Source organism: Artemia sp. Qi Xiang Cuo, chromosome 20 (assembly GCF_049724085.1).
Source record: "Artemia sp. Qi Xiang Cuo chromosome 20, ASM4972408v1, whole genome shotgun sequence".
Taxonomy (NCBI): Eukaryota; Metazoa; Arthropoda; class Branchiopoda; order Anostraca; family Artemiidae; genus Artemia; species Artemia sp. Qi Xiang Cuo.
The window spans coordinates 43,956,056-44,100,234 of NC_142813.1; the positions used below are offsets into that span (position 1 = coordinate 43,956,056).

A 144,179-nucleotide genomic window follows, 5' to 3' on the forward strand; every position below is an offset into this window, starting at 1 on the left:
CGTCATTAGATAACTTTTCTAAAATAGCAACTTCCAGTATATTATGTGGGTTTTCTTGACCTTCTTCTTTTTCCAATAGGCGATTTGTAAGTACTTGCTCCAATTCTTCTATTGTGAACGCTTGTATATTTTTATACAAATAATTGTTGTCTTTCAACCAAAGAAGGGCACTGTGTATCTTCCTCAAATCAGTCAGAGTAAACCATACGTTTCTTTTGAAGGTTGGTTGACCGTTGACAATAATCACAAAGCTATGTATGTTTAGTAGCTTTTCTGGACGTATTTCTGCATTTGCTTGAACATGTACTGGCAAATAAACTAAGAAAATAATATTATCTTAGATTTTGCTTTATAAATATCTGATGAGTCCACAAAAACTAACACGAGACGAATTTATTTTAAAAATCTGGTTTTCCATTTCAGTCTTATAAGTTTGGGTCAGACCTAGACATTAAACAACTTTTTCTTTATTTCTTTTCTCTTTAAATGTATTTGAATGGGGCGTCATCAAGGCAAAAGTCATTATAAAGTGGCGTCATTATAAACAGTTTTTCCATTATTTCTTTTCTCTTTAAATGCATTTGAATGTGGCGTCATTAATGGATTTTTTTTTTCAAAATTAAGCCTCTAATGTAAAGTCAGCCGAATAGTCCGCGTTCTGCCCAAGTCCCACCAAAATATTCTCACGCGCCACCGGTAGGGCCTTCGCCCAACGCTAAGAATCATGGGTATAAATAGTAGAAAAAAAAAAAAAATCATATCTCGTATAAATCATGGTTTGAGGCATTTACGTATTAATTGTTTGCTCTAAAAATCGCTTTGTTTGGAGTGAACGAAAACAACTACGAATAACAGAGAATGAATTACATAAAACGTCTAAGATAGTGGAAAATAAATTAATAATATTATTATTCTGACTTGAATTTCTAATTAAGTCAGACATTCTGAAATCGTTATTAACGGTGAAAAGAACTGTTAAGAAGTTTTCTGACCGTGTGTTTAAAAAATTATTCTATATAAATAAAAAAAAAATATCATCTTAGATTTTACTTTAAAGAAATTTATGTTCAGTCCACAAAAACTAACAAGAGACGATGGCCCGGAAAATTCCACCCTGGGAAATCATCCCCACATTTAAAATTGAGCAGCCATATGGAAACGCATACAAATAAAAAGAACTAAGAAAATTATATAATAGTGCAGCAGCAGCTAATATCGAGGAGGGGTGGTGGGTAATATGGTAGGTGAGGAGAGGGGTGCTATATGCCTTAAAAAAGTACACAATGCCGAAATTATGTAAATCTCCACGAGATTTAAAATTATGTAAAATTAACTATCTTACAAACATAAAGATAACCGGTGCAAACATAAATAAATGAATAAATCTTATATAGCTTCAATATTTTTTTATTATTAGCCTCCCAGAGCTGTTTTACATGCAAGGGTTAAAAATACCATTTTGTTAAAAATAGTTAAAAGGTTAGGTAACAAAACTTTGGCGTAGACACAACCCCCAAGGTCCCAGGGGTAGGAAGGAATTCTCATATAAACTTCTGAGAGGGCTCATTTGATTGGAAATTGGAAGTTCTAGTCCAGCTACTAAGAGTCAAAAGTGATCGAAGGGCAAATAAACCCCCCCCCCCCACGCCCTTTTCCCCACCCCTTCCTTTGAACTAATTCTGTTTATACCTAAAGGCCCAATGAGAGTTATAATGTTTTGTTATAAACACACACCTATTAGGCATCTGCTCTCCTCCCTAACAAGGAAAGAAACAGAGAGTGTAAGGCAGTGAAGGATCCAGGGGAGGGGCCAGGGGGGCGCCCCCTAACGTAGTCTAAAGTAATGCAATTTACTTAACTAACGCAAGATTGCCTTAATTAAACTTGCTCCTAACACAAGTTTATCGGATCAAGTTTCAAGTTTAGTAGATGTTTTAAATGGAATTCTTGGAAAAATCTTTGGGCCATAGGCTTGATTTTACTCCAAAATTGTTCTATGCAGCTAAATAATAGCAATATGGTATGCTGTATGCTTTAAAGTACTAAGATGTCATCTTACTATAGAAACAAATTCCATTATTGAAAAGTCTGCTGTCCGTTTGATAGTGTTACTGACTGTAGGCTATGTACATAGACATTGAGAAAAAAACTGATGATTACCAAAAAAATTCATTTACAAACAAAAGCATGTCTAAACTGTATATACTGCTCTATTAGAACTACAACTTAATTGAGTTTACATACGATTATCTATCATTAACAAATTTTGGCTTGAAATTTATAAATTTATTTAAAAATTTTGCTTGTAATACATCTAATTTGTAGATTTTTGAATGAAATTCTTTGAAAAATCTTTGGGCCATCGGCTTGATTTTAGTCCAAAATTGTTATATGCAATTAAATAATAACAACATATCTCTTGGTGAGTGTGCGTAGCTGGGGTAATGTCAGGTGACTTGGTGTTGTGGTAAGTTGTTAGTAGTAGTAATAGTCAGGGTTGTATACATCGGAGGAATTAAAAGGTTTAAATTCCCCCAATCGAAATGTTTGTCAGACTCGTAAAAACGTAATAAAAATGCATAAAAATACACTTCTGACATTTTTTTTTAATTTTCCATTCTACCTCTCCCCCGTAACAAAAAAATTACCCCCCTCCACTGAACCAATATCCTTGACACGGCACTAGTAGTAGTAACACTTTCAATTTCTAATTAAGACCGGGCATTTTTTTTTATTATTAAGCCTAGTTACCCACTTTACACTATGAATTAAGACCTGTTATTAGATTTATTCTTTTTACGTGTTCTGACTGGAATGCCCAACATGTGCATCCGGATTTTACGTTTATACTATTCGACCGAAAAATAAAAAATGAAAAAATACTGAAAATGATTAAAAAAAAGAATACGATGATGTTGAAAAAAAATAAATTTTATGTTTTTGTTGCAAACTTTACATCCAGAATTATTTAATGCAGATGTAGATTCGATCTTTACAGCCCCTCCCCTCCCTTCTTTTTAATTAAAGCTGTATATGCCTGAATATCAATGAGAGTTAGAATGTTTTGGTATTAACAAACACCTAGTAGGCATCTGCCCTCCTCCCTAACAAAAGAATAAAAAAAACAAAAAAAAATCATGTATAGCCTATACCGCGTGTCTTAACCTTCCTTGATTTCGCAGAGTTCACATATAAGTAAAACCAATAAATCGGATCCAAACTGGATGTAAGATAAGATTTTGTCACTGAAACGCATTGAAACGTATTTTAAACGAAATTCTTGAATAAATACCAAAAATCACTGTATTATTTTTACATTCAAATCGTAGTCAAATACGCCGTAAATTAGTCCAAAGAAATCAATAAGAATCAAAAATAAGAATTTAAGAAAATGAAGGGAAAATAGTGAAAATTTTTAGTTTATTTAGCAGTAATAAAGGCCATTAAACTCCCCCTTCCCCAGAAATTTCCCCCAACCGTCGGAAAATTTCCCCAGGAAAATCGCCCATGGTAAAATCGTCCAATTTTCCTTTCATAAAAACAGCCTAGACCAGAAATACTCACAAAAACCAAGATGTATTAAATAGCAACCCCCCGCCCCTTCCTGTGTACTAATTATGTTTATCCATGTAGACCCCGGGAGATGTCTAACGTTTTGGTATTAACACACACCAATTAGGCATCTGCTCTCCTCCATAACAAGGAAAGAAACAGAGAGTGTAAGGCAGTGGCGGATCCAGGGGAGAGGAGAGGGGGCGCCCCCTCCCAACCGTAGTCTAAAGTAATGTAATTTACCTATTTAATACAAGAGTGCGTTAATTAAACTTGCTCCTAACGCAAGTTTAATGGATCAACCTATTTTGCCCCCCCCCCTAAGAAAATCCTGGATCCGCCCCTGGTGTAAGGGCACTATAACTTTTAATTTGTAATTCAATGAACCCCGTTCCAAAGTTTATGCGACCACCTCTTCCACATAAAGTGCCCCTGGAAAAATAAATAAGTATTAATTCATTGAACCCTTATGGCTCTTTACTTAGGTAACGGCTCTTAGGTAACTTATGGCTCTTTACTACAGCATTGCCTCTGACAGTAGTATCGTAGTAATTAGTCCGAAGCTAGATGGTATAAAGCGACCAATCCCTCTATATAATGGACCTATAAAGTGACCAAGCATATTATATTTGGAACTAGGGACGAGATTGTGTAATGCAACCTGACGGGTTTCTGAGCCAACACCTTGCAGTGCCAAAACTTTTGATCGTCACATTACGTATTCAAAAGTATTCAAATACTGGTTTCAGTCATAGGGTAAGAAAATCATGTTTTTCATATAAATAATGTTTTTTACTAAAGATACATCCAAGCCGCGCATGTTTCCGACTCAAAAATTGTCAAACACTAATAACCTCTAGACTGAATGTACCTTGGATCTTGTCTAGAATTGACTGGCGTATTGCGTTAAATCCTTTACCAAAAAAAATAACTCTATTTGCGAAAAAGTGTGTAGCATTTGTGAATTGGACTGTATGAACGATCTTAATTGTTGATTGAATAATAGGGGTGTGAATGATCCTAATTAGTGATCAGACCGTATGAAGGTGGTAAAAAAGGGTTAAACTGATTAGCACTTAAGGTAAACCCGAAAGGGTGTTAACTCATAGCTTATTTATTTTAAATTTGGAATAGAATCAATCTATGGGAATGGATAACGATGATAAAATGGCCCTGTGAGTTGACTTAGATTTACTTCACCGATCTGTTCTGTATAATACACAAGCACCGTTTGAACAGTCTTGTCATTATAAAATATGGTCTAACGTTATAGTATCCTAAAAAGTTGATACTAATAGAGATGTAGATGTCAAGAAAAGAATTTTAATAATGAAATTCAGAACAACCCTTAGAAATCTATGCAAATCAAGGAGTCAGGTGTATATGAGTATGAACCGTCAAGAATCATAAGCACCAATGACCCTAACCACCAGGGACCTCAACCTCCAAAGTTCTTTTATCCCCAACCTCCAAAGGACCCCTTCCCTAAACTTTTTGGCCCCTCTCCCACCCATTTTTTTAATTTTTTATTTTTTGAAGTTTTTTTTTAACTTTTTTTTATTTTTGTAACGACATATTTTTTAAACTTTTTTTTTACATCTCATATAATGACATGAAACATAATTAAAACATTAAAAAATTACATTTAATATTTTCAAAATTCAAAATAAGAATAATATATAAATGTTATTCGTGACTTTTACTATTAGAAAAATATGATTTGTAGTAGCACTTTTTTTTATTGGAATAAAGTTTTTTTTGGGACTTCGAAATTATTCAAATTTTTTTTTAAGTATCTTAAAATGACATGAAATATGCTTATGGCTCTAACAATTGTACTCTATGTTGCTCAGAGACAGGATGCGCCTTTCCCACTGGACTCTATGGACGGTTATCGACACTACCTAGTTTATTGCATGTATTAAATCAGTATTTTTTACACATTGGAACGATAAACACATAACTAATATCTCTAAAAAAGTGAAGATGAAGCATTTTAGGAAAGTGTGTTCACATGATAGTGTTATTGTAGCACTGAGTGCTGACAAGGAGAAATATTTAAACTGTGAAATAAGTAAAAGTGGTGACACTATCGGAAACGTATGCGTGCATTATCATGACAGTGAGGAATTAAATTTCTTTGGAGTATCATAAAATTCAACTCTTATGATGGTGGATATGCGAGATTGAGATCTCCGGAGATGATTGCACTCAAAGAGAATGCCAACATAAAAATAATAGTTGATGAAGAGGGGCATCTTCTTGCTAGTGCTTGTGGTAGCATGTTACCCAGTGTTAAACCATATCGTCAGTTTTCGGGTATTAGCATTCAAATGAAAGCAAAGATGAAAAGAAAGGCCTACTCTTCTACTAATATCATAAATAATATCTTGTCTACGTGTCGAAACTGCTACCTGTGCAAAAATAATGTTGTAATAGACAGTGAAATTGCCCAAAAAATAAAAAGGGCATTGATAGAAAATACCAATAAAGAATATAAAGATGAATTGATGGAAAAAAAAGTACCAGAAAATGTTACTACCATTGATCAAACAGTCTATGAACCAAATAATACAAAAGACAAAACACATATTGAACCTGTCGCTGACACACCAGTAAAAGATGTGTATGACTCAAAATGGAATAATGATTATTCTACTGATTATGAGCTAAGAGAAGACAATAGCTACAATATCAAGAGAGAACATGGTGAACCATTTTATGGAGCAGATTCAAAATGTCCAAAGTTAATCATTGATATTAATAATGTATCATAATATATTTTTGTATTAATATTCTACATGATATTATTTCATTAAAAATATATTATGCATTACATTGTTATGTGTTCATTATTTTTAGAGTATGCTGGCATATCAAACGTTTAGAATGTCTATTAAAACATCGAAGATGTAAGAAAAGGAATTTGCATACATCTATTATCAGACACAGGAGATAACATTGACAAAATCTAAGTATCAGAGTAAATAATTTTTTTTCTATCAACATCATTGTCTGATATGCTTGGTAAAATTGAGAAAATCTAAGTATCAGAGTGAATAATTTCTTTTATCAATGTCTTTTGACAGATACGTTTGATAACACTGACATAATTTAAGTAACAAATTGAACAAATTCCTTATTAACATTCTTCATCGATATTATTTGTTAGATACGTTAGATAACATTGACAAAATCTATGTATTAGAATGAATAAATTCTTTATCATCATCCGTTGTTGGATATGTCATTATGAACAAATTGTAAGTAAGTAAGTAACAAACTCTTTCTTGAATTCACCTCTTGGATACACAATACAGAAATTTCTGTCAAGAAATTATGAAAAAATTGTAATTTCCAGGCTTTATTTGCATGCAATAGATAGCGAGAGTTCTATGACTCCTCCCCACAATGAATTCTACGGGTTTTATGACCCCTCCCCACAATCAATTCAGATGGTTTTTAGGACTCATCCCCCTAGCCATAACTCCATTAAACCTTGAGCAATGGTATAAAAGTTTGATGAAGTACATCTCTACTTAAATACTGAATTAATAGCTTCCAAGATGATAGGACTGTATGATAAAGAATTTATCGGTTTAAAAAAATCATCAAGTGGTGTTATATTTGAATTTGCATTTTTATTATTGTCTATGGAACGCGAAGAAATTGACTGTTATCATTGGATAGTGAACTATAATATAATTGAGTATGATAAAAGCTTGTGGAGTACTACATTACATCATATAAACAGACTGGGATTCTATAATAGAGTGATTACACCACTTAATAAAAGCGGTCACGAACTGAGAAATGTTCAGGAGGAAGTCAGTGAAATTTGCAGCTTTTAAGGGGTTAAAGCACTCTCCAAAAAGGGTAATGTACCTACAGATGAAGTTTTAATTCAAAAGTGTGACCCTAGAATTCCACTTTTCAATCTAGAAAAATTTAAGAGTCCTAAATTTGAAGGGGATTATCACCGTCCTGAAGACGAGGTTAGGTTCTTTGCGCAGTGGATACCTAAGTACAGACCTGATCGCCATAAGTGCAAAAAACACGGTAAAAACTATTCTATATCATGGCATCATCGTTTCCGAATGTGCAACAGTGAACTTTAAGTACTATTTTCTATGTAAATATGTGTGTTTTTTTCAAAAAATCTTTTAATATTTTTAGGCAATAAATATCTTTAAGCTTAACCCGTCTTTATTCTTTAGGATAGTTCTATTCATTCATTGAATTATGAAGAAATTGTAAGTAAGTAAGAAACAATCTCTTGGCACGGGGAGAAGCAAACATCCGCCCAGACACATAAGCGAAGAGAGTGAGAGAGTCAAAAACACATAAATATATAGATTCTGAAATACATACCGACAAAGACAGGCACTGGGAAAAGCAAACATCCTCCAAGACACATTGGCGAAGAGAGTGGGAGAGATAAAAACAAATACAAATATATAAATTTAGACATACAAACCAACAATGAAAGGTATTGAGATAGGGAAACACCCGCCCAGACACATAAGCAGAGGAAGTGAGAGAGACAAAAACACATATAAATATATGGATTCTGACATAGAAACCGAAAAAGACAGGCACTGGGAGAAGCAAACATCCGCCAAAAACACATAGACAAAGAGAGTGGGAGAGATATGTGTGTTTTTTTCAAAAAATCTTTTAATATGTTTAGGCAATAAATATCTTTAAGCTTAACCCGTCTTTATTCTTTAGGATAGTTCTATTCATTCATTGAATTATGAAGAAATTGTAAGTAAGTAAGAAACAATCTCTTGGCACTGGGAAAAGCAAACATCAGCCCAGACACATAAGCAAAGTGAGTGAGAGAGTCAAAAACACATAAAAATATAGATTCAGACATACATACCGACAGAGACACGCACTGGGAGAAGCAAGCATCCTCCCAGACACATAGACGAATAGAGTGGGAGAGATAACAACATATATAAGTATATTAATTGATACATATAATACAACGGTGACAGACTTTGAGATAGACAAACACCAACACTGACACATAAACAGAGGAAGGGAGAAAGACAAAAAAGAGAGTGAGAGAGACAAAAACGCATACAAATACATAAATTCAGACATAAAAACCGACAATGACAGGCACTGAGACAAGAAAACACCTGCCGAGAGACACATGCAAAGAGAGGGAGAGAGAACAAAAAACACATATATATGGATTCTGACATACAAACCAAAAATGACAGGCATTGAGATAGGCAAACACCCACCCAGACACATAAGCAGAGGAAGTGAGAGAGACAAAAACACATATATATGGATTCTGACATACAAAGCAACAATGACAGGCATTGAGATAGGCAAACATCTGCCCAGACACACAAGCAAAGAGAGTGAGAGAGTCAACAACACATAAATATATAGATTCTGACATAGAAACCGAAAAAGACAGGCACTGGGAGAAGCAAACATCCGCCAAAGACACATAGACAAAGAGAGTGGGAGAGATAACAACACATGCAAATATATAGATTTAGACATACAAACCAACAATGACAGGCATTGAGATAGGCAAACACCCACCCAGACACATAAGCAGAGGAAGTGAGAGAGAAAAAAAGAGAGTGAGAGAGACAAAAACGCATACAAATACATAAATTCAGACATACAAACCGACAATGACAGGCACTGAGACAAGAAAACACCTGCCGAGAGACACATGCAAAGAGAGGGAGAGAGACAAACAACACATACCAATACTTAGATTCAGACTACAACCCGACAATGATAGGCATTGGGACTATCAAACACCCACCCAGACACATAGGTAAAGAGATTTATGTAAGTAAATAAGTAACAATCTCACATACCAATACTTAGATTCGGACTAAAACCCGACAATGACTGGCATTGGGACTAGCAAACACCCACCCAGACAATTAGGTACAGAGATGTAAGTAAGCAACTGATTAACAACCTCTTGGCACTCGGAGAAGCAAACATCCGCCATGACACATAAGCAAACAGAGTGAGAGAGTCAAAAACACATAAATACGTAGATTCTGATATACAAACTGACAAAGATAGGCACTGGGAGAAGCAAACATCCGCTCAGACACATTGGCAAAGAGAGTGGGAGGGATAAAAACACATGCAAATATATAGATTCAGACATAAAAACCAACAATGACAGGCATTGAGATAGGCAAACACCCGCCCAGACACATAAGCAAAGAGAGTGAGAGAGACAAAAACACATAAATATATAGATTTTGACATACAAACAGACAAAGACAGGCACTGGGAGAAGCAAACATCCACCCAGACACATAGCCAAAGAAGTGGGAGAGATAAAACACAAGCAAATATATAGATTCAGACACACAAAACAACAATGACAGGCATTGAGATAGGCAAACACCCGCCCAGACACATAAGCAGAGGAAGTGAGGGAGACAAAAACATATATAAATATATGGATTCTGACATACAAACCAGCAATGACAGGCATTGAGATAGGCAAACACCCGCCTAGGCACATAAGCAGAGGAAGTGAGAGAGACAAAAACACATGCAAATATATTGATTCAGACATACAAAACAACAATGACAAGCATTGAGATAGGCAAGCACCCGCTCAGACACATAAGCAGAGGACGTGAGAGAGACAAAAAAGAGAGCGAGAGAGACAAAAATGTATACGAATACATAGATTCAGAAAAACAAACCAACAAGGACAGGCACTGAGACAAGAAAAAACCTGCCGAGAGACACCTGCAAAGAGATGGAGAGAGACAAACAACAACTACCAATACTTAGATTCAGACTACAACCCGACAATGATAGGCATTGGGACTAGCAAACACCCGCCCAGACACATAGGTAAAGAGATGTATGTAAGTAAGTAAGTAACAATCTCACATACCAATACTTAGATTCGGACTACAACCCGACAATGACAGGCATTGGGACTAGCAAACACCCACCCAGACAAATAGGTACAGAGATGTTAGTAAGTAAGTAAGTAACAATCTCTTGGCACTGGGAGAAGCAAACATCCGCCCAGACACATAAGCAAAGAGAGTGAGAGAGTAAAAAACACATTAATATATAGATTCTGACAAACAGACTGACAAAGACAGGTACTGGGAGAAGCAAACATCCGCTCAGACACATAGGCAAAGAGAGTTGGAGAGATAAAAACACGTGCAAATATATATAGACTCAGACATACAAACCAACAATGAGAGGTGCTGAGATAGGCAAACACCCGCCCAGACACATAAGCAAAGAGAGTGAGAGAGTGAAAAACACATAAATATATAGATTCTGACATACAAACTGACAGAGACAGGCATTGGGAGAAGGAAACATCCGCCCAGACACATAGCCAAAGAAAATGGGAGAGATAAAAACACATGCAAATATATAGATTCAGACATACAAAAAGCAATGATAGGCAAACACCCGCCCAGACACATAAGCAGAGGAAGTGAGGGAGACAAAAACACATATAAATATATGGATTCTGACATAGAAACCAACAATGACAGGCATTGAGATAGGCAAACACCCGCCAAGGCACATAAGCAGATTAAGTGAGAGAGACAAAAACACATATAAATAAACGGATTCTGACATACAAACCGACAATGACCGGCACTAAGATAAGCAAACACCCGCCAAGACACATAGGCCCAGAGAGTGAGAGACACAAAAACACATGCACATATATAGATTCAGACATACAAACCAACAATGACAGGCATTGAGATAGGCAAACACCCGCCCAGACACATAAGCAAAGAGAGTGAGAGAGTCAAAAACACATAAATATATAGATTCTGACATACAAACCGACAAAGACAGGCACTGGGAGAAGCAAACTTCCGCCACGACACAGAGGCAAAGAGAGTTGGAGAGATAAACACACATGCAAATATATTGATTCAGACAAACAAACCAACAATGACAGGCATTGAGATAGGCAAACACCAACCCGGACACATAAGCAGAGGGAGTGAGAGAGACAATAAAGAGAGTGAGAGAGACAAAAACGCATAAAAATATATAGATTCAGACATACAAACCGACAATGACAGGCACTTTGACAAGAAAACACCTGCCCAGAGACACATGCAATGAGAGGGAGAGAGAAAAAACACATACCAATACTTAGATTCAGACTACAAAACGACAATGACCGGCACTGGTACTAGCAAACACCCACCCAGACACATAAGTAAAGAGAGTGAAAGACACAAAAACAGATACAAATATATAGATTCAGACATACAAACCGACAAAGAAAGGCACTGGGGCAAAAAAAACAAATGCCCAGAGACACATGCAAAGAGAGGGAGAGAGAAATAAAAACCACATACAACTGCTCTCCTCCCTAACAAGGAGAGAAACTGAGAGTGTAAGGCAGTGGCGGATCTAGGGGAGGGGCGAGGCCCTCCTAACGTAGTCTAAAGTAATGTAATTTACTTAATTAACACAAGATTGCGTTAATTAAACTTGCTATTTTTTCAATCCATTCATTGTTGTCAATCGCTGTCCATAAGTTTTGCAAGCTGTCTATTGTTCATATATAAGGTTTTTATCAAAGAGGTAATCGTATAGACTTTGAAAAAAGCCTCATTCGATTTCAACTGAAAGATCTAGATCCGTTTTTTAAAGTCAAGAATTATCGGACAGTAAGCAACCATAAAAACTTGAAACTTTTTTGCAATCAAAAACGAACAAAAGTTAATTTAAAGAACTTTCCGAAAAATAAGTTTTTCAAAGAAAATTAAAGGCCATTTTAAACTTAAGCTCAGGAGATACCTGTTAAAACTCAAACTCAAAACGACCAGAAATTACTATTAAAGAATAAATAAAACCCAAACCGAACAGAAATTAAATAAACAATCGTAGCAAAAACATACAACAATTAATAATATAAATGAATAAATGGATCTTAAAGCAGGTAATGCTTAGATTGAATATGAAAATCAAGCTTAAAACGAAAAAAATAGTTTGCTATTAAAGTATAAATGAAACTTAAAACGAACAGAAATTAAATAAACAATCAATGCGAACAAACATACAATATATATTAATGTAAATGAATAAATACACTTAAAACAAGTGAAACTTAAATTGAATATGCAAATAAAGTTTGAATCGAATAAAAATAACTATAAACAAGAGTTTGGGTATTGCCTCACTGCAGAAGCCTAAAACCTACTGCGTCATTGGCGCTTTACTGAAAACGACTTATATTACAAATGTTTTCTTTTGTACTTAATATTGAAGATAAATATTAAGATTACAGTAAAATTTCGAACTGATGAGCTTTCAGCAATTAATATCATTATGAATAAGACATTCAGTTTAATTTATTAGTTCTTTCCAAGATTGGTCAAGACAACTATAGTTTCACTACAAACAAAATTTGGATACGGCCCCCTTCTTTAACTGCAAAAACCTAAAGCCTTCTACGTCATTGGTGCTTCACTGAAAACGAATTACTCGTATATTACAAATTTATTCTTTTCCAGTTCTTACAGCATTGAAAAAGAAAATAAAAATTTACAATGAAAAAAGAAATCTTAAACTGATGGATCTTTCAAAAATTAATATCATTATATATCTAATATTGGATTTGATTTTGTTTATACTTTCCAAGACTGTTCAAGACTCATATAGTTTTTAGTAAGGCGCCAATGATGCAGTAGGTTTTAGGCTTTTGCAGTGAGGCAATACCCAAAATTTTCATTCAGAAATCATCATAGGTAAAAGTTTCCCATACCAGGAATTGAACTCAGGCCAGCTAGGTGAGAACCGGCTATCCTAACCGCTGGACCATATAGAATATATTAAATATCTGATTAATGAAGTTTATGCGAAAGATTTATATTAAAAGACGATCATTAGAAGAACAAACCATTGCATATATTGGACTGAGTTAGCTGCCTGATTCTTTGAGGTTCGTTTCTCACTATTCCAAAGAAGAAAAAGCCGGAGGCTTTTTCCTGTTTGTAATCAAGGCTTGTATAATCGTTCGTAGTGTCTATGATGCAGGCAAAATTATACAAGAAACATATGATTGACAAGAAAAACCACTTGATTGACGTCATATTTATGTGATTATTTCAAGAGAATAACTTTCATCATTTCCACCCCCCGCCCTCCCCACCAGGAGTAAATGTATCGTTTTCCTATCTATGACGCAAGCCATATTACAAAAAGAACATAGCTAAGATAATTTCGGAGACCACACTGCCTTTCCATGACGATAAATAAAAGTTCAAATAGGGATAAAATCCTTTTAATAGACAGTGATGTAATAGAAATTCACAAAAATACCAGATATTTCGGTCACATATACAGTGACCGTCATCAGTAGTAAAACGGATTTCGGTCACTGTATATGTGACCGAAATATCTGGTATTTTTGTGAATTTCTATTACATCACTGTCTATTAAAAGGATTTTATCCCTATTTGAACTTTTATTTATTGAACATAGCTAAGTATAAAATACCAAGTGTAAACGGTCTATTTAAAATAGACGTTTTGAGTAGTGTCATAATGCCTAGAGGACAATTTAACAACCTGGATAATCAGATAAAAAAGATCAATCCAAGCGACCAAGGTAAAAAGTATTGGAAATATGTCTAAAGATAAACGAAAATGAAGAACAGATACATACACATTCAGAATACTTGCATCAATAACAAATAGAATGAATCAAAAACAAAAGTGAAAAACAAAGAAGCATCCAGTTCGAAGATAAGGGGCAGCAAAAATTAAAACCAGGCGAAAATAAAAGTGGGAAAAAAGAAATATGCAGCTATAAGACATGCGACAATGTGGATAGAACGAGTTGAATAAAAATTGAACAACAAAGAAATATGCTGTTAAAAGATATGTCCCAGCGAGAACAAAGAAATATCCGGTTAGAAGATAAGCGGCAGTGAAAATTACAAGCAGTAGCGAGAAAGTGAGTCAAACAGTTCGTGGTAATGAACTTTAAGTAAGGAGCGACCTGGCTCAATAGTAACCGAAACTATAAAAAACGGAATTTTGATACCAAAAGATACATAACAAAAATTAGATTAAATATATAAGGCTCATCAAGTTTAGCCTTACCCATCAAAAGTTACATGCCTGAGCAAATTTGCCATATTTTCGAAAAAAAGGGAGAAACACCCCCTAAAAGTCATAGAACCTTGATGGAAATCCCAACATCAGATTCAGCGTATCAGGGAAACATTCTGTGGAGGTTTCAAGCTTCTATCTGCAAAAATGTGGAATTTTGCATTTTTTGCCAGAAGAAAGATCACGGATGCGTGTTTATTTGTTGTTTTTGTTGTTTGTTTCTTTTTCCCCAGGGGTGATTGTATCGACTCAGTGGTCCTAGAATATCGTGAGAGGACTCATTCGAACGAAAATTAAAAGTTCTATAATAAAAAGCATGTGACTTACTAATATTAAATAAAAAAACTAGTTTTTCTTAACTGAAAGTAAGGAGCAACATTAAAACTTAAAACGAACTGAAATTATTCCGTATATGAAAGGGGCTGTCCCCTCCTTAACGCCTTGCTCTTTTCGCTAAAATTTTTTATTGTTTTAAAAATAGAGTTGTGAAAAAGAAACTAACTTTGGCGTAAAGAGCAGGGCGTTGAGTAGGGGACAGCCTCTTTCATATACGGAATAATTTTTGTTCGTTTTAAGTCTTAATGTTGCTCCTTACTTTCAGTTAAAAAAATTGTTTTTTTATTTAATTTTTGAATGTTTTTGAATTAATGCAGGTTTTGCTATTGACTCACCGTACATGAATAATTAAAACAAAATTTGCATACTAATTTTACTACATAAGTTGGGCACAAAACCCCTATGCCTTCCCAAGGCCAGAACAAAATTTGCACTTTACTGAAAAAAATATAAATGTTTTTATTTTTAAAACTTTAATAAATCAAATAATTTTAACATTTTGATTACTAAATATCAGTATATGTATATTAAACTGACAATGCACATTCATTTGTATTTTTTCAGTAAAGTACAAATTTTGTTCTGGCCTTGGGAAGGCAAAGGGGTTTGGCGCCCAACTTATGTTAATTTCTGCTAGTTTTGAGTTTGACTCGGTTATTCATTGTAATTTCTGTTCGTTTTGGGTGTCATTACTTATCGATGCTGATTTGTGGTAGTTTCGAGCTTGGTAGATTATTTGATTTTCTTTTTGCTCATTTTTTGTTTAATGGAGTTCTTTACTTTTCTTTGAAAAACTTATGTTGTGGAAAAAGTTTTTTTTAATTAATTTCTGTTCGTTTTATATTGAGATAGTCTTTTTAGGGAAAAAGAAAATAACATTTTAATTCTTTTCTTTTTTTAAGACTTTGTAGTTTGGCCTGCTATTTGTATGCTGGACAAAAATTTTCAGCAATTTTTAACAACATACACCCTTTTAAAAATCTGGACACAAATAGTACTGTATAGTTATAGTACAAATAGTACTGTATATACACAAATATTACAAATAGTTATCAATTCGCATTTGACCCGTGAACATCTATTGATATTTAAGCCGGATTAAATTTGGAATAAATTACAGTGGATTGCAGTGACCGTCAGTTTCGAAATAAGTGAAACAATAAATTGATATTTACGGACTATTGTACCATTTGGATATATTTACTCACTCATATAAGTTAAATCATTATTTTACTATCTTTTTAATTTGGTTTGCGATTCGGTTTATAATTTAGTTTTGCAAATAAGCGAGCAGAAGAGGGGAGTTTCTTGTCGCAAGGGTCGTAGTACCTGCCGGGAGTGTTACTCCCTTAAACTACGGGGATCTGGTAGCAGGAAACTACGCTTCCTTCGCTTATTGGTATCTGGTTCTTATTATATGCATAGTGAAAAATGACTAATGGACTTGTTTTTTCGCCAGTTTTAAATTTTTTGTAGTTTAACCGTGATAATAGAGTGAATGAAAACGAAACACTGAAATTTGGAAAGGAGTTTTTTCTGGACTTGCCGATTGTAATCGAGGCTAAAAAAAACTCCTCTACGATGCGGCTGTACCTGGGACTGAGCTTCCGAGAAGACAGGGGCCGAAGGCTTTGGAAAGCCATCTGAAGGATATGTTAAGTATATACGAGAAATGTGACGATGAAGACATAGACCTACCGATGTTTGTAATTCGTTCTCCAAATGATGTACCTGTCATCCCTGCTTCGGTTTATTCGAGTTTGAACGTAAAATTGAATAGAATGGAACGCTTCCTAAAGACTGTTTCAAGTAAGTTCGATTTGTATGATAATCCCTTTCCACCACTGCCTGCCCGTGCGACTCCGTCAACTGACTCTCACACCACTGTTGTTGTCTCTTATGTGCCGCAAACAGTGAATGACCCGATAAAACGCAAAGAAGTGCTTGATAAAGTGAGCTGTCATGATGCAGTTACCAAGCTGAGTTTGCGAGGTGACAAATGGCTGATCAATGTTAAAAAATCTGCTGCTAAAAAATTCAAAGACTCTATTTCAGTGATTTTAGCAGAATCTCCATCCAAGGTGATTACTAAGCGGCTTTTCGGGATAGTCAGAGGAATATCGAAAAACTTAGACATCTCATTCTCTCAAGCATATAAAAGTCTGGTGAAAGTTATGTAGCTCGGTGACACAGGCACGGTTAAACTTGAGTTTTGTGACTCCATGTCAAAACCCAAGTCTATGCAAAATGGTGTCAAACTTGAATATGAATATTTATCTGTGAAAAAATATCTGTCAGCACCTCGGTGCTGTCTAGAATGCCGTTCGCCAGACCATAGAGTAGCTGATTGTGCAAGTTTGGTTGCGAAGTGTGCACGCTGTGCGGGCCCTCATATTTCCACCAAGGATTCTCCCTGCCATCTTGATGCAAGATGTGCTAATTATGGTGAAAATCATACTTCTTGTAATTTTGGGTGCAAATGGCAGCGAGACACTGTTGCCAAGAACAAATGATTGTGTCCTTTTTAATTGTTCTGTTTAACATTAAGGATATTTATTTAAAAAACTCTATCACTGATGAACTGCATTGCCAGCTTGATATAGTATGCCTTAGAGAACACCTCCTAACTTCTGCTAGGATTAACGTGTTAAAAAGAAGTCGTAATCATTCTGTTTTTACGACTAATGCTGAGATTATTTTTGAGACCTTCTGGAGGCCTCGCGTGTATTGCTTAGAATAGCCTGAGTTTGCTCTGTCCGGTGTTTTTTACAGTGATAAATTCGTCCTTGCGGTTTAGTTTGGTAATACTCTGCTGATAAATATGTTTCTCCCATGTAACAAAAAAAAAACTATTTCCGCTTTAAACGCGTATATGAAAGCCTCGGCAAATCTTAAGGCTATTCTTGCGTCTGTTGTATCAACTGGTTGTGATTTCATAGTGGTTGGTGACTTCAACACAGATATTACAAGTCAGTCAGTTCGATCCGATATAGTCCTTGATGCTTTTTCTGCTTATAAAATAGTCGAGAAAAGTGTTGATTATTCACATATTCACCAATCTGGAAGTTTGTCTAATATCGACCCTGCAATTTCCTCGCCAAATATTATTTCATCAACTTTTCTTGTTCATGACGACTATCGTGATATTGACCACCTCCCGATTTCGTTCTCAGCTTCAGTAGTTGCTTCCCATTCTACTAGACCATTTACACAAAGTTCTAAGTGGTATTACAGGAATAACTGGAGTAGAGCCAATTTTGCACTTTATATTACTACATTGTCCGCATTATTGGGTTCTATAAAAGTTCCTTACCATTTGCTTCAAGTTACTGACTGTTTCTCAAATGATAAGCAGTCTCTAAATGAATATTATGATAAAATAATTTGGTGCTTAAAACAAGCAGAGGCGACTGCTGTTCCTCTAGATAAGATTAAAGTTAAAACTAGAAAACCAGAATGGGTTATATATATATATATATATATATATATATATATATATATATATATATATATATATATATATATATATATATATATATATATATTATATATTAAGATGACAATGCACATTCGTTTTGGGTTTCATTCATTTATCGTTGCTGATTTGTGGTATATTCACAATTGGTAGATTAATTGATTTTATTTTTGCTCATTTTTGGTTTAATGGAGTTCTTTACTTTTCTTTGAAAAACTTATTTTGTGGAAAAAGTTTTTTTATTTAATTTCTGTTCGTTTTACATTGACAAAGTCTTTTCAGGAAAAAAGAAAATAATACTTTAAATCTTTTAGTTTTTTTAAAGACTTTATGGTTTGGCTTGCTATTTGTATGCTGGAGAGAAATTTTCAGCAATTTTTAACAACATACACTCTTTTAAAAATCTTGATAAAAATATTAGTTTTTAATTTAGTTTCATACCTCCTCTAGTTGACCTGAAATAGAAAACTTGATACCATTCGCAAAAAAATCTGTTTACTTTCTTTGATAGATTGGATACACTCACGCTATTTTGATTTGGTTAAATTATAAGAGCAGAAGCAGCCCCGAAAGTTTGAACATAATACCTCCAGTCGTTCTTGGGATAGGCCTACTGCTGAGATGCCTTATTGGGAATTAGCATTAACACTGTGCATTTAGATTTAATCTTAAGGCAACATTTATTTTTTAAATATAATGGGCAAATAAAGGGATTGGCGTGGGAGGGGGACTAGTTGCTCTCCAATCACTTTTGACTATTAAAAAGGGCATTAGCCCTTTCTATTTTCAATCGAATGAGTCCTTTTCGAAGTATTTACGACAACTCCTTCGATACGAACAGCCCATGTCTAAAAAAATAAAATAATAATAATATATTGTACCCACATTAATCTTTACTATAAAAATGACAAGCCTTCCAATTACTTTCGACTATTAAAAAGGGCACAAACCCTTTCAATTTCCAATTGAATGATTCCTTTTTGAAGTTTCTACGACGACGCTTTCTATAAAAAAAAAACTTATAACTTACAACCCTTGCCCCGAGGGCTGTGGGGGGAATTTTATCCTCAGAAACATAATTTCCAGGCTTTTTAACTACGTCGAACAAAAAAGCTATCTCAAAATTTGGATTAGATGTGTTTGGGGAAATGGAGGGTGTGAGAGGGGTGTTAGTTATCCTACAATAACTTTTAACTATTAAAAAGGGCACAAGCCCTTCTATTTTCCAATCAAATGAGCACTTTTTGAAGTTTCTACAACATCACAATCTATAAAAACCTTCGAAGCACCCAGGGCATAACTTACAACCCTTGCCCTGGGGGCTCTGAGGGGGCTATCATCCTCAAAGACCTAGTTTCTGAAACTTTTAACTACGTTGAACAAAATGGCTATCTAAAAATTTGATTGGATGTGTTTGGGGAAAAAGTGGGTGTGAGGGCACTAGTACTTTGAATTTTCAATCGAATGAGCCCTTTTTCAATTTTTTTTATGACAAAGTTTTCATTTAAAACCTTTTGTGTCCCCAGGGCATAAATTACAACCCTTACCCTGAGGGCTGTGGGGGGAGTGTCAGCCTCAAAGTTATAATTTCCGGACCTTTCAACTACTTTGAACAAAATTGCTATCTCAAAGTTTTGATTAGATGTGTTTGGATGAATGGTGGGTGGGGAAGGGCTGTTAGTTGCCTTCAAATCATTTTCGACTTAAATTAAATTAAAAAGGGCACTAGCCATTTCAATTTCCAATAAAATAAGCCCTTTTTGAAGTTTTTACGACAACACGTTCTATAAAAACCTTATATGCCCCCAGTACATAACTTACAACCCTTGCTCTGAGGGCTGTGAGGGGGTTGTCATCCTCAAAGACCTAATTTCCAGAACTTTCAACTACATTGAACAAAATGTCTATCTCAAAATTTTGATTGGATGTGTTTGGGGAAAGGGTGGGTGTGAGAGGGGGGTTACCTGCCCTCCAATCACTTTCGACTATTAAAAATGGCACTAGCCCTTTGTATTTCCAATCAAATGGGCCTTTTTTGAAGTTTCTACGACAACTCTTTCTTTAAAAAACCTTATATACCCCCAGGGCATAACTTACACTCCTTGCCCTGATGGCTTTGGGGGAGTGTCCTCCTCAAAAACATAATTTTTAGCTGGAAATCAGCTACGCTGAACAAAATGGCTATCTCAAACTTTTGATTAGATGTGTTTGGGGAAATGGTGGGCATGGAAGGGGTGTTAGTTGCCTTCCAATCACTTTTGTGTATTAAAAAGGGCACAAGCCACTCCAATTTCCAGTCGAATCAGCCCTTCTCGAAGTTTCTACGACAACTCCTTTGATACGAAGTGCCCTGGTCTAAAGGGAAAAAAATAATAAATAATACATTGTGCCAACATCGTTCTTTACTTAATAGTAGGGGAAAGATACGGAAAAAAAATGGTCGAACCAGGAAAAAATTGGTATAAAAATTTTTTTTGCACCACTGTGTTCAGAAAAGAGAGCTCTACAGCATATAAAAAATACAAATCTCCATCCCATTGCAAAATTACAATTTTTTACGTTTTTTGCGCCTATTTTTTAGATATTTCCAGAATCCGAGAATCATGAACCATGAAAAGAAAAGTAGTTTATTGATCACTTCTATTATAAGAAACAATATTTTTTATGCTCTTTTATTAGAAAGAAACATCACGTTTACTCATTTAAGTCTTTTTTATGTTTTTTTTTTTTTTTTTTTTGAAGTAAAAAATAAAAAAAAAAAATAAAAAAAAAAAAAAAATCAAAAAAAAAATCAAGCGACACACGATCACAGGGTATTTTTCGAAGAGGAGCAAGAATTTTCGGTTCATTTTTCCCCATCTGAACAAATAGCCTACCGGCGTTCCGAATCCATTTCTTTTCCTACCAAGCTTTATTGGTGACGACATTTTCAACCAGCTGGAAAGTCCCTTCTGATATTCACTTTCTGTTACACCATGCCTTGATCTTACAATCTTTTCAAAGTTGCTTCAGTCTGCTGAGCCTTGAAGAGCCACCTATCTGCAAAAAAGCTCCTCGGATGGAAAGTATTTTGGAGTCCGAGCTGAGGTTTAACACAGGTGCGTTTTTGTTTGTTTTTCTTGCCAATGCTTTTGTAACGTAACTACTAGGAAGCGGAAAGGAATCGGAGGAAGGAAATATAGAAAGGAAAGAAGCCTCTACGCTTGTCCTACCTCTCTTTTCTGACACATATTTTATCAGTGCCATCTGTCTCAAGAAAACTTAAGTACAGCAAACAAGTCTCTAGAGTGCAGCACGGTCGACGCCGCTAGGCGGAACGAAAAAGCTATTTCTCTAGTGGAAGCGAGAGTACTATCGACTATCGCCGGTCCCTTTCGCGGATGTGACTGTCAGATTTCCCTGGTCAAGAATCCTTAAAACACCCATGATACTCGACGCCGGCCCTCAATAAGATTGACAGTTCATTTATTTTAGTAACCTATCTGAACTGGGGAGGGTTTAGCTACAGATTTTTCGGTTCAGAATCAGGGTTTTCGTTGTAACATTCACTGACAACTCCACTTATTCCCATACTTATATTCACTTATTACTTATACTACTCATACTTATACTACTTATACTCACTTAGTCCCAGTTCTCTTTTTTAGATGGCGGAGACCGCAGTTTTATGTCCCCTTTGTGAACGTTCAATAGACACCTCAGAATCGTCGGTACTGGCAGAAAAAGGAGCTACGGCAATCAATGAAGCTAGCAAAACGAGAGGTACCAGCATCTCTGTCAAGGCAGGGAAACTAGTCCATGTTGCTTGCAGAAAAACTTTCAAAAACAAATTAGACTTGTCAAAAATTGAGAATGAGAGATGACGAATCTTGCAATAAAAAAAGGAAGCCGAAAGAATGGTACTCCGATCACGGACTCCAAGTTTCAACTTCCAAGAGTGTTGCTTTTTCTGCACTACAAGGTTAAATCTCAACACTACCCACAGAAAAGGACACGAGTGGTACAAGGTTCGGACTAAAGACTTTGAAGAGAGTATAAAGGCAGTGTGCAAAAGCCGTGATGATGATTGGTCAAATAACGTTTTCCGCCGAATATGTGCAGTGTCAGACCTGCACGCAGTTGACGCCATTTATCACGAAGCCTGTTCTTCTATGTTTCAATTAAATAAGAGCCTTCCAGCCAGATTTGCGACACAAAAACTTTTTGGAATACTCGAATATACTGAGCCAGATAAAAAACCTCCAAAAAGGGGGAGGCCAAGTCAAGATGAAAGATATCATGCGTTTTTGAAGCTGGCCACTTTTTTCGAAGAAAATGACGAAGAACAGTATACAGTCAGTGAACTTGTTGTTAAAATGGGAGAGCTTTTGAATGGGACAGACCTTGAACCGTACTCTAACAAGTACTTGAAGAGCAAGCTTCTGGAATATTTCAGTGACCAGCTAGTATTTGAAACTATTGACGGTAAGGCTGACGTGGTGACATTCAAAGAAAAAGCATCAACGATACTCCAGAATTTTTATTACTTGGACAAAACCGATAACGAAGAGAGTGAGAAAATCAAGCTTATTAGAGCAGCAGCAATGATTATCAAAAGTGATATCAAAGGACTGCCAGCACAGAAGGAATCATATATGACCGCAAAGCAGATTTCTTCTGGAGAACAGCTGAAAGGCTCTCTACCTAATAGCCTAATGGTGTTCTTAGATGAAATATTCGTTGGAACCGATATTTCCTTTTAAGTGCTTGCCATTGGCAATTCCATCGTTCAAGCAGCTCGCCCGCGTGCCCTCATTTGTCCACTGCAACTAGGCTTAGCAGTGCTTTTGGATCACCATTTCAAGTCCAGATTTCTTATTGACACTTTACACAGCCATGGATTCTGCTCCTCCTATGCTGAAGTCCAGAAATTTAAACGCTGTGCATCAGTCAATGATGAATCTAGCCTTGCAGGAGTTACCTCCGCACATGCTATGCAGCATGTAGCTGATAATGCAGATCACGATGTTTGCACGATGGACGGAAGAAACACTTTCCATGGGATGGCTCTGCTAGCAACAGTCATGCCTCCTCTCATTAACAGCCGATCGCCCATTCCGAGAGTTGATGTTTCATTAGATAAAGTAGCCCAAAAAGTAAAAATTCCCATCTACCCTTACCGCTTAAGTGAGACAGTGCTTTCAAAGGTGAAATATGAGAAGATCCCTGGCAAAAATGTCAACGACCCGTATGCCTCACTCGATCAGCTCTGGTTAGCTACCGGGTTCCTGAATGTCCCAAGACCGAGCTGGAATTGATTCATGAAGTCAGTTTTCTCTAACCAAATACATCATAAAACGGGAAACCTTCGCAGCAAGGCAAGCGTCTTGTTTTTGCCGATGATTTACCTCCCGTCTAGCAACGAATCCTGCCTTTACTCAATCTTGCGCTTTGTAGCTTCGCATGGCAGAACCTACGTATTCAAACACGTTCTCACATTTGACCAGCCGCTCTGGTGGAAGTCTTTGAAGATCCTCAAGTCCAACACGACGAATGAGCTGAGTAGTATTGTTCTCAAGTTAGGCGGTTTTCATTTGATGATGAGTTTCATCGGATGCATAGGACACCTCATGCAAGGTTCTGGTCTGAAAGAGGTTCTGGAATTGGTATACGCGACTGGTGCAGTGCCGCACATTCTTTCTGGAAAAGCGATTTCTAGAGCTGTTCAATCTCACATTCTCGTGAGCTCGGCCATATATGCTCATCTCCTCGAAAAAGAGCAAGCGACGTTGACGTCTCTAGACATGTCTACTGTCTTCGCTAACGTACTGGATGGATACCTCCCACCCGAAGATCTCAGTCATGATCAACAGCTCAAGCAACTTGAAAAATTTCTCAAGCAGAGACGCCAAGACCTGCTGACTCAGAGAACTGCGAAGCTCTGGTTTCAGTATCTTGACATGGTTGGGATACTGCTTGAGTTCATACGTGCCGAGAGACTAGGCCTGTGGGATTTGCACCTAAAATCTTCAGTAGAGATGCTTCCGTTTCTAGCAGCATCTGGACATAACCTCTATGTCAAGTAGGTCTGGATATACCAGCAAGAGATGGCTAAGCTTCAAACTAGTCACCCACCAATCTTCGAAGCATTTGAACAGGGAGGTCACACCATTAGAAAATCAGAGCGACGCTAGGCTGGGCTCTCGGCAGATCTTGTCATCGAGCAGGAGTATATGAGAAGTCTGAAAACATCGGGCGGTCTTACAACTGGAGGTGGGATGACAGAACAGCAGAGTGCCATTTGGGTTCTGTCAAGACCAGCATGCCTGGAGATCAACCTCTTGATGCAAAATTTGACAAAAATTGGTTACTCGACAAGTGAGCAGCACCGCGACATGAGTTCCAGTAGAAAGGAGCGTGACTTCGACGATACCCAGAAGCTCGTGGGATACTTCGGAGAATCTTCTCCGTTCAGAGGTGACAATCGGCTTAGAAACATTGCCAACGGCATAACTTCTTCCCAAGATATTAATGTTGACGAGGCCGATGTGGCTGGAAAGTTGATTCTAAGTAAGATGACGGGAAAAACCTTCAAGGAGCAAGTCTTCAAGAAAAAAAACCAAGTGACCCTAATGAATGCCAAAAAGGCGGGGTCCTCTGTGGTAGCGCACATAGATCCGGCGCTCCTTTTCCAGTGGTTTATAATAGTAGCCCAACGAACTGACCTCCGAGAAGAATACTTCAAGTAAGAACTGTGTACTATTCCTCCTTCTCTTTTCGAAAGCGATGGCCTTATGAGAAAAGCAAATAAGCCAGAGCTTGCAAAGGCGATCTTTCAGGCTTGCGGGATCGAGACTAAGTCACCCTCAAGACCTGCTTCTGCGTGTAACATCATCTTGGATGGTGGTTCTGTTCTACATCGAGTTCCATGGAAGATAAGATAAGATAACTTTATTTAACAAACAAATTACATGAATAAATTATTTTCTAAACTGGCCGACGGGGAGCAGGGCTCGATTGTGCGGCCAAAAAAAAAAAAAAAAAAAAAAATTCCGAAAAAACAAAAAAAGCATAAAAAAAATGAAAAAAAAAGACACACATTATAGGAGAAAAAAGAGGAGGCCACACCACCCCGAGAAAACCACAACAAATTTCATACTAAAATCCAAATTCACCAATCCCAACATCCAGGCAAAGAACAATTTTTGAAATATGTTTTTTCAAAGAAAATCGGCTCTTGAATCTTGGGGACACATCTATTAAATTAAATTTATTTGTAATATGAGGGATCTGGTATCTGATTGAGAATTTAGCTCTTTCAGATTTAATTTGGGGAAGGCGATACTTCTTGGAGCGGACGTGGTGGGCGGGAGAAATGGGAGTCTCAATTATACCCAGATCATGGAAATAATTTGCCGAAGATTGGATATCATAATACCATATTGCTGTATGCAGGCCTTTCAGTTGTTTGAGATTAAGTATATTGAGAAAAAAATATAAAGTTTGGGTTTCTGAAAGATTTTGAAGCCTCACTGGGCGATGAACAAAAGAACCCAGGATTCTAACCGCTTTATTTTGAATTATCTGAAGAGGTTGGAGATGGACCATAAATGTGTTGAGGTATATTACAGGGCAATATTTAAAATATGATTCAATTAGAGAATGATATAAAATTTTAAGGATGGAAAAAGAAAATACATGTTTCATTCTATGAAGACAACCTAAGTTATGGGCAAGTTTCAATCTCAAATGATCAGAATGCTTACGGAAAGATAAAAGCTCATCAAGAATAATCCCAAGGTAACGAAATGAATTTACTCTTTTTATCCAACTTTGATTTACAATTAACTCATCTATGGTAATTTTATCTACTGCCCTATGTGACCGCCCGAAAATCATGAATTTTGTTTTAGAATAGTTCGGAGCCAGGTAGTTATATGAAAATAATTTATTCAAAGAATTCATTGCTGTCGCCATTTTCTCAGCCAACAAAGATGGGGTTTTAGCTTTTACTGTCACCGCCGTATCATCTGCAAAAATTACTGCTAAACTACTATCTTGGGGTAAACACCTCGAAAGGTCATTTGTATAAATCAAAAATAGTAATGGCCCTAATACTGATCCCTGGGGGACTCCAACATCATCAATAACAATATGGCTTGACAGGTGCCCATTTACCTCTACCTGAATTTTTCGACCATGCAAGTAACATTTTATTAGATCTAGGCCTTTACCTCTAATACCTGCATTATTAATTTTCTCCAATAAAATTTCATGGTTTAGCGTATCAAATGCCTTCTTTATACCATAGAAAAGAGTAAATACATGATTTTCATCATTTAATGAATCATTAATCTCCAAGATTAGCGCTGCAATGGCTTGTTCAGTTGAATGACCCGCCCTGAATCCCAACTGATTTTTAGTAAATAAATTCCTTTTATCAAAAAACGAAACAATTCTTTTTTGAATAATATTTTCAATACCCTTAGATATAGGGGAAAGAATAGCTACTGGGTGATAGTTACATATATCTGTGTTATCACTTTTCTTATGAATTGGAATAACTAGTGCAGATTTCCATACTTCCGGAAAGATCCCTGATGACATAGATGCATTTAAAATATGAAGCAACGGGACATGAATTACACATACAAGTTCCTTCAGAATATTTGTGGATAGCCCATCTAGACCTAGAGAATTACCACTCTTTAGATTCATAATTACTTTCTGGAACTCACCGAGAGTGACAGGGGCCAGGAACATACTGGAATTTTCGGATGGCGGGAGATATTCTTTATATGAATCAGATGGAGATTCAGGGGAATCCAGTTCAACGGTAGAACTAATATGAGAAAAATAATGACAAAAATAATCTGCAAGAACATCCTTTCCCCTTCAACTCAACACCATTTTCATTTATGATCACTTCAGGGTGTAGATTTTTAATATTATTTCCAATTTTTTCCTTAATTAATTTCCATGTAGTCCTAGGTGAATCAGATTTTTTAAATACATTTTCATAATACATTTTTTCACTTGTTCTGAGAGTTTTAACTAGTAAATTTTTATAATTTTTGAATCCCTGTACATTATGAGCTGAGGGGTATTTAATTCTTATATTATATAGTATATTTTTTTCCTTGATAGATTTTAGAAGTGATGGACTTATCCAGGGTTGTTTGGGTGAGGTTCTTTTCCGGTGCGTAGTTTTAAATGGGCAATGAAGGTCCAAATTTTCATTCAAAATTCGATACAATATATCTAAAGATATGTTGGGGTCATTCTCATTAATAACTTCACTCCATCCTACATCGCTAAGATTAGATTTCAATTCATTCATATTTACATGTGAAAAGCTTCTCCTCTTCCTATGATTTTCTTTATTGATTATCTTTTGCGCTTTGAAGTCAGACATTAAAATACAATGGTCAGATGTATCTACCATAGCCACGAATGTGGCCTCACAAGGATAAGGTGCAAAAATATTATCAATCAGAGAAAAAGAAGAATTTGTTATGCGTGTCAGAATAAAACATACTGGGTTCATGCCATGAGAAAGGTTACATTCCAAAAACGGAAGGACGTGTCGGTCGATTCCTTCCTGTCTAAATGGGAGACATCCCATTAAATCAATATTGAAGTCCCCAATGATTAAAAATGGAATTCGGAGATTTGATATCACACTTAACGTATTTTCAAATTTATCAATAAAATCTGGCTTATTTGATGAAAGAGGACGATAAATTACAGCAATTAAAAGTTTATCATTATTTGGTAGAAAACATTCAACAATACAGCTTTCAAAAATCATCTTCGTATTCAATATAAAAATTCTTCTTTCAGTCGTGCCGGAATATAATTTTTAACCAGTATTGCTAAACCACCTTGCTTTTGTTGAGTTCTACTTACGTGAAAAAATTGGAAATCACTAATATTAATTTTTTTTGCCGAAATTTCATCTAAAAATGTTTCACAAACTCCAAAAATATCCGTACCAGATTCAAATAAAAAGTTTTTAATTGCATCTTTCCCGCTCCTTCATCCACGGCAGTTCCAAAAAGATATTCTCCTCATGTTTGGTTTTTATGATCTATTTCATGAGAAAACAAATATTTATTTGGGGGGAATAAAAAAGAATTTAAAATTTCATTATTATCATGGGCTAGGGGCGTTTGGAATACATTACTAAAATGGGCTGAATTTCTTTCCAATTCCTCAAGCGTAGATGTAGGGATCTCGTGAACTTGACTAGCCATTATCATGTACTGATCTCACGCCAAAGAGTACCCCCCCATGCCTCAAAAAATTACAAACACTAAAACTCACACAAAATAGATTCTTAATCATAATAATAGCACCCAAATACATCAAACCGCCCAGAACCCACCGCATTTTTTATTTCAACCCAAATAAATATCGAACACTTATACTCACATTATTTAACAAAACTAATCCACTATCATATCAACACAATCAGTCTTAAAAAAAAAAAAAAAAAAAAATCATGTATCCATATTTGCGATTTGACAACCATGTTTCCTTTCAAGGTCAGTAATTAGAGCGAAACCTTCACTAACTGTTAGTCGTTCATTCGTTCCATCTCGCCGCTTGATAACTAGGCAGGGGGGTACACCTTTCGACAACCAAGAGTCAATTCCAAAATCGTGCAATTCTAATTTCACATGAAGCAACCTCTTTCGAACTTCACCAACAGATTTTGGCGCATCATCTGTCAGATATATTTTGTCGAATCCTCCAATTTTTTTGTTTTTCAGTTTCTTGGCGTTCTTCAAAATCTCATTCCTGATTAACCTCGATGGCAATTCAAATTTCAAGAATTTGGCATTTTCCCTGAAATCCACCAACTTAACTGGGCTTGGGGCTGGGAGATCAAGGCCTTCAATAACAACTTTAGACATTAATTCCTTTGCTCTTATTTCATCTTGAACTTTCACATTCCACATCACTAAATGTTTATCATTTTCATTACTTTCCAATTTCATCATAGCAAGCGATATATTGCCGATATGTGATTTAAGTGCTATAGTTTCCTCCGCCAACACAGATATTTGATTTTTAAAGCTTGCCGTCTCTAATTCAACATTCTGAACACGCGGTATCAGCCTCGCCAATTCTTTACTCGATTCAGAAACAGTTTCTTCCAATTTTTTTACATTATGTTCAATTGATTTGATGTTAAATTTTAATGATTCTAAGGTGGCAGTATTACCTTTAACTGTTTCTAATATCAAACTGATACTTTCTGCTAAAGACTTTATAGAAACTTCATCACCTTGACTCGTTGCCGTAGACGCAGACAAGTTTAGAGATTCATCCATTTTCTTCTTTCTCTTTCCCATCCTTTAGAAACTTATCCAAGTTCAAATATCAAAGTTCATAAGTTCAGCTCAGAGCAGACTAATTTATCACGGTTAATATTAAATGTTCAACTACACCAATTCATTCACTTGTAATAGGTCCTGCTGCGAAGAGCTCTTACTCCGTTGAATGCATTCAGGTAACTGGAAGGTAGGGTCAACCTTCAAGGTCATCTTTGCTTCATACGTCCATTACGTACAAGCAAGGTACCCTAGTGCGATCGTTGTATTTGACTGATATGAAGGTGGTCCAGCAATCAAAGATGCTACCCATTTACGTCGAGCAAGGATGGTTGGCCGCCAAGTTTTTTTCACCGAAGAGATGACCCTCTGCATGAAGAAAGAAGAGTTTCTTTCATGTGAGACAAACAAAGGACGTTTCCTGAAGCTGCTCGGCAACCATTTGGAAGCCGTAGGTTTCCGAATTTTCCACTTGGAAGGAGACGCCGACGTTCTGATTGTAGAAAAAGCCGTAGAAGCTGCTAGTCTTACAGACACAATCGTGGTTGCTGATGATACTGACATCTTGGTTCTTCTGATCAGTCGATCAGATTCGCGTTCCGGGCGTTTATATTTATCACCTGCAGCTAAGTTTGGCGGTACTAGTACAGCTTGGGATATTAGTGAGATGAATCAGAAGCTAGGAACAGATGTCAGCAATCTGATATCATTCTGTCATGCCGTGCTGGGTTGTGACACAACCTCTCACCTTTACGGAATAGGAAAGGGCAAAGCCGTTCAGCTGCTACTTTCCAACAAGAGTTTCAGGGACAGCGCTGCTATATTTGGCGACAAGCTCGCATCGCTTGACGATATTATGGCAGCAGGATAGCAAGCATTGTTGATACTGTACGGTTGCCCTGATGTTTCGAACCTGGACACTGCCAGAAAGCTAATCTTTCACAGAAAAGTGAGCACTGCCACCACTTTCGTGCATCCACAAGAACTGCCACTGACTCAGGCAGCAGTGAAGTACCACTCGCTATGTGTCTACTGCCAAGTTCAAATCTGGCTCGGGAACTCAGTACACCCTTTACGCCTGGGATGGAAACTGCAGGATAACGAAGTTTTTGCGCCAATAAAAACAGATCTCCCTGCCTGTCTCAGCTGCTGAAAATTATCAAATTCTCGTGTCGTATTGACGGCTGTGATAGTGAAAAGTGTACCTGTAAGAAAAACGGACTTGAGTGTACTATAGCCTGCCGTACCTGTAAGGGAAGATCGTGCACCAATTCGAAGTTTCAAGAAGAAGAACTTATTGAAGAAGAATAACAAATAACTGTGATGATGAAAAATCTAGTTCCTACATTTTCATGATGTGCAATTTCTATATATTTGAAAAATAAGATAAAAGCTTTTCTCTGAACACATTAAGTTAGAACCTACCTTGTCTCATGCTGTTTGGCGCTGAGGTGTTTCGTCATTCCTGTTTATTGTTGTTTAGTCTTTTTTTTCCAAGCCTTTCGTGTGCACAGCCAAATAGACTACAAGAACGACAAACTTATTCCGTAGCAGACCTTGATAAACGCTAGTAAGAGTTTTTTTCCCCAAAGACAAAGTTTTTTCCCCATTTTTTTTTTGCTGATAAATATTTTTCTTTTGTTCAGGTGACAAAATGAGTATCAGAAATGAATTCAGAGCCAAAAGCTGATCTAAAAAGATGTGTAAAACATTATAGTTTACGTTTTTAATTTTTTTCCCGGTTTTTGAGAAAAGAAATAAAAAAACATTAAAAAAAACAATTTCACATCGAGCTAGAGATTTAGATTTTTGATATGTTGTTAAGCATTTTTTTTCGGTCCGGGTAGTGAAGAAACCATTTCTATACCAACTTTTCCTGGTCAAAACTTATTTTTCTCCTACTATAAGCAGCGCGATTTGCGCTGCCTATGATATATTCATCTTTACAATATTGTGCTACTACGAGGAGGCAACCCATAATGTATAACTTAGCTAGGAAGAGGTTTTTCAGCCCCAAAAAGGTCATCAAAATAAACCAAACTCAGAACGGAAATATCCATTCAGCAAAATCCAGTGCAAATGCTGTGGCGTTTACTAGGCTATATTTTGCTCGAGAGGCGCCATTCTTTAAGTTCACCCTGCAGTGTTGTTAGTCGTCACAGTTTTGGTTTGAGGTGTCATTTCTTTTTTCTTACCTACTGGGTTTCGAGTATGATTTTAGAACTAATTTCGTCATCAGTTTGTTACAAAACATGTATCCATCGTATGTTTCTGAAAGCGCTTGCGTAGGAAAAGTTAATGATTACATTAAACCTAGGATCAATGACAAAACAAGTTAATATCCAAAGCAAACAGAAATTATAATAAAAATTCAATTATATTTAAAACAAACAGAAACTATTGGAAACAGGAGCAGCCCTAACAAAGAAAAACTTTTTTTCCCGTTAGAGTTGGTCAGCTACCACTGCAATCTTTCTGCTGCAAATCAATATCTGAAGGAAAGTCATGGTGGACGGAAATCCTAAAGAAGAAAATAATTTTTCTACAGGAAATGCTGCTACTCAGCCCTGGTTATGTCCTAAGCAATAATTCTAAGCACCAATGCCTTATAAAGACCAGAATGCTATTGTGCTTTACTGAGAGCAATTCTTATTTCGGCATGGAGAAAATGCTTAAAATGTATTTTGTTTTCATTAAAGTGGAAATGACGTTCTCGTCTTTATGTGGCATAGCGGAAGTTGGCGCTATTCCTGTTTATTGCAGTTTCTGTTAGCTCAAGTTTAACTTAATTATTAATTGTAATTTGTTTTTTGGGGTTTCACTTGTTTATCGATAGGGGTTTGTGTTCGTGTATATGTTTAATGGATTAACGATGCTTTTTGACAGTTAAGGTCCTTGGCTTGGCTCTGCAGTAAGTTGCTACAGCTGAGTTCGAGCACTATGTCCCGTATTACCAAGCTGAGATCAAACCCACTGTGCCACCACAGAATAGATTTATGTTTATTTTTCACCTGAATTGCTCTTGGAATTTTCTTTCAATCGTCGTAATTTAATGTAGATTTTTACTTTTCGTTGAACGTATTATTATGATTTTTTTTTAATATTTTTGTAGGGTAACATTAAACTTCATAAAACTTATATTTGAAGTCAGTATAATAAACCGATTCTTTTGATATATCTATTGGTATCAAAATTGCGTTCCGGTTACTATTGAGCCCTTACTTACAAGGTCGCTCCTTGCTTACAGTTGTAACCACGAACTGTTTGATTTAGTGAAAGGTTCTTGTGAAATTATTGAATTGCAATGCTATGGTTGATATTTTTGGAAAAATGAGACATTGTCAGTTCCCAGTGTTGCAACAAAACTGTAAATTACTTTTAAGCTTAAGTTCTCTCTTTACTCATTAAATACTAAATATTGATTTTTACTATTATTTGTCGATTTTGGAAGAGGCCTGTGCTAACCACTGTGAAGGTAAATTGCTCTTCAACAACTGTGAGCTGGCCAATCTAGGGGGCACACAGAGGTTACTTAGCCCCCCCCCCCCTTAGCTCAGAATGAATTGACGCCACTGAGTAATAGTTATATACACGTATTGCGTTTTAGCTATTATTGAAGTAACAATGACATATAACATAACATCCATAAAATGTGAAAATGATAGCATCTTTGAAAATCAATGTGTATAGACAGTGAATAATACAGTAGCACAGGCTGTGCGAATATTTCGGCTGTATATCCAACATTCGTCTTCAGCGAAATACAACATAAAACAAATTTTAAACTAAAATCATATCATAAATTTTGTAAGAGTCAAGGTTTCCTCACCTTAAATAAGTTCTGCCAAGACTAAAAAATTCATTTTATGATTTTAGTTCAAAAATCTGCTTATCGATGTGGTTCTTTGAGTAAGTTTGGTTTCTTTTTCGTTGCCTTATATTTTATTTCGCTGATGACGGCTGTTGAAATAGCCGAAATATTCGTGTAGATTATACTACTGTGTTATCCACCGTCTTCACAAATTCCCTCGTTATCTTCTCTTGTTCTATATGAAGCGCAGGTAGTGGGGTCTTCGTCCATGCTATCCATGCTAGTAAATAAATGATATTAGAGAGGGCACGGTATATACACGAGCCTTTATGCGGTAATGTTCAAAATGACGTTTTAATTACACATAAAATTAAGTAATATGAAAAAATTACAATTAACCTGTTAAGAGTGTGGGGGGATTTTCACCAAAGAGAACACAGCTCCAAAAGGAAACAAAAAGTAAGTATTTTGGGTAAAAAAGCGATTTCTAAGGTTTTGTTCAAATTATGGATGTAATTATTGAATAGTTAAAATTTAAAAGTATTCGGAGGGAAATTTAAAAAAAGAAAAATTGGATATAATTAATTTAAAGGAAAATAATTATTTTATTTTTTTAATAGGAGGAGGAGGAACCAATTATAAAGATCGTCAAAATTGAGTATTTCGGTGGTAGGAGACAGGGCTGCATGACTTTTCCACCTAAAACTTATTTCCTCTAACATCCGTAGTTTTGGGATTGCATAAAACTTCTGTAAAGAACATTATAGGGGAAATCTTACAGCATAAATATACGTCTCCATAGAAATAGAATTGAGCAATCGTTATCTAGCTATGCAATGACTAAATAGCGACGAAGACCACACTGCCTTTCCATCATAAACAACAAAATACAAGAAGAACAATAGGAAATTTGTTTTTCTATAAGACAGTGGGTATTTGGGTAAACCGTTAGCTTGTAATTGGATTTGGGTTATCAATCAATAAGCGGAGACAATTTTAAAGTCTTCAGAACTGATAGAAATTGTATCATTTTGATGTTGAAAACATCACTTTATAATTTGACCGTACTCCTTATGTAGATTTGGTGTATCGCACTCTGAATAGTCATTTCTTTTCTTTTTTAGTGGTATAAGAGTTTTTTATGATCAGGAATATGTGTCTTGAACAATGATTAGAAAACTGGAAGCCTGAGTAATGATAGTGTTTAAGTATGGGTCTGGGTGCTTCAAAAGATTGAGGAAAATGTGCCCAAGAATTCTCAGAGAAATGGTCGAATGATAGGTTTTTGTACTCGTTTGAACGATAAACTATACGAAAAATGTCATTTGATCCCACTTTCTAGGGTTAAAATGAAAGAAAGACTCGTATAGCTAGGGTACATTTTGTAGATGAAGGATGATAAATGGCCAAAGACTTGATTTTTAGCCACCCATTTATGGCTAAGCGAAAAGTATTTTATCGCTGAATGCACTCGGAAGAGGTTAAAAGGATTGGTTTAGCAAGAAAATAAAGAGTGACGTGTTGAGCTGATTAGGGTGGAGGAGAGTGCACAGTGGAAGTTTGGTCTCCACTTACTTTGTTCTGCGATCTGTTGTTAGAAGTAGATCTATTTATCTTGACATTCTAACCTTATTCTTATGAATTTTTATGTTATATTTGCTATAGAATTAATGAAAAATTTTTCAGATTGGCAGTATATGACTCCAAATGGAATCGGAACCAGATATAATCAATAGGATTTTAAAAGAGGTAATTTCAAATGCTTTATCTTTGATGTTAGTTCAATTGCATTTATGGAAATTATCAATAACATTATATTCCAAATCATAGGTGGTGTAATATTGCTGCCAAGTAAAGAGCGAATTGGGCACAATGTATTATTATTTTTTTTTATTTTTTTTTTCCAAGGTTCTTTTTATGGAAGGAGATGTCGTAGGAACTTCAGAAGGAGCTGGCTCGGTTGGAAATTGAAAGTTCTAGTGCCCTTTTTAAGAGTTAAAAGTGATATCGGGGCAAGCAGCTCCCCTCCCACTCACCCTTTTTTCCAAAAACATTCGACCAACATTTGAGATAGCCATCTTGTTCAGCATAGTTGAAAGATCTAAAAACTGTGTCTCTAAGGATGACTACCCTCCCCTTACAGCTTATGTGGCAAGGACTTCAAGTTGTTCAACTAGCCCATTGATTGCATATAATATTTGTTATCAGGAAAGGGCGGGCATGTTTGACCTTCTTTGTCCAAAATGGCTAAGCCCTTCTAGGTGAAGCATTCAGGGAATGTTGAGGGGAGTGTTAAACTAAATAAAAACACACTATGTGCTCGTGGGTTGTCAAAAGGGTGTCTATCAGGAATGAATTATAGTATTACGTTGGAAATTTCAAGGAATGATGAGGAGAATGATCAACTGACTAAAAGATAATGTAAGTACTATTGCTACTGCTGCTACTACTACTGCTATTACCACTCCTCCCACAACCATTAATACTAATGTTATTAGAACTACTCTTTCTAAAGTGACTGCTACTAATTCTAAGGACTTAAGATGAAAATCATAGAAAATGTCGAGGGAGAAGTTGAACTAAATAAAAAACACTATGTGTACACCGATTGCCAAAGGGAACATCAGCAATATCTTAGGAGCTCTTAGCGTATTAAGTTGTAACTTCCAAGGCATGTGAGGGGGATGTACAATTGACCTAAAGGCTATATGTTCGCACTACTACTGCTGCTAATAATACAACTACTATTACATGTATTATGACTCTTACTGCTACTAAGGCCTAAGGGCATAAAGGTAAAAATTTCAGGGAATATTGTTGGGAAAGTGGAACTTAATCAGAAAATACTCTCTACATGCAAGCTAGCAGAAGGGTGTATCTCAGGAATCCCTTGGGGTATTAAGCTAGAGTATTAAGATGATATTAAATAGAGGGATGACCAATTGACGGAAACTGCTTTGACTACTGCTACAATTGAGTACTACTAAGGCTTAGGGTATTAAGTTGAAAATTTCAGGAAATATTAAGGTGTAAGTTGAACTAAATTATAACACACTCTGTGTATACAAGTTGCCCAAAGGGCGCATCAGAAATATCTTAGGAACGGCTTAGAGTATTAAGTTGAAACTTCCAGGGCATGATGAGAGGGATGTTCAACTGACCAAAAGGTAATATGTGCATACTACTACTGCTTCTAGTACTACTGTTACTACTACTGTTGCTACTTCTGTTTTTCCTACTACTACTACTTGGACTACTACTACCACTAAGTCTAAGAATAAGGAACCCAAAACAAACAGAAATTAAAATGAATAAGAGTCAAACTGAAAACGAGCAGAAATTAATATGAGAAGGATTCTAAACCCCAAGCTTTCTAAAAGCCAGAATATAATTTATACTTTACTGAAAAAAATTCAAATGGATTCACTGAAAAAATCTGCATTGTCAGTTTCATGTACATATGTTGATAATTATTCCTTAAAATCTGAATTGATTTTTGATTTCTTAAAGTCAGAAAAGTGAAAACATTTAAAAGAATTTTTTCAGTGAAGTACAAATTATATACTGACTTTTAGAAAGCTTGGTGTTTAGAACCCTACTCATATTTACTTTCTGCTCGTTTTGAGTTTGACTCTTATTTATTTTAATTTCTGTTTGTTTTGGGTTTTTCATTTATTTATTGATACTGATTTGTGGTAGTTGTATTCTTTGTAAATTACTTGATTCAATTTTTGGTCATGTTTGTTTAATTGTGTTTTTCAATTATTTTTGAAAACTTATTTTGTTTGTAAAGTTTTTTTTAATTAATTTCTGTTCGTTTTATATTGACACAGTCTTTTTCAGGGAGAAAGACTGAGCATCTTCTAAAGTTAAACAACCATCCATTCCATAAAAAATCTTAAACACCCCTGAACATAGCTTACAACTCTTGCCCCTAATCTCTGGGGATTGTTTCAACCCCAAAGGCCTTGTTGTATGATATTTAGAGCATTTTGAATAGAATAGCTATCTCAAAATTTCTGGTAGATGTATTTCGGGACAATACAGCGTGTGTGTGTGTTAGGGGGGGGGGGTAGCTGTCCTCCGATCACTTTGACTCTTAAAAAGAACACTAGAGCGTCTGATTACCAATCCAATGAGCCCCCTTCGAAGTTTATGTGACCATGCTTTCTATAAAAACCTTATATGTCCCCAGGGTATAACTAACCCTTACCCTGAGGGCTGGGGGTTTTGTTGTCCTCAAAGACTGAATTTCCAGACCGTTCTGATACGCTGAACAAAATGGCTATTTCAAAATTTTGATTATAAGTGTTTGGGGAAGTTATGGGCGTGGGGGGGGGGCATTTGCCCTTTGATCACTTTCTACTAACAACGTAGATACTAGTCTTCTCAAATTCCAATCAAATGAGCCCCTTTTCAAGCTTCTAGGATCAAACTTTCTATAAAAATATTGTATGCCCCAAGGGCATAACTTACGACCCTTGTCCTTAGGGCTATGGGGGGGGGATTGTCATCCTCAAAGACATAATTTCCAGACCTTTCAACTACGGTGAACAAAATGGCCATATACAAATGTTTATCGAAAAAAAAATGATGTTTGGAGAAGTGATGGGCATGGGGGGGGGATCTTCCCTCCGAATACTTTTCACTATTAAAAAGGGCAATAGCCCTTTCCTTTTCCAATCGAATGAGCCCTTTTTGAATTTTTTACGACAACGCTTTCTATAAAAAACATTATATGCCCCCAGGGTAAAACTTACAACCCTCGCCCCGAGGGCTATGGGGAGGAGGTGGGGTCATCCTTAAAGACCTAATTTCTAAAATATTCAATTATGTTGAACAAAATGGATATCTAAAAATTTTGAGTGTATGTGTTTCTGGAAAAGATTGGCGTAAGAGGGGGCTTAGTTGCCCTCCAATCACTTCCGACTATTAAAAAGGGCACTAGCCCTTTGAATTTCCAATCAAATGAGGCCTTATTGAAGTTTCTACGACAAAGCGTTCAATAAAATCCTTATATGCTCCCAGTGCATAACTTATAACCCTTGCCCTGAAGACTGGGGGGGGGTTGTTCTACTTATAGATGTAATTTCCAGAATTTTCATCTACGTTTAACAAAATGAATCTCTCAAAATTTTGATTGCATTTGCTTCAAAGAAGAACAGACGTGGAAAAGATATTAGTGGCGGCTCAAACACTTTTAACTATTAAAAAGGGCAGTCCACATTTCGCTTTCCACTCGTATGATCCCTTTTCGAAAGTTCGAAAACAACTCCTTTGATACGAAGTGCCCTGGTCTAAAACAAAAAAAAAATAATACATTGAGGCAACGTCGTTCTTAACTTAGGCAGCGCTATTGCGCTGCCTATGATTCAACGTAGTTTTACCAATTTTAAGAGCTGCAACAAAGTTTACAGTACCTGGTGACAAGACTCTTTAATTTTTTTTTGTTTTCCAAAATTTAACCTAGTTTTAACAATGTTACGAGCTGCAACAATTTTTGCTGTACCTGGTAACAAAGCTCTTTAAGGATTTGTTGTGTTTTTTTTTTAATTTAACTTAGGTTTTCCTATATGTTCAGGTTTATCTTAATTTATTATTTGACTCACGTCTATGTTTTGAAGAAAAGTATGCTTACTTTACTTTTACTTTTGCCGGGAACCAGACGATGATCCATCCTGCTTGGCACCAATGGACGATGGGATGACTGACTTTGTCCAACACGATCTGTCAGAAGCAGCCTCTTCTGCAATCTTCATGCCAGTCCTTATCCCAACGACGTCCGTGTCGGCGGGAGCCACCCCAAGGATCAAGGTCATTCTTGAATGTCTGCCAGAGATTCTTCCTTTGGCCGCCTGGTCTCCGTTTCAAAGCTGGAAAGGAGTCGTAGGTGAGGACATCCCGGGATATGGTTCCAGCTCGCCGTCGTAGTGTGTGTCCCAGGAATTTCAGTAGTCATTGTTCTATGATTACCGAGAGGGGGGTCTTCTGGGCACAATGCCTTCGAACCTCAGCGTTTGAGATATGAGACCATCGGCTGACCTGTAGTATCTGACTCATGCAGCGATGGTGAAATACTTCTAGTGAACGTATTTTTTTGTCCTTTAAAGGCCAAGTTTCACAGGCGTACAGCAGGATCGATCGAACAGTTGCCTTGCAGACGCTCATCTTCGTTCTGATGCTAATTTCATGTCTATTCCAAAGCGACTTCTTCATGCTTGTGAAGACGCCCCAAGCCTTTTCTGTTCGAGCTCTAACGTCAGCTTCTGCATCACTTTTCGGTGTTAGGATTGAACCAAGGTAGCGGGACTCTTCAACAGTCTCGATGGTTTTGCCATCTAGTTCGATATCTGGGTGGTTTGGGGCGTTTGCTTTCATGACTTTTGTTTTAGACTTGCTTATCATCAGGCCAGCTTTCTTTGATGTACAGGAGACGTCGTTGACCATCTTTTGGAGCTCAACCGACGAGCTACTCTTTCTTTGACATACAGGAGACATCGTTGATCATCTTTTGGAGCTCAGCCGACGAGCTACTCATGAAACCCACATCGTCTGCGAAGTCGAGGTCTGTCAGGGCGATCGGGTTGTCTTCTCTCTGACCGACGACAAACCTTTTGTGGGTGCAAAGTGGATTCGCCATTCTACTATGTAATTGAATTAATCCAGTCTATTATTAAATTGAACAGAGCTGGTGAAAGGGGGGCACCTTTGTTCTACCCCTGACTCAACGTCAAATTCGGTTGTTTCGCCGTCGGCAGTTCGGACTCTTGTAACAATAGAATCTTATACTACTTTGACTATCTTGATAAGTTCTGCTGCACACCGTCTTCCACCTTGATGTTCCAAATCTCGGTCCTGATAAGGGAGTCAAAAGCGGCAACAAAATCGATGAAGGCGATGATAGCACACAATTGAAATATCACGCTCTGCTGTAGGATGAGGTGGAGGGTAAGAATTTGTTTTTGGCAGCCCTTGCCAGGTATGAAACATGCTTGTTCGTGTCTTGTCAACTTGTGTTGGGCGTCCTTGAAACGGTTGAGGATGATTATACAAAAGACCTTCATGGCTTGGTCTATTAGTGATATACCTCGGTAGTTCAAGCAGACTGCCCTGTCTCCCTTTTTATATACCGGTATAAGTACTGAGAGTCTCCAGTCTTTTGGGAATTTCTTTGTCGTCCATACCTCAACTAGCAAGTCTTACAGCTGACATAATAGTTTAGGGGATGACCTTATACATGTGTGCTGAGATGCCTTCCTCTCCGGAGGCTTTGTTATTTTTCATGTTTTTCAGTGCCCGCAGAACATCAACAAATGACGGTTGCTGTTGATCTATCTGGTAGGGCTCCTTCGGTACAGTCTGGAAATTGGGTAGATCACACGGAGCTTTTGTGGGATTAAGGAGCTCGGAGAAATATTCTTTCCATCTCTCAAGGCGGTCTTTTTCTGTCTGAATAAGGTTGCCCGTTTTGTCTATCAGGGAGTCCGTGGAGATGGGTGACTTGCCTGTCGCTTCCCTCAGTGGCCTGAATGTTTTCCCTTAGGTTATTTGATTTGGCTGCTTGTTGCATATCAGAAGCCATTTGTGACCAGTCTTTTCCCTGTTGCTACGAGCAGACTGCTTTACCAGCTTGCGAGTATTTTTTAGGGGTTTTTTAGGGACTCTGAGAAGGGACCGTTTCTTTTCCACTAGCTCAGTTGTTTTGTCCGGGATCCATAGCCTTTGTTTCCTCTTGGTGTAACCAAGAACCTGTTCAGCTACCTCTTGCGTCAGGACTTTCAGCTTGAACCATCGGTCTTAGATGTCCGTGTAGTCAGTAAGGGCATCAAATCGGTTGTTAAGCTTCAGCTCGAAATCAGCCTTGATCTGCGGACTCAGTAGTTTTTATACATCAAACTGATTGGTTTTTATCTTCTTTTTGTGGGTGCTTAGTCTTTGACTGAATTTAGAGATGAGAAGAAAGTGATCAGAGCTGTTTGTTGAACTTGTACCCGTGCCTCTGTAGACTCTTGCATCGAGACATGAGCTCCTCTAATGTCTTCTGAGAAGGAAGTGGTAGATCTGGGCTTTGGTAACCCCGTCGTTAGATATCCGGGTCACAAGATGGTGCTTCTTGTGCTCGAACTGGGTGTTAACCAGACATGGGTTTTTGTGTCTGGCAAGCTGTGGCAACGCCGTTCGAGCATCTATCTCCGATGGTATAGTGCCCGATCACTCTTTTGGTGTTTGCACCCGGTTTACCAACCCTTGCGTTAAAGTTACCAGCGACAAATAGTATGGCGCGTCCTGGGACAGAGTCGAGTATTCTCTGTAGCTTAAAGTAGAACGCATCTTTGGCGTCATCAGGGCTATCTCTGATAGGCGCGTAGACGGACAATATAATCATGTTTCTAATCCAGCCTTTCAATCTCAGGGTAGAGATTCTTGCTGACACTGGTTGCCAAGAGATGACAGATGAATGAGCAATTGGGTCCAGGAGGAATCTGGCTCCGGGGAGACCGCTCCCATCAGTCGGTCCAGAGTTGTAAAATTTAAATGGTTCTAAATCCGTGAGGTCAATTGATTTCGTCAGTATGTCGTTTAATCTAGTCTCAGTAAGGCAACATATATTAAGACCATACTTTTTATTTCATGAGTAAGGAGCATCTGAGTTGACTCGGCCTTGCAACTTCTTACGTTCCAAGAACCAACTTTAAGTTTCTTGGTTGAGATGATTAGCCCACTTCTTGAATCAGGCATCATCCGAACCTGATCCGCATCGGCTACCGCGGACGCCGTAGTATTGTTCGTTATATCTGAATCTTCTCTATCCATTGGTGTTTTATAGGAATACTCTTGACCAACAGCTCCCCAAGCTTTTGGCGTCCCGTTGCGTTAGCCATTCTGCAGGTCGGGCTAGGCAACCAGCAGAACGTTTCACCACTCCATCGCGATGAGGTGCAACCTAGGGCTCTCCTCTAGCCTCACTAGGGATGGGGGCGTGAATCATAGCTACGAGGTCCCAACCTTAGCTTGGAGCACTCGAGCTTATCAGGCCCTATTTCCCCCTAGGAGAACTAGTGGTTGGTACGGTTCAATATTGTCTTGGTCAAAGAGCATGGGTAACTTATAAGAGTGGTAACTGATGCTAGTGTTGACAAAAAAAAACTACCTATGTCTTCTAGTGTTTGGTAACACTTGGCATGTTTTCAACCTCTGTAGTAGTTTGTCTGTCAGGAACTGAGACCAGACACTTGTTACTAACCTAATTTTATCAATCACCCTAATTAAATTAATGATTCTTAGCATTACTCTGAAAACAGTACCAAGTGTCGCCAAACGCAAGATGGCGTTCTAGTTCTTTTTGTCGACAGTAGCACGAGTGACCATTCTTGTAAGTTGCCCATACTCTTATATCTTGGAGGTTATTTAATAAAGTACATATAAATATGTCACTATTTCAATACATACACGCTTTTTTGTATGTGCATGCACACAGATGTATGTACATACATTCTGTATATATAATGCATAAATATTTCTAATGTATAAATTCTTGTCTGTCATATCATCTTGACATAACCGATATTTGCTATTTGTTTGTCCATGATAATATTTTTTAAATAATAATAACTATTTCACGGAGTAATTCTTTAGCTTCACTTCACTACTTCACTATCTTTGTGCTACTTAACTTGATCGCCAACTGAGAGAATGACATACAATACCCATACTAATGATCAAATTCGTTTGAAGAATCTCATTGAAAATCCTTCAAGTGTTCTCAGGGGAGAATCTCCTTATATCTATATCATGTATTTTTTTTATTTATGGATCTAAAACATTGCTATTAGTGTCTATTTAATTTTTTTTCATCAAACTATTTTATCCATTTTTATGTTTAAAATTTTTTTTTGTTTTTACTTTTTATAGGCTACCTTCTCGGAATTGAAGTTTGTCATTCAAAATTAGTGAATGGGTCGCTTGATGACACGCGTTTCATATGCTGCCGACCCTTGCCTTAATCCTTTTGTATAATTTGCCAAAAATTTCATGGGAAACTAGAAACTGTGAAGACAAGTACGATGGTGTTAATAGTAGTATAATAGTTATATTGTTCTATATAGTAATACTAATCATTTTACTATAATACAATGATAATGTTATAATCTTACAATAATTTATTACAAGTCAAAATACTATAAATAATCAGCAACAGTGAAAACAGCTTTTTCATTCGCTGGATATGATCCCCCCTCACACACACACAAAAAAAAACACTTCAAAATTGTCTACTTTGCCTTTTGAGCCTTAAGAAGCACCAATGAGAAATTGGAGCTGCCAGAAAAAATAAAAAGGCATGGGTAACATTCGCCTTAAAAGGTCATAATGAAAATATGGTTCAAGTGCCGTAGACTAATAAATATTATGTTATTAACCTATTAGACCTATATATAACCTATTAGGCTATTAGAAGTAAGATCTGTACCGGATCATACCTTTATTAAAGAATTCCGTATAAATTTTAAAAAAATATTTTTATAAGCTTTGGCGGGGATCCCTAAATTCTTGTCACAACTTAATCTAGGTTAAGGGGACGTAGGATCTGAACAAAGTCTACAGCTTATCAAACTTGTGTTTGAAAATTTAGCATAAATGTATCGAAATTTCTACGTCAGCCCCGGCAGGCTAGCGGAAATTATTACACAGAACCAGTTGAATCCGACCTCAGTAAGTGCATGCTTGATCCTCCCTCTGGTTTGTATACAAGCCGTTAAAGATTGTTACTTTTGCTGCTCCACAGTTGCAACCCATTTGTCATGACTTTTGCAAAAACACTCAACTCTTAACTATTAACAAAAGCACTCATCTATTAGAGAACTCCGTATAAATTAATCAAAATATCCTCATCAACTTTGGCAGGGATCCCTAAATTCTTGTCAAAACTTAGTCCACCGGCGGATCCAGGGGGCTATCGCCCCCCTAGACGGGCTGTAATTTTTTTGTTTTTGTTTTACTGCACTCACGGAAGTCTGCAATATCGCATGTTCTAACTACTGTAACTAGACTCTAAAACCTTTGTACATTACGTTCATTTCACAGCTTTTCCTCCGCCGCCGTTTCCTCCTCGAGTATTTCTCACCTCATAGCATACGTAGCAACAGTTTACCCGGTAACTTTTAGCTAGTTCTCACCAGTCCCCTCCCTGTTCGAGACGTAACGCAACCGGTTCTGAATGTTCTGGAATGTCAAAACAAACATTTCGTTCCAGTTTATAGTGAAATTTGAATGTGTGTCTGTCACGAGGACTTTCGTCGTTTAAGCGATATTAATGTCGGGAAAACGCGGACAAAAGACGCTTGACAGCTTTGTCATTTCAAAGTCTCGCAGAACGGATAGTGTAACTGTAACTGCAAGTTGCTCTTCAATTAGTTCTGTTGGAAGTGGCGAACAGGCATAAATTCCGGACACTTTGCAATCTTCTGTTGACCCCGTAAACGTTCACAGTGATCATCCAACAACACCCTCGCCCCCTACCCTCTTTCCAGAAAACGATATTGGGATCCACATCGGTACAATACATGCCATTGACGACCGAATAAAGTGCGAGCTTCTGGAGAGGCCATGGAATTTGCCTACTGGGTACCAAATGCCGCATTTTGTTCATTTAAAGCGGGGGAAAGATGAAAATAGGTACTTAACGATTCTCATTTGCAGAGTTTCCACTGGCCTGTGTATTCTGCTGCCAAGAAAGGCCTTATTTGTAAATACTGCTGTCTTTTTGTAATTGGGGCGAGCGGGGGCTCAAACAGACAGGTTGCCCTACAATAGCTGGTCACAAAGGTTGTCACAAAATTTGCTAAGTTACTGGGAATAGATGGAGACCTGATAGTACATGATACTTCCCAGTACCATCGTGACGCAGTAGAAGCTGGAATGTCGTTTCTAAGAGCCTATCATTCTCCGCACGAATCTGTAAATAACCGCGTTAACGAACAGCGAATGAAGCAAGTAACATAAAACAGAGAGAGGCTTAAGCCGATTCTGGAATCAATCATATTTATAGGAAGGCAGAATATTCCACTTAGGGGCCATCGAGATGATGGCAGCTTAACTTGGATGATATGCTGCTTTCCAATGAAGGAAACTTCCGACAACTACTACGTTATCGTGTTGAAAGTGGCGACAGTAAATTAAAGGAACAACTGAAAACATCGGGAAAAAAATGTTACTTCTATCAGCAAAACAACTCAAAACCAGTTTATTGAGTGTTGTGCGAAAAAAGTCATAGGGGTCATTCTAGAGACAGTAAAGTCAGCAAGGTATATCAGCATCATTTTCGATGAGACAAAAGATGTGTCACATTCATCGCAACTTAGTTCGGCTCTCTGATATGCCTTCGATAACCATAGACGCGAAGACTTCATAGGTTTTGTTGACGTTCATCATGCCACCTTTGAAAGTTTTGCTGCAGACAAAGAGCCGACTGCCAACGGAAAAGTGATTGGCCAGCTAGTACTAAACTTCTTGGAAGTTTACCCATTTCTTGGAAGAAATGGGTTTGAATCTACTTGACTGTGTTGGAATCGGGACGGATGGGTGTGCAATGATGGTATCAAATAACTGTGGTGCTGTAGTGAAATTCAGAAAAAAAGCTAAAAACGTGTCTCGTTGTCTCTGCTTTAACCACGCCCTAAACCTTTCCTTGTCAAGAAGCTCAGCTGTTTCGAGCATCAGAAATTCCATAGGCATTATAAAAAATGTTGTTGCATTTTTTTAATGCATCTGCGAAGAGAAATAACGTCTTGAATAAAGTTCTGAAAGCTAAGCTCACGGGAATGTGCGAGACGATGTGGATCGAGCGGCGCGAGTCACTTATGCAGTTTGTGTCTGAACTTCCAAAAATTACCCAGTCTTTGGAACACAACAGTCACTGGAGTGAACCAGTAACCGCTCTGAAGGCAAAGACGCTTGTGACAGCGTTACGTCTGAAGAGAAATTACGTCTTGAATAAAGTTCTGAAAGCTAAGCTCACGGGAATGTGCGAGACGATGTGGATCGAGCGGCGCGAGTCACTTATGCAGTTTGTGTCTGAACTTCCAAAAATTATCCAGTCTTTGGAACACAACAGTCACTGGAGTGAACCAGTAACCGCTCTGAAGGCAAAGACGCTTGTGACAGCGTTACATAGTGCAAAATTCGTGGTTTCCCTTCAGTGTCTACGCAGCATTTTCGCTCTGACCTTTCCTCTTAGTCGGCTATTCCAGAAGAAGACTTTGGACTTGGGTGCTGCCGATGGCCGCGTTTCAATTCTTTTAGATGTTCTTGGAAAGCGACAGGAAACGTGTGACAAAGAGTTCGCATTAGTATTCGAGCAAGTAAAAGAATTGTCAGATGAAATCCAATTGTCTGTTGAAGTTCCAAGGGTTACACAAAAACAGGTTCATCGAAATAGTCCTCCTCATACTACGCCTGAAGAATATTATCGACGTGCCGTTTTTCTACCTATGCTTGACTCAGTCATAAGGGACTTAAAGAGCCGATTTTCAATCGTCTCAATCGTGTGTTTGTGTGTGAGTAGAAATGGGTAAAACAGCGTTGCCAGTTTTTTTAATGTTGTTTTTTGTTCTGTTTTTGGAGTTACATAGTAGCCGAAGTATAGTTAAAAGGGAAAAAATGAAAAGATAAAGTTGAAAAGTGGTATCATTATTACTTTCTTTGAGGTCTTTGTAATTTGTAAATATGTTGGTGTATTTTTTTTGTAAAAGAAAGTTATTCTGATAGATAATTTGGTTTATTTGTTTTATTATTATTAATTTAATTAGTTTATTTTGAATTTTTTTATTATTATTTGTTTTATAGGAGACACGTAGGGTCACCATCTGGAAGAGTTTAGAGGTATGGTAAGAAATAGCCACCATATGAATGGCTTACTGTTGGGGGAGGACGCCCTTTTCCACGGGAGTGTCAAAATCTTTTTTTTATTGGATGGTTTTTGGTAGTATATGGTGACTTGAAGTGTGTCCAGTTCGGCTACTATTTAATAAAAAGAGTAGGTGACGTCTAAAGTTAAAATTAGGTGTGTTTTGAATTTAATATTTCTCGTTACTGAGAGGAGAGGAGGGGTTTTTTTTTAATAAAAAAAAACAAAAAAAAACAGCCGATTCTCAAGAGACGCGGTGAACTCTTTCCGGTTAGCCGTACTGCTGCCATCAAATATTGTGAATTGTACTGATGATTTGCTGCAATCTTCCATCAAAGAGGTCTCTGGAATGTACGGTCAACTTCTTGGCTTAACCGTGCTGTCTACCAGTGCAAGGCTTGTTTTGGCAGAAGCGTATGTGTGGAGAAGTAGATGGCTTGGGGTTAAAAGAGAAGGAGGTATTTTTCCTTGTTCAGTGGAAGCAACTGCCAAGGAATGTAACAGAGACCTATATCCTTATGTCAGCTCCCTTCTTGCTATTTTCATATCTCTACCAGTGAGCGTGGTATCTGCCGAGAATAGCTTCTCAACTTTACGCAAACTTAAAACCTGGCTCAGAGCACAGATGGGGCAAACTAGACTCAGTGGTTTGGCCCTCCTTAATGTGCACCGTGACATTGATATCAGTATTGACAGGTTAATCGAAAGGTTTGCGAACAGTGGAGCAAGGAAGCTTGAATTTTTCTTGTAAACAGTTGTCAGTTGATCAAGTACAGTTCCTGTAAGCATTTTTGTAATATATGAAAACCCTATTTTCGTTAAATAATAGACCGACAGAGACACTAAAACGCGAATAAAAATCAGCCTTGTTTGGCCGAAAAAAAGGACCCGACCCCCACTCTTTTCGGTAAGAATCCCCCCCCTAGAATGAAAGGCTGGATCCGCCCCTGACTTATTCTACCTAAAGTGGAAATTAGTGGAAACTAAGGAACAAGCGGAAATTATTTTCTATAACTAGTTGGATCCGAGTGTTGGATCCAACCTCTGAAAGTGTTTTAGTGCTTAATCCTCCCTTGGTAACAATATTGCTACATGCGTGTCATACGCGTCCTTAGGAGTGGTCTATTGGGTTTCAACTGAAATTAACTTCATGCAACAAATAGCACATTTGTATAAATTTATCAAAATATCTTCATCAACTTTGGCGAGGATCCCTAAGTTCTTGTCACAACTTAGTCTACCTAAAGTGGAAATTAATGGAAACTAAGGAACAAGTGGAAATTATTCTCTAGAACCAGTTGGATCCAACCTCTGTAAGTGCTTTCATGCTTTATCCTCCCTCTTTAAGAAGAGGGCTACATGCATGTCATATGTGTCCTTAGGAGTGGTCTATTGGGTTCCAACTGTATTTAACTTTATGCAACAAATTGGACCTTTGTTGTGCATTTAGAAGGTTTAGATACAAGCTGCTAGAGATTTCACTTTTGCGGCTCCACAGTTGCAACCCATTGATCACGGCTGTTGCAAAAGCACTCAACTATTAGAGAATTCAGTATAAATTTATCAAAATATCTTCATCAACTTTGGCGGAGATCCCTGAATTTTTGTCACAGCTTAGTCTACCTAAAGTGTAAATTAGTGAAAACTAAGGAACAACTGGAAATTATTTTCTAGCACCAGTTGGATCCGAGTGTTGGATCCAACCTCTGCAAGTGTTTTCATGCTTGATCCTCCCTTGGTAAGAATAGGGCTACATGCGTGTTATACGCGTTCTTATGAGTGGTCTATTGGGTCTCAACTATATTTAACTTCATGCAACAAATAAGACTTTTGTTGTTCATTTAGAAGGTTTAAAGGCAAGCCGCTAGAGATTGTTACTTTTGCTGCTCCACAGTTGTAACCCATTGGTTGGCAAAGCTCTCAACTATTAACAAAAGAACTCAACTATTAGAGAATTCCGTATAAATTTATCAAAATATCTTCATAAATTTTTGCCAGGATCCTTAAATTCTTGTCACAACTTAGTCTACCTAAAGTGGAAATTAATGGAAACTAAGGAACAAGTAGAAATTATTCTCTAGAGCCAGTTGGATCCGAGTGTTGGATCTCTATTTAATTTCATGCAACAAATAGGACTTTTGTTCTGCATTTAGAAGGTTTAGTAACCCATTCATCACGACTGTTGCAAAAGCGCTCAAGGCTCAGCCATTAACAAAAGCTCCCAACTATTAGAGAATTCCCTATAAATTTATCAAAATATCTTCATCAACTTTGGTGGGGACTCCTAAATTCTTGTCACAACTTAGTCTACCTAAAGTGGAAATTAGTGGAAACTAAGGAACTAGTGGAAGTTATTCTCTCGAACCAGTTGGATCCAACCTCTGCAAGTTCTTTCATGCTTGATCGACCCACTGTAAGAATAGGGCTACATACGTGTCATATGCGTCCTTAGGAGTGGTCTATTGGGTCTCAACTGTATTTAACTTCATGCAACAAATGGGACTTTTGTTCTGCATTTACAAGGTTTATATACAAGCCGCTAGAGATTTTACGTTTGCTGCTCCACAGTTTTAACCCATTGGTCACGACTGTTGCAAAAGCGCTCAACTCTCGACCATTAACAAAAGCGCTCAACCATTAGGGAATTCCGTATAAATTTATCAAAATACCTTCATCAACTTTGGTGGGGATTCCTAAATTCTTGTCCCAACTTAGTCTACCTAAAGTGGAAATTAGTGGAAACTAAGGAACTAGTGGAAGTTATTCTGTCGAACTAGTTGGATCCAACCTCTGCAAGTGCTTTCATGCTTGATCGTCTCTCTGTAAGAATAGGGCTACATGCGTGTCATATGCGTCCTTAGGAGTGGTCTATTGGGTCTCAACTATATTTAACTTCATGCAACAAATGGGACTTTTGTTCTGCATTTACAAGGTTTAGATACAAGCCGCTAGAGATTTTACTTTTGCTGCTCCACAGTTGTAATCCGATAGATAAAAGTTCAAATAGGGATAAAATCCTTTTAATAGACAGTGATGATAGAAATTCACAAAAATACCAGATATTTCGGTCACATATACAGTGACCGTCATCAGTAGTAAAACTACTGATTATCTACAGTTGTAACCCATTGGTGAAGGCTGTTACAAAGGTGCTCAATTCTCAACCATTAACAAAAGCACTCAACTATTAGAGAGTTCCGTATAAATTTTTCAAAATATCTTCATCAACTTTGGCGGAGATCTCTAAATTCTTGTCAGAACTTAGTCTACCTAAAGTGGAAATTAGTGGAAACTAAGGAACAAGTGGAAATCCTTCTCTAGAGCCAGTTGGATCCGAGTGTTGGATCCAACCTCTGCAAATGTTTTCATGCTTGATCCTCCCTTGGTAAGAATAGGGCTACATGTGTGTCATATGCGTCCTTAAGAGTGGTCTATTGGGTCTTAACTGTGTTTAACCTCATGCAACAAATGGGCCTTTGTTGTGCATTTAGAAGGTTTAGATACAAGCCGCTTGAGATTTTACTTTTGCTGCTCCACAGTTGTAACCCATTGGTCACGACTGTTGCAAAGGTGCTCAACTCTCAACCATTAACAAAAGCACTCAACTATTAGAGAATTCCGTATAAATTTTTCAAAATATCTTCATCAACTTTGGCGGAGATCCCTGAATTCTTGTCACAACTTAGTCTACCTAAAGTGGAAATTAGTGGAAACTAAGGAACAAGTGGAAATTATTTTCAACAACTAGTTGGATCCGTGTGTTGGATCAAACCTCTGCAAGTGTTTTTATGCTTGATCCTCCCTTGGTTAGAATAGGGCTACATGCGTCTCATACGCGTCCTTATGAGTGGTCTATTGGGTCTCAACTCTATTTAACTTCATGCAACAAATGGGACTTTTGTTCTGCATTTACAAGGTTTAGTAACCCATTCATCACGACTGTTGCAAAAGCGCTCAACTCTCAACCATTAACAAAGCTCCCAACTATTAGAGAATTCCGTATAAATTTATCAAAATATCTTCATCAACTTTGGTGGGGATTCCTAAATTCTTGTCACAACTTAGTCTACCTAAAGTGGAAATTAGTGGAAACTAAGGAACTAGTGGAACTTATTCTCTCGAACCAGTTGGATCCAACCTCTGCAAGTGTTTTCATGCTTGATCCTCCCTCTTTAAGAATAGGGCTACATACGTGTCATATGCGTCCTTAAGAGTGGTCTATTGGGTCTTAACTGTGTTTAACTTCATGCAACAAATGGGCTTTTGTTCTGCATTTACAAGGTTCAGATACAATACGCTTGAGATTTTACTTTTGCTGCTCCACAGTTTTAACCCATTGGTCACGGCTGTTACAAAGGCGCTCAACTCTCAACCATTAACAAAAGCGCTAAACTATTAGGGAATTCCGTATAAATTTATCAAAATACCTTCATCAACTTTGGTGGGGATTCCTAAATTCTTGTCCCAACTTAGTCTACCTAAAGTAGAAATTAGTGGAAACTAAGGAACTAGTGGAAGTTATTCTCTCGAACCAGTTGGATCCAACCTCTGCATGTGCTTTCATGCTTGATCGTCCCTCTGTAAGAATAGGGCTACATGCGTGTCATATGCGTCCTTAGGAGTGGTCTATTGGGTCTCAACTGTATTTAACTTCATGCAACAAATGGGACTTTTGTTCTGCATTTACAAGGTTCAGATACAAGCCGCTTGAGATTTTACTTTTGCGGCTCCACAGTTGTAACCCATTGGTTAAAACTCAACTCTCAACCATTATTAAAAGCACTCAACCATTAGAGAATTCCGTATAAATTTATCAAAATACCTTCATCGACTTTGGTGGGGATTCCTAAATTCTTGTCACAACTTAGTCTACCTAAAGTAGAAATTAGTGGAAACTAAGGAACAAGTGGAAATTATTTTCTACAACTAGTTGGATCCGAGTGTTGGATCCAACCTCTGCAAGTGTTTTCATGCTTGATCCTCCCTTGGTAAGAATAGGGCTACATGCGTCTCATACGCGTCCTTATGAGTGGTCTATTGGGTCTCAACTCTATTTAATTTCATGCAACAAATAGGACTTTTGTTCTGCATTTAGAAGGTTTAGTAACCCATTCATCACGACTGTTGCAAAAGCGCTCAACTCTCAGCCATTAACAAAAGCACCCAACTATTAGAGAATTCCGTATAAATTTATCAAAATATCTTCATCAACTTTGGTGGGGAGTCCTAAATTCTTGTCACAACTTAGTCTACCTAAAGTGGAAATTAGTGGAAACTAAGGAACTAGTGGAAGTTATTCTCTCGAACCAGTTGGATCCAACCTCTGCAATTGCTTTCATGCTTGATCGACCCACTGTAAGAATAGGGCTACAAACGTGTCATATGCGTCCTTAGGAGTGGTGTATTGGGTCTCAACTGTTTTTAACTTCATGCAACAAATGGGACTTTTGTTCTGCATTTACAAGGTTCAGATACAATACGCTTGAGATTTTACGTTTGCAGCTCCACAGTTGTAACCCATTGGTCACGACTGTTGCAAAGGCGCTCAACTCTAAACCATTAACAAAAGCACTAAACTAATAGGGAATTCCGTATAAATTTATCAAAATACCTTCATCAACTTTGGTGGGGATTCCTAAATTCTTGTCACAACTTAGTCTACCTAAAGTGGAAATTAGTGGAAACTAAGGAACTAGTGGAACTTGTTCTCTCGAACCAGTTGGATCCAACCTCTACAATTGCTTTCATGCTTGATCGTCCCACTGTAAGAATAGGGCTACATGCGTGTCATATGCGTCCTTAGGAGTGGTCTATTGGGTCTCAACTGTATTTAACTTCATGCAACAAATGGGCCTTTGTTGTGCATTTGGAAGGTTTAGATACAAGCCACTTGAGATGTTACTTTTTCAGCTCCACAGTTTTGACACATTGGTCACGACTGTTGCAAAAGCACTCAACTCTCAACCATTAACAAAAGCACTCAACCATTAGGGAATTCCGTATAAATTTATCAAAATACCTTCATCAACTTTGGTGGGGATTCCTAAATTCTTGTCACAACTTAGTCTACCTAAAGTGGAAATTAGTGGAAACTAAGGAACTAGTGGAACTTATTCTCTCGAACCAGTTGGATCCAACCTCTACAATTGCTTTCATGCTTGACTGACCCACTGTAAGAATAGAGCTACATACGTGTCATATGCTTCCTTAGGAGTGGTCTATTGGGACTCAACTCTATTTAATTTCATGCAACAAATATGACTTTAGTTGTTCATTTAGAAGATTTAGATATAAGCCGCTAGAGATTGTAACTTTTGCTGTTCCACAGTTTTAACCCATTGGTCACGACTGTTGCAAAAACACTCAACTATTAGAGAATAATACCCCGCGGGGTTAGTTCGTGAAAATCGCAAAAAGAATAGCCTGGATAATTGGTCTTATCATTTCTTGTTTTTTTAAGCCTTTCCTCGTGGTCTTACAAACTTAATTGCTGGTCAGTTCGAATGCTTTTTATCTCCTGTATTTTGATAAGCATCATAGATTTCTGTTGTACATCAACATGATACGGTCTTTTATTGTGATAATTGAAGTCAGCGAGAGCATCTTTAAGGTCAGTATATGTTTATTTCGATGTTAAGTGAAAGTTTTAAAGTATGAAAAACGCTTACTACAATACTTCTTAAACTAGTTAATAGTAGAAAATAGGAAAAAATAACAGAAGGGTTCTCAATGATTGAAGGACATTATAATTTACAAGCATATTTCCAGGCAAGTGTTCCCGCCAAAAAACTCTAAAGTATCATTCTTGTATGTTTTTAAGAAAGAAAAAAAATCGTATTTTTGAATGTTCTACACCAACTTTTGTTGTCTTACACAAACAGAAGGCTTTTCTAGAAGGCTTTCTAGAGATTATTACTTTTACTGCTCCACAGTTGTAACCCATTGGTCACTACTGTTGCAAAAACACTCAAGCCCTGGCACTGGAGGTTCACTTATGTGTATTTTGCTTTATTTTGTTATACTTGAACCTTCTTACTTCAGATGCACTTACCTTTGTAAACCTAGGAGGATTTGCTCTATCGAATATCATTTGTTTTTAGTATGGAGTCGATCCAGTGGACATTGTTTACGTGGAGGAAGTCGTTGAAAGAACTGTAGTGTATCATGGCTCAAAGGTAGGTGACTTAAAGCTCCATGTTGTTGCTGTTTTTTTACTTGTAGTATAGTAGCTGTGATTTGTCAAGAATACACCAAAATACTTTCCTGTTGTTGTTTTGCTATTGTTTATTTTGTTGCCTTCTGGAATGTTGCCAAATCGTCTAGCTGCTAACTGATTGGAAGGTTGTGCGAAAGACCTGCTTGTCTCTTATCTTAATATAATGCACAAATATTTAGCTTTACTTTTTTTAATTAATAGCCCTTCTTTAAAAAGAAAAAATTATTAGCCCTTCTTTAAAAAGAAAAAATATTAGCTCTTCTTTAAAAATGTTTAAAAAGAAAAAGTTCGGAACAGCAATGCTACTTTCACAAAATCTCTCCCCCTCTCTCGTCTTCCCCCTCTCACCCTCGTTCTTTCCATCCTTAATTTAATTACATAATTTAAATGTTGAAATATGTACTCAAATAATGGTGCTCGTCATCATTTCTTATGGTTAAAGTTGAGGGTTTTGTTTGTAATCAACATGAACAATTCACCAAAACGAATGATTCACCGCAAAAAGAATCGACATAGTTCAGTACGAGAGTGATTCACCTTTCTCCATTTTCCTGAAGCACAGGAGCAATATTATTCTATGATTTTCTTCTGCAGTGAATTATGCTTTTCACTCCTACTGTAGCCGTCTCGTATTATGGCATACTCTATCCGAGCTATCGAAATTTTGTGTGTTTATGGTGTCTTTACCTTCTGTTGAAGACGCTATAAAAAGACTGAAATCTTCCTTGACTGATCTTGATGGTATTTCAGCAAACCCCCTTCAGTCTGAATGTGAACCGTTGATATCACATCTTCTAATATTTTTGTCAAATATGTCTTTTTTCGTCCATTGTACTGACAGTTTTTTGTGTGGTACGGTAACTTCAGTATTTCAAAAGGTAAATTTACACAAAGAATTCTCATTTAAGACTTAGATCTTCCTCGACTGATCTAGATGGTATTTCAGCAAACCACCTACAGCTTGAATGTTAAACCGTTGATATCGCATCTTCTATTATTTTTCAAAATGAGCATTTTCGTCCATTGTACCTGACAGTTTTTTGTGTGGTACGATAATATCAGCTCTTGAAAAGGTGAATTTACGCAACGAAGTCTCAGCCAAGACTGAAATCTTCCTCAACTGATCTTAATGGTAAATCAGCAAACCATCTTCAACCTGAATGTAAACCGTTGATATGTGCAGTACTTAAGAAGGTAATTTTTCCCTTCATTGTTCATCTCTTCGTCCTTTTATGGTGTCCTTTTATTCTTCCTCGTATTACTTCTGGTATCTATTTGTGGGCGAGTCAGCGTGGGTTTCAACCTCATGTTGGATGCAGCAATCTTCACCGTATTCTATCTTCTATTCTTCACGATGCTTCTTGTAATAGATATTACGGTGTTCATCTTTATGCGCTTGATGTTTCTAAGGCCATTGACCATTTTCAGCTTTGCAGTCTTTATTTTCTAATAGTATTTATTTTTATAATTTCTGAAGGTATTTATTATTTCTAATGATGTCCATCATTTTCCGACTAAAATACTGATTCCCGTCTTCATCTCTTAGAGTCAAAGTTAATGGTTCTGTTTATGATCAACGCTCCCTTTTTCAAAAGGGAATCTGATAAGGAAGAGATGTCTCCTAGTTTGTTTAATTTAGCAATGTCTTGAATTCCTTTGGATACACCTCCAATTTATTTTTACGATTTTGCTAACGTAACATTTCTGGTCAATGCTGAGGATCTTTTAGTTTCAGGTAGATCTAAAAATAATCTTTCAAAATCAGTAAATTATATGAGCGAAGTATTTGTACGTGTTGGCCTTTTCCTGAATGTTGATAAATCCGACTACCCTTCCTTCGGTTTCTCTTCCTCTTCTTCCCTTCTTCGTAAAACATTTTCCGTCCCTACTGCCATCTTTTCCAGGGTGGGGTATTAACATTACAACTAATTTACGTTCTTTCGTTCACGGCTAGTTTCCGAACTAGATTCCCCTAGTCATCCTAGTTCATCCCACGGCTAGTTCCCACAGGCTGAATATTAGGATGTGTGTACTCAAAGATTGTTGGTATCAGAGGAAAATGCAGCTGTAAAGCTGCATGTAAAGCTGTAATTATATGCAGCTGTAAAGGTGTAATTATAAGATATCAAACAAGTATTTCCGCGTTATAAAAATTAAACAAACACTTTTGTGTTTGAAAATTAAATTATTATTTTATTATATATCTACTATTGTTTAATTGCAATTATAACAAAATATGAATTTTTATATATATATACAGTTCTTTGGTCTTCACTTTCATCTTTTTTTTTATATATATTTTTATATATTAATTTTTATATATATATATATATATATATATATATATATATATATATATATATATATATATATATATATATATATATATATATATATATATATATATATATATATATATATATATATATATATATATATATATATATATATATATATATATATATATATATATATATATATATATATATATATATATATATATATATATATATATATATATATATATATATATATATATATTGCATTTTCATGTAACCTTTAGCATAGCTGTTTGTGTCTCACAATATTTATTCCTAGAGATCTGTTGGGTTACGACTGATCTAATAATTTAAAAGATGTACTTTAACATCTCCATTGGGGTCCAAAAAGTACATTGGACCATACGAATATGGTTCAAAATCGCCTTCAGGGGTCTGTGATAGGTGTACTGCTAAATTGATTTGGGATAAATTTGTCCAGCTATTTTGAAGCTGAAAACACTACGACTAATTTTGGTTTGATCATTGCTTACTTTGAATGAAGCTAAAGCAAAACATGAGTTCCAGTTTCGTATTTATTTGTTGAACTCTTTAGAGAGCAAGTGATGTCCTATAACAAGCCAAGCAAATTCATTTGGGAATTATCGATGCAGGAATGCAATTCGACCAAGCAGGCAGCAGCCCTCAAACAAATAATCTTTGTTGGTTACTTTTTCTATGGGACAATAGAGGACTCCACAGTGAATACATACATAGTTGAAGGGTCCCAATGACTTATAACACTTGCGTAGTTTACGGCACCTTTGTAGGTTTTTACTGGGTTTTTTAGCCACAATTTGTTGGCATTGAAGATTGTGATGTTCTTGTAACATAATATTTTTTTTGGTACTTGTGTACATTATGGTACACACTCGAGAAGTGAAGTTAGGTCACTCCTAATGCAATATACCAAAATATAATGAAAATATAATACTTTAGAAACAAGTTTGGGTTATATTTTTGCACATTGGGGGGGGGGGAATAAATTATAGCTGGTCTGCATACAAAATATGTTAGCTAAAATGATTCTGCATATTGTGAAGTAAGAATTGTTTTCTAACTTCACGCTGTCTAAATACTTCACCCCCACACCCTAATGTGCAAATATGTAGCCCATACTATCTAAATACAATGTATTCTGTCACCCTTCACTTTTTTTCCACTGAGCGTAAGCGAATTGTCTCTCAAGACATACAGATAAAGCCAATTTGTTCTTCAGTGTATACCATTATGTACACAAGTACTTTTTTTCTTCTGCACTTTCATTTTTGACTCGTTCTGATTCTTGCTGTCCTTTAACAGCACAGCTTCTTTTTCTTCACTCTCATTTTTGACACTCTTGATACTTTCTTTAGCGTGTCTGCTAACCCTACAGTTCTTTGGTCTTCACTTTCATCTTTGGTAAGTTCTGATTCCTGCTGTTGCTTGTATTTCTTTCTGCTGATTCACTTCTAACTGCATACACTTTGTACTAACGGTCGTGTTTCTAACCACACATTTTTCTGTTCTTCATTTTCATTTTGATTCATTCTGATCCTCATTGTCGCATGTCTTATAACCGCATACTTTTTTTCTTCACTTTCGTTTTGAGTCGGTGTGGTTCTTGCTGCCACTTATCTTTTAACTGCATATTTCTGTATTCTTCAATTTCGTTTTTGACTTCTTTTAATTTTCGGTTTCGCTAATATTCTAACTGAAGGTCTCTTTTATCTTTATTTTCGTTTATCATTGCTTCAGACGTTTTATCAGTGCCTTTTACCTTAGTTGCTTGGATTGGTCTTCTCATTTTTGATGATCTAGGAGTCTAGGTTGTTCATTATTGCCCGTCGTACGTTTAAGTTTTTCAGGTCGTTCTCTTGATCTTCTCTCATTTGATGGTCCAGTTTGTCCAATTTTGAGATTACGGTTTTGTCCTCTTTTTTTTTGTACTCATTTTGTGTAATGCTAATTTACGTTTGTGTCCCCTAGATGTTATGAAACAGCTGAAAATGCCTTTTGGATTGTACACTACCCAATATAGGCACATGATTTTACATATTAGTAGAAGGCTATCTTATACTCCGGGGGGGCACCATATTTGGGCATAGAACCACGTGGTTTATGGTTTTCTCAGTGAGAATGAAAAAACAGGAACTTTTTCACATTTATGTCTGTTTTCTTGGATGGTTATGTGTGTTGGTCAATTTATTTGATGTTTTTCACGGATGTCAACAGCAGTTCAAGTCTGTTTTATGGCTTTTGTCAGTGAGAATGGAAAAACAGGAACTTTCTCACTTTCATGGATTATTGAGTCATTAATCAAATTGTTTCCGGGCAAGGTTAATTGATGTCTGACAGATGACGTCAAGTTAATTAATGTCTTTGATGTCTTTCCAAAGAGAATGTTTCCGAGGCAAAGTTTAGATCACACATGACAGATGATGTCATGATTGATTGATTGACATGAAAGGGGAATTAATTTGTTGTTTCTAAAGAGAATTGATTTGACACGAGAGGGAATTAATTTGTTGTTTCTAAAGAGAACTGTCTCCAAGCGAATGTTTAGATCTTAGCGATGAAGAGATTGATTCACGTAAGGGTTTCCAAATAATTTGAAATGTGTCAGCGCAGAGATGCCAAAACAAAAGGAACTCGCTGAAATTACGTTTAAGGATTATTTGGGCGAAACCGTTTTAGCCATTATAGGGAATTATTTCAGCGAAACAGTTAGAGACATTTTAAAAGATGATTTAAAAGATGATTTTAGAAGAGAATTTGAGGGTAAGACTCTGTGGTCGTTATAATACACAAGTTGTATTTTAACAGCGTCGTGAGGTCCCCTACCCCAACCCCAAAGGGTTCCGATCCCCCTACCCCAACCCCAAAGGGTTCCAATCCCCCTACCCCAACCCCGAAGGAAGCCCCCGGTACTCAAAGGTCCCCCAAGCTCCCAAAGGGCCCCCAGAACCCCAAAGGCCCTCCCCAGACCCCCAAAGGCCCACCCCCGGCCCCACAAAGGCCCACCAGGCTCCCAAAAGACCACCGGACTCCCAAAGGGCCCCCCGGACCCCCAAAGGCCCACACCCGGTCCCCAAAGGACCACCCGGCCCTAAAGGCCCCCCCCCAGACCCCCAAAGGACTCCCAGCACCCCAAAGGCCCCTGAGCTCCCATTTTTTAATACTTTTTATGGCTTTATTATATCTTTTCAGAACAAGTTATTTTCTTAATGACCATGCTAAACCCATTTTACAAGTTGAAGTACCCATCCCTTTCACCCACAACTTTACTATACTGATTTTTGAATGCTCCAACACCAAGCAATACTTTTCAAAGCCATTTCAGAACAACTTCTTTTCTTAATGTCCTTCTTAATCCCATTTTACAAATTGAAGTACCCATCCTTTACACCCACAACTTTACTATACTGATTTTTGAATGCTCCAACATCAAGCAATACTTTTCAAAGGCATTTCAGAATAAGTTATTTTCTTAATATCCCTCCTAAACCCATTTTACAAGTTGAAGTACCCATCCTTTTCACCCACAACATTATTTTACAGCTCTTGAAGGCCACAACACCAAGCAATACTTTTCAAAAGGTATTTCAGAACAAGTTATTTTCTTAATGTCACTTCTAAACCCATTCTCCAACTTGAAGTACCCATCCTTCTCACCCACAACTTTACTTTACAGCTTTTGAATGCTACAACATCAAGCAATACTTTTCAAAAGACATTTCAGAACAAGTTTTTTTCTTAGTGACCGTCCTAAATCCATTTTACAAGTTGAAGTTCCCATACTTTTCACCCACAACTTTATTTTACTGCTTTTTGAATGCCCCAACTCCAAGCAATACTTTTCAAAAGGCATTTCAGAACAAGTTCTTTTCTTAATGTCCCTTCTAAACCTATTTTCCAACTTGAAGTACCCATCCTTCTCACCCACAACTGTACTTTACAGCTTTTGAATGCCCCAAAACCAAGCAATACTTTTCAAAAGGCATTTCAGAACAAGTTATTTTCATAATTTCCCTTCTAGACCCATTTTCCAACTTGACGCTACCATCCTTTTCAACCACAACATTACTTTACAGCTTTTGAAGGCAACAACAAGCAATGCTTTTCAAAAGGCATTTCAGAACAAGTTGTTTTCTTAATGTCCTTTCTAAACCAATTTTCCAACTTGAAGTACCCATCCTTCTCACCCACAACTTTACTTTACAGCTTTTTGAATGCTCCAACACCAAGCAATACTTTTCAAATGACATTTCAGAACCATTTCTTTTCATAATGTCCCTTCTAAGCCAATTTTACAAGTTGAAGTACCCATCCTTTTCACCCAGAACTTTACTTTACAGCTTTTGAATGCCACAACACCGAGCAATACTTTTCAAAAGGCATTTCAGAACCAGTTCCTTTCTTAATTTCCCTCCTAAACCCATTTTACAAGTTGAAGTACCCATCCTTCTCACCCACAACATTACTTTACAGCTATTGAAGGCCACAACACCAAGCAATTCTTTTCAATGCATTTCACAACAAGTTATTTTCTTAATGTCCCTCCTAAACCCATTTTACAAGTTGAAGTACCCGTACTTTTCACCCACATCTTTACTTTACAGCTTTTTGAATGCCCCAACACCAAGCAATACTTTTCAAAGGGCATTTCAGAGCAAGTTATTTTCTCAATGTCCCTTCTAAACTTATTTTCCAACTTGAAGTACTTTTTCACACACAACTTTACTTTACAGTCTTTTGCATACCACAACACCAAGAAATACTTTTCAAAAGACATTTCAGAACAAGTTTTTTTCTTAATGTCATTCATAGACCAATTTTACAAGTTGAAGTACCCAACTTTTTCACCCAGAACTATACTTCACAGCTTTTTGAATGCCCACAACACCAAGCAATACTTTTCAAAAGGCATTTCAGAACAAGTTATTTTCTTAATGTTCTTCCTAAACCCATTTTACAAGTTGAAGTTCCCAGCCTTTTCATCCGCAACTATGCTCTACAGCTTTTTGGATACTTCAACACCAAGAAATACTTTTCAAAAGACATTTCAGAGCAAGTTCCTTCTTAATGTCCTTTCTAAACCCATTTTATAAGTTGAAGCATCCTTCCTTTTCACCCATAACTTTACTTTACAGCTTTTTGGATACCCCAACACCAAGAAATACCTTTTAAAAGACATTTCAGAGCAACATCTCTTCTTAATGTTCATTCTAAACCCATTTTACTACTTGAAGCATCCTTCCTTTTCACCCACAACTTTACTTTACAGCTTTTTGGATACCTCAACAACAAGAAATACCTTTCAAAATTCATTTCAGAGCAAGTTCCTTTCTTAATGTCCCTTCTAAACCCATTTTCCAACTTGAAGTACCCACCCTTTTCACCCACAACTTTACTTTACAGCTTTTTGGATATCTCAACACCAAGAAATACTTTTCAAAAGACATTTCAGAGCAAGTTCCTTTCTTAATGTCCCTCCTAAACCAATTTACAAGTTGAAGCATCCTTCCTTTTCACCCACAACTTTACTTTACAGCTTTTTGGATACCCCAACACCAAGAAATACCTTTCAAAAGGCATTTCAGAGCAACATCTTTTCTTAATGTTCCTTCTAAAACCATTTTACAAGTTGAAGCATCCATCCATTTCACCCACATTTTTACTTTACAGCTTTTTGGATACCTCAACACCAAAATATACCTTTCAAAAGGCATTTCAGAGCAACATCCTTTCTTAATGTCCCTTCTAAACCCATTTTCCAACTTGAAGTACCCGTCTTTTTCACCACAACTTTACTTTACGACTTTTTTCCACACCCAAACATCAATCAATAATTTTCAAAAGGCTCTATTATATTTTTTCAGAACAAGTTTATTCTTAATGTCCTTCATAAACCAATTTTACAAATTGAAGTAGTTATCTTTTTCACCACAACTTTATTTTACAACTTTTTGCACACCTCAAGATCAAGCAATACTTTTCAAAAGACATTTCAGAGCAAGTTCCTTTTCCTAATATCGCTCCTAAACCCATATTACAAGTTAAACTACTTATCTTTTTCCCCACGACTTTACTTTACGACTTTTTTCCACACCCAAACATCAAGCAATACTTTTCAAAGGCATTTCAGAACAAGTTTTTTCTTAATGTCAATCCTAAACCAATTTTACAAGTTGAAGTAACCATCCTTTTCACCCACAACTTTACTTTACAGCTTTTTGAAAGCTCCAACATCAAGCAATACTTTTAAAAAGACATTTCAGAACAAGTTCTTTTCTTAGTGACCGTCCTAAATCCATTTTACAAATTGAAGTACCCATCCTTTTCCTCACAACTCTACTATAAGGCTTTTCAAGCAATACTTTTAAAAAAGCATTTCAGAACAAGTTCTTTTCTTAATGTTCTTCCTAAACCCATTTTACAAGTTGAAGTAGCCATCCTTTACAATCAACACCAAGCAATACTTTTCAAAAGGCATTTCAGAACAAGTTATTTTCTTAATGTCCCCCCTAAACCCATTTTACAAGTTGAAGTACTCATCCTTTTCACCACAACTTTACTTTACGACTTTTTTTCTTAATGTCCCTCCTAAACCTATTTTCCAACTTGAAGTACCCAACTTTTTCACTCAGAACTATACTTCACAGCTTTTTGAATGCCCACAACACCAAGAAATATTTTTCAAAAGGTATTTCAGAACAAGTTATTTTCTTAATGTCCTTCCTAAACCCATTTTACAAGTTGAAGTTCCCAACCTTTTCACCCGCAACTATACTTTACAGCTTTTTGAATGCCATATCATCAAGCAATACTTTTCAAAGACATTTCAGAACAAGTTCTTTTCTTAATATCCCTCCTAAGCACGTTCTACAAGTTGAAGTATCCATCCCTTTCATCCAAAACTTTACAGCTTATTGAATGCTCCAACCCCAAGCAATGCTTTTAAAAAGGAATTTCAGAACAATTTTCTTTCTTAGTTTCACTCTTAAACCCATTCTACAAGTTGAAGTACCCATCTTTTTCACCCCAACTTTACTTTACAACTTTTTTCTTAATGTCCCTCCTAAACCCATTTTACAAGTTGAAGTACCCAACTTTTTCACCCAGAACTGTAATTAACAGCTTTTTAAAGGCCCACAATACCGAGCAATACTTTTCAATAGTCATTTCAGAACAAGTTCCTTTCTTAATGTTCCTCCTAAACCCATTTTACGAGTTGAGGTACCTATCCTTTTCACCACAACTTTACTTTACAACTTTTGTGCACACCACAATATCATGCAAGTTTCCACTTCAGTTCAGATTTTTTTTTTGTGCACACCACAATATGATGCAAGTTTCCACTTCAGTTCAGATTTTTCTCAAAGAGATGAAAAAATTTAAAATACTGTTCCAAATTTTTTCATAGAAGATAGAAAGTTCAAGTTATCTTCTGAATTTTATTAAAGAACTTACAGTTCAATTCTAATTTCTCCAAAGAAAATAAAAATCTTCCATTTCAGTTCTTCATTTCACAAAGACAAAAGGAAATTTAAAGTTCTATTTGAAATTTCTCAATGAAGTGAAGAAAAGTTCAAGCTCTCTTTTGAATTTTCTCAATGAAAAAGAAATTAGTTTTTGATCAATTCTATTTTTCCTAATAATATAAAAAGGTTCCACTTCAGTTCAGATGTTTCCCCAAAGACATAAATTTTAAATTCTCCTCCAAATTTTTTGTAGAAGATAGAAAAAGTTACACATTGTTCGTGAATATTTCTCTATGAAGATAAGGAGCTAATTTTCTCATTGATGTGAAGAAAAGTTCAAGTTCTTTTCCTAACTATCCATATGAGAAGAAATAAGTTACAGATCAATTCTATTTTTCAAGAAAAATAAAAATTTTCCACTTCAGTTCAGATTTTTTCTCAAAGAGATGGAAAAATTTAAAATTACTGTTCTAAATTTTTCATAGAAGATAGAAAAAGTTTTAAATTGATTATAAAAAGTTAACTCAAGTCTGAATTTTATTAAAGAACTTACAGTTCAATTCTAATTTCTCCAGAGAAAAATTAAAATCTTCCACTTCAATTCTTAATTTCACAAAGACACAAAGAAATTTAAAGTTCTCTTCTGAATTTTCTTAGAGAAAAGAAAAAAGTTATTAGTTCAATTCTAATTTTTTTCAAAGAAAATAAAAAATATCCAACCAGCATGCAGAGTGAGAGAAAAATATAAAGTCGACCGGGGGAGATTTTTCGGCGAGTCTGGTTAGGTTAGATTAGATTAGACTAGATTAAGTTAGGTTAGACTATATTAAGTTAGGTTAGATTAGTTTAGGTTAAGGCAGGTTAGGTAGGTTAGGTTAGCTAGCTAACCGTCTCTCCATGTTTAAGTTAGGTTAGGTTAGGCTAGATTAAGTTATGTTAGGTTAGGTTAAGTTAGTTTAGGTTAGCCTACGTACGCGCGCGTTCTTTAATAAAATTCATAAGATAACTTGAACTTTCTATCTTCTATGAAAAAATTTGGAACAGTATTTTAAATTTTTTCATCTCTTTGAGAAAAATCTGAACTGAAGTGGAAACTTGCATGATATTGTGGCGTGCACAAAAAAAAATCTGACCTGAAGTGGAAACTTGCATGATATTGTGGTGTGCACAAAAGTTGTAAAATAAAGTTGTGGTGAAAAGGATAGGTACCTCAACTTGTAAAATGGGTTTAGGAGGAACATTAAGAAAAGAACTTGTTCTGAAATGACTTTTGAAAAGTATTGCTCGGTGTTGTGGGCATTTAAAAAGCTGTGAAGTATAGTTCTGGGTGAAAAAGTTGGGTACTTCAACTTGTAAAATGGGCTTAGGGGGGAAATTAAGAAAAAAGTTGCAAAGTAAAGTTGTGGTGAAAAAGATGGGTACTTCAACTTGTAAAATGGATTTAGGTGGGACATTAAGAAAGGAACTTGTTCTGAAATGTCTTTTGAAAAGTATTGCTAGGTGTTGGGGCATTCAAAAAGCTGTAAAGTAAAGTTGTGGGCGAAAAGGATGGGTACTTCAACTTGTAAAATGGGCCTATGACGGACATTAAGAAAAGAACTTGTTCTGCAATGTCTTTAAAAAGTATTGCATGATGATAAGGCATTCAAAAAGCTGTAAAGTATATTTGCGGGTGAAAAGGTTGGGATCTTCAACTTGTAAAATGGGTTTAGGAAGGACATTAAGAAAATAACTTGTTCTGAAATACCTTTTGAAAAGTATTTCTTGGTGTTGTGGGCATTCAAAAAGCTGTGAAGTATAGTTCTGAGTGAAAAAGTTGGGTACTTCAAGTTGGAAAATAGGTTTAGGAGGGACATTAAGAAAAAAAGTCGTAAAGTAAAGTTGTGTGTGAAAAGGATGAGTGCTTCAACTTGTAAAATGGGTTTAGGGGGGACATTAAGAAAATAACTTGTTCTGAAATGCCTTTTGAAAAGTATTGCTTGGTGTTGGTTGTAAAGGATGGCTACTTCAATTTGTAAAATGGGTTTAGGAAGAACATTAAGAAAAGAACTTGTTCTGAAATGCTTTTTTAAAAGTATTGCTTGATTTTGGAGTATTCGAAAAGCCTTATAGTACAGTTGTGAGGAATAGAATGGGTGCTTCAATTTGTAAAATGGATTTAGGACGGTCACTAAGAAAAGAACTTGTTCTGAAATGTCTTTTTAAAAGTATTGCTTGATGTTGGAGCATTCAAAAAGCTTTAAAGTAAAGTTGTGGGTGAAAAGGATGGTTAGTTCAACTTTTAAAATTGGTTTAGGAAGCACATTAAGAAAAAAACTTGTTCTGAAATGCCATTGAAAAGTATTGCTTGATGTTTGGGTGTGGAAAAAAGTAGTAAAGTAAAGTCGTGGGGAAAAAAATAAGTACTTTAACTTGTAAGATGGGTTTAGGAGGGACATTAGGAAAGGAACTTGCTCTGAAATGTCTTTTGAAAAGTATTGCTTGATCTTGAGGTGTGCAAAAAGTCGTAAAATAAAGTTGTGGTGAAAAAGATAACTACTTCAATTTGTAAAATTGGTTTATGAAGGACATTAAGAAAAAACTTGTTCTGAAAAAATATAATAGAGCCTTTTGAAAAGTATTGCTTGATGTTTGGGTGTGGAAAAAAGTCGTAAAGTAAAGTTGTGGTGAAAAAGACGGGTACTTCAAGTTGGAAAATGTGTTTAGAAGGGACATTAAGAAAGGATGTTTCTCTGAAATGCCTTTTGAAAGGTATATTTCGGTGTTGAGGTATCCAAAAAGCTGTAAAGTAAAAATGTGGGTGAAATGGATGGATGCTTCAACTTGTAAAATGGTTTTAGAAGGGACATTAAGAAAAGATCTTGCTCTGAAATGCCTTTTGAAAGATATTTCTTGGTGTTGGGGTATCCACAAAGCTGTAAAGTAAAGTTGTGGGTGAAAAGGAAGGATGCTTCAACTTGTAAAATTGGCTTAGAAGGGACATTAAGAAAAGAACTTGCTCTGAAATGTCTTTTGAAAAGTATTTCTTTGTGTTGAGATATCCAAAAATCTGTAAAGTTGTGGGTGAAAAGGGTGGTTACTTCAAGTTGGAAAATGGGTTTAGAAGTGACATTAAGAAAGGAACTTGCTCTGAAATGCCTTTTGAAAGGTATTTCTTGATATTGAAGTATCCAAAAAGCTGTAAAGTAAAGTTGTGGGTGAAAAGGAAGGATGCTTCAAGTTGTAAAATGGGTTTAGAATGAACATTAAGAAGAGATGTTGCTCTGAAATGTCTTTTAAAAGGTATTTCTTGGTGTTGGGGTATCCAAAAAGCTGTAAAGTAAAGTTGTGGGTGAAAAGGAAGGATGCTTCAACTTATAAAATGGGTTTAGAAAGGACATTAAGAAGGAACTTGCTCTGAAATTTCTTTTGAAAAGTATTTCTTGGTGTTGAAGTATCCAAAAAGCTGTAAAGTATAGTTGCGGGTGAAAAGGTTGGGAACTTCAACATGTAAAATGGGTTTAGGAAGAACATTAAGAAAATAACTTGTTCTGAAATGCCTTTTGAAAAGTATTGCTTGGTATTGTGGGCATTCAAAAAGCTGTGAAGTATAGTTCTGGGTGAAAAAGTTGGGTACTTCAACTTGTTAAATGGGTTGAGGAGGGACATTAAGAAAAAAAAGTCGTAAAGTAAAGTTGTGGTGAAAAGGATGAGTACTTCAACTTGTAAAATGGGTTTAGGAGGGACATTAAGAAAGGAACTTGTTCTGAAATGCCTTTTGAAAAGTATTGCTTGGTGTTGGTTGTAAAGGATGGCTACTTCAACTTGTAAAATGGGTTAAGGAAGGACATTAAGAAAATAACTTGTTCTGAAATGCTTTTGAAAAGTATTGCTTTATGTTGGGGTATTCGAAAAGCCTTATAGTAGAGTTTTGAGGAAAAGGATGGGTACTTCAATTTGTAAAATGGATTTAGGACGGTCACTGAGAAAAGAACTTGTTCTGAAATGTCTTTTGAAAAGTATTGCCTAATGTTGGAGCATTCAAAAGGCTGTAAAGTAAAGTTGTGGGTGAAAAGGATGGTTACTTCAACTTGTAAAATGGGTTTACAATGGAAATTATGAAAAGAACTTGTTCTGAAATGTCTTTGAAAAGTATTGCATGATATTGGCACATTCAAAAGAGCCAAAAACCTGTAAAGTAAAGTTGTTGGTGAAAAGGATGGATGCCTCAACTTGTAAAATTGGTCTAGGAGGAACTTTAAGAAGGGAACTTGCTCTTAAATGCCTTTTGAAAAGTATTGCTTGGTGTTGAGGTATCCAAAAAGTAGTAAAGTAAAGTTGTGGGTAAAAAGGATTGGTACTTCAAGTTGGAAAATGGGTTTAGAAGGGAAATTAAGAAAATAAGTTGCTCTGAAATGCCTTTTGAATGGTATTTCTTGGTGTTGAGGCATCCAAAAAGCTGTAAAGTAAAGTTGTGAGTGAAAAGGATGGATGCTTCAACTTGTAAAATTGGTTTAGGAGGGACATTAAGAAAGGAACTTGCTCTGAAATGCCATTTGAAAAGTATTGCTTGGTGTTGAGATATCCAAAAAGCTGTAAAGTAAAGTTGTGGGTGAAAAGGATGGGTACTTCAAGTTGGAAAATGGGTTTACAAGGGACTTTAAGAAAGGAACTTGCTCTGAAATGCCTTTTGAAAGGTATATTTGGCGTTGAGGTATCCAAAAAGCTGTAAAGTAAAGATATGGGTGAAAAGGATGGATGCTTCAACTTGTAAAGTGGTTTTAGAAGGAACATTAAGAAAAGATGTTGCTCTGAAATGCCTTTTGAAATGTATTTCTTGGTGTTGGGGTATCCAAAAAGCTGTAAAGTAAAGTTGTGGGTGAAAAAGATAAGTACTTCAACTTGTAAAATGGGTTTAGGAGGGACATTAAGAAAGGAACTTGCTCTGAAATGTCTTTTGAAAGTATTTCTTGGTGTTGAGATATCCAAAAAGCTGTAAAGTAAAGTTGTGGGTGAAAAGGATAGGTACTTCAACTTGTAAAATTGGTCTATGAATGACATTAAGAAAAAAACTTGTTCTGAAATGTCTTTTGAAAAGTATTTCTTGGTGTTGTGGGATGCAAAAGACTGTAAAGTAAAGTTGTGTGTGAAAAAGATAAGTACTTCAAGTTGGAAAATAGGTTTAGAAGGGACATTGAGAAAATAACTTGTTCTGAAATGCCCTTTGAAAAGTATTGCTTGGTGTTGGGGCATTCAAAAAGCTGTAAAGTAAAGTTGTGGGTGAAAAGTACGGGTACTTCAACTTGTAAAATGGGTGTAGGAGGGACATTAAGAAAATAACTTGTTGTGAAATGCATTGAAAAGAATTTCTTGGTGTTGGGGCCTTCAAGAGCTGTAAAGTAATATTGTGGGTGGGAAGGATGGGTATTTCAACTTGTAAAATGGGTATAGAAGGGATATTAAGAAAGGAACTGGTTCTGAAATGCCTTTTGAAAAGTATTGCTAGGTGTTGTGGCATTCAAAAGCTGTAAAGTAAAGTTGTGGGTGAAAAGGATGGGTGCTTCAACTTGTAAAATTGGCTTAGGAGGGACATTAAGAAAAGAACTGGTTCTGAAATGTCATTTGAAAAGTATTGCTTGGTGTTAGAGCATTCAAAAGCTGTAAAGTAAAATTGTGGGTGAGAAGGATGGGTACTTCAAGTTGGAAAATAGGTTTTGAAGGGACATTAAGAAAATAACTTGTTCTGAAATGCCTTTTGAAAAGCATTGCTTGGTGTTGTGGCCTTCAAAAGCTGTAAAGTAATGTTGTGGTTGAAAAGGATGGTAACGTCAACTTGTAAAATGGGTCTAAGAGGGACATTATGAAAATAACTTGTTCTGAAATACCTTTTGAAAAGTATTTCTTGGTTTTGGGGCATTCAAAAGCTGTAGAGTAAAGTTGTGGGTGAAAAGGATGGGTACTTCAAGTTGGAAAATAGGTTTAGAAGGGACATTAAGAAAAGAACTTGTTCTGAAATGCCTTTTGAAAAGTATTGCTTGGAGTTGGGGCATTCAAAAAGCAGTAAAATAAAGTTGTGGGTGAAAAGTATGGGAACTTCAACTTGTAAAATGGATTTAGGACGGTCACTAAGAAAAAAACTTGTTCTGAAATGTCTTTTGAAAAGTATTGCTTGATGTTGTAGCATTCAAAAGCTGTAAAGTAAAGTTGTGGGTGAGAAGGATGGGTACTTCAAGTTGGAGAATGGGTTTAGAAGTGACATTAAGAAAATAACTTGTTCTGAAATGCCTTTTGAAAAGTATTTCTTGGTGTTGTGGCCTTCAAGAGCTGTAAAGTAATGTTGTGGTTGAAAAGGATGGGTACTTCAACTTGTAAAATGGGTTTAGGAGGGATATTAAGAAAAGAACTTGTTCTGAAATGCCTTTGAAAAGTATTGCTTGATGTTGGAGCATTCAAAAATCAGTATAGTAAAGTTGTGGGTGTAAAGGATGGGTACTTCAATTTGTAAAATGGGATTAAGAAGGACATTAAGAAAAGAAGTTGTTCTGAAATGGCTTTGAAAAGTATTGCTTGGTGTTGGAGCATTCAAAAATCAGTATAGTAAAGTTGTGGGTGAAAGGGATGGGTACTTCAACTTGTAAAATGGGTTTAGCATGGTCATTAAGAAAATAACTTGTTCTGAAAATATATAATAAAGCCATAAAAAGTATTAAAAAAAGGGAGCTCCGGGGCCTTTGGGGGGCTGGGGTCCTTGGGGGGGCTGGGGGGGCCCTTTAGGGCCGGGTGGTCCTTTGGGGACCGGGTGAGGGCCTTGGGGGGTCCGGGGGGCCCTTTGGGAGCCCGGTGGTCTTTTGGGAGCCCGGTGGGCCTTTGGGGGGCCCGGGGAGGGCCTTTAGGGGTCTGGGGAGGGCCTTTGCGGGTCTGGGGGCCCTTTGGGAGCTTAGGGGACCTTTGAGTACCGGGGGCTTCCTTCGGGATTGGGGTAGGGGGATTGGAACCCTTTGGGGTTGGGGTAGGGGGATCGGAACCCTTGGGGGTTGGGGTAGGGGACCTCACGACGCTGTTAAAATACAACTTGTGTATTATAACGACCACAGAGTTTTACCCTCAAATTCTCTTCTAAAATCATCTTTTAAATCATCTTTTAAAATGTCTAACTGTTTCGCCGATATAAATCCCTATAATGGCTAAAACGGTTTCGCCCAAATAATCCCTAAATGTAACTTCAGAGAGTTCCTTTTGTTTTGGCATCTCTGCGCTGACACATTTCAAATTATTTGGAAACCCTTACGTGAATCAATCTCTTCGTCGCTAAGATCTAAACATTCGCTTGGAGACAGTTCTCTTTAGAAACAACAAATTAATTCCCTCTCGTGTCAAATCAATTCTCTTTAGAAACAACAAATTAATTCCCCTTTCATGTCAATCAATCAATCATGACATCATCTGTCATGTGTGATCTAAACTTTGCCTCGGAAACATACTCTTTGGAAAGACATCAAAGACATTAATTAACTTGACGTCATCTGTCAGACATTAATTAACCTTGCCCGGAAACAATTTGATTAATGACTCAATAATCCATGAAAGTGAGAAAGTTCCTGTTTTTCCATTCTCACTGACAAAAGCCATAAAACAGACATGAACTGCTGTTGACATCCATGAAAAACATCAAATAAATTGACCAACACACATAACCATCCAAGAAAACAGACATAAATGTGAGAAAGTTCCTGTTTTTTCATTCTCAGTGAGAAAACCATAAACCACGTGGTTCTATGCCCAAATATGGTGCCCCCCCGGAGTATAAGATAGCCTTCTACTCATATTTCTAAATTTTTGTTCTGCAAATGCTTCTGAAACGCTTTTAGAATATATTTTCCTTGGGTCTTCACTTTCAGTCAACATGATTGCTAAACTCTTTAATCTATCCTGATTTGTTGTTGATATCACATAGTTTTTTAATGGCTTTAGCCTGAAAAATCATCTCTCTCCAGAGGCAACGCTTACTGGAATTGTTAAGAACACTTTACAATTTTGAAGATCAATTGTTCATTTTGATAGTGGTGCGTGGCCCTTTAAAACGTTGGCCCGATTGGACCCAATCGCCCTTTTTCCGGCCCTGAATATATATGAATCTAAATCTATGTAAATATATATGAATCTAAGTCTATTATAATGAAGTTTCCCGTTTCTAAACAGTCCTTTTTTATTTGTTACAAACTAATAGTTATTGTTGAAGATCCCTCTGAACTACTTAAGACTATTTTTATTATTGGATTTTGTTTATTCTTGCTTCTTCTTTTTTTTCATTGTATACTTAATTACTTTTTAATTTTTTAGGAAAGGATACTTGAATTAGCGGCCATGCTTGGAGTAAACATTTCGAACAGAAATGGGGATAGTATAACACCCAAAATAATTGGCAAGGATACCACAAAGTTGTCGCAAGCACAGGGTTCTCGCATCGAAAGAACACGGATTGCCTCTAGCAGCAAAGAGGTCACTTTTTTTACCCATTAAATTTTTTTATGCATTTTTGTATGTTTTATACGAATCTGTCAATTTTGTTGTTGTTTTGGGGGGGAGGGGGATCAAACCTGGTAACCCTCCCCTGAATACGGCCTAACTGTAGGTTGTATTGATATGGATCGGAATCTAATAGTAAGGTGATTGCGGGAACGCTGATGATGATGCATTTATTTCCTAAAAAACACATAAAAGTGTTTTATTGGACTAAAAAAAAAGAAAAAAAGAGAAAAACAATGAAGCAAGTATGAGGAAGCACAACGGATTCATAAAAAGCACGGAGAAAACAACAACACTATGTCAATGTATAAAGTAGTGAAAACAAGGGATCAGTGCTTCCAAAAAATGTGTTCCTCTACCAACGACTGCAGCTAAAAGGACCGCAATCCCGTAATGAGAGATAAGACATATGTTCTTGCTCCAAAGCGGCATACTTATCAGAGACTTAGGGTACCGGGAAAACGCTGACCTGAAATACTTTTTATCAATTTCAGTAAAAGCATCCCAAATCAGAGAAAGAGCTAGCACATCATGGGTGGGGCAATTTTATTGCTCTTCTTGGATTTCGAAAAATATCTGTTTTTGGTTTTCAGTGATGGATACCTTTTTTGGTTGTTTTCATCGAAAAAATCTTTGACGAAAATCTAAAAGAAGGTTATCACTATTGTTGGGTGATATTAGATGTCGATATTGATATATCGATTTATCGCACAAAATATCGAATATCGAAAACTATATTATTTCGGCTTTTTCTTGTGTCTGCCGGTGAACATCCAGCAGAAAATATCCAACATAAAAATTTGTTCCCCAAATGGCCGAGAAAAAGGATAATGTATTCAATCCACTGACTCATATACGCTGATACACAGCATGCACAGCTGTATCCATAAATTGACTAAGGCCTGTTCTTAAACTACGTTTAGTGTGGGTGAGCTCTAAAATGTCACTGAGAACCTCCAAAAGTCTTGGCTACATAAAATATATTCTAAGCTTATAGGCATTGCTCAGATTACACTCAAGGTCAGGTCACGATTGCGACATACCTCAATTCACGTTTCTAGAAATTGTGTATTAACTATGACAATCATCTCCAAGTTGAGATTAAAATAGCAAGAGACATAGATTGGGTCTTACTGGAATTTGTATCAACAGATGTAAGTGCCGTCACAGTCCCTGTGATTCAGCCACTACAGAATCCAGCCAGTTTTTGGGGAGCACATGACGTAGTTTTAGTAGTCAATGCAAAGCAAGCTTCCTCAGTAGTTGCATCTATCATGGCTCTACAGATTTTCAGTAGGGAGTCTTTAGTTCCACCACCAAGTCATGGAAGTATTGCAAATGAGTCTCAGAAATACCTATATGAACTTGATATAAAATTAATGTCGATGCCCGCCACCAATGTCCTTTCTGAAAGTGGATTCCAAGCCTGATCAGTTAATCAAATAGCTCGTGGTAACAATCTGTAAGTAAGGAGCAACTCGGCCCATTGACAACCCAAACTCTAAAACACGGAATTTTTATAATAGTACATACATCAATTAAATTGGCTCTTTATGCCGACTCCAGATATATAAAATTCATCAAGTTTTATGTACCCATCAAAAGTTACGAGCCTCAGAAAATTTGTATGAAGATTTATAAAAAAAATCAAAGAATCTTAATAAAAATCGCACCATCAGATTCGGCATATCAGAAAATCATACTGCAGGGGTTTCTAGCTTTCATCTGCAAAAATGTGAAATTTTATAATTTTTGCCCGAAAGATGACGGATGCGTGTTTATTAGTTCTGTTAATTTTTTTTTGTTTTTTTTTGCCAGGATGATCGCATCGAACCAATGGTCATATAAGATTGGGTAAGGGCTCACTCAAACGGGAATTACAGTTCTAGTTCTCCATTTTGAGACCAAAACTATCAAAGGGCAAATAGAATTCCCCTCCCTCCCACGCTACATTTTCCCAAAGTCAGCTGATCAACATTTTTAGATAGTCATTTTGATCAGTATAGTTGAAAGGTCAAGTAATCACGTCTCTGGAGGTGACACAGTCCTGCAATTCCCTGGGAAAAGGGTTGTAAGTTATGAAATTTGTCCCGTGTTTACATATAGTATTTGTAATTTGGAAATAAACAGACGTTTTTGGGGGGTGGGTGATTTTTCTGTTGGGGGAATTATCTGTGGGAGAATTTTGTGGGGAGAATTTTTCGCGAGAAGGAAAGTTTCCAGGGATAAACTTTCAAAGGGAAACTATACGCGGGGAAATTTACCAAAATTTGTATACGAAATTCATTTTATTTGACCTACTTTCTTTTTGCCAATTCAATTTTATATTGGAAGATATTCTGGGGAAATAGCCCAGGTAAAATTTTCAAAGGAGTTATAGTTGTCTGGGGGATATTTTCGTGGGGTGGTAATTTTCCGCAGGAGAGACTTTCAATAGGGGGAATTTTACGTGGGAGAAACCTTCCATTGAGACATTGGGAGGAGAAAATTTCCAGAAAAAAACTTCCACGGAGGGAGGATTTCGGGCGTAATTTGAAAAACGATTAGAAATTATAAGAAAAATAAGTTTTTTTTTCAACCGAAAGTAGGCTAAAAACAATTTTCCAGGCGGAATTGCCACAAGAAGTTTCTTTATGGGGAATTTTCAGCAGGGATGGTACTGTCTGGGGGATGGGGGATCTTACGCGGGAGAATTTTTCTAAGCAAACATTTCTTGGGTAGATTTTCCTTGGAGAGAAAAGGTGAATCTTCCTGCATTGTTTGAAAAACGATCATAAATTAAATAAAAAAAAACAACTAATTTTTTTAACTAAAAGTAAGGAGCGACATTATAACAAACATAAATTACCCATTGTATGAGGGTGAATACCTCGCTTTTTGCGCTAATTTTAACTTTTTGTCCTAATTATTTAAGAACAACTCTTGAAACACAAGGGTCGTTTAATTAGAGTCAGGAGATTTTTAAAATACAAAAAGACTTTCGCGTAAAGAGCGATATTGAGAAGGTTTTATCCCCCTTATATTTGGGAAAATTTCTATTCTTTTAAGTTTTAATGTTGCTCCTTCTTTCAGTTGAAAAAAAAGAATTTTTTTTTAATCACTGGCAGGCTGAACAAATTCTCAGGGAAAATATTGAAATGTTGCTGATTTGAATAGCCAAAAATAGCCAGTAGTTTATTTTCATGTATCCTGAGCAAGATTAATTCCAAATCAGGGTTTTTGTAATGTTCATTCATGAAATGAAAGTTTATCTATTTTATTAAAAATTTAGATAATGTGCAATTAAAATTTAAATTAAAATTTTCAAAATACTCCTTATTTGTAAATTTTGTTATTGAATTTTGTTCCTAAAGTTCGTCTGGAAAAAAAGTTGATCAGAAATATCAAAATCTATATATCGATTATCAATTATCGAAAGTAAAAATATCGATATATCGTTTAATTAAGATATCGTCCAACACTAGTTACTATGAGAAACGAAATTATATCATATGTGAAGTTAAGCCATGGAATGGGAAAAGGCCGAAATCTACAAAATCTTTTGAAACTGTGTTGCATATTGAGACTGCAAGACAAAATATTCATTTATACTTAGATCAGACCCATTGGCGAAACAGTCCCTAAAGCTGTAAAAGTGGTAATTGACAAATGCTATAATGGTCAAAAATCAGATAAAAAAATATTCTTTGAAATTAAAGAGGAACATTGAAACTCAAAATGGGCAGAAGTTATTATATATATAGTGTGAACTCCCGCTTCTCTCATCCCTTTTTGTTTGTCAAATTTTAAGTCCACATCCCTCCAAAGCTTCAAGAATGAACTATACACTGCGCTAACAACACACAATGTATGATAACAAAATCCCAAATACCTCATATAAAAACTTACAACTCTCAACTACACACGACGCATTAATATGAGTACTAAAAGATTTAAAAAAAAAATGAATTAAATACGTATACACTGGCCTAACATAAAACAAAAATAATTACTTATAACCTACTAATAACTTTTAAAAAAATATAATTAAAGTGAATTTATTTATTTCACTTATTTTTAGAAAGAAGAGTTTCGAATAGCAGACATTCAAGGGGCAAGTGAGCCGACTGAAGAGATTTCTAATACGGCTTCAAAACTTTGTGACTTTGAAAAGTCTATGGTAACAGAAGACACCGGTATATCTGCTTCCGAAGCAACACAGGTATTGTGAGGATTATTTTTTATAATTTTTTAAAATATTAAGGATAATATGAGATTTTCAATGTCTAGCCTAATCTGTGCCAAGAAACGTATAAGAGCGTTTGTATTTTCAATTTGGCGCCATTTAAAATAATTTCCCAGATGCCGTGAAATTTAGAATCTTGGATGGAATTTGTATGTATCCTAGAAACTGAAAAAGATACGATCTGAGGTCTGAACTAGAATGATACGATCGTACCAGGTTGTCCAACTGGCAGTGACATGATTTTCTAGTAACAGAATAAGTTATTAAGTTTTTTTTTAGGAAAAGTTGACAGGGTTGTAAAACTAAAACAAAAGTACTATGTATGTCCATTTTGGCAAGAGGACGTATGTGCAATATCCCAGGAAGAGCTAGGAGGGCTATGTTGAAAGTTTCAGTGCATGTTATTGGGGATATTGAACTAAATCAGAAGACATAGTGTCCATCCAAGTGTGTCATACGGGCGTGTTTACGATATCTTAGGAACTGATAAAACTAAAACATTAAAACTTTCAGGGCGTGTTGAGGGGAATGTTTAACTAAATATGAATGTTGAATGTGATGTTTCAGGGAATCTTTCGTGAATTGAAAAAATAATGTATAAGCACTATATGCATGCAGGTTGTCAAAAGGAAGTAATAGCATTGCCTCTTAAACAATCGAAGATGATAAATTGAACTTTTAGGGGCCTCTACAACTACTACTTCTGCTACTACTACCTGTTGCTACTACTGCTACTGTGACTGTATACGATTTTAACTGCTTGTGACTATTTGCGACTGCGACTGTGATTGCTTGGAAATGTGATAGCGACTACATGCAACTTTGACTGCAACAGCTACTTAAGACTGTAGATACTTTCAACTGTGACTTTTAACTGTGATGGTGACTACCTGACACAGTGATTTTCACTACTTGCAACTACAACTACTTTTGACTGCCAGTGCAATAACTTGGAACTGCAACTATGGTTACATGTGACTGTGACTACTTGTAGCTGCAACTGTGACTAGTTTTGACTGTTATTATTGTGACTACTGCTACTACTACTATCGAGCTACATTAAAAGAGCTTAAGTACATTCTTGTTGTCAAAATGTACAGATGTATTATTCAGGAATAGAATAAGGCATTAAGTTGAAACTTACAGGGAAAGTTAAAGGAGACTTAAAACTAAATCAAAATAAACTATATGTATGCAGATTGTCGAAAGGGTTTATGTGCAATATCCGAGGGAAAACTCAGGGCATTACGTTGGAACTTCAGGTATTTTTTTAAGTATCATGAACTAAACCAAAATACTCTATGCACATCCAATTTTGTCCATATGGCACATCTGCAACATCCCAAAAACGGCTAAAGGGATTAATTGAAAATTGTCTAGCTCTAATTATCAGATATGTGTCCTTTTCGTAAGTTTACTATTGCCCCCTCCCCAAATTTTTGTAAATTCTTCGTTCACTCCGTGCCCCAGGTTTTTATAATATATATCTTGTCATTTCTTTTGACTCCCATTTGATATTTTTCTGGTATCCTTGGCTCTATCCACGACTGGCCAAATAGCTGTGCGTTAAAAAAAAAAAAAAAAAAAAAAGACCGACTCATCACAACGGTCAGACAAGAATTTTGTAATGGTCCATGGCAGTAGGGATGCGAGGACATTGAGTGTTTCATTCGGTGTACAGATTAGCGTGAGCCCCCTCCCCCCCCCCCCCCCGCTGATGTCATTAACTGGATCAGAACCCCCATGGGTGGTTTATTGTGCTTTTAATATGTTTGTCCTGGTGCGCCAGTTAAATCAAGAAAAGAACTTATGACATTAAATAATTTTTTGATTTTCAATAACTTTGAAATAATTTTTGTAAATATTAGTTCGAATAAATTAAAGAAAATAAAAAGAATATACAAAATAACATTTTTTCGTTAAATATATGATGAACTTCAATGAGAACCAGACATGTTTTGCCTTGTCGTCTTCCTCCATTATTTGTTTGCTTACCTTAGACCTTAGATCCTCTGTGCCTCTAGGGGCGCTTAGAGCATCGAAGAAGAGTCGCCAGTCATACCTCATCGCTGCGGCCGCCCAAACATCCTCCCATTCAGGTTGGATTGAAGCAGTGAGGTATGTCAGGTCAGCCCGGTAGCTGCGTTGTAAGGTGTCTTTGGGGCGTCCTCTTCTTCTGATACCACGTGGCTGCCACTGAAATGTGACCTTTGATAGTCGAGTTTCGGGCATGCGGATAACGTGACCAAGGTGTCTCCGCTTCCTGTGCTTGATCACTATGGTTATCAGTGGTTTAGATGCCTTCTATAATGCAATAGGGTTTGTTAGTTTCTGGGATTAGTGATTATTTAAAATATGTTTTAAGCAAGAGCTTTTTAACGCAAGAAGTTTCTTTTCAAGTATTTAATCAATCTGCCAAGTTTCGGAACCATAGCAAAGCGTTGAGAGGATGTTGCTGTTGAACAGCCTCAGCTTGAGTGTGAGAGAATACTTCTGGCTGCGCCAAATTTGAGACAGTTTCCTGGAAAATGCGTTAGCCTGCCCGATTCTTAGCTTGACTTTTCACTGACAAGATCCTGAACTTTGGATAGTACTTACTAAGTACTTGAACCCTAGGACTTGCTCTATCGTCTGGTTATTGTATTGTAGGTTGAGTGGAGTTCCAGTGTTTGCCATACTTTTTGTTTTATTTGGATTTATCTTAAGACCATAGGGTTCTGCAGCGTCCCTGATGGGGTTAAGGTAATACTGGAGTTTTTGTTTTCAGTACTCTAAGAGGCTGATATCGTCAGTGAAATCAACATCTCCGAGTCTCTTATTATCCAACTGGATCCCTCGTCCGTCGCAGGTTCGGAGAATATAATCGATGATGAGAATTAATAGAAGTGGTGATAGCACACAACTTTGTTTCATCTCTGTCATGATACAAAAGTAACGGGTACTCCCGTCACTTCTTTTCACGCAGCATTCTGTGTCTTTGTAGAAGGCTTCAATGATTCGAAGGAGCTTATGAGGAATACCGTAGTATGTGAGTACCTTCCAATGCGTTTGGCGATCTATCGAATCGAAAGCTTTCTCAAAGTCTATAAAAGACCAAGTAAAGCATAGTAAGCCATTCATTTGCTTCTTCTAGCAGCATTCTAAGAGTAAATACAAGATCAGCGCATGAGCGCTGTGGCCGGAATCAATGCTGCTCCTCTTGGAGATGTTCGTTTAGAGCTGGTTGGATTCTGTTAAGTAGTATAGTCGCCAATAGTTTTTTAGGTATAGATACAAGGCTGATACCTCTCCAATTTTCGTACTTTGCAGCGTCGCCTTTTTTGAATATTTTGACGAGAGTACTTTTTATCCAATCCTTGGGAATTTCTTCTGTTCTCCAAATTATAGAGAAAAAAGTGGTCCATACAGTTATGCATGAATATACTGGGCATTTAATCATTTTAACCGCAATTTGGTCTTTCCCAGTGGACTTTCTAGACTTCAGCTTCTTAGCCGCCTTTAGCATCTCCCCACCAGAGGGTACTTTAATATCGACGACTAGATTTAGAAATGGTGTGGCTGGTATATCTGGAGGATCAGCAGGCGGTTGTCTATTTAAAAACTTTTCAAAATGTGACACCCAGACTTCCCTCACTTTGTCAGGATCGGTACGAAATGGTCCAAGTCGATCTTTGAGAGGTGTATATGATTTCTCACGTTTTCCTGCTATTTCAATCACGGCTAGGTACACTAACTGAGAGTCCCTTCGCCCAGCAGCTTTAACAGCTTTCTCAGACTTCTGTTCAAGGCTAGGGCTTTTATCAGCACGGACGCTCTTCTTTATAGCCTTATCAAACTTAGCATACTCTAGTTCAAGAGGGTGTCTTGCATCAAGGGAAAGAGTGTTGAGAAAAGATTTCTTCTTGTCAGCCCACTTCTCGATCAGATCCCACGATTCGACGGAGATCCATTTATTCTTTTGCGACTTTTTCATACCAAGTGTTTCGTAGGCAGTATCATAGTAGGTTTTTCTGATAGCAGTCCAAGCTGTCTCTTAACTTTCATCTCGCAGCAGATCCAGGGTTTCAAATCTGTTGGTCAGCCTTACTTATTCCTGAATTCACGCCACACCAATTACAGACTCAATTCCAACCTTAACAGCATCAAAATCTCCCTCGTATATAGCACATTTTAACGTACCTATCTGATTATTTTATTTCCTAGAATTTTTATATAATGTTTGGGGAAGATTATCTGGATAAATTCATTTTATTATGTTCTTGCGGATCTTCTTCATAGTCAACTATCCAAAAGCCCTTTCTCCATTCGCTAAAGCCTTCGGCCCTTGAAAGTGGCAATTACTTCATTATTGTAAATTTTAAAAGACCGCATATGTCAAAATTTTATTATTAAACAAAGTGTCGTTCTAAATTCAGTTTTATTTGATCATTCAACAAACGGTGACAGGTTACATTTGAAATTTAACAACTCTGGAAGTAATCACTTAAGAAGAGAAAATACAAACCCACCTTATTCCCGCTCGACTTTATTCAAGTTTGTAATCCATCTGCATGCGTAATTTAGTTTAATATTGATTTATATATATATATACATATATATATATATATATATATATATATATATATATATATATATATATATATATATATATATATATATATAAAATAATGTTTTGCTCAAATCGGAATACCTGTCGAATTATTTTACTTTTAACCGATGGAAAAACGCCTAACCGAAGAAAACGCCTACCTTTGAGCTCGAAGGTCATCCCTGACATTAAGAATCTGATGTTCCATCGTCTGAGCTAATCAGACTTATTTGTTCATTTTGCACTTTTTTGTATTTATTTAAAGTTATTGTGCTTGAATAAAATAGTTATATTTAAGTATTTGCAAATCGTTGTATTTGAAATAAATGGGTTTGCTGCAGGGGTTTAATTTGCTGTACAATAGGAGGGCAGCTGCTCTTCCAGTTACTCCCGTTCTCCAGCAGAAGTTTAGCGTCTTCAAAATCTTGTCAAAGCGAAGATTGGCCTACAAAATTGAAGCATCCACATAAACAGATCACTTTTCCTTAGTAGGCTGTACTTTTGCTTTTATTTGCTTTTGCTTTATACATTTGCGTTATGCCATGTCGTTTTCAGTTGACTTGGGAAAATTGGCTCCATTAGCTTGAAAATTGAAAAAAATTGCCCCTCTTCCCTTCCAGGGGTTTTGATGAAATTGCGCCACTTGTTTACTATTGATAGTGTAAACACACAAAGTTTACAGACATGGCAAGTTAGAGTTGGCCAATTTTCAAATGAGTCACTCATTTATTGTATGGTAAAATTAGTAGTTAATGTCCCTTTACAAGGAATTATATTAATACAGATGTTGACCTTCTCACAATTTTTGGAATTTATTGAATCAAACGTTTTCTAGCATTTGGTGATTCCCAATAACTAAGTTTTAACCTTGGTCAAGGCCATACCCAGGATTTTTATTCGGAGGGGTTTTTATTAAAAGAATTTTTTTTTTTAGGGGGGGTGTACGAAAAAAACTCAAAAAACGCATACAAAATTTGTTTATATCCATTTTTTTTAAATTTTTAAGATTCAATAAAAAATTTCAGGAGGGGTTCAAACCCCCATCTGGGTACGACGGCCTTGACCTTGGTTGAGGCTCACCAATCGAAGTATTTTGCCTTCTGTAATTTCACTCTCCCCTCTTTTTTCCTAACCTTGATTTTTTGGGCCAAATTTATTTGTTCGGCATATCTATGTCTAATAGTCTGTTCTTCCGCTTCTATGCTGGGTGTTCTTTTTCTTCTATATTTTTTTATTTTTCCCTTTACTTTCCCTTTACCCTACCTTCCCTCTCTTGTAAAACGTTCAGACCAGTCTCTATATTCGTTTTTAGTCAATAAAGAACCCCGTTGCAGGGTTGCCAACTGGACACATTCCCATGTGCCGAGACACAATGACATAAAAGGTGTAAAAGGTGAAACATTTTTGAAATTTGGGACATAAAAGGGCAAAAAGGGACACATTGTATAGCTTTATGACATAAAACGAAATATTTTACAACCGGATATATATTTTGGTAAAAAAAAATGTCACGTTTCACCAAGTAGTGCTTTTTCTCGGTATGTTTTTTTCTGTTTGTTTTTGAGCACCCAGGTTTTACCAGAGATGCCGTAAGTAAAGGATTTTCTCTAAAGTAAGGGACTTGCATGTTTTTTTTATATGAATTTTGTGTTTTCACACTGTCGTTTGTATAAATTTTTTATATGAATTTTTTCGTTTTCATTACGTCTTTCGGTCAATAATACAACAGGTGAAAAAATAACCTCAATTTTTTTAGATTTGAATAACGGCACATTTTAACTAAAAGACACATTTTGGGATACTCAGCAGACACGTTCATGTCCAAGACGTTGGCAGCCATGCTCTGTATTGGTGTGTTATATATGCTCTTTCCTCTGTGTTCTGCTCAGTTTTAATTTCACGTATATACTTTAGTGTTTTCTGTTTGAGCTTCGACTATGTTCTAGATACCCTGTCTGAATTGTTCTGTTGTTCCTCTATTCTTGTTGATTTTTTTTTCTTTGATCGCTTTTTCAACCCTCAAAAAAATATTTTCTTTGTAATTTGGTGAGTTTGGCAATCTTATTTTTCAATTACGAAAGTAGAATAGTCAGAGAAAATTCTTCATGTTTTAAAATTTTTAATTTATTCACTGTCATGTTTTCATTGCAATAAATTCGATCTACTTTGCTTGCTCTACGTTTATCCACTATTGGGGAGTCTTTCTCCGTAGTCTATTCCTTCCAGGTATCCCATAATCTTCATGTTCTCACTATTTATTTTATTTCTTCGCTAAGCTGCTGTTTCTTGTTTTATCCTCTTTTTTTTTAATCTTGTATGGTTTTAAGCCAATTAAAATCTCCAATTAGGAGTAGGATCCCCTCGCTTAGGAACTTTGGTAGTTTTCCTCATCGAGTCTGTGGCTTTTCTTTGCTAGATTCGTTCCAGAGGCGAAATGTAAATTTACAATTCCAGTATCATTCCAGCAAGAGCTTCACATTTAGCCATTGATCTCGGGACGATGATTTGGTGGGTCAATTTATGTAGTTTTCTCCATAGTGAATCCAGTGCTGGGAAGTAGCCCCTAAGAGACGACTTCCATGTCTGCTTCTTTTGACCGTCTAATCTTTTGGTACAAAAAGTGTGGGGATTTCCTGGAGCCACTTGGGGGTTCCCGGAGACATGGTTGTCGATATGATAAATAATGGCTGATGATTATAGAAAATACTGCAACCGATCAACTAAAATGGTAATTAGAAGTCATTCCAAGGTCCTTAAAATAAAGCAAAAGCTGTTATGTTAATGCCAGTACCCTCCTAGGGACAGCAGCCAGGAGGATAGAACAAGAATCTTTGGAAAAAATTCAAAGGCAATCTAGAATCACGGTCGGAGGTGAGACAGAGGCTGGCTGGAGATCACTGGGGAAGCTGCAGCCATTATATTGAAGTGGTCGCCGGAAGTAATTCCAAAATCTGTTGGTGCCGGGCAGAACAGTACAACTTCTGCAGTGCTTCCACTTTTCGATCTCAATTTACCCTACTTTTTTATCAATTTTCCTTAAAATTCCCTGTATTTATGTCTGATTTCTCCATATTCTTCTCCCTAGAAAAAAGAGATATTTTTCCTTACATTTCCATACAATCTACACGAAAAAAACATAGCGCAGCATCAAATTGTTATTTTTTACTTCAGATAATGATGCGTATAACATCTTTAAAATACCGAGAATACACAAAAAAGTTTAATTAAGTGTCATTTCCAGCACTTCATCGCACGTAGCGTTTGCCTTCGTCTTGAAGCCAGCGACAGCTTTCGGTATGCTGAGAGTGGATGAAGCTTTATCTTCGTTTTTCAACCAGTAATTGACTCGAATAAGTGAGACTTGTGTGACATTCTTGACACTATCTCGGATGTCTGTTTTGATTAATTTCAGAAGATTAAACAAACGCTCAGCTGGTACATTGCTACAAGGTAAAGAGAAGATCCGTTATATGCACTTTCGCAATTCCGGGTACTTGATTTCGCCACTGCAAGTCATCAGACTAAATATTTTCATCCAGTACTGCTAAACTGACAGTTCTTCAACTTGAGTATCTCCCAAATGAAGCTCAGTGACATTAGTCATTGCCCGCGACCTCCATTCTACGTCTGTTTTCTTGAGGCAACACTATTCGCATAGAACAGAAAATCTCGCAAATAGTGGCCTTAGAGAGTTTTGCTTCAAATTTCTTGCATTCCTTGGTTCAACCAAAGCCAAAAGTCATAAATTTTGTCTTCAAACTTGAAACGGTCTTGGATCTGGTTGATTAGGGCTATATAGTGTTTTCCACAACACTGGTAAAAGAGATCAATATTATCACTTGGCTCTTGAGCATCTACGAGTTCTTGCATTGGATTGGTTGCATCTATTCCCATAAGTGTTTGGTCTAAAGGCAGGTACTCACTGGAAAGGTAAGGGTCCAGTTCGGTAAACAAACCAACACTGCGAATATTGTCCAGTTTCTTGAAGTTAGACGCAACATTATTCACAAGTTTGCTGGCACTTGCCTTTAGGAAGTGAAGAAGTGGAAGCTCAGGTAGAAAAACTGTGCTGAATCCGTTAGAGAGGCCGAGAGACTAGTCCATGAATTCAAGGTATGGCTTAGTCAACTTGCTTTGTAATGTTGACAAGATGAGGCCATTGGTTGCAGTTGGGTCGTCAAACGTGGTTTCTATGAAATACTGAGTAAGAGCAACCCGACGATCAATAAGCCTCTTTATGCAGGCCTGAATGGACAACCAGTGGGTCTGTCCTGGTGCAAGAATTGAGAGTGCTTTGCATTGAAAGAACTCCTGAAATTCAGCATACTTATCTAATCTGGAAGCACTTCTGGAAAAGTGGGCATAGATATTTCGCGCTAAGTCTTATATTGTCTTGGGAAGTGACAAGCATGCATAGGATGTATATAAGTGAATAAGATGGCTTGAGCATTTCACATTCAAGATATGGGGCACCATGGCTTTCATTAATGTTGAAGCAGATCTATTGGCTCCAAAATGACGTTAGTTATGTCTGCACAAAATCCAGCAATATTTTACCACGTAATCGAGTTTTTTTCAATGACTTGTTTGATGCAGTTAGTCAGACCCTCAACCGACCCATCACTACACTTAATCATGTCCAATATTTTGACATGAAGGTTTAGATCTTTCTCACTAAAAAAAAAACACTACAATGATAGGTAGTCGTTTATCATTAATACAATCAGTGGTCTCATCAATTATCACGGAGAAAAAAAGCAGTTTCAAGCAACTCGACTAACTGGTTGTGTAGTACCAAAAAAAATTTTGTCGCAAAATATTTGTAGCTTTCTGTTTACCCAGAGTGACCCTGCTAGGGCCTGGTCTTTTGGATAATTTCCTTAAGAGAGGGACCAAGCTGCTTGCAAGACGTAATGGCAGATTATGTTCTGCCAAAAATGTGCCGATGTGCTGTTCAATTTCTTTGGAATTACTGCCTACAGTCAGAGGTTTTTCAATGCTGTCACGGCCAAGCTTTGTCTGAATTTCATTGCTTGCTTTTATATGCTACTTGGTCAGAGCATGCCGGGCCAACTCTGATTTCCCTCAATATTCGTACTTCAAACAGAACCTACAGTAAGGTACATAAGTATTTTTCTTTGACTTGTTTGACACTCTTTTATCTATCCAATTTTTAAGTATTGGTAACTGAAACAAATGGTGAACAAGAATTTTGGTCGAATTTTTTCTTTTGGGAATTCTTAAAATCATTAATTTACCCCAGATATCCCTGAAAATCCTTACTTTACCCCAGATTTCCCTTTATCCCTAGATTCAAAATAAGTGTCCCTAAAAGAAGGGATTCCTCCCAAAAATAGGGTAACCTCCCTAGAAGTGGAAGCCCTGAGCTTCTGGTTCCCGTCGAAAGTAATTAAGAAGTCGTGAACATATACATCTCATGATTTTAGACAAAATTAAAATAGGCGCTCATCTTTTTTTTTGTTTGAAGCCAAGATGTTCCGATACGCGTAATGTTATGTTCCGATGCGCATAACTGATTTTTTAAATTTTTTTTTTGTTTTTTTTTTCAACCTTCCACTTTGCTTTCCGGTCTTTCCCTCTGGTTTACCAGATACGGATTGAATTGTCAAATTACTTTTTTACTTTCACGGATTTAACTTTCAAATTACTTTTTTTGTGCTCGTTATCTTTTCGGTGTTTGTTTTTTGTGTGTGGTTACTTTTTGAAATTTGTCAGGTTTTTTTTGTGCTCGATTCACTTATCGTTTGAATTTGCTGATCAATTTTTTATCTTTATTTTTTTTTTTTAGCTTTTACGTATTTATTTGGATTTTTTTTCAACTTTCATTTCTACTCTTGCTTATTATTTTCTTTTATTTTATTTCTTTCTTTTCAAACCCTCAAATTATCAACTTCAAACCCTCAACTATAAACCACCTAAAAATCAAACCATCAGCTTCCATTGCGGCGAGACTTTCAATTTTTCAGAGTTGGGAAAGACGCTTTTTGTTGGGTTTCTGTTTCATGAGAGTGGATCCAGCAGTTTCAGTTGTAGTGGGCCATGCCTTAATTTTGTTCGTGTGTCATTTTTCTTTTAGCAGCATTGTTTTGGATTCCTTTGCTAAATTCAATACTTTCTCTTCCTTGCCTTGAAGAGGCATATTCTGACGAGAAGATATGGTCCTGAGTGACAATGTTCTTGCGTTAGCCCGGGGTCTTTTATTTGAATATATTGCAGCTCCGTGATCCCAGGGTCTTTTATTTGAACATATCGTAGCTTCTTTATCATTGGGTATATTAATTTAACAAAAATGATCTTAGTGATCCCGCGGTATGTTATTTGAAAATATATCAGCTTAATGATACAACTGTATTTTAATTGATAATTTAGCATCGTAGAGTTCCACTTGTAATTTTTTTTAACATATCGCCAGCTTCGTGTTCCTACTGTATTGTCTATTAATAGTTCTCAGCGCTTTCCTATCTGGGTATATTTTATTTTCATATCGCAGCTTCGTGTTACTATGGAATTATTTAATAACATATCGCCAGCTTCGTGAAACAAGGGTAGGTTAGTATAACATATAGCAGCTTCATGATCCCAGGGTCATTTATTTTAACATATAGAAGCTTCGTGATATCAGGGTATTTTAGATGAAGATATCGCAGCTTCATCATCCCAGGGTCTTTTATATGAATATATCACAGCTTCTTGATATTAGGTTCTTTTATATGAATAGATCTCACCTATTTGATCCCATGTACCTTTATAGTAACATATAGCATCGTCGTCAAAAACGTTTCATTTTAATTTATATATAGCATCTTATTCAACCCAGTGTCGTTTATATTATTATATTGCAGCTTAATCATCCTAGCGTCTTTTATTTGAACATATCGCAGCTTCATGATCACCCGCTCGTCTAATTTTGATTATTTTGACTCATCGTTATTTATTGACTATTTTGACCATTTGTTGACTATTTTGAAAAAATCTAACTTAGGATTTAAATTCTAATTAAATAAGAGCTCCAAATAGGTATGGGTCCTTTTATCACACAGTGAAACAAATAGATACAAAAGCTCTAGAGATTTCGGTGACATAGTCAGTCATCATCATCAGTAGAGAAACTAACATAGCAATATCAAAACAAATTATATATAGCGAACAAAATAATAACTTCAGGGTAACAGCAAGTTTCCGGTCCAAGGGTTCATTAACTATTTTGACTTCTTTAATATTGTGTTAAATTTCTAGCTCTAGAAATATCTATATTTTTTCACTGTTTAATAAAAGGACCTATCCCTATTTGGGACTCTTATTTGTTTCGTCGTAGAAAAGGCAGTGTGGTCTTGGAAAAAAAAGCGTTGTTAGACTTTGGAACGAAATGAATCTTGTCGTTTGTAAAAATTCATTGTGAACCGGCTGAAAGTAACTATATCTCGAGCAATTTGTTTATTACATAAGTAATGTATTTCTATATAAATTCTAGAAAACACCCATGTCTACTGGTATAAAGAAGAGAAGAAGAAGTTGGAGGATAATTCCTAGATCGCTTATAAAATTAAAGAAAAATAAATCCTTAAATAACTCCAGAAAGGCTTCTGAAGGAATACATGCCATAGAAGAAGAGGAAGTAATCAATAACAAGAGACGAAAAAAAAGAAAATCATTTATACCATGTTCTCTATTGAAGAAGAGAAAAACCCTGTCAAACATTGGATGTATAAATAATCCAAGAATAGTTTCAGGTTTAGATTGTTTTTTTAATCGAAAACCAAAGAAAATAGTAAACTGAACAAAAGGGGATCGCTACTGGTTTATTAATATGAATTGGATAGAAATAAAAATCATTAGTACCCCTCAGAGGGAACGTTGCCCGCTAAAACTAGAAATCTACATTAATTTAAATTGAGCTTATTTGAAAAATACTTTTTATTTTAATAAAATATCTATTTATTTATGGATTCTAGTCTAAAATTTGCTGAAACTTGGGTGATTTTTTTATTCTCAAATATTGTTCTTGATTATAAAACGGGGCTAGTTTAATCTACTGAACATCGTTTATCTAAAAAAAAAGAAGGCCCACAAATATCTTGTCTCTTTTGCTGGCGTAATGTAAGGCAACAGTAAAAAAAAACGTAAATTTTTATTTAACTGTGATTTGTACATAGATTTTTGTAATTAACTGCGTGATTTTACTGGGTAGTCCTATGTAGTATCGGAGGTTTTTTTTCTTTTTTTAGAAGTGAACCAGCTTCCTCTCTTACCAGATTTTCATACTCTTTGTTTACATCAAAAGTGAATCTAATATGTGTGGAGCAAAAGAAACATTTAAACAAAAACTTGGTGTTCAGTTAATAGCTATTTTAATAGAATTTTGTAGCGTGTCCAACTACGGTGCGCCTTATTGGCAATCTGGTTATTGGAACCAATTTTTGTTCTCGTTGATAAGTAATTTATTATGAATTAAAATGCGAAAAATTAATCATCGGTATACCTAAAGCTAAGCTTACAGGGGCATGTTTAATATGTTTAACATGCTTAACAGTGACAATGAAATACAGAAAATATAATTATTTTAATTGAATCAGTGAAATGAAAAAAAAATGAAGCACGGGTGTTTTTTTTAACAAGACTTTGAAAATAAACAAATAAAAACTTACAAAACTCAAATACAAGCACACAAACATACAAACACAAATATATATATATTAATATTATAATATTATATATAAACATTATATATAATGTTTTTTTGAAACTTGGACAACACGATCACACAAATATTATATATAAACAAATTGAGAACCAAAAAGAAACACACTTTTAAACAAAATTCAAACATAATATACCCAAAGAACACTATGCAACAAGTCTGAGATCACTGCAACCTCGCATATTAAATTAAGCATTAAAGAAAATATTTTTTTTCAAATTAAAGTTAGGAGCAACATTAAAACTAAAAATGGATATAAATTATTCTGTATATAAAGAGTTTTGCCCCCTCCTCAATCTCTCGCTCTTCTCGCAAAAGTTTTTAGTACTTTTAATTAAGCTTTTTATTCTAATTAAATGACACTTGTGATTCAGGAGCCGTTCTTAAAGGATCGGGACAAAAATTCAAACTTCAGTGTAGAGCGAGATATTGAGGAGGGGGAACCCTTATACACGGAATATTTTTTGTTCATTTTAAGTTTTATTCTTGCTCCTTACTTTAAGTTGAAAAAAAAGTATTTTATTTCGTTTTTCAAATAATGCCGAGAAATCTGGCTCCCTCTTCATGAAAATTCCCTCCCTCCCCGATGACACATTCTGCCATGGAAACTTTTCCCTCTTAATAACCCCCCCCCCTCCGGGCAATTCCGACCTCACTGGAAATTTCCTGTGGATGATAAAAAAAATTCTAGTTAGCATACTGTCGTTTGAAAAGGACTTTAGTTTCTGGTCGTTTTTCAAATCATGCCGAAAATTACCCCCACCCCCTCCGCTTTGTGGAACATTTTCCCAGAAAATCCCCCCCCCCTCTCCCGGGAAGTTTGCTCCTGCAGGAAATTCCCCTATGGAGAAGTTGTCCTGCGGAAAGTTTTTCCCACCGAAAATTTCTCCTGCAAATCTCATCCCTCTGAAAATCATCCAGGCAATTCCAACCCCGCTGAAAATTTCCCCGGCCATTCCCCTGGGACATCTGAGACATCTCCACATATAATCTGATGGTGAAATTTTAATTAAGATTCGTTGACTTTTTGAGGTGTATCCTCCCTTTTTTGAAAATCCTGCAAATTTTCTCAGGCTCTGATGAGCAGCACTAAACTTAACGAACCTTATATATTTGAAATCTGCATAAAAAATTAATTCTTTTGATTTATCTGTTGATGTCAAAATTCCCATTTTTTAGAGTTTTGTTTACTATTGAGCCGAATCACTCACAAAGAGTCCATGACTGGTGTATAAGGCAGTTTGACTTATATCTTAATGTTCGACTAATTTGGACTTTTATTATTATTTGCGACATAAACAAGTCTTATTTGTTTATTTTCTCAAAATTTTTCACCCGTCTATTATATGTCTTCTATTGAATTGTAAATAGAAGGGTAATGTGATATAAGAAATTAATTATAAATTGCAATGAATTTGTTTTTGCTCATTTGAATGATTGAGGGTGAAAAGTCAAACTTAAGCGACCAAACGCATGCAATAATCACTTTCAATGATCCTTAAACTGAATTACTTTTTGTGTAATTTTCATACCAAGTAAGATTAAACAAATAAAAAAAAATTAAATTGAGGTACGGTTTTTCTTACCAGGAATAATTTCGATTGGTATCTTGATAAAATGCGCAGTTGTATAAATTGTGGTAATTTGGTAATTGATGTTTTGGTAATTTATGAAGCCATGTAACGAAACTATTTGAGATAGCTTTTATTTCTTTAGTTTAATTGGGTCAATAACGTTTCTGCTGCTTCAAGGTTGGAATCTCGTGACGTTAAGGTTAGGGGACGTTTGTCCCTCTCAGGACTTTTTTGTCTCCTTTCATCGAGATTTGTTACCCTCTCCCTTTATTTCTAAAAATATTTTTTTTTACTTTCATAAATAAGTATTTCTATTGAAAAATTTAAAAAAGATTCTCCCCAGCCTACTTCCTGGATTTGGAAAATACATTTTGCCCCCCCCCCTTGGATTCGTATCAATTAACGCCCCTGTTGGAACCGTCATCATGTGCCAAGTTATGCTATGTGTGGTAATGCTCTAGCTATCGTGAAATAGTTTACCAGTCTGACTGTAACTTCGGAGTTCATTTTTACTTCTGCTTTGTTTTTCTTCTTTGATAGTTTATGTATGTTTGTATTATTTTGTTTTCAGATCAAGAGGTAATTCTGAAATTCTCAGATTCTAATTTTGTTTTTCTGTGTCGAAATAAAATACCTGTTTTTTATTTGTTTTTATATAGTTTTATTTCTATAATTTTTTTCCAATAAAAAAGGAACAAAAAAAAGAGAAGAATAGACGAAATACACAAATAACTTATCCAGTTTCTAAGATTCTTCAATACAAAAATCTTTACCCTCCATAATTATGCTTGTGCAAAATTAAGTAAATAACAGATCTAAGTTTTAAATATTAAAAAAAAAAAAAGACACCTGGAAAAGAAGGGTAGGTGCCGTGGTGGAGAGAGTGCAGTAGTGCACCAACGGAAAATTGGCGAGAGTATAAATGAAAAAGTTAAATATATTGGTTAAAAAAAGGTAAACAATCGTGGCCCTACAGCCAGAAAGTGCAGGGGGGGGCGGGGGGCTGGGGCCGAGTCATCCTGTACTTTCGCACGCCCTTCCTGTTCACATTGCCGATTTTTTTACTTTGGTGTTCTAAGTCAGCTCTCGTTTTAATTAACTTTATAAAAGTCTGTTGATATTGATTTCTAACCAAAAAATAGGAATGAGAACTTACAGACAGATTAGGCAGGGGCGTATATAAATGGGGGCTGGGCTCCCTAAAATAAGGTGTTTTTTAAAGATCTTACCCTCTCACTTGCAGCAACCCTCTTGATTTCTTACAGCACAGGTGGATAAATTTATCAGAAGTTACAGCAATAAATATTTCAATTCACCTTTCACAGATCTTATTTTGATTTCATATATTATTCTATTAAGATTATTTACTTATAAGATCTATCTCATGCCATGAGCCGTAATTTTTCATTCCCTTGGTCATTCCATCCCTGTACTCTAGTTTCCAGCGTTATATTTTCCAGTTTCCAATTTCCAATGTCCAGTTTTCGGTTTCCAGTGTATTTTATTGCAAAATTGTCGTATATTTTTAAATTTTAATCTTGTAATTAAAGATTATTAGTTCTCGTCTTTTAAGTAAATCAGTGTATCGTGAAGTGGCAAAATATTCAGAGTTTAGGGAATTACACAATGTTCTTTTCCTTATAAACCATCTTCTTCATAAAACGTCTTCACAATGTCATGTATTAACAAAAGATTTGAACTGTTCGGATCTATGATACTATTGAAAAAGTTATATCAATTTTCGTTTGTTTCGAATTTTGTATGTTGAATGCAAAATCTTACATAAAAAATTAGCTTAAAAAAACTTACTTGCGTTCAGAATTAAAAAATCTTGACGAACGAGGGAACAAAACTACTTGCGTACCGAATATGCCGTGCTGGTACTGGCTGAATTTTTTATACCGGTTGAGCTACATGTCGCGGTAGCTTTTATCGTGAAAGGAGATACTCAGGGGGGAGGATTTTATGAAGCCGCGGATTTTTCGTAATACCAATACCAAATTTAGAATACAATTCATCATGGCATGTCGAAATAGTTGTAAGTGAAAACTGTTTTAAAAGGGTGCAATAAGGGACTTTGGGAGATTTAGACACAACCAGAAGAGCTTGGTATTAGGCCCTTTCCAGGCGGTCTGAAGTCAAGCCGTAGTGCCAAACGGGACAAGCATATCCCAGTAATTTGACAAATGTAAGAAAAATACGCAATAGGATCATCTAAAACCTGATCAATAGGATCATATAAAAACCTTATATGCCCCCAGGGCATAACTTATAACCGTTGACCTTGGGGCTCTGGGGGGTTTGTCATCCTTAAATACATAATTTCCAGAAATTCCAATTACGTTCGAAGTTATATGAAAGCTTTTTAGCTGAGTGGTTGAAGGAAAAAATAATCCCAAATGTTGACCAAAGACAATTCGGAAACCTACGCTCTACATCTACTGCCCACTATCTTGTTCACCTTATGGACAAAATATGTAACACACTCGAAAAACCCAATACCTGGCTCAATGTTATCGCTGTTGACTTGCAAAAAGCTTTTGATTTAATCAACCACAATATACTATTAGAAAAACTATCTAATGACTTTCAAGTTGACCCTTTTTTAATTAGAATAATTGCGTCTTTCCTCTCTAACAGAACGCAAGTCGTGAAATACCTGAATGTATATTCTGATCCCCTCCGAATTTATAATGGTGTGCCCCAAGGAACCCTCTTAGGTCCAATTTTACTTCTTACAATGATAAACAACCTTGGTGTTTATTTCCCGGATAGATGGAAATTCGTTGATGATCTAACTGTCTTAGAGACATGTTCCAAAAATTCCAAAAGCAACCCAATGTAAATCTTGGAATCGATATCAGCCGAAGCTCTTACTGATGATATGAAAGTCAACCCTTTAAAGTCAACTGTTCTTACTACTAATTTCTTTGAAACTCCCCCTTATTTCTCCTGTCCAATCCCCCCTGAAATGTCCGTTACCACTATGAAATTACTGGGCATTACCATCTCTAGCGACATAAAACGGGATTGTCAGATTAATGGAATCTTAAAACGTGCAAATGCCGCATTTTCCCTCCTTAAACTCCTTAAAAAATTTAAATGCTCTAAATCGCACTGTTTGAGGATTTTCCTGTCATTTGTACGCCAAACCCTTGAGTACGCCTGTCCTGTTTGGCATCCTGGCATTTCCATTGAATTGTCGGACAGAATAGAGGCAGTACAAAAAAGGTGCCTAAGAATTATCTTCAATGAGGGTAAAGTACCTTATATTTCCCTTCTTAGGGCAGCTAACCTTGTCACCCTTATGGAAAGGAGAGCAAAAATTACCTTGCGTTTTGCTAACAATGCCCTTCATAACCCTAGAACAACTCCCCTTTTCCCCGGTCAATATTCACCCCTTCGACCCCGCCTCCCGCGTTCTGTGTCAACAAAAATCCCCCTTCTCGTCCCAATAAGAGTTTGCACTGAAAGATATAGAAGAACTTTAATCTCTTACATAGTTGACATTTTCAACCAGTGAATCTTCGCTGCCTCCCCCCCCCCTCTCCTTACTCACTCTTTACCAGATAGTTATTAATTTTAATGCCCATTTTGCAAATTTGGAGGTTTTATATTTATGTTTGTCAGTCACCAACTAACTTATGTTTTTGTTTTAATTTTACTTTATCCCCTTGTTAATTTTACGAGTTTTTTTTTTGTTTTTTGGGGGGCATTTTTTGCTGACTTGACATTGGCCTTCTACTTTTATGAGTTTACTTTGTACTTTGTTTTTGTTTTTAACGTTTTTACGTATTTGACATTGACCCTTTTATAATTTTCTGTTGTTGTTTGATTGTTTGTTTTTGTTGTTCTTTTTTCGCGGTATTTGACGCTAAAGTGCGAATTAGGCCCTTTTGGGCTTGTGATAGCCATTTTTCAGCAATAAATCTTATCTTATCTTACGTTGAACAAAATGGCTATCTCTAAACTTTGATTGAATGTTTTTGGGCAAATGGTGGGCGTAAGAGGGGGGTTAATTACTCTCCACTCACTTTTGACTATTAAAAGGGTTATTTCAATTTTCAATCAAATGAGCCCTTTTTGAAATTTCTACAACAACTTTTTATATTACCCCCAGGGCATAACTTACAACCCTTGCACTGAGGGCTCTGAGGGGGTTATCATCCTAAAAGACCTAATTTCAAGAACTTTCAACTATGTTGAACAAAATGGATATCTCAAAATTTTGATTGGCTGTGTTTGGGAAATTGTGGGCGTGCGAGGGGCGTTAGTCGCTCTCCAATCACTTTCAACTATTAAAAAAGGCACTAGCCCTTGAAATTTCCAATTGAATGAGCCCTTTTGAAGTTTCTACGACAACGCTTTCGGTAAAAACCTTATATACCCCCAGGGCATAACATACAACCCTTGCCCTGAGGGCTGTGGGGGGGAGGGGTTGTCATTCTTAAAGACCTAATTTCTAAAATTTTTAACTATGTTAAACAAAATAGCTATCTAAAATTTTTGAATGGATGTGATTGGGGAAAGGGGGGGTGTGAGAGGGGGGTCGGTGGCCTTCCAATCACTTTCGGCTATTAAAAATGGCACCATCCCATTGGATCTTTCGTCAAATGCGCCCTTTTTCAAGTCACACTATCCAGTACTTCAATAATAACCTTGCGTGCCCCCAGGGAGTAACTTATAATCCTTGCCCTTGAGACTCCGGGATGAATTTTCTGCTCAAAGATATAATTTCCAGAACTATCAACTGCGTGGAACAAAATGGCGTTCTCGAAATTTTTATTGCATGTGTTTGGGGAAATGGTGGGTGTGGAAGGGGAGTTAGTTGCATTCCAATCACTTTCGACTATTAAAAAAGGCACGACCCATTTTAATTTCGAATCGAATGAGCCCTTTTGGAAGTTTCTACGACAACGCGTGCTATAAAACCCTTATGTGCCCCCAGGGCATAACTTACCTTGCCCTGAGGGCTGTGGGGGATTGTTATCCTCAAAGACATAATTTCCAGAACTTAAAACTACGTTGAATAAAATGGCTATCTCAAAATTTTGATTAGGTGTGTTTGGGGAAAAAGTGGGCGTGAGAGGGGGGTTAGTTGCCCTCCAATCAATTTTTGACTATTAAAAACGGCACTAGCCCTTTGAATTTGCAATCGAATGAGCCTTTTTTGATGTTTCTACGACAACGCCTTCTATAAAAAACCTTATATGCCACCAGGGCATAACTTTCAACCCTTGCCATGAGGGCTGTGGGGGAGTGTCCTCCTCAAAAACACAATTTCTATCTGGAAATCAACTACGCTGAACAAAATGGCTATCTCAAAATTTTGATTGGATGTGTTTCGGGAAATGGTGGGTGTCGAAGGGGTGTTAGTCGCCTTCCAATCACTTTCAACTATTAAAAGGGCACAAGTCACTAACATTTCCAATTGAATGAGCCCTTTTCGAAGTTTCTACGACAACTTCTTCGATACGAAGTGCCATACTTTAAATGAAAAAATTAATAAATAATACATTGGACCAATATCGTTCTTATGTGCCCCCAGGGCATAACTTAAGACCCATGCCCTGAAGGTTGTGGGGCAGTAATCTCCTCAAAAACATATTTTCTATTTGGAAATGAACTAACGCTGAACAAAATTATTATGTCAAAATTTTTATTGGATGTGTCTGGGGGACTGGTGGGCGTGGGGGGGGGCTAGTTGCCCTCCAATCACTTTCGACTATTAAAAAGGGCACTAGTGTCGCCAATTTCCAATCCAATGAGCCCTTTTCGAAGCTTCTACGACAACTCCTTCGATACGAAGTGCCCTGGTATGGAAAACAAAAAACAAAAAAATAATACATGGTGCCAACGTCGTTCTTTACTTAGCCAGTGCGATTGTGCTGCCTATTATAGAGGTTATGAATCCCTTTTTTTAATTGTCAGATACTGGCCTGACATTGTAATCTTGTTGAATATTAAAGTTAACGGAGCACTACAAAAATTCAGGAAAAGCCGTAACAGAAATATTATTTCTTTAACCTTATAATATTTCTGTTAACCTTAACAGGTTAACAGAAATATCGAGTGGTATAATACTGGTCCTCTTCAGTTTCATCAATTTGAAGCGGACTTGGGATTATGTGAAGATTGAGAAATCCAGAAGATCTGAAGATGGACGTCGAAAATTCTCCGAGTTTAGTGGCTGAAGTGAAGGAAAAATCGCTGCCAGGTGAGTGTTTAGGCGATCTGCAGTTTCTTTGTCCGGCCTATCAAACAGTTCGTGGTAACGAACTGTAAGTAAGGAGCGACCCGGCTCAATGGTAACCGAAACTCTAGAAATCCGTATTTTGATACAAATAGATACATCAAAAGAATCAGATGTTCACGCTGATTTCAAATATATAAGTTTCATCAAGTTTAATCCTACCCATCAAAAGTTAGGCGCCTGAGAAAATTTGGCTGATTTTCGAACAAAGGGAGAAAGACCCCCTAAAAGTTATATAACCTTAATTAAAATCACACCATCATATTCCGCGTATCAGAGAACCCTACTGTAGAGGTTTCAAGCTCCTATCTACAAAAATGTGGAATTTTGCATTTTTTGGCAGAAGGAAGATCACGGGTGCGTGTTTATTTGTTTGTTTTTTTGTTTTTTTTTTCCCAGGGGTGATCGTATCGACGCAGTTGTCCTATAATATCGTGGGAGGGCTCATTGGAACGGAAGTTAAAAGTTCTAGTGCCCTTTTCAAGTGACCAAAAAAATGGAGGGCGACTAGGCCCCCTCCCACGCTCATTGTTTTCCCCAAGGTCACCTGATCAAAATTTTTAGATAGCCATTTTGTTCAGCATGTTCGAAAATATTATAAGTATGTCTTTTAGGATGACTTCATCCGCCGAAGTTCCCAGGGGAGGGCTGAAAGTTATGAACTTTACCCAATGTAAACATATAGTATTGGTTATTGGGAAGTATACAGACGTTTTCAGGGGTGATTTTTCCTGGTCGTGGGGGGAGGGGTCGGGGGTTATGTGGGAGGATCTTTACATTATGGAAGTTTTCATGGGGGAAGGGACATTGCTATGAAGGAGGCGCTGGACTTCCCAGCATTATTTAAAAAAGATAAGAAATTAAATATAAAAAAAACAAGTTTTTCAACTGCAACAGCAACAACATCAAAATTTTAAACAAACAGAGAATATTACATATGTAATTGGGTTAACCTCCTAGTCAATACCTCGCTCTTTACGCCAAAATTTTTTTGCACTTTCATAAGAGCTATTTATTCTAATTAACGGAATTTGTGATTAAGGGGTCATTTTTAAATAATTGGAACACAATTCAAAATTTCTCTTAAGGAGCATGGTATTGACTAGGGGATGAACCGTCTAATATACGTACTAAAAATGTATGAATATTGAAGTTTGTTACTTAAGCTAATTTGTAATTTAATTATATTTATTACTAATAAAAACGTTCTTAAATAAAATTAAACAGGTTTCGAGAAAGCCATTTAACTAAATAAAAGTAAATTAATATGAAAATTTTGTTTTAATTATTCATGTACGGTGAGCCAAGATCAAAACCTGCATTTATTCAAAAATATTCAAAAATTAAATAAAAAAAACAAGTTTTTATAACTGAAAGTAAGAAGCGACGTTAAAACTTATAACGAACAGAAATTATTCCGTGTATGAAAGGGTCCTCTCCATAACGCCTCACTCTTTACGCTAAAATTTGGCTTTCTCACAGCTCTATTTTTTTTAAACAATGAAAAACTTTAGCGTAAAAAGCGAGGCGTTGAGGAGGGAACATCCCCTTTCATATACAGAATAATTTCTGTTCGTTTTAAGTTTTAATGTCGCTCCTTACTTTCAGTTAAAAAAATTTTTTTTTTTTTATTTAATCTTAGCCATAATCCAGTCCAGGCTTAGAATCGAATAAATGAGATACCTCCTTTTGGTAATACAATGCCGCTGCCTGGCGGGTCATTTCTCTGATTTTATTCTTCAGGGTAGTACTGTCAATATGCCCTGACGAAGGTGAAATCGAAACAGTTGAGTATCAAGTTTTCAAAGAGCTGAACAAGTTGAGTCCATCCAGTAGCTCTTTTCCTGAAGAGCTGCCTATAAGGTTAATACGAGAGTTCTCTCTTTTCCTGGCCAAGCCACTTGGACACATCATCAGAGAATGTTTCACCCAGTCACCTTTCCCGTCGTGCTGGAAACGCGCATTTGTGCGTGTTATACCGAAGACTAAAACACCCAAATCTTGCAACGAGTTACGACCGATATCAATCACATCTACCTTTGCAAAAGTCACCGAGTCATTCATCCTGCGTGAATTGCTCAAGCAAACGCGGGAAAACATAGACCGTTACCAGTATGGTGGCCTAAAAGGTTGCAATACCTTGATATACCTCGTGCGCCTAGTTGACATTATCTTTAAGTGGCTTGACAAGGGCAGTACCTTCATTGACCTAGCTCTCACCGATTTCAGGAAGGCATTTGACCTGATTTGTCATCTTACGGCAGCAAAAAATATGCGAGCAATGGGCGCACAGAAGCGGTCTCTTGCATTAGTGATGAGCTTCCTCCAGGACAGAATGCAGTGTGTATTTCCATTGTTTGAAGGTGACTTGATCTCATACTGGTCTAAACTTACCTGTGGAGCCCCTCAGGGTACAAGACTTGCTGCTCCCTCATCAACTTCCTCCTTCAGAATTTCGAAGAGCGACTCAAATTCGTCGACGATTTATCATTTGTCCTGAAATACCTCGTGAGAGAAGGTGTAATCGAACGTCAGTTCAGCGAGACCCTTCTGGCATCCTTCTCTGAGGACTGTGAACGTTACAAGCTGACACTGAATGCAGATAAATCAATGATCCTCAGGTTTCGTCCCTTAAAACGTGATCTGGAATTCCCGCAAGTCCCTTTCCCTGTTGTTCCATCTGCAAAAATCCTCGGAGTCACATTATTGATGGACTGCACATTCAACGAACACGTGGAGAAGGTTATTAAGGCTGGCAATGCATCACTTCAGACCCTAGTCCTGATGCGCAGGTTTGGCTGCGACACTCAAAGCCTTAAAAATGCCTATATTACGTATGTGAGACCTCTACTCGAATACGCCGTCGCTGTCTGGGGACCTTTTGTCCAGAGCACCCACTACCTTCGCGATGACCTTGAATCTTTGCAGAAACGAGCTGTTAACATAATCGTTGGTAACAGAAGTGACGACTACAACAAACTCTTGCAAGAACTGAACCTTGAATCTCTCAGCGACAGACGATTATCACTGATCATGTCCCTCGGCAAGTCACTGCTATCTTCGCCCCATCACAGACTGATCCTCCCACCCGATGCTCCTGTTAACCAAAGAACCAGATCCCAGTCGAAGCTACAACCCCTGGTCTGCAGGACCAACCGCTACAAAAACAGGTTTGTCCCCTTTTTCGTAGAAGCATACAACAAGACTTAGTGTTATTTGTATTCACGTGTTAGCGTTCTTATAGTGTTATTATAGTGTTATTTGTATTTTTTTTTTCCATATTTTTGTAAAGACGACATAAATTAGCCATGGCTACGCTGTTCAATCTTAATAAACCTATGTCTATGTCTATGTCTATGTCTAGCTTTTCTATGTTTTTTTTTCCTGAAAAGTTGTCTCATTTTCCTGCTTAGTGCTTTGATTTCTTTTGTAACGTTTGGACGATCTACTGAAAAACGTTTCCTAACTTTTCCAGGAAAATAGAAATGGCACTTGCCGAGAAGTTCTTTTTGGAAAGTAGGGGCCATTTCATCAGCATTAGCCGTAGAAATGATGCCGTCTCATTTTTCAGCCGTGAGCCAATTGCCAAAACCAAACAATCCGCTTTTTGTGATTGGCCGACTAGTAGTGTATGTGACCCGGACTTTGCTTTTGGGGTGTAGCTCAAGGGTGAAGTGGTAACTTCCTCCTATTGGGGGGCCTGGGAAGGGTTTTCTATTGAATTGAGACATGTTAGTAGCTATACAGTCTAGAGCCGTATCACCTTTTGTTGTTGGGCAATTAATTAACTGTTTTAGGCCTAATCTAAACAGGTACCCTCCTTCCCTTTTTCAGGCTAGGTTATTCTGTGAGTGTTATGTGTCCAACCACTCCAACTCCAAACTTCTGGTGCTGGCTTTTGTTCTTTTCCTTCTTTTTTTTCGCAATATACTTTACAAAAGAAAGTACACATAAAGCTTTGCAGAAAGTAAATTCTCGCTTTGAAATAATAAAACGGTAATTTGACTGTGGTGTTTTTGTTATTATTATTATTTTCATTTTTTACACATTCTTTGTTAAACAGATGGACGTTTTCGATGCTGCTGAACCTAAAACAGATTGTTTTAAGCCTATAAGATTAGGCCTCAAGTAGTAGTTCGTTAGTGTCACCAAGCTGGAACATACCAGCCGTGGGGTATTTACCCTGAACATAGGCAGCACTTAATTGAATTTTCTCCCGGAAATTTTTTTGAGAACTGAGATCTTGTCATGGCGAACAATAAAAAACAAACAGCAATATCATTATAGTGAGAGGGCGGGCATTTTGGGCTTTGCAAATACCCAGCAAATCTTATCATAATGATCAAACACAGGTACCTCTATCTGAAAAGCATGAATTGTCTTATTAATATAAGTAGTAAGATAAAATAAGATAATATATTTACTAGTACTGGCAATTTACTTATGCTACTTATATATTTACTTATACTTATACTGATATTTACTTATACTGGCAAACCAGTGCCAAAAACAACAATGTCCGAATGGTAAAACCATTTGTTAGTCAACCAAAAAAAAATTAAGTGGCAAAATGTCAGAAATTAAAAAGGTAAAAACTAAAAAATATTAAAATAAAATTAACGTTAAAAAGGTTTAAAAGATAATATATAAAAGGGGGGAGGAAAAAAAACGTTTTGGCACCAGTACCAAAGAGAGAAAAAAAGGAAAACTAGCGGTTTATTTTATCCGTAATGATGGGTACAGAGGTTTTTTCATACGTGGAGGTCAAGCCCCAGATAGGGGACAAGATAGGAACGGGTTCAGAAACAGTACGTGGCAGGCGGTGTCTGGATGGGGAGTGTCTTTCGGGGAAAATGTTTTCCGTGCGAGGGTTTATTATTGCATTTTTTGCGAAACGGAGGCACAACGTTCCTCTCCTTTGCTCAAGAGTTTCCAACTTGGCTTTTTTAGAAGGAGCGAGTATGGTACCTACCTTCTTTGAAAACTATTCTCAGGGCTCTTTTTTGAATGGATTCAATTTTGTCTGATTCATCACAGGAGATACCAGGATGCCAAACTGGACCAGCATATTCAAGATACGGGTGGACAAAGGAGGTATAGATCCTTAAGGAATGGGATGGGCGTATATTAAGTCACATTATAGTTACGCTCGTGAGGTTTAAGTATTTTGATTTTCTTGATTAGAAATCAAGCAGGGCTTGCACTATTCCCAAATTTCCGGGAATTTTCCCAGAAATCTCTCTGCCACCCAAAAAACAATTTGGTTCCCCAAATCCTCAAAACTTATCCAATCATGTTGCCACCACTAGTGATTTATAACTAGTGACTATCCATGCCAAATATGACTTTGTATACACTAATTCTTCACTACTCTCTTGTTCGTTAATTTTCGCCTCTTGTGTTACTTTGCATATAAACCAGACATATACAATTGCAATATACATGATTCTTCATACGCTGACATAAGTATTGTCTTTATGAGATTAAGCAATAACAACAATTTTTTTTTAAAACTGAAAGTAAGGAGCAACATTAAAACTTAAAACGAACAGCAATTATACCGTATATGAAAGGGACTGTCCCCTCCGTCACGCCTTGCTCTTTACGTTACTTTAGCGTAAAGAGCTAGTGGTTGAGGAGGGGACAGCCCCTTTCATATACGGAATAATTGAAAGTAAATAAGAACTGAAACTGAAAGTAAGGAGTAATGTTAAAACTTAAAATGAATAATAATTATTCCATATATGAAAGGGGCTGTCCCCTCCTCAACCTCCAGCTCTTTATGCTAAAGTAACATAAAGATCAAGGCGTGAACGAGGGGACAGTCCCTTTTATATACGGTATAATTGCTGTTCGTTTTAAGTTTTAATGTTGCTCCTTACTTTCAGTTAAAAAAAAATTGTTTTTATTACTTAATCTCATAAAGACGATACTTTTGTCAGCATATGAAGAACCGTGTATATAGTAGAAAGGCCCCTATTGATCCCACGAGAACACATGTGCTGCCATCTACAACTTTTTTACATAATTTATGCATGTTTTTATGGTTTTTGTCACTGAGAATGAAAAAAACAGGATTTTCCTTACTTGAAAACAGGATTTTTCTCACTTTTATGGATGTTTCTTGGACGGTTATGAGTGTTGGTTAATTTATTTGTTTTTTTTTTCATGGATGTCAACAGCAATTTATGGATGTTTCATGGTTTTTGTCACTGAGAATGGAAAAACAGGATTTTTCTCACTTTGATGGATGTTTCATGGTTTCGTTCTGTTTGATGGTTAAGATGCAGAGGGGAATGCATATGGCTTCACTTAGGGGAAGAGAATTATACGGGAGTCTAAAGAGATAGAAATTCTATTTTTAAACAGGGCTTCACTGACCTTTAAGTCAGAGCGATAAATTGATTTACTAACGAAACCATAATAGTGTAGCTAGGAACATTTTTGAGATGAAGAGATTAACGCGGGAAAGGGTTTCCTAGGAATTTCAAATGTGACAGCGCAGGGATGCCAAAACAAAAGGAACATGCAGAAATTACATTTAGGGATTATTTGGGCGAAACCATTTTTGGCATTTTAGGGAATTATTTGGGCGATGAAGAGATTAACGCGGGAAAGGGTTTCCTAGGAATTTCAAATGTGACAGCGCAGGGATATCAAAACAAAAGGAACACGCAGAAATTACGTTTAGAGATTATTTGGGCGAAACAGTTTTGAGACATTTTAGAAGATGATTTGAGCGAAACAGTTTGATACATTTTAGAAAATGATTTTAGAAGATGATTTAGAAGAGGATTTGAGGGTGAAACTCTGTGGTCATTATAATACACAAGTTCCATTTGAACAGTCATGTGAGGTCCCCTACCCCAATAACCCCCCTACCCCAATCCCAAAGGGCCCTCTACCCCGACCCCAAAGGGTCCTCTACACCAACCCCAAAGAGCCCCCCCCCCCAACTTTTTTGCCCCCATTTTTTAAATACTTTTTTACTTGCGCATTTGAGACACAGAAATGCCCCATCCCCCCAACCTTTTGGTTCCCCTCGAATATATTTTTCAGAACAAGTTCTTTACGTAATATCCCTCCTAAACCCATTTTACAACTTGAAGTACCCATCCCTTTCACCCACAACTTTACTTTACTGCTTTTTGGATACCTCAACATCAAGCAATACCTTTCAAAACGCATTTCAGAGCACCTTATTTTCTTAATGTCCCTCCTAAACCCATTTTAAAACTTAAAGTACCCATCCTTTTCACCCAAAACTTTACTTTACAGCGTTTTGGATAACTCAACACCAAGCAATACTTTTCAAAAGGTATTTCAGAGCAACTTCTTTTCTTACTGTCGCTCGTAAACCCATTTTACAACTTGAAGTACCTATCCTTTTCACCCACAACTTTACTTTACAGCTTTTTGGATACCTCAACACCAAGCAATACCTTTCAAAAGGCATTTCAGAGCAACTTCATTTCTTAACGTCCCTCCTAAACACATTTTACAACTTGAGGTACCCATCCTTTTTACCCACAACATTACTTTACAGCTTTTTGGATACCTCAACACCAAGAAATACTTTTCAAAAATCATTTCAGAGGAACTTCTTTAATATCCCTCCAAAACCTATTTTACAAGTTGAAGTACGCATCCTTTTCACACACACCTTTACTTTACAGCTTTTTGGATAACTAAACACCAAGTATTACTTTTCAAAAGGAATCTCAGAGCACGTTAATTTCATCATTTCCCTTCTCAACACATTTTACATCTTGACGTATCTATCATTTACACCCACTATTTTACTTTACAGCTTTTTGGATACCTCAACACCAAGCAATAACTTTCAAAAGGCACTTCAGAGCAAGTTCCTTTCTTAATGTCCCTCCTAAACCCATTTTACAACTTGAAGTACCCATCCTTTTCACACCACAACTTTACTTTACAGCTTTTTGGATATCTCAATACCAAGCAATACTTTTCAAAAGGCATTTCAGAGCAACATCTTTTCATAATGTCCCTTCTAAACCCATTTTACAAGTTAAAGCATCCATCCTTTTCACCCACAACTTTACTTTACGGCTTTTTAGCAATACTAGCAATACTTTCAAAAGGCATTTCAGAGCAAGTTCTTTTCGTAATGTCCCTCCTAAACCCATTTTACAACTTGAAACATCTATCCTTTTCACCCGCAACTTTACTTTACAGCTTTTTGGATACCTCAACACCAAGCAATACTTTTCAAAAGGCATTTCAGAGCAAGTTCTTTTCTTAGTGGCCCTCCTAAACCCATTTTACAAGTTGAAGTACCCATCCTTTCCTCCCACAACTTTACTTTACAGCTTTTTGGATACATCAACACCAAGCAATACTTTTCAAAAGGCGTTTCAGAGCAAGTTCTTTTCTTAATGTCCCTCCTAAAACATTTTACAAGTTGAAGCACCCATCCTTTTCACCCACAACTTTACTTTACAGCTTTTTGGATACCTCAACACCATGCAATACCTTTCAAAAGTTATTTCAGAGCAAGTTCCTTTCTTAATATCCCTCCTAAACCCATTTTACAAGTTGAAGTACCCATCCTTTTCACCCACAACTTTACTTTACAGCTTTTTGGATATCTCAACAGCAATCAATACTTTTCAAAAGGCATTTCAGAGCAAGTTCTTTTCTTAATGTCCCTCCTAAACCCATTTTACAAGTTGAAGCACCCATCCTTTTCACCCACAACTTTACTTTACAGCTTTTTGGATACCTCAACACCATGCGATACCTTTCAAAAGGCATTTCAGAGCAAGTTCCTTTCTTAATGTTCCTTCTAAACCTATTTTACAAGTTGAAATACCCATCCTTTTCACCCACAAATTTACTTTACAGCTTTTTGGATACCTAAGCACCAAGCAATACTTTTCAAAAGGCATTTCAGAGCAACTTCTTTTCATAATGTCCCTCCTAAACCCATTTTACAACTCGTAAAATGGGTTTTCAATGGGTGCTTCACCCATCAAGTTGAAGCACCCATTTCAGAGCAAGTTCCTTTCTTAATGTCCCTCCTAAACCCATTTTACAAGTTGAAGTACCCATACTTTTCACCCACAACTTTACTTCACAGCTTTTTGGATACCTCAACACCAAGCAATACTTTCAAAAGGCATTTCAGAGCAAGTTCTTTTCTTAATGTCCCTCCTAAACCCATTTTACAACTTGAAGCATCCATTCTTTTCACCCACAACTTTACTTTACAGCTTTTTGGATACCTCAACACCAAGAAATACTTTTCAAAAGTCATTTCAGAGCAAGTTCTTTTCTTAATGTCCCTCCTAAACCCATTTTACAACTTGAAGCATCCATTATTTTCACCCACAACTTTACTTTACAGCTTTTTGGATACATCAACACCAAGCAATACTTTTCAAAGGGCATTTCAGAGCAAGTTCTTTTCATAATGTCCCTCCTAAATCCATTTTACAAGTTGAAGCATCCATCCTTTTCACCCACAACTTTACTTTACAGCTTTTTGGATACCTCAACACCAAGCAATACTTTTCAAAAGGCTTTTCAGAACAACTTCTTTTCTTAATGTCCCTCCTAAACCCATTTTACAACTTGAAGCATCCATCCTTTTCACCCACAACTTTACTTTACAGCTTTTTGGATACATCAACACCAAGCAATACTTTTCAAAAGGCATTTCAGAGCATGTTCTTTTGATAATGTCCCTCCTAAACCCATTTTACAGCTTGAAGCATCCACCCGTTTCACCAACAACTTTACTTTACAGCTTTTTGGATATCTCAACACCAAGCAATACTTATCAAAAGGCATCTCAGAGCAAGTTCCTATCTTAATGTCCCTCTTAAAACCATTTTACAAATTGAAGTACCCATCCTTTTCACCCACAACTTTACTTTACAGCCTTTTGGATATCTCAACACCAAGCAATACTTTTCAAAAGGCATTTCAGAGCAACTTCTTTTCCTAATATCCCTCCTAAACCCATTTTACAAGTTGAAGTACTCATCCTTTTCACCCACAACTTTACTTTACAGCTTTTTGGATATCTCAACACCAAGCAATACTTTTCAAAAGGCATTTCAGAGCGACTTCTTTCCATAATGTCCCTCCTAAACTCATTTTACAAGTTGAAGTACCCATGCTTTTCACCCACAACTTTACTTTACAGCTTTTTGGATATCTCAACACCAAGCAATACTTTTCAAAAGGCATTTCAGAGCAAGCTCTTTTCTTAATGTCCCTCCTAAACCCATTTTACAAGTTGAAGCATCCATCCTTTTCACGCACAACTTTACTTTACAGCTTTTTAAATATTTTATTAGAAGTAACATTTTTTTGATTGTGATAACAACTTTTCTGTCAGAAGTAGCAAGGTTTGCTTAACACTAACAAACCTTCACATCAAAGTAACAACATTTTACCTTAATACTAACATACTTCTACTGAACACAAACAAATTTCTCTTAGAAATAATATTTTTCATCAGTGACAACACTTTTTCAGTTCAAACTAGTAAGTTTTCTACTAAAGATACCAAATTTTTTTTAGAAGTAACATTTTTTGACTGTGATAACAACTTTTCTGTCAGAAGTAGGAAGTTTTGCTTAACACTAACAAACATTCTCATCAAAGTAACGACATTTTACATTAAAACTAACATACTTTTACTGAACACACACAAATTTCTCTTAGAAATAATATTTTTCATCAGTGATAACACTTTTTCTGTTCGAACTAGCAACTTTTCTACCAAAGTTACCAAATTTTTTTTCTTAGAAGTAACAATTTTTTGATTGTGATACAACTTTTCTGTCAGAAGTAGCAAGTTTTGCTTAACACTAACAAACCTTCTCATCAAAGTAACGACATTTTACCTTAAAATTAACATACTTTTACTGAACACACACAAATTTCTCTTAGAAATAATATTTTTCATTAGTGATAACACTTTTTCTGTTCGAACTAGCAAGTTTTCTACCAAAGATACCAAATTTTCCACTTCAGTTCAGATTTTTCTCAAAGAGATGAAAAAATTTAATTAATGTTCCAAATTTTTCGTAGAAGATAGAAAAGTTCAAGTTCACTTCTGAATTTTACCAAAGAACACAATTCAATTCTAATTTCTCCAGAGAAAATAAAAAGCTTCCACTTCACTTTTAAGTTCACCAAGACATAAAAAATTTAAAGTTCAGTTCTAAATTTTTCCGTAGAAGACAGGAAAAGTTATACTATGATTGTGATTATTTTCTATGAAGATAAAAAGTTTCACTTTAATTCTAAATTTCCTTAAATTCAGTTCCAACTTTTCTCAAAGAGATGAAAAAATTTAGTTCTGTTCCAAATATTTTCCCGGAAGAAGAAAAGTTCAACTTTGATTCTGAATTTTCTCAATGAAAATGAAATAAGTTATTGATCAATTCTATTTCCCCAAAACAATTTAAAAAGTTTCCACTTCAGTTCAGATTTTTCTCAAAGAGATGAAAAAATTTAAAATACTGTTCCAAATTTTTCATAGAAGATAGAAAAGTTCAAGTTCTCTTCTGAATTTTACCAAAGAACACAATTCAATTCTAATTTCTCCAGAGAAAAACTTCGACTCTGAAGTTTCTCAATGAAAATGAAATAAGTTATTGATCAATTCTATTTTCCCAAAATAATATAAAATTTTCCACTTCAGTTCACTTCAGTTTTAAGTTCACAAGACATAAAAAATTTAAAGTTCAGTTCTAAATTTTTCTGTAGAAGATAGGAAAAGTTATACTATGATTGTGATTATTTTCTATGAAGATAAAAAGTTTCAATTTAATTCTAAATTTTCTTAAATTCAGTTCCGACTTTTCTCAAAGAGATGAACAAATTTAAAAGTTATGTTCCAAATATTTTCCCGGAAGAAGAAAAGTTCAACTTCGATTCTGAATTTTCTCAATGAAAATTAAATAAGCTATTGATCAATTCTATTTCCCCAAAATAATATAAAAATTTTCCACTTCAGTTCAGATTTTTCTCAAAGAGATGAAAAAATTTAAAATACTATTCCAAATTTTTCATAGAAGATAGAAAAGTTCAAGTTCTCTTCTGAATTTTACCAAAGAACAGAATTCAATTCTAATTTCTCCAGAGAAAATAAAAAGCTTCCACTTCAGTTTTATGTTCACCAAGACATAAAAAATTTAAAGTTGACTTTTAAATTTTTCCGTAGAAGAGAGGAATAGTTACACTAGATTGTGATTATTTTCTATGAAGATAAAAAGTGTAACTTTTAATCTAAATTTTATTAAATTCAGTTCCAACTTTTTTCAAAGAGATGTAAAAATTTAAAGCTATGTTCCAATTATTTTACTGTAAGGAGAAAAGTCCAACTTCGATTCTGAATTTTCTCAATGAAAATGAAATAAGTTATCGATCAATTTTATTTTCCCAAAATAATATAAAAATTTTCCACTTCAGTTCAGATTTTTCTCAAAGAGATGAAAGTGACTCTTTGAGTCACTTAGGGGAAGAGAATTATGCGGGAGTCTAAAGAGATAGAAATTCAATTTTTAAATACGGCTTCACTGATCTTTAAGTCAGAGAGATAAATTGATATTCTAACGAAACCATAATAGTGTAGCTAGGAACATTTATGAGATGAAGAGATTAACGCGGGAAAGGGTTTCCTAGGAATTTCAAACGTGACAGCGCAGGGATGCCAAAACAAAAGGAACATGCAGAAATTACGTTTAGGGATTATTTGGGCGAAACCATTTTAGGCATTTTAGGGAATTACTTGGGAGATGAAGAGATTAACGCGGGAAAGGGTTTCCTAGGAATTTCAAATGTGACAGCGCAGGGATATCAAAACAAAAGGAACACGCAGAAATTACGTTTAGAGATTATTTGGGCGAAACAGTTTTGAGACATTTTAGAAGATGATTTGAGCGAAACAGTTTGATACATTTTAGAAAATGATTTTAGAAGATGATTTAGAAGAGGATTTGAGGGTGAAACTCTGTGGTCGTTATAATACACAAGTTCCATTTGAACAGTCATGTGAGGTCCCCTACCCCAACAACCCCCCTACCCCAATCCCAAAGGGCCCTCTGCTCCAGCCCCAAAGGGTCCTCTACACCAACCCCAAAGAGCCCCCCCCCCAACTTTTTTGCCCCCATTTTTTTAAATACTTTTTTACTTGCGCATTTGAGACACAGAAGTGCCCCATCCTCCCAACCTTTTGGTTCCCCTCGAATATATTTTCAGAACAAGTTCTTTACGTAATGTCCCTCCTAAACCCATTTTACAACTTGAAGTACCCATCATTTTCACCCACAACTTTACTTTACAGCTTTTTGGATACCTCAACACCAAGCAATACTTTTCAAAATGCATTTCAGAGCACCTTATTTTCTTGATGTCCCTCCTAAGCCCATTTTACAAGTTGAAGAACACATCCCTTTCAGCCAAAACTTTACTTTACAGCTTTTTGGATACCTCAACACCAAGCAATACATTTCAAAAGACATTTCAGAGCAACTTCATTTCTTAATGTCGCTCCTAAACCCATTTTACAAGTTGAAGTACCCATCCTTTTCACCCACAACTTTACTTTACAGCTTTTTGGATACCTCAACACCAAGCAATAACTTTCAAAAGGCACTTCAGAGCAAGTTCCTTTCTTAATGTCCCTCCTAAACCCATTTTACAAGTTGAAGTACCCATCCTTTTCACCCACAACTTTACTTTACAGCTTTTTGGATATCTCAACACCAAGCAATACTTTTCAAAAGGCATTTCAGAGCAACATCTTTTCATAATGTCCCTACTAAACCCATTTTACAAGTTGAAGCATCCATCCTTTTCACCCACAACTTTACTTTACGGCTTCTTAGACATCGCAACACCAAGCAATACTTTCAAAAGGCATTTCAGACCAAGTTCTTTTCGTAATTTCCCTTCTAAACCCATTTTACAACTTGAAGCATCCATCCTTTTCACCCACAACTTTACTTTACAGCTTTTTGGATACCTCAACACCAAGCAATACTTTTCAAAAGGCATTTCAGAGCAAGTTCTTTTCTTAATGTCCCTCCTAAACCCATTTTACAAGTTGAAGTACCCATCCTTTCCTCCCAGAACTTTACTTTACAGCTTTTTGGATACATCAACACCAAGCAATACTTTTCAAAAGGCGTTTCAGAGCAAGTTCTTTTCTTAATGTCCCTCCTAAACCATTTTACAAGTTGAAGCACCCATCCTTTTCACCCACAACTTTTCTTTACAGCTTTTTGGATACCTCAACACCATGCAATACCTTTCAAAAGGCATTTCAGAGCAAGTTCCTTTCTTAATATCCCTCCTAAACCCGTTTTACAACTTGAAGTACCCATCCTTTTCACCCCCAACTTTACTTTACAGCTTTTTTGATAGCTCAACAGCAATCAATACTTTTCAAAAGGCATTTCAGAGCAAGTTCTTTTCTTAATGTCCCTCCTAAACCCATTTTACAAGTTGAAGCAACCATCCTTTTCACCCACAACTTTACTTTACAGCTTTTTGGATACCTCAACACCATGCGATACCTTTCAAAAGGCATTTCAGAGCAAGTTCTTTTCTTAATGTCCCTCCTAAACCCATTTTAAAACTTGAAGCACCCATCCTTTTCACCAACAACTTTACTTTACAGCTTTTTGGATATATCAACACCAAGCAATACTTTCAAAAGGCATTTCAGAGCAATTTCTTTTCTTAATGTCCCTCCTAAACCCATTTTACAAGTTGAAGCATCCATCCTTTTCACCCATAACTTTACTTTACAGCTTTTTAGACAACTCAACACCAAGCAATACTTTCAAAAGGCATTTCAGAGCAAGTTCTTTTCTTAATGTCCCTCCTAAACCCATTTTACAACTTGAAGCATCCATCCTTTTCACCCACAACTTTACTTTACAGCTTTTTGGATACCTCAACACCAAGCAATACTTTTCAAAGGGCATTTCAGAGCAAGTTCTTTTCATAATGTCCCTACTAAAACCATTTTACAAGTTGAAGCATCCATCCATTTCACCCACAACTTTACTTTACAGCTTTTTCGATACCTCAACACCAAGTAATACTGTTCAAAAGGCATTTCAGAGCAAGTTCCTTTCTTAATGTCCCTCCTAAACCCATTTTACAAGTTGAAGTATCCATCAATTTCATCCACAACTTTACTTTACAGCTTTTTGGATACATCAACACCAAGCAATACTTTTCAAAAGGCTTTTCATAGCAAGTTCTTTTCTGAATGTCCCTCCTAAACCCATTTTACAACTTGAAGTATCCATCCTTTTCACCCACAACTTTACTTTACAGCTTTTTGGATACATCAACACCAAACAATACTTTTCAAAGGGCATTACAGAGCAAGTTCTTTTCATAATGTCCCTCCTAAATCCGATTTACAAGTTGAAGCACCCATCCTTATCACCTACAACTTTACTTTACAGGTTTTTGGATACCTCAACACCCAGCAATACCTTTCAAAAGGCATTTCAGAGAAAGTTCCTTTCTTAATGTCCCTCCTAAACCAATATTCCAAGTTGAAGCAACCATCCTTTTCACCGAAAACTTTACTTTACAGCTTTTTGGATATATCAACACCAAGAAATACCTTTTAAAAGGCATTTCAGAGCAAGTTCTTTTCATAATATCCATCCTAAACCCATTTTAAAACTTGAAGTACTCATCCTTTTCACCCACAACTTTACTTTACAGCTTTTTGGATACCTCAACACCAAGCAACACTTTTCAAAAGGCATTTCAGAGCTACTTCTTTCCATAATGTCCCTCCTAAACTCATTTTACAAGTTGAAGTACCCATCCTTTTCACCCACAACTTTACTTTACAGCTTTTTGGATATCGCAACACCAAGCAATACTTTTCAAAAGGCATTTCAGAGCAAGCTCTTTTCATAATGTCCCTCCTAAATCCATTTTACAAGTTGAAGCATCCATCCTTTTCACCAACAACTTTACTTTACAACTTTTTAAATATTTTATTAAAAGTAACATTTTTTGATTGTGATAACAACTTTTCTGTCAGAAGTAGCAAGTTTTGCTTAACACTAACAAACCTTCACATCAAAGTAACAACATTTTACCTTAGAACTAACATATGTTTACTGAACACACACAAATTTATCTTAGAAGTAATATTTTTCATCATCGACAACACTTTTTCGGTTCGAACTAGTAAGTTTTCTACCAAAGATACCAAATTTTTTTTAGAAATAACATTTTTGACTGTGATAACAACTTTTCTGTCAGAAGTAGCAAGTTTTGCTTAACACTAACAAACATTCTCATCAAAGTAACGACCTTTTACATTAAAACTAACCTACTTTTACTGAACACACACAAATTTCTCTTAGAAATAATATTTTTCATCAGTGATAACACTTTTTCTGTTCGAACTAGCAACTTTTCTACCAAAGTTACCGAATTTTTTTTCTTAGAAGTAAGAATTTTTTGATTGTGATACAACTTTTCTGTCAGAAATAGCAAGTTTTGCTTAACATTAACAAACCTTCTCATCAAAGTAACGACATTTTACCTTAAAACTAACATACTTTTACTGAACACACACAAATTTCTCTTAGAAATAATATTTTTCATTAGTGATAACACTTTTTCTGATCGAACTAGCAAGTTTTCTACCAAAGATACCAAATTTTCCACTTCAATTCAAATATTTCTCAAAGAGGATTAAAAAATTTAAATTAATGTCCCAAATTTTTCGAAGAAGATAGAAAAGTTCAAGTTCTCTTCTGAATTTTACCAAAGAACACAATTCAATTCGAATTTCTCCAGAGAAAATAAAAATCTTACACTTCAGTTTTAAGTTCACCAAGACACAAAGAAATTTAGAAAGTTCATTCTAAATTTTTCAGTAGAAGACAGGAAAAGTTATACTATGATTGTGATTATTTTCAATGAAGATAAAAAGTTTCACTTTAATTCTAAATTTTCTTAAATTCAGTTCCGACCTTTCTCAAAGAGATGAAAAAATTTAGTTCTGTTCCAAATATTTTCCCGGAAGAAGAAAAGTTCAACTTCGATTCTGAATTTTCTCAATGAAAATGAAATAAGTTATTGATCAATTCTATTTTCCCAAAATAATATAAAAAGTTTCCACTTCAGTTCAGATTTTTCTCAAAGAGATGAAAAAATGCAAAATACTGTTCCAAATTTTTCATAGAAGATAGAAAAGTTCAGGTTCTCTTCTGAATTTTACCAAAGAACACAATTCAATTCTAATTTCTCCAGAGAAAATAAAAAGCTTCCACTTCAGTTTTAAGTTCACCAAGACATAAAAAATTTAAAGTTCAGATCTAAATTTTTCCATAGAAGATAGGAAAAGTTATACTATGATTGTGATTATTTTCTATGAAGATAAAAAGTTTCACTTTAATTCTAAATTTTCTTAAATTCAGTTCCGACTTTTCTCAAAGAGATGAAAAAATTTTAAGTTCTGTTCCAAATATTTTCCCGAAAGAAGAAAAGTTCAACTACGATTCCGAATTTTCTCAATAAAAATGAAATAAGTTATTGATCAATTCTATTTTCCCAAAATAATATAAAAATTTTCCATTTCAATTCAGATTTTTCTCAAAGAGATGACAAAATTGAAAATACTGTTCCAAATTTTTAATAGAAGATGGAAAAGTTCAAGCTCTCTTCTGAATTTTACCAAAGAACATAATTCAATTCTAATTTCTCCAGAGAAAATAAAAAGCTTCCACGTCAGTTTTAAGTTCACCAAGACATAAAAAGTTTAAAGTTCATTTCTAAATTTTTCCGTAGAAGATAGGAAAAGTTATACTATGATTGTGATTATTTTCCATGAAGATAAAAAGTTTCACTTTAATTCTAAATTTTCTTAAATTCAGTTCCGACTTTTCACAAAGAGATGAAAAAATTTAAAGTTATGTTCCAAATTTTTCTTAGAAGATAGGAGCAATACTTTTCAAAGGGCATTTCAGAGCAAGTTCTTTTCATAATGTCCCTCCTAAATCCATCTTACAAGTTGAAGCAACCATCCTTTTCACCCACAACTTTACTTTATAGCTTTTTGGATACTTCAACACCAAGCAATACTTTTCAAAAGGCATTTCAGAGCAAGTTCTTTTCTGAATGTCCCTCCTAAACCCATTTTACAAGTTGAAGCATCCATCCTTTTCACCCACAACTTTACTTTACAGCTTTTTGGATACATCAACACCAAACAATACTTTTCAAATGGCATTTCAGAGCAAGTTCTTTTCATAATGTCCCTCCTAAATCCGATTTACAAGTTGAAGCACCCATCCTTTTCACCCACAACTTTACTTTACAGCTTTTTGAATACCTCAACACCAAGCAATACATTTCAAAAGGCATTTCAGAGCAAGTTCATTTCTTAATGTCCCTCCTAAACCCATTTTAAAACTTTAAGAATCCATTCTTTTCACCCACAACTTTACTTGACAGCTTTTTGGATACCTCAACACCAAGTAATACTTTTCAAAAGGCATTTCAGAGCACCTTCTTTTCTTAATATCCCTCCTAAACCCATTTTACAAGTTGATGTACTCATCCTTTTCACCCACAACTTTACTTTACAGCTTTTTGGATACCTCAAAACCAAACAACACTTTTCAAAAGGCATTTCAGAGCGACTTCTTTCCATAATGTCCCTCCTAAACTCATTTTACAAGTTGAAGTACCCATCCTTTTCACCCACAACTTTACTTTACAGCTTTTTGGATATCTCAACACCAAGCAATACTTTTCAAAAGGCATTTCAGAGCAAGCTCTTTTCATAATGTCCCTCCTAAATCCATTTTACAAGTTGAAGCATCCATCCTTTTCACCAACAACTTTACTTTACAACTTTTTAAATATTTTATTAAAAGTAACATTTTTTGATTGTGATAACAACTTTTCTGTCAGAAGTAGCAAGTTTTGCTTAACACTAACAAACCTTCACATCAAAGTAACGACCTTTTACATTAAAACTAACATACTTTTACTGAACGCAAACAAATTTCTCTTAGAAATAATATTTTTCATCAGTGACAACACTTTTTCGGTTCGAACTAGTAAGTTTTCTACCAAAGATACCAAATTTTTTTTTGAAATAACATTTTTTTACTATGATAACAAATTTTCTGTCAGAAGTATCAAGTTTTGCTTAACACTAACAAACATTCTCATCAAAGTAACGACCTTTTACATTAAAACTAACCTACTTTTACTGAACACACACAAATTTCTCTTAGAAATAATATTTTTCATCAGTGATAACACTTTTTCTGTTCGAACTAGCAACTTTTCTACCAAAGTTACCGAATTTTTTTTCTTAGAAGTAAGAATTTTTTGATTGTGATACAACTTTTCTGTCAGAAATAGCAAGTTTTGCTTAACATTAACAAACCCTCTCATCAAAGTAACGACATTTTACCTTAAAACTAACATACTTCTAATGAACACACAAGTTTTTCTTAAATATAATGATTTACATCAGTGATACCTCTTTCTTGGTTTAAACTAGTCAGGTTTCTACCAAAGATACCAAATTTTCCACTTCAGTTCAGATTTTTCTCAAAGAAATGAAAAAATTTAAATTAATGTTCCAAATTTTTCATAGAAGATAGAAAAGTTCAAGTTCACTTCTGAATTTTACCAAAGAACACAATTAAATTCTAATTTCTCCAGAGAAAATAAAAATCTTCCACTCCAGTTTTAAGTTCACCAAGACATAAAAAATTTAAAGTTCAGTTCTAAATTTTTCCGTAGAAGACAGGAAAAGTTATACTATGATTGTGATTATTTTCAATGATGATAAAAAGTTTCACTTTAATTCTAAATTTCCTTAAATTCAGTTCCGACTTTTTTCAAAGAGATGAAAAAATTTAGTTCTGTTCCAAATATTTTCCCGGAAGAAGAAAAGTTCAACTTCGATTCTGAATTTTCTCAATGAAAATGAAATAAGTTATTGATCAATTCTATTTCCCCAAAATAATTTAAAAAGTTTCCACTTCAGATCAGATTTTTCTCAAAGAGATGAAAAAATGCAAAATACTGTTCCAAATTTTTCATAGAAGATAGAAAAGTTCAGGTTCTCTTCTGAATTTTACCAAAGAACACAATTCAATTCTAATTTCTCCAGAGAAATAAAAAGCTTCCACTTCAGTTTTAAGTTCACCAAGACATAAAAAGTTTAAAGTTCAGATCTAAATTTTTCCATAGAAGATAGGAAAAGTTATACTATGATTGTGATTATTTTCTATGAAGATAAAAAGTGTCACTTTAATTTTAAATTTTCTTAAATTCAGTTCCGACTTTTCTCAAAGAGATGAAAAAATTTAAAATTCTGTTCCAAATATTTTCCCGGAACAAGGAAAGTTCAACTTCGATTCTGAATTTTCTCAATGAAAATGAAATAAGTTATTGATCAATTCTATTTTCCCAAAATAATATAAAAATTTTCCACTTCAGTTCAGATTTTTCTCAAAGAGATGACAAAAATTTAAAATAATGTCCCAAATTTTTTATAGAAGATAGAAAAGTTCAAGTTCTCTTGTGAATTTTACCAACGAACACAATTCAATTCTAATTTCTCCATAGAAAATAAAAAGCTTCCACTTCAGTTTTAAGTTCACCAAGACATAAGAAATTTAAAGTTCAGTTCAAAATTTTTCAATAGAAGATAGGAAAAGTTAAACCATGATTGTGATTATTTTCCATGAAGATAAAAAGTTTCACTTTAATTCTAAATTTTCTTAAATTCAGTTCCGACTTTTCACAAAGAGATGAAAAAATTTAAAGTTCTGTTCCAAATTTTTCTTAGAAGATAGGAGCAATACTTTTCAAAGGGCATTTCAGAGCAAGTTCTTTTCATAATGTCCCTCCTAAATCCATTTTACAAGTTGAAGCAGCCATCCATTTCACCCACAACTTTACTTTACAGCTTTTTGGATATCTCAACACCAAGCAATACATTTCAAAAGGCATTTCAGAGCAAGTTCTTTTCTTAATGTCCCTCCTAAACCCATTTTACAAGTTGAAGCATCCATCATTTTCACCCACAACTTTACTTTACAGCTTTTTGGATACCTCAACACCAAGCAATACTTTTCAAAAGGCATTTCAGAGCAAGTTCTTTTCTTAATGTCCCTCCTAAATCCGATTTACAAGTTGAAGCACCCATCCTTTTCACCCACAACTTTACTTTACAGCTTTTGGATACCTCAACACCAAGCAATACCTTTCAAAAGCCATTTCAGAGCAAGTTGCTTTCTTAATGTTCCCTTCTAAACCCATTTTAAAACTTGAAGCATCCATCCTTTTCACCCACAACTTTACTTGATAGCTTTTTGGATACCTCAACACCAAGCAATACTTTTCAAAAGGCATTTCAGAGAAAGTTATTTTCATAATATCCCTCCTAAACCCATTTTACTAGTTGATGTACTCATCCTTTTCACCCACAACTTTACTTTACAGCTTTTTGGATACCTCAAAACCAAGCAACACTTTTCAAAAGGCATTTCAGAGCGACTTCTTTCCATAATGTCCCTCCTAAACTCATTTTACAAGTTGAAGTACCCATACTTTTCACCCACAACTTTACTTTACAGCTTTTTGGATATCTCAAAACCAAGCAATACTTTTCAAAAGGCATTTCAGAGCAACTTCTTTTCATAATGTATCTGCTAAACCAATTTTACAAGTTGAAGAATCCATCCTTTTCACCCACAACTTTACTTTACCGATTTTTAGACACCTCAACACCAAGCAATACTTTTCAAAAGGCATTTCAGAGCAAGGTCGTTTCTTAATGTCCCTTCTAAACAAATTTTACAAGTTGAAGCAGCCATCCTTTTCATCCACAACTTTACTTTACAGCTTTTTGTATACCTCAACACCAAGCAATACTTTTCAAAAGGCATTTCAGAACAAGTTCCTTTCTTAGTGTCCATTCTAAACCCATTTTACATCTTGAAGCATCCATCCTTTTCACCCACAACATTACTTTACAGCTTTTTGGATACCTCAAAGCCAAGCAATACCTTTTAAAAGGCATTTCAGAGCAAGTCCTTTTCTGAAGACATAAAAAGTTTAAAGTTCAGTTCTAAATTTTTCCATAGAAGATGGGAAAAGTTATACTATGATTGTGATTATTTTCCATGAAGATAAAAGTTTCACTTTAATTCTAAATTTTCTTAAATTCAGTTCCGACTTTTCACAAAGAGATGAAAAAATTTAAAGTTCTGTTCCAAATTTTTCTTAGAAGATAGGAGCAATACTTTTCAAAGGGCATTTCAGAGCAAGTTCTTTTCATAATGTCCCTCCTAAATCCATTTTACAAGTTGAAGCATCCATCCATTTCACCCACAACTTTACTTTACAGCTTTTTGGATACCTCAACACCAATTAATACTTTTCAAAAGGCATTTCAAAGCAAGTTCTTTTCTTAATGTCCCTCCTAAACCCATTTTACAAGTTGAAGCATCCATCCTTTCACCCACAACTTTACTTTACAGCTTTTTGGATACCTCAACACCAAGCAATACTTTTCAAAAAGCATTTCAGAGCAAGTTCTTTTCATAATGTCCCTCCTAAATCCTATTTACAAGTTGAAGCACCCATCCTTTTCACCCACAACTTTACTTTACAGCTTTTTGGATACCTCAACACCAAGCAATACATTTCAAAAGGCATTTCAGAGCAAGTTCATTTCTTAATCTCCCTCCTAAACCCCTTTTACAACTTGAAGCATCCATCCTTTTCACCCACAACTTTACTTGACAGCCTTTTGGATACCTCAACACCAAGCAATACTTTTCAAAAGGCATTTCAGAGCAACTTCTTTTCTTAATATCCCTCCTAAACACATTTTACAAGTTGATGTAGTCATCCTTTTCACCCACAACTTTACTTTACAGCTTTTTGGATAACTCAAAACCAAACAATACTTTTCAAAAGGCATTTCAGAGCGACTTCTTTCCATAATGTCCCTCCTAAACTCATTTTACAAGTTGAAGTACCCATCCTTTTCAACAAACACTTTACTTTACAGCTGTTTGGATATATCAACACCAAGCAATACTTTTCAAAAGGCATTTCAGATCAATTTCCTTTCATATTGGCCCTACTAAACCCATTTTAAAAGCTAAAGCTTCCATCCTATTCACCCAACACTTTACTTTACAGCTTTTTGGACACCTCAACACCAAGCAATACTTTCAAAAGGCATTTCAGAGCACGTTCTTTTCTTAATGTCCCTCCTAAACCCATTTTACAACTTGAAGCATCCTTCCTTTTCACCCACAACTTTACTTTACAGCTTTTTGGATACATCAACACCAAGCAATACTTTTCAAAGGGCATTTCAGAGCAAGTTCTTTTCATAATGTCCCTCCTAAATCCATTTTACAAGTTGAAGCATCCATCCATTTCACCCACAACTTTACTTTATAGCTTTTTACATACTTCAAAACCCTGCCATAGATTTTACAGGGCATTTTAGATCAAGTGCCTTTAAGACTCTACGGCCGAAACCAATATAAAATCTTGAAGCATTAATCATTTTCATGCGTACCTTTACAGCCCAGTGATTTGGGTGCCTTTACTAACCAAACTACTTTCAAAAGGAATATAAGTGAAAGTGCTTTTCTTAATGTCCCTCCTAAATCCTATTTACAAGTTGAAGCACCCATCCTTTTCACCAACAACTTTACTTTACAGCTTTTTGGATACCTCAACACCAAGCGATTTAAAGTTCAGTTCTAAATTTTTCTGTTGAAGATAGGAAAAGTTATACTATGATTGTGATTATTTTCCATGAAGATAAAAAGTTTCACTTTAATTCTAAATTTTCTTAAATTCAGTTCCGACTTTCCTCAAAGAGATGAAAAAATTTAAAGTTCTATTCTAAATTTTTCATAGAAGATAGGAAAAGTTATACTTTGATTGTGAATATTCTTCATGAAGATATGGAGCTCCACTTTAATTCTGAGTTATTTCGAAGAAGTGCAAAATTTAAAAGTTCTCTTCTGTATTTTCTTAGAGAAGAGAAAAAAAGTTAGCTCAATTCTGAAATTTACCAATGAAAATGAAAAAGCTTCCATTTCAGATCCTAATTTCTCAAAGACATAAAAAAATTTAAAGTTCAATTCTAAATTTTTCCATAGAAGATAGGAATTGTTTTACTATGATTGCGATTATTTTTCATGAAGATAAAAAGTTTCACTTTATTTCTAATTTTTCTTAAATTCTGTTCATTCATCTAACCACCAAAAACAATAGGTTAGGTTAGGTATAAATAAATATTAATAAATAATTAGAAACATTTCTCCATGTTTAAGTTAGGTTAGGTTAACTTATCAAGAGCACTCTTGATAAGCTAACCTAACCTAGCTTAAACATGGTAAAAGTCGACCTGGGGGGATTTTTCGGCTAGATTAAGTTAGGTTAGGCTAGATTAAGTTATGTTAGGTTAAGTTAGGTTAGGTTAGGTTAGCCTACGTACGCGCGCGTACGTAGGCTAACCTAACCTAACTTAACCTAACATAACTTAATCTTGCCTAACCTAACCTATTTTAATCTAGCCGAAAAATCCCCCCCAGGTCGACTTTTTACCATGTTTAAGTTAGGTTAGGCTAGCTTATCAAGAGTGCTCTTGATAAGTTAACCTAACCTAACCTAACTTAAACATGGAGAAATGTTTCTAATTATTTATTAATATTTATTTATACCTAACCTAACCTATTGTTTTTGGTGGTTAGATGAATGAACTGAATTTAAGAAAAATTAGAAATAAAGTGAAACTTTTTATCTTCATGAAAAATAATCGCAATCATAGTAAAACCATTCCTATCTTCTATGGAAAAATTTAGAATTGAACTTTAAATTTTTTATGTCTTTGAGAAATTAGGAACTGAAATGGAAGCTTTTTCATTTTCATTGGTAAATTTCAGAATTGAGCTAACTTTTTTTCTCTTCTCTACGAAAAAACAGAAGAGAACTTGTAAATTTTGCACTTCTTCGAGAAAACTCAGAATTAAAGCGGAGCTCCATATCTTCGTAAAGAATATTCACAATCAAAGTATAACTTTTCCTATCTTCTATGAAAAATTTGGAACAGAACTTTAAATTTTTTCATCTCTTTGAGAAAAGTCGGAACTGAATTTAAGAAAATTTAGAATTAAAGTGAAACGTTTTATCTTCATGGAAAATAATCACAATCATAGTATAACTTTTCCTATCTTCTACGGAAAAATTTAAAACTGAACTTTAAATTTTTTATGTCTTGGTTAACTTAAAACTGAAGTGAAAGCTTTTTATTTTCTCTGGAGAAATTAGAATTGAATTGTGCTCTTTGGTAAAATTCAGAATAGAAATTGAATATTCACGATCAAAGTATAACTTTTCCTATCTTCTAAGAAAAATTTGGAACAGAACTTTAAATTTCTTCATCTCTTTGTGAAAAGTCGGAACTGAATTTAAGAAAATTTGGAATTAAAGTGAAACTTTTTATCTTCATGGAAAATAATCACAATCATAGTATAACTTTTCCTATCTTCTATGGAAAAATTTAGAACTGAACTTTAAATTTTTTATGTCTTGGGGAACTTAAAACTGACGTGGAATCTTTTTATTTTCTCTGGAGAAATTAGAATTGAATTATGTTCTTTGGTAAAATTCAGAAGAGAACTTGAACTTTTCTATTTTCTATGAAAAATTTGAAACAGTATTTTAAATTGTTTCATCCCTTTGAGAAAAATCTGAACTGAAGTGGAAAATTTTTATATTATTTTGGGAAAATAGAATTGATCATTAACTTATTTCTTTTTCATTGAGAAAATTCAGAATCGAAGTTGAACTTTTCTTGTTCCGGGAAAATATTTGGAACAGAATTTTAAATTTTTTCATCTCTTTGAGAAAAGTCGGAACTGAATTTAAGAAAATTTAGAATTACAGTGACACTTTTTATCTTCATAGAAAATAATCACAATCATAGTATAACTTTTCCTATCTTCTATGGAAAAATTTGGAACTGAACTTTAAATTTCTTATGTCTTGGTGAACTTAAAACTTAAGTGGAAGCTTTTATTTTCTCTTGAGAAATTAGAATTGAATTGTGTTCTTTTTTTAAAATTCAGAAGATAACTTGAACTTTTCTATCTTCTATGAAAAATTTGGAACAGTATTTTAAATTTTTTCAACTCTTTGAGAAAAATCTGAACTGAAGTGGAAACTTTTTATATTATTTTGGGGAAATAGAATTGATCAATAACTTATTTCATTTTCATTGAGAAAATTCAGAATCGAAGTTTAACTTTTCTTCTTCCGGGAAAATATTTGAAACAGAACTTTAAATTTTTTCATCTCTTTGAGAAAAGTCGGAACTGAATTTAAGAAAATTTAGAATTAAAGTGAAACTTTTTATCTTCATGGAAAATAATCACAATCATAGTATAACTTTTCCTATCTTCTACGGAAAAATTTAGAACTGAACTTTAAATTTTTTATGTCTTGTGAACTTAAAACTGAAGTGGAAACTTTTTATTTTCTCTGGAGAAATTAGAATTGAAGTGTTCTTTGGTAAAATTCAGAAGAAAACTTGAACTTTTCTATCTTCTATGAAAAATTTGGAATGATATTTTAAATTTCTTTATCTCTTTGAGAAAAATCTGAACTGAAGTGGAAAATTTTATATTATTTTGGGAAAATAGAATTGATCAATAACTTATTTCATTTTCATTGAGAAAGTTCAGAATCGAAGTTTTTCTCTGGAGAAATTAGAATTGAATTGTGTTCTTTGGTAAAATTCAGAAGAGAACTTGAAATTTTCTATCTTCTATGAAAAATTTGGAACAGTATTTTAAATTTTTTAATCTCTTTGAGAAAAATCTGAACTGAAGTGTAAACTTTTTATATTATTTTTCGGAAATAGAATTGATCAATAACTTATTTCCTTTTCATTAAGAAAATTCAGAATCGAAGTTGAACTTTTCATCTTCCGGGAAAATATTTGGAATAGAACTTTAAATTTTTTCATCTGTTTGAGAAAAGTCGGAACTAAATTTAAGAAAATTTAGAATTAAAGTGAAACTTTTTATCTTCATAGAAAATAATCACAATCATAGTATAACTTTTCCTATCTTCTACGGAAAAATTTGGAACTGAACTTTAAATTTTTTATGTCTTGGTGAACTTAAAACTGAAGTGGAAGCTTTTTATTTTCTCTGGAGAAATTAGAATTGAATTGTGTTCTTTGGTAAAATCCAGAAGAGAACTTAAACTTTTCTATCTTCTATGAAAAATTTGGAATAGTATTTTAAATTTCTTCATCTCTTTGAGAAAAATCTGAACTGAAGTGGAAAATTTTTATATTATTTTGGGAAAATAGAATTGATCAATAACTTGTTTCATTTTAATTGAGAAAATTCAGAATCGAAGTTGAACTTTTCTTCTTCCGGGAAAATATTTGGAACAGAACTTTAAATTTTTTCATCTGTTTGAGAAAAGTCGGAACTAAATTTAAGAAAATTTAGAATTAAAGTGAAACTTTTTATCTTCATAGAAAATAATCACAATCACAGTATAACTTTTCATATCTTCTATGGAAATATTTAGAACTGAACTTTAAATTTTTTATGTCTTGGTGAACTTAAAACTGAAGTGGAAGCTTTTTATTTTCTTTGGAGAAATTAGAATTGAATTGTGCTCTTTGGTAAATTTCAGAAGTGAACTTGAACTTTTCTATCTTTTATGAAAAATTTGGAACATTATATACATTTTTTCATCTCTTTGAGAAAAATCTGAACTGAAGTGGAAAATCTGGTATCTTTGGTAGAAAACTTGCTAGTTCGAACAGAAAAAGTGTTATCACAGATGAAAAATATTATTTCTAAGAGAAATTTGTGTGTGTTCAGTAAAAGTATGTTAGTTTTAAGGTAAAATGTCGTTACTTTGATGAGAAGGTTTGTTAGTGTTAAGCAAAACTTGCTACTTCTGACAGAAAAGTTGTTATCACAATAAGAGAATTGTTACTTCTAAGAAAAAAAATTTGGTAACTTTGGTAGAAAACTTGCTAGTTCGAACAGAAAAAGTGTTATCACTGATGAAAAATATTATTTCTAAGAGAAATTTGTGTGTGTTCAGTAAAAGTATGTTAGTTTTAATGTAAAATGTCGTTACTTTGATGAGAATGTTTGTTAGTGTTAAGCAAAACTTGCTACTTCTGACAGAAAAGTTGTTATCACAGTCAAAAAATGTTACTTCTAAAAAAATTTGGTATCTTTGGTAGAAAACTTACTAGTTCGAACCGAAAAAGTGTTGTCACTGATGAAAAATATTATTTCTAAGAGAAATTTGTTTGTGTTCAGTAAAAATATGTTAGTATTAAGGTAAAATGTTGTTACTTTGATGTGAAGGTTTGTTAATGTTAAGCAAAACTTGCTACTTCTGACAGAAAACTTGTTATCACAATCAAAAAATTTTACTTCTAAGAAAAAATTTAAAAAGCTGTAAAGTAAAGTTGTGGGTGAAAAGGATGGATGCTTCAACTTTTAAAATGGATTTAGGAGGGACATTATGAAAAGAACTTGCTCTGAAATGCCTTTTGAAAAGTATTGCTTGGTGTTGAGATATCCAAAAAGCTGTAAAGTAAAGTTGTGGGTGAAAAGGATGGGTACTTCAACTTGTAAAATGGGTTTAGGAGGGACATTAGGAAAAGAAGTTGCTCTGAAATGCCTTTCGAAAAGTATTGCTTGGTGTTGAGGTATCCAAAAGGCTGTAAAGTAAAGTTGTGGGTGAAAAGGATGAGTACATCAACTTGTAAAATGGGTTTAGGAGGGACATTATGAAAAGAACTTGCTCTGAAATGCCTTTTGAAAGGTATTGCTTGGTGTTGAGGTATCCAAAAAGCTGTAAAGTAAAGTTGTGGGTGAAAAGGATGGATGCTTCAACTTGTAAAATGGGTTTAGGAGGTACATTAAGAAAAGAACTTGCTCTGAAATACCTTTTGAAATGTATTGCTTGGTGTTGAGGTATCCAAAAAGCTGTAAAGTAAAGTTGTGGGTAAAAAGGATGGGTCCTTCAACTTGTAAAATGGATTTAGCAGGGACATAATGAAAAGAACTTGCTCTGAAATGCCTTTTGAAAAGTATTGCTTGGTGTTGAGGTATCCAAAAAGCTGTAAAGTAAAGTTGTGGGTGAAAAGGATGGATGCTTCAACTTGTAAAATGGATTTAGGAGGGACATTATGAAAAGAACTTTCTCTGAAATGCCATTTGAAAAGTATTGCTTGGTGTTGATGTATCCAAAAAGCTGTAAAGTAAAGTTGTGGGTGAAAAGGATGGATGCTTCAACTTTTAAAATGGGTTTAGAAGGGACATTATGAAAAGAAGTTGCTCTGAGATGCCTTTTGAAAAGTAATGCTTGGTGCTGAGGTATCCAAATAGCGGTAAAGTAAATTTGTTGATGAAAATGATGGGTACTTCAAGTTGTAAAATGTGTTTAGGAGGGACATTAAGAAAAGAACTTACTCTGAAATGCCTTTCGAAAGGTATTGCTTGGTGTTGAGGTATCCAAAAAGCTGTAAAGTAAAGTTTTGGGTGAAAAGGATGGATTCTTCAAGTTGTAAAATGGGTTGAGGAGGGAGATTATGAAAAGAACTTGCTCTGAAATGTCTTTTGAAAGGTATTGCTTGGTGTTGAGATATCCAAGAAGCTGTAAAGTAAAGTTGTGGGCGAAAAGGATGGGTACTTCAAGATGTAAAATGGGTTTAGGGGGGACATTAAGAAAAGAACTTGCTCTGAAATGCCTTTTGAAAAGTATTGCTTGGTGTTGAGGTATCCAAAAAGCTGTAAAGTAAAGTTGTTGGTGAAAAGGGTGGGTACTTCAAGTTGTAAAATGGGTTTAGGAGGGACATCACGTAAAGAACTTGTTCTGAAAAATATATTCGAGGGGAACCAAAACGTTGGGGGGATGGGGCATTTCTGTGTCTCAAATGCGCAAGTAAAAAAGTATTAAAAAATGGGGGGCAAAAAAGTTGGGGGGGGGGCTCTTTGGGGTTGGGTTAGAGGACCCTTTGGGGTGGGGGTAGAGGGCCCTTTGGGATTGGGGTAGGAGGGTTGTTAGAGTAGGGGACCTCACATGACTGTTCAAATGGAACTTGTGTATTATAACGACCACAGAGTTTCACCCTCAATTCCTCTTCTAAATTATCTTCTAACATCATTTTCTAAAATGCATCAAATTGTTTCGCTCAAATCATCTTCTAAAATGTCTCAAAACGGTTTCGCCCAAATAATCTCTAAACGTAATTTCTGCGTGTTCCTTTTGTTTTGACATCCCTGTGCTGTCACATTTGAAATTCCTAGGAAACCCTTTCCCGCGTTAATCTCTTCATCGCCCAAATAATTCCCTAAAATGCCTAAAACAGTTTCACACAAATAATCCCTAAACGTAATTTCTGCATGTTCCTTTTGTTTTGGCATCCCTGCGCTGTCACGTTTGAAATTCCTAGGAAACCCTTTCCCGCGTTAATTTCTTCATCTCATAAATGTTCCTAGCTACACTATTATGGTTTCGTTAGTATATCAATTTATCTCTCTGATTTAAAGATCAGTGAAGCCGTATTTAAAAATAGAATTTCTATCTCTTTAGACTCCCGCATAATTCTCTTCCCCTAAGTGAAGCCATATGCATTCCCCTCTGCATCTTAACCATCAAACAGAACGAAACCATGAAACATCCATCAAAGTGAGAAAAATCCTGTTTTTCTATTCTCAGTGACAACAACCATAAAACATCCATAAATTGCTGTTGACATCCATGAAAAACAACACATAAATTGACCAACGCTCATAACCATCCATGAAACATCCATAAAAGTGAGAAAAATCCTGTTTTTCAAGTAAGGAAAATCCTGTTTTTTTCATTCTCAGTGACAAAAACCATAAAAACATGCATAAATTATGTAAAAAAGTTGTAGATGGCAGCACATGTGTTCTCGTGGGATCAATAGGGGCCTTTCTACTGTATATTGCAACTATATCTGCTGTTTTATAAGGAAAGAAACATAAGCAGTAACAATTAACGAGCAAGTGAGTCGTCAAGAAGTAGTGTATAAAAAGTCAGATTTAGCATGAATGATCGATAGTATTAATTCTTTTGGAGTGGTACTGTCGGGAAAGAATTTTTGGGGAGTTGGGGACCCACTTTGTTTTGTCGGTGGCACATAGATTTCTGGGAAAATCCCCGAAAATTTGGGATTAATGCAAGCCCTGCTTGATTTCTAATCAGGGAAATCAAATTACTTAAACCTCACGAGAAAAGAAAAGCTTCGACTTTGCGGTTGACGCAATAAAGAATTGCCGGAAAATTAATTCAAAGTCAACCAAACACCGCCGCCTCTTCCAGCGGCACGCCAGCGATATTGTGACACTTCAGTGGCGGTCAACCGAGCCTCTTGTTGGCAGTGTTTGGTTGATGCGCCGGCATGGTGCTGGGGTCTAGGTAAGACACAGAATGCTAAAAACATCAGAATCAACTTCAGAGGACAAGTTATGTCATGGGATGATGTTATTTAAAAAGCTTCTAAAGTATAATTTTTGAAAATTTTGAGTTTGGGGGGAAGGGGGATTACAAAAACATCTTCCCGTAAAATAATTTTTCCTCTGAAGTCTATTATAATTTTTGTAGTGCTCTATCTTTTAGTGATTTATAAATATTTAAAATGCTTCTAAAGTATAAGTTTGTAAAATTTTGTGTTTGGGGGGAAGGGGGATTTCAAAAACCTCTTCCCGTGAGATAAAGTGTCCTTTGAAGTCAATTCTGAACATTGTAGCGATTTATCTATTAGTGATTTAGATATATTTAAAAAAGCTTCTAAAGTATAATTTTGTAAATTTTTGAGTTTTGGGGGAAGGGGGATTTTTAAAACCTCTTCCCGTGATATAAAGTGTCCTCTGAAGTCAAGTCTGATGTTTTAGCAATCTATGTATAAGTGTTTTAGAAATTTTTAAAAAGCTTCTAAAGTTGAATTCTGGAGAATTTTGAGTTTGGGGGGACGGGGGATTTTAAAAGCCTCTTCCTGTGATATAACGTGTCCTCTGAAGTCGATTCTGATGTTTTTAGCACTCTATCTTTTAGTACTTTAGAAATACTTTAAAAGCTTCTAAAGTAGAATTTTAGAAAATTTTGTGTTTGGGTGGAAGAGGGATTTCAAAAACATCTTCCCATGACATAATTTGTCCTCTAAAAACGATTAGGTTATTTTTACTGGTCCCTCTTGTCAAATCCTTTCCCTAATTAATACAGTTTAAATGGTCTTATCAACACAGAGGTGTCTGGCATGTGCCTGCTACCCTCAAGGGTAAGGGTTTCTGATAAGCAAAGTTGTGACATCACAACAAACCTGGTTTTATTATACCATAACAATAGTCAGCAAGGATAGGAAATTAAATGGTTTAAGATTTAAATAGGATTTTGGAATTTATTTTAATGAACAAGGTTAAAAGCTGAAGTTGTGTAAGGTAAGCTGTGATTTATAATTATGATAGTAATATAGGAGGAAATATGAGTTAAAACAACTAGTAATGTGCAGTAATTTACCATTATATAGAGGGGGGAGGAGTGGAGGTAAGTACTTCAAAGTACCTTCCCGGGACATACCTTAGCATGTACATCCATCCCTGAAAGTTTCATTTTCCTAACCCAACCCCTTTCCAAGATAGCCAAAAGTAACTAAAGTAGAATTTTACCTTACCTCCTTTAGAGACTGTTTTCAGTTCAGAAATTTATTGTATGCTATAGTTCATAGGGGTTGCCATTTTCCAGTCCTAGTTCCAGTCCTAGTTTTCCAGTTCCAGTTCTGGTAGAAATCTACCAGAAGATCCCTCTACAACATAGGTTCAAATTCCTAGGAAACTACATTTCAAGTCTATTTTTCCCCTTGTCAGAGGCAACGCTATAGCATTGCCAATAGTACAGACTGTACAGACGTTGCATATAGTACAGACTAGTAGCCTATAGACATTGCCTATAGTACAGAATAATGTTTTATTATTCATTTTTTTTCCCAGAGGGATTTTATATAGAAGAGGTCGTCACATAAGCTTCGGAGGGGGCTCATTTGATTGGAAATCGGAAGTTCTAGTGCCCTTTTCAAGAGTCAAAAGTGATTGGAGGGCAGCTAGCCTCCCCCCCCCCCTCTCCATGCCATTTCTTCCCAAATGCATCCGATAAAAATTTTATTTATCTGGTTCTGTTTAGTTCAAAGCGCCACTAGGCTATCATATTGCTCCCTGATCTTTTCCAAAACTGGTTAAATTTAAGTTTTTTTCTCCTATAAGAAAATGATACAGGGGTTAAATAATATTTAAATCCAAGTCCTTAGACCACTTATTTGAAAACAACGAACATTCATATTTTGAGAAATGATCTGAGATATAAAATGTGAGGTTAGGATCCACAGACATTAGGTTTAAGTGAATAAAATTCTCTCAGTATTTTTTCATCTCAAGGCAAACTGATGTGTGATGGAAATAGACATTCTCAAATATCTTTATACATTATCTGTTTAAATTTTTAATGAAAACAAACAAATCCAGAACACTTGTTAAAAAAAATCCAAGATGAAAGAAAAAAATGCCCCCTTCTTAGGCTCCTTAATTTTTTCAATTGGGGAAATCTTCATAAGTTTGCGATGTTAGCTTCTTTAGAGACTGTTTTCAGTTCAGGATTTTTCGTATGCTATAGTTCATAGGCTGGGTCTTTTTCCGGTCCTGTTAGAAATCTACCCTAAGATCTCTCTGCCACATAGGTTAAAATTCTAAGGAAACCGTATTTTCAGGTCACTGTTTCCTCTTGTTTATTTAAAATTGGAACAGGGCTTTAACTTTTATTGTTTACAAAGGCTCCTTGCAATGTTCAACTTTTTTTTCCTTTGTATTATTTTTAAAAGCTTTTTATTTTCACACCCTTGAACATGCTAAAAGAAGGATTTGGCTAAATTATCTTATTTATGTTTTAGTGGCAGATATGTCCTGGCAAATTTGCTCTGGCATAGACATTCACGTGAAGTAGTTCTCTGGAATAACTAGGCTATCTTCATCCAGAGTAACTAATTCAAAACATATATTTATATAATATAAACTGCTGATGTATCAAAATGTTTCTGTGTTCTGCTGAACTGGATGAAATAAAGTCTATCGAAAGTAACCTCAACTGTCTCATGATGTTTGACAGATCATCTATCAGTCCATAAAATACATAATTTGGATGGAAGATTAAGTTTTTCCCTTCTCTTTATGTTTATCCTTTGATAACATTAATTTTGATTTGGATTTTTTTTTCAGCAAGTCAAAGATGAATTTGCTGTAGCTATTGACATTGACAAAGTGAGGAACAATAGTTGTAGTCAATTTGAATATGATGGAGAATATTTTTGTTATGGCAGTGATGCACCAGCAGTGATGGAAAAACATAGTGATGGAAAAACATATATGGCAGTGATGGAAGAATATAATCACCCAAAAAGCAAAGCAGCTATTAGCAGCAGTGTCGAATCATATCGCCATTATTACCAAAAATCACACCAAACACGAAGGGAAATGTACAGAATGTGTAATACGAGCAACAAAAACCCCTACTACAACGATTCAATCAATCCAAATGTCAAAGATGATCGAGCCAATCATTAGCAAGTCAGAAATAGGGTTTGCGGCACCGTCTGAAATACCCGAAAATCTGTTATGCGAGGAACAGATTATATCTTATGACAAAAGGGAAGTTCTTATTTGGGTAACTAATAACCATGAAAAATGATACACTTACAATTAAAAAGGAGGAGTGTTTAGTCCAAATTGAGGTTTTAACGGAAAATTATTTAAATACAAGGGAAAATTCAAAAAGAAACCTACTTAAAGGTATTACAAATTCAAATAATGAATATCCTTTAACTAAATCGCAATTTTTAAACAAATTTAAAATGGATCATATTACAGATATGGAAATTAAGAAAAAATTAAGCTATTTACTATGTAATTTTATGTATTTTTTTTCTGAATCTTACTAGTACATTGGGTTAATTTAATTTAGTTAGACTTAATTTTAAATGACTGGTAATCCCGTTGCAAAACAGCCATTTCTCGTGCCATATAAGCACAAAGAGTAGCTAAAAAATAAAATACCTGAATTAGAAAAAAAACTAAATTATACACCCAAGTATAAGTCCGTATAGTGCACCAGTGATTTTAGTACCTAAAAAGAATGGAGATCTTAGACTCGTAGTAGATTATAGGGCTCTCAACAAACAAGTAGTTAGCGATAAATTTACTCTACCAAGAATAGACGAAATTCTTGACTCACTTTCAAGTAAAAACAAAATTTTTACTTCATTGGATCTTACCCAAGGCTACCACCAAGTGAAAATAGCTGAAAGGAATGTCCAAAAAACTGCATTTTCAGCATCCGATTATGGTTCTTATGAATACTTGAAAGTACCATTTGGGCTTAAAACAAGTTCAAGCGCGCTATGTAGACCCCTATTGCACCTGTTAATAGGATTAAAGAATATAATTCATTTTGTTGATGATGTTATATGCGTGGGACAAAACACTGAACAACACTTAGCAACATTAGCTAAGGTGTTCGAGAAGTTCAGGCAAGGCAATTTAAAATGCAGGCCTGAGAAAGTAAATTTATTTCAATCTAAAATTAAATTTTTAGGAGTAGTAGTAACCCAGGGAGAGATATCCCCAGACCCTGATAAAATAAAATGTGTTGAAAACCTCAAGCCCCCCAGAACTATGAAAGAACTAAGAGGAATTTTAGGCCTTACTGGCTACTTTAGAAAATTCGTACGCAATTATTCCCAAATTGCGAAACCCCTCAAGGAATTAACCAAAGGCAAATCTCATAATGTTACCTGGTCCAAAAAACCTCAAACTTCCTTAGACCGTCTCAAAAAGGCACTCACTTCTGAACATATTTTATTACTCCCTGATTTTAAAAACGGAAAATTCATCGTTACCACTGATGCTAGCTCAAAGGGCATAGGCACTATTCTTTCGCAAGAAATGCTAGTAAAAAACCCTAACCATCTCCAGGGAAAACCCAAACAAATAGAAAAAGTTCTATACTATTCAAGTAAAGGTTTATCATAAGGCGAAAGTAGTTATTCTACCACAAACTTAGGATTATTGTCTATTATTTACCACTTAAACAAGTTTAGACATTATCTAATTGGTAAAGCATTTATCTTACGATCAGACCATAAAAGCTTGTAGTACCTGTGCATAATTAGAAACCCAACGAGCATTCTATCTAGATGAATTATGAAAATCCGAGACCAAGATTATGAATTCAAATATTTAAAAAGAAAACAAAATGTAGTTTGCGAATTTTTGAGTAGATGTCAAGAAAATACTCCGCCGGACACCGAAGAAAATGAAGTCAATATTATTAATGGTATAAGCAAACAGAGATGTAAGAAAAAAAAAGTCAGGGACGCAGTAAAAGAAAACAACAATAGCTATTGACCCTTGTCATTGGAAAATATAAAAAGAAAGCAAAAAAAGGACGAAGTGTGTGTAGCACTAATTGATTATTTTGTGAATGATAAAGCGTTACCGGATAAATTCAAAACTCTTAGAAAAGAGATAGATAATTTTTGTAAATTATCTTGGCTCTTGGAAAAATGTAAAATAAACCAAGAGCTAAGAAGCCAACCCAAAGTTAAGGGGAATATAGATTTCAAAGCGGGAGACTTCGTTTACCTAAAGAACGAGGCGAAAACGGAAGGAAAAAAACTCTCCAAAAAATATTATGGACTGTACAGAATAGTCAAAAAGTAAGATAACGAATATACATTTAAAATGGAAAACTCCGAGAGTGGTAGAACTTACAAGGTGCATTTTAGCCAAACAAAGAGAGCCACATTTCCCGAGAGTTGGATGTCACACCCCTCGTCTACTGAGTTGTCAGATTTGGATAATGAACCCCCAAGGTTGAGATTAGTAGGGATAAAACCCTCTAATTTTAAACAAGATTATTTTGAAAATGACAGTGATTAACAAAATATCGAAGAGTTTTTGGTAATGGAAAATGTAGTTGTTTCTGAGCAATAATTCCCAATACCAGGATCTTTTCCTTAAATAAAAATACCAAAAAGTCCAAAAAGGTATTCATCGGCAAGCGCAGGAGATTTAGATTATACAATATCTCCAAAAACCCAGTTTTTCCCCGACAGAATTTCGACCCAATATCCCCCCAAAAGATTTCCTGACGATATGGTTTCCCCTGCAACACCGATAGAAAGGCCCCTATCTTTACATGAAAAATTAAACAGAGCTGTAGAAACCCCCGGTATTACTGTAAAGAAAACTCATCCCAAAGATTTAACTAAAACAAACCTGCGAGAAGCTATGATTTCATAAATTTTCCCATAAAAACAAGTCAAACTATATTGCCCGGGAATAAAACTCCAACGGATGACCAGCAAGGTCAATATTATGATATAACTGTATCCAAGGCCAAACCTAAACAGTGGACTTCATGGAGGGAAACTCTAGTGCAAAAAATGCCCCATCCCCCTGAGGACATGGCGTTCAAACAATGGAGGAACCCCGCAAAAACTATTGATTCCTCCCAAAGCTCTCAAGAATCTTTCAAATCCCCCGAGTTGAGGACTCAAGGCGAGGACTTAGAGAATAAACCTTCTACATCCAGAGGAGTGGAAATTTACGAAGGAAGCGTAGGTGATACCTCAAAAATTGTCACCTATAAAAGTTCTCATCTAGAGTTAATTGAAATCAATTCCGAAGAGTCTGATGGCCACGCCGAACAAATATTAGTTACCGAAATAGGGAACCCAAGACTACCATCAGTTGCCGAGCCCTGGAAACAAACGATTTAACCCTTCAACTAATTTTTTAAAAAACCAAAAACACAGTATGATACATTCTTGCAAGGACCCCCGAAAAAGAAAAAACCAAACCACCACCAGGAGACACACCCAAAAGATTCTGGTAGAACTGTTAAAAAACCCTGACAGATGGAAATATCCCTAATTAATGTAAAAAAAAAAATTCAAATCCCTTATGAAAATCAACTTGTGATCCACCTTAATAAATGTAACAGTGTGCAGTAAAGTTAATCAAGTCAATATTAATGAAAAAAAAATAATAATACGAGTTATGTCAAAACATTGGTGATAAGAGAGAAAGGCCCAAAGTAGGAAGCTCGTGGAAAACTGAGAACGACAAGTGGTGTTGGACAACGTCTGGTGTTAAGCCCGGGTAGGAAAAAAAGGCCATTGATTGTTTTCTGTTATTTTTTTGTAAACGACCGTAGGAAGGGATATTTATCAGTCCTTCAAGTATAAGAAATTATTATTTTTACGCCAATCAGGGCCAATCAAAACAATACTTAAAGGTTGAATAGAAACTTCAGTGAGCTAAGTTTTAGTTTTTTGGATCTGAATGCTTTGAAAGAGAAACAGAGAGTTTACTTTCTTATAGCTCCGAGGCAAAAAAAAAAGAGAGAAAAGCTTTTTAATTTCATTATATTATATCTATGACGTATGCTGTCCTACAGCTCTGTGTTAAACATTACTTCCAAAGAGAAACAGAGACATTAATGCCTTTAGCTCCTTGGCGAAAAATTTAATTTCATTAGTTTATATCCACGACATATACAATAACAGAGAGATCACCGTTCTATAGTTCTGTGACAAAAATGTTCTTTAATTCCATTGGTTTATCTATGACATATCTTGTGCTCTAATTTTTGTGACATATTTTCGCAAATCAGTCACGTTATATCTTACCTATACTGACTCAGTTCCCCTCGAATTTTCAATGAAAAATCGACCCAGGTCCGAACAAAGATTGATGTCATCAAAAAAAATTTGTTTACTAATTGTTTAATTTCTACCAATAAGAAGACTGCAAGGTGAGGACGCTGATTTCTTTACTATTAATTTTAAACATAGTTTAATTCGAGGCGAAATCTCCTCTCTACCACGGGCATAAAAGTTCTCTAAAACGTAGAATCCCTACTGAAATTGCCTTCTACGTTAAGATTGGAAAAAAAAAAATTTTAACTATGAAGAAAATTAATCAAAAGTAAATCAAATATGCATAACTTGACTTAAAAATTCGATAATCTGACACTATTCATAGCTAGAGCTTGATCTGAATCGTGTTTTGCTCTATTATTAGGTTTTTAGTGTTTAGTCATCCTTTATACTTGCCGTTTTGTTCATTTTTCTTGCTTAAAATATCAGTCAAATTCTTATTTAATTATTCTAATAATCAATTCGTACTCAACTTTTTATTTTAATTATTTATTAAAATATAATTTCTCAAAAAGATATTAATTAAAATTTAATTATCTCAATAAACTATTTAGAACCTGATAATTTATTTAAGTTAGACTAAGGTTTATGTTTAACTTGAAAAAACTGTGCTTCATTTAGTGAAAAACGTTTATTTTTCTAAAAAAAAATTTCCTGTTTCCCCCTTTTTTAGTTTATGCGAAATTTATTTGAGCAACATGCATATTAAATTATCCAATTCTGATATAGTGACTACTAAAAATGTTTCCTCTTGAAATCTGTATATATTCACCCCTATTATACCCGTACAAATTTCAGCCAGTTTTCAGTATATTTTGATAGAGCGAATTTGTTTTTATGAACTGAAGTAAACACGACTAGTTCGGAGTGTTGGGTATTTTGAAAAGAAGTTTACTTTTTAAACTGTGCAATTCAGTAGGCTATACCCTTATATCTGGCAGCTTTATAAAATCAAAAAAAAAAACTACCAGTACAGAAGCGTCTAATTATATGAAATATTTTATCTTAGTGCATATTATAATTATTTTAGGCCTACACATTGCTCATTCATGTGTTTCTTACTCGAGTAATATATGTACTAATAGCCAACTATTGGTAACTATAACCAAACAACCTATTGGTACGTTTATATGTAGAATTTCACGGCGGATGTGAAATTATATCTCAAAAATAATATGTAAAATTTTAAAACCATTTAATCAGTTAAGATAAATGGATTGAAACCCTGTGAATGTCCAATGGCGACTAAGTAAAACCCACAAGGAATTCCCTATTAATGTGAAGGTGTTTCTCGCTGAACGGATTCGAATAAGACTTTAATATAATATTCATTTATTTAGTGCTGAAGGATTTGCTCAAACAATAGCCTTCTAAAAAGATATGATGTCAGTTCTTCATTATGCTTATATTCTTTGCCAAGCATTAACGGGAATCTACGGAGGCAAGCTTGGAAATCCTGCATCTAATTGCCTTATTCGAGAGACGAATTTGAGGCACCAATTTTGACTTGTAGTTGCGGAAAAATTCAGAGACTAAGAACCTCTGCATTTCAGTCGTTAAACATGAAGACCCATAAGAACAACCAAGTCTAGAGGCAAGGAATACATTAGAAGACGAGTGGGTAGGGGGTCTCCACTCGTCCTTGTTATGTCTTGTTCCCCCATTGTAGTATCGTCTGCGTAAAACCGTGCGGTTATGACGCTGCACATGCGTTTCTTAAACAGCACGGACTTGCGTGAACAATGCAGGCATGAAAAGCATTGTAAAAGTAGACCTCAAACTTAATTATGTAGGGTAAATTATGTTTATTTAATATCGATATTTTCGTTATCAAAACAAATTTTAAGAAATTTCTGTTTTAGATTTTCATTGTGAGTGCTAATATTAATGTATTTATTTAATTCTGTCTCATAGCTAAGAAATTATAACCCAATTAATTCGTGAATTATTGTATGTGTATTTACTTCAAAGAATAGAGCGACTAATCGAAGTTGATAAAATGGTTGCTAATCATAGTAATGCAAAAATAAACAGCCTAGGCGACTCAAACGCGAACCTAATCTTCAAGGGCGATCAGGCATCCCCCAATTTCTTTTCAAGGGATAACTCCCCAGTAGCACAAAGAAACAAAACGCCAGAACCCGCTAGGCAGAAAACAGTACGTTTTCAGCCCATTAACCCTACAATAATAAGGTGCTATAACTGCAATCGTGTTGGCCACATAGCAAGAGAGTGCCACTATGTCCCCAATCCCATACCAAGAAATGCTGTCGGTAATACGCAAAATTACGGTAACCATTTGCTCAGAAGAACAAATATTTGCACCGGTTTTGCAATAGGCTATAGTCAGGGGGGATCGTTCCAACCAGTACCTTATAAGGCGTACCAAACAAATTTGTATAACCGTCTCCCCAACTGGCCAACTAATTATCGATTTGAAAACCCAAATACTCGCCAAGGCCAATATAATGCGAGAATGCAATATAGAAATCATGAAAATTTGCCGATGAGAAATGAAAATTTGACAAGCCAATGGCACTGGCAGTCAGCGCCAGCAAACGGCACTGACACGAGATATCCACGTTACCATTATAATACATGCCGACGACAGACAGACGTAAATCATTTAAATATGCCTACGGAACCTAATACGTCTGAATATCTATTACGGGCACCAACACATGAAATAAATCCCCAGGGAAACGTTTCAGGCCCCTCAGAAACATAAGTTGGACCCAGAGGGTGCCAGGAATATTTAATAGGTCCAATACAATACTAGTGCCTTCTTGTAATGATATTATTAGCAAGCTAACTATATTTAATGATTTGTGCAGAAAAAGTATACTTGACGGCCTTAGTTGACAGTGGTGATACTATAAATATCATAAACTCTTGATTATTTAAAATCTTGCCTTTTCACATTAGGCGAAAAAAGAACCCTAATAATCCCAATCTAACAATCGTGACAAGTCATAAGCTAAATGCAAAAGGGTCAATTTGCCTACACGTAAAAAGATACATTAGAATCTTCTTGACAAATTTTATTATATTTGACAATCTCCCATATGAAGCTATTATAGGGGCAAATTTTCTAAGATCTAATAGAATACTATTAAACGTAGCCAACGAGAAGCTTGTATACCCAGCTAAGGTAGGGGAAGAAATTTCTACCTTAAGAAATCGTAACAGAGGTTACGAAGATAACATAACAGTAAACAAAATTTCTAATGGTATAATGTCGAATTATTTTGAACCTCATGTCTCGCAAAGACATGGCAAGATTGGAAATTCATTCAATTATCCTGAGAGATATCGCAGAAATGAAGTAAATTTAAATAATAAAAGTATTGAACCTGCGAAAATAAAAACAGGAGATATGCGACAGTACAGATCAAATGAAGTTAAGAAAATAGTGGAATTGTGGAAAAACATAGTAAAACCCAACGTGACGCCACAAGATGCCGCAAAGGGCGCAGCATAGCGCCAGCATGAATCTAATAAACAATGAAAATGAAGAGAAATATTACGGATTTGCGATAAGGAAAACAAAAGTCCCTCCCAAAACGATGCAAAAAATTCAAATATCACAAATGATCGAGCCAGTAATTAGCAAATCAGAAATATGGTTTGCGACACCGTCCGAAATACCCGAAAATCTGTCATACGAGGAATAGATCATATCCTATGACAAAGTGGAAGGTCTTATTTGGGTAGCCAATAACCATGAAAATTATACAATTACAATTAAAAAGGGGACTTGTTTAGTCCAAATCGAGGTTTTAACGGAAAATGATTTAAATACATGGGAAAATTCTAAAAGAAACCTAGTTAACAGTATTAAAACTTCAAATAACAAATATCCTTTAACTAAATCGCAATTTTTAAACAAATTTAAAATGGATCATATTACAGATATGTAACTTAATAAAAAATTATGCGAATTATTATGGAAATTTATGTATTTATTTTCTGCATCTGAATATGATATCGGGTTAATTCCATTTTACGAACATACATTTTTAATGACTGGTAATCCTGTAGCAAAACAGCCATACCGTGTGTCATATAAGCACAAAGAGTGGCTTAAAAATAAAATCCATTAATTAGAAAGAAACGAAATTATACGCCCAAGTATAAGTCCGTATAGTGCACCAGTGATTTTAGTACCTAAAAAGAAGGGAGATCTTAGACTCGTAGTAGATTATAGGGCTCTCAACAAACAAGTAGTTAGCGATAAATCTTTCAAATCCCCCGAGTTGAGAACTCAAGGCGAGGACTTAGAGAATAAACCTTCTACTTCCAGAGGAGTGGAAATTTACGAAGGAAGGGCAGGTGACACCTCAAAAAGTGCCACCTCTAAAAATTCTAATCCGAATTCGTCGGAAACTAGTTCCGAAGAGTCTGATGGTAAATCAGACCATATAGTAGCTAAAGAAATAAGGAAATCTACACCGACCTCAGCCGCCGAACCGGTGAAACAAAAGATAGTAACAAGAAAATAATTTTTGAAAAAACAATACAGGATGCTTTAACCCTTTCCACTTAACAGCCCGAAAAAGAAAAAACCACAATAAACAGCTGAAAATATAATTACACAATCTGGCGGAACTGTTAAAAACCTGACAGATGGAAGTATCCCTAATTAATGTAAAAAAAAATTCAAATCCCTTATGAAAATCAACTTGTGATCCACCTTAATAAATGTAACAGTGTGCAGTAAAGTTAACCAAGTCAATATTAATGAAAAAAAAAATAATAATACGAGTGATGTCAAAACATTGGTGATCAGAGAGAAAGGCCCAAAGTAGGAAGCTCGTGGTAGACTGAGAACGAAAAGTGGCGTTGGACCACTTCTTGTGGTACGCCGGGGGAGTACCAAAAGGCCATTTTTTTTTTTTTTTAATTTTTTTTTAAACGACCGTAGGAAGGGATATTTCTCAGTCCTTCAAGTGTAAGAAATTAGTATTTTTATGCCAATCAGGGCCAATCAAAACAATACTTAAAGGTTAAATAGAAACTTCAGTGAGCTAAGTATTAGTTTTTTGGATCAGAATGCTTTGAAAGAGAAACAGAGAATTTACTTTTTTATAGCTCCGAGGAGAAAAAAAAAGAGATAAAATCTTTTTAATTTCATTATATTATACCAATGATGTATGCTTTCCTACAGCTCTGTGTTAAACATTGCTTCCAAAGAGAAACAGAGACATTAATGTCTTTAGCTCCTTGGCGAAAAATTTAATTTCATTAGTTTATATCTATGACGTATACAATAACAGAGAGATCACCGTTCTATAGTTCTGTGACAAAAATGTTCTTTAATTTCATTGGTTTATCTATAACATATCTTGTGCTCTAATTTATGTTACATATTTTTGAAAGTCAGTCACGTTATATCTTACCTATACTGCCTCAGGTCCCCTCGAATTTTCAATGAAAAATCGACCCAGGTCCGAACAAAGATTGATGTCATCAAAAAAAAATTTTTTACTTATCGTTTAATTTCTACCAATAAAAAGACTGCAAGGTGATGACGGTGATATCTTTACTAATGGTCTTATACATGGATTAAGTCGAGGCGAAATCTCCTCTCTACAATGGGCATAAGAGTTTTTTAAGATGTAGAATCCCTACTGAAATTGCCTTCCACGTGAAGATTGGAAAAAAATAAATTTCAACTATGAAGAAAATTAACCAAAAGTAAATCAAATATGCCTAACTTGACTTAAAAATTCGATAATCTGACACTATTCATAGCTAGAGCTTGATCTGAATCGTGTTTTGCTCTATTATTAGGTTTTTAGTGTTTAGTCATCCTTAATACTTGCCGTTTTGTTCATTTTTCTTGCTTAAAATATCAGTCAAATTATTATTTAATTATTATAATAGTAAATTAGTACTCAACTCTTGACTTTAATTATTTATTAAAATATAATCTATCAACAAGTTATTAATTAAAATTTAATTATCTCAATAAACTATTTAGAACCTGATAATTTATTTAAGTTAGACTAAGGTTTATGTTTAACTTGAAAAGACTGTGCTTCATTTAGTGAAAAACGTTTATTTTTGTAAAAAAAATTTTTCTGTTTCCCCCTTTTTTAGTTTATACGAAATTTATTTGAGCAACATGTATATTAAATTATCCAATTCTGATATAGTGACTACCAAAAAGATTTCCTCTTGAAACCTCTATTTCTTCACCCCCATTATACCCGTACAAATTTCAGCCAGTTTTCAGTATATTTTGATAGAGCGAATTTGTTTTTATTAACTGAAGTAAACACGACTAGTTCGGAGTGTTGGGCATTTTGAAAAGAAGTTTAGTTTTTAAACTATGAAATTCAGTAGGCTATACCCTTATAGCTGACAGCTTTATAAAATAAAAAAAAAACTAGCATTACAGAAGCGTCTAATTATATGAAATATCTTATCTTAGTGTATATTGTAATTATTTTATGCCTACACATTACTCATTTATGTGTTTCTTACTCCAGTAATATATTTACTAATAGCCAACTATTGGTAACTATAACCAAACAACCTATTGGTATGTTTATATGTAGAATTTCACGGCGGATGTGGAATTATATCTCAATAACAATATGTAAAATTTTAAAACCATTTAATAAGTTAAGATATATTGATTGAAACCCTGTGAATGTCCAATGGCGACTAAGTAAAACCCACAAGTAATTCACTATTAATGTGAAGGTGTTTCTCACTTAACGGATTCTAATAAGACTTTAATATAATATTTATATATTTAGTGCTGAAGGATTTGCTCAAACAATAGCCTTCTAAAAAGATATTGATGTCAGTTCTTCATTATGCTTATATTCTTTGCCAAGCATTAACCGGAATCTACGGAGGCAAGCTTGGAAATCCTGCATCTAATGACCTTATT

The 144,179-nt window shown here is 35.6% G+C and overlaps 1 protein-coding gene across 1 annotated transcript; it reads left to right on the forward strand.

Annotated features, from left to right (window-relative positions):
* Positions 1-35,311: 35,311 nt before the first annotated feature.
* LOC148940248 (uncharacterized) lies at positions 35,312-92,782 on the forward strand. Its single transcript, XM_089106499.1, has 5 exons — positions 35,312-35,376; positions 54,631-54,705; positions 72,847-73,005; positions 77,093-77,233; positions 89,338-92,782. Exons 1-5 carry the CDS (start codon positions 35,335-35,337, stop codon positions 89,641-89,643), a joined length of 723 nt encoding a protein of 240 aa, XP_088962625.1. The 5' UTR covers positions 35,312-35,334; the 3' UTR covers positions 89,644-92,782.
* The last annotated feature ends 51,397 nt before the right edge of the window (positions 92,783-144,179 follow it).

Coding starts and splice junctions, on each gene's coding strand:
- LOC148940248 (XM_089106499.1), top strand. CDS start 35,335: ATGGAATCGGAACCAGATATAATCAATAGGATTTTAAAAGAG. Junction 54,706..72,846: donor TAGTGTATCATGGCTCAAAG/GTAGGTGACTTA, acceptor TTAATTTTTTAG/GAAAGGATACTTGAATTAGC. Junction 77,234..89,337: donor CTGCTTCCGAAGCAACACAG/GTATTGTGAGGA, acceptor TATAAATTCTAG/AAAACACCCATGTCTACTGG.